Raw genomic sequence first — 144,179 nt, forward strand, 5'->3', positions numbered from 1 at the left:
TGGAAGTGACAGGGTGAGGTTCCTGCAGTGCTGGAGGGGTATTTTGTCCCAGGAGTCACGAATGGCGGCTTCCAGCTTAGGCAGAGAGCTCACGTCCTTCCCTTGGAGATTCTTCTTTCTGAGGCCTTGAGTTTTCAATCAGGTTGAGGTCTGGGCTGTTTCCTGGCCAGTCTTTCATGAATGATACCTCGCAGTCATGAAGCCAATTGGTGACCGATTTGGCCTTATGAGCAGGTGCACCATCCTGCTGATACACTCGTGCACCTGTTAGCTCGAAAGACTCGGGTAAATGATCACACAGAAGCTCCAGATAAACATCCTGATTCACTCTGCAGTTCTTGGGAAGCTTCCCCAAACCTTTACCAAATAACCCCATACCATGAGTGAATCAGGATGTTTAACTGTGCTTTCAACATACCGTGGGTCAAGTGGGTCGCTGCAACTTTGCACCTGCGTGCTCCTCTGTTACAGGTTACACTAAACGTTGCCTCATCAGACCAACACTGACAACCATTGCTCCTCACCCCAGTTAAGGGTTAGCAAAGGCAAAGCCTGCGAAATAAACGGTTTAGAGAGAAGAGGCTTTCTCACAGGCTGGTGACTGTGTAACCAAGTTCATGGACCCTCTAGACACTGTGCGCACAGAAACCTCACCAAACACCTCGGTTGCTCTCCTTTATTTTCCTTGCACTCCTGCGAAGTGTTAGACTCCACTGCACGTTTTAAAACATTAACAGACCTCGGGGAAGTTTTCCTGGGCCTACCAGACCGCAGTTTCTGTGTGGGACGTCACCACTGTTTTCCACTCGAAAACAGGCGCACCACCGACGCACTGTCAATCGAGCCACACCAACCAATTCACTAATTTCCTTCGTTTGGTGGCCTGCCTCCTGTAGAGCAATGATCTGGGATATGATTTCACTTGATAGTTCACAGGTAGGTGCCATAACAAAATGGTGAAAGCCAAAACACTGCGGGACACTCGGTAAAAAATGGCGCAATAAGAGAGGGAGACGTGGCGGAGTTCCTCTCTCTCAGGCAGCCCGTAGGCAACTGAGGCTGGAACCAACCAGCACGTAGTAAGGCCTCAGGCTACCGTGACGTCATGCTAGCACTGCAAACATCTGGCTCAATTTTTAGTACCAAAAACGGGTGATTCTTTTTTGGCCATAAGTATTGCGCTCCCTGCCATAGACGCTCGATACTTCTGACGAGCACTGTATATATATATATATATATATATATATATACATACACACAATATACTGTATACTGTATACTGTATATCTCTTCCCTAGCACATCTTCGTGATTAGCATCATATTCTAGCGTTGATATTTTGACAGCATATTTCTATCTATCTATCTATCTGTCTATTGTCAGACACCATAATCCCATAAGGGGTGGCCATTTGACTTTGAGTTATTGGTTTTACGGAGAGGGGCACTAACTCTCCACCAACCCACTTGTTGACACGTAGGGAGCACTTATGGATTGGTTATATGGTTACCACCCAGCATTGTAAATGGTTTCTTGGCTTACAGGAAACCATTTGGCTTGTCACTTAATGTAAAGCCGCCTGTAAAGGAAAGAAGAGCAATAAGAAGTGACAGGAAAGATGGGAGATATAGGAAGAGAGGAGGGCAGGCACAGAAAAAGAATGATAAAGGTTAAGGAAGAAGTAGGCAGCACTACATCAAGTGAGTGGATGATGGTCGCCACCACCTACCACCAAGCATATTTCATGTGCTGTATAACTCTGTGGCAGACTAAGACAGTACAGTGCTATGGCCCTGCATCCTTGCCACAGCACTTTTTCATGACTAGCACCACATACTAGTGCTAATTTTGTCACAGCTGAGCATTCAAGATAGAGAGATGGCAGTTTTAGGCCATGTTAACTGGTCATAGTATCATGCAGTATAACAGCTGGCATATCACCCAGAAGATAACCATGACATACAAAAATTGTCTCCCTTTTCTGAGTATGTTGTAGCTAGTTGTCAGGCAAACTTTTTAAAAATTGCATTGCATTTTATGGATTAACTCTCAGTCCTTTGATATGCTTGCAACTGATTGAAGTTATCTGGCATTAAATGGAAGAGAGTATTACAGTTGTCATAATCAGGAGAATGTTAATGGTCACTGTAGTAGCACTCTCAGGCATGTGTACCTAATCAGAGCTGAGTAAAATCATCTGCCATTAGTTAATACTAAAGTTGCACCAACCATGAGTGGGTAAATACATATAACTACTCTGTTCACTTTAACTAGGCATAAGATTGCCATCTCATCTAGAATTCTGATCTGTAACAAAAAATTGTACTAGTCAGGAAGTGCTGTGGAAAGGTTGTAGAACTATGGCGGTATCTTATTCTGCCACTGAGGCATGGGAAATCAGCTGCAAAAGGACAAAAATTTCTGCTTTGTTCAAATGAAAGAACTATAAAATGTTTTATACAATAAGGCCTCATGATAAGTCAGCTTTTTAAAAATTTTTTGCTATTACTTACTCTGATCTAGTGATGTATTTTCCTATTTTTACTTGTTGGGCCAGAATAGCTCAGTGGTAGCTCTTGCACTTCGCAGCGGTAGGGTTGGCAGTTCAAACCCTCACCAGAACAGCATATTTTTGGTGAGAGATGTAGCAGTCTGTCCGAGGATTTCTTCTTCTCCTGCAGAGCTATATGGTCCATTGGTCCTAGCTCAGGGGATGCACCCTTTATTTTTACTTGCCATCTTTGGATGATTTTGTCTTGCTCAGGAAGACCAGCTGATATACAAGGTGTTAATGCAGGCTGTATCTTCTCCCTTCAGTTCAAAATGTGTAATCCAGTATGACAAAAACCGTCTGGAGAATAAGCTTGAAATACAGGAAAACCTCACTATAACAGACTAACTGGGGCCCAAACCATCCCGAAAAAAGTGAAATTCCGATAACAACGACATCTGGACTTCCCCCTGCTAATCCGAACTTTTTCCGATATATCAGACATTAGTCTGGATTGCATGAATGTTTTTTAAACTGTTCTGACTACCACTGTGGTATTGTACTGTGTTATAACTTCGCTACATTAATGTATAATAATACTGTACTGTACACTGATAAACATGTCTTTTACTTACTTTATTGTGGTGAACATAGCTGAAGTGGTCAGGCAGTCCGGACTGCTTCTGGCTTTATTGGACTTTTTCTGATATATAGGAATTTAGTCCGGTACGTTTAAGTATTTGGGTAGTGTGATGAGTAAGGATGGAGGTTTGGAGGGTGAAGTGCTTGAAAGGGTACAGCAGGGAAGAAAGGTTGCTGGTTCCTTGAAAGCAGTGATAAGAAACAGGGAAGTGAGCATGGAAGTGAAAAAGTTACTACATGACAGTATTGTGATACCAACTCTAACGTACGGAAGTGAAGCTTGGACATTGTTGGAAGGACACAAGTCGAGATTGAGAGCAGTGGAAATGAGTTATTTAAGAGGAGCCTGTGGAGTCACGTGGAGAGACTGGCTGACGAATGAGGATATAAAGGAGCGTTGTGGTGTGGATGTGGATGTGATAGGAAGCGTTATGAGGAACACACTGAGGTGGTTTGGCCATGTGGAGAGGATGGAGGGTGAAAGACTGACGAAGAGAGTGTATGTGAGTGAGGTGGAGGGGGGAAGAGGGAGGGGGAGGCCGAGGATGAGATGGAGGGATGGGGTGGAGAGGTATATGAGAGAGGGGGGTGTGAGTTGGGAGCAGGGCAGTGAAATGGCGGGGGACAGGGCGACTTGGAGGCAATTTGTTTGTGGCCACCCAAAACGGGATTGAGGCGTCTGGCAATAGATAGATAGATAGATAGCTCCTCGAGTCCAATAAAAGTGAATTCCGGTCTATTGAAGTCCATTATATCGAGGTTTTACTGTATATGCCATTGGAGTGAAGGGTTCAAGTGGCAAGTACATTACAGAATTACTTCTGATTAAAGTTCAGTTGCTACCCATAAAGCTGAATATCTAGTTTCTTCCCAATTCAGTGTGTTGTTTATTTTGCAAAATTTGTGGTTGATAAGTACACCGCTGTTTGCTTCGTACAGTTTCTTCAAGCAATAATGGCAGCATCTAGAATACAAAGTGCATACCTGTGATATAATGCAACAGAACTGTACATGGTACAGTAGTATATAATGTAATAATTGTAACATAGTGCAATAGAACAATACATAATGCTGTGGTGTGTGATATTATTATGGTGTGTAATTGGATGATGAATGAATGATGATGTATAGTATAATCCTTTAGTTGCTGTAATCCTCTAATATTGGACCACATACCTGACATCTATTGAGGGCTGACTGTATAAATGGGAGGAGAGGTTAGGCAGGGCATTGCTATGTGGTAGAAATGGTTGCAGTTATCACACAGGATTGTATGGACTACTTAGGCCATGTGGAATGAATGGAGAGTGAGAGATTGACCTGGGGAATGTGGATGGTAGGTGCAGGGGGAGGGAGAGGGAGACGGGGGATGATACATGAGAGGAAGACCAAGGATGAGATGGTGGGGGAGAGGGAGACCAAGGATGGAATGGAGGGAGAGAGGGGGGAGAAGGAGACCAAGAATGGAGTGAAGGAGGAGAAGGAGACCAAGGATGGAATTGATGGAGGGAGGGGGAGAGGAAGACCAAGGATGGAGTGGAGGGAGAGTGAAACTGAGGATGAGGTGAAGAGAGAGAGAGGGATAGGTAAGTGAATGAGAGTGGTGTGGAATGGAGACAGGGAAAGAGGGAGACTGAGGCTACGGTGGAGGGAAAGAGAAGTTGGGAGAATGTGAATGCTACAAGATGGAGGGAGGGCTGCAAGATGGTGAAGAACAGGGTGACATGGAGGTGATTTTTAGTGGCCACCCTCTCTGGGATTAACTATTTGAATCCTTTGACCATTTTTTAGTATTTTCATGCTACATCCTGATGATTTTATGCAACTTAAAAATTAACTCTCATACGAAAAGAAAAATACGGGGTTGTCCATAAATAGCACTTTACTATAAATGCACCAAATGGAATCTTACTTGTTGTGGAGATGGTTCAGTGTGCTGGTGTGGCCATGGCACTTGGAGTAGATGAGCAAATAATGCAGGGCAGACACTGATAATGCTGAGTCACCCCCCTAACACAAGAGAAATTGCTGAGCAGAGTGGAAAACGATTGTTATATTGTATATGGACCACCCTGTACCATATGTCATTGGACCAAAGGGGTTAAGAACACTTTCCTCTTTTTCCCACAGCTACTCGAGGTTGATGTGTTGACCAGTCTTCACAGTACAGCTCAGTTTTGGTTTTGACTGTGGTTGGTTTTTATGGCCAGATGCCTTTCCGGACACCAACCCTCCTTATTTATGAGGGCTTGGGATTGACACTGAGGGATAGAGTGATGCCTGATATTATATTGTCACCTGTATATTGCAGATGGTGTGAAGAGGAGAGAAAACTGAGATGGCATGACATACACCATTTGGCCCTCTACACCAGCTGACATGAACTGCAGTTAGTGGGATATGTTGCAACCCGTGTATGTCTACAGCTGACCCATGATACAGGAAGTGACTTTGGTATTTGCCAGGGGATTGTTGTTGCTGTTGTGACCCTGGATGCAGATCTGACAGACTGCAGGCTGAAGCTACCCTTTTGTTAGCCCACCATCCATCACTGGGGGACAGGGAGGGAGTTCAGAGACTCTGTAATCAAGCTGCTGGGTTACATCAATGCCACCATGTCAAGTCATCCCTCTCCAGCACCATCCCATCATATTGAGGAGTTAATCAGTCCAGAAGTAAATATTATGTTTGGTTAAATAGGTTTACTGGTAATGTTGTACAGTCAGGCCTCATTTAGGTTCAGGATGTGTACAGGCAATATTCTACCTTAACTGAAACAGGTTAAGTGACACCTACTTTTAGTTTATGACTAAGAGGTTAACAGCAAAAAAAAGCCCTTAATATTGACTGAAGAATATTATAATGAATCACAGGCAATTTTAATTGGAGGAGAATTTTTATTTCATAAGCAGCTTATTTACGAAAACTTTGAACAACTAACTGTATTTCACCTTTTTATATGTTCCTCTATATTCTTAAGTCTACAGAAGATTAATGAAAAATCACCTAATAAAGTCCATATTTATGTTCTGTGCTCTTAAACTTACAGAAGCTTAGCAAAAAATCACCTGTTACAGGCCCCTTGCCGCCCCCAGATCTGATTTGCTATTTCGCCCCAGTATACAGTATCAGGTATAGGAATGCATCCCCGACGTGTAATGAAGGCTGCAGAAAATATTGAGACTATTAATACATACCTTGCACTTAATGAATACTTTGGAAAAGATAAGAATTTTAGAGACACAGTCATATTCTGTAATATTCCTACTGAAACTTGGCCTACTTTTCCATCTCTCTCTCTTGAATGCTGAATTGTGATAGTAGATTAACATCAGAATATGATGCTACTATGAAGAAATTGTCTGGAAAGAATATAGCAGCATGGTATTGTCTTTTTCTGCTACTGAGCTATGTGAAATAACTGCAAAAGGACAAAATTCTGGGCCAAGTTAAGGTGAAAGATCCATAGTAGTAAAGACTGGTAAAAAAAAAATTGTAAGGTATTGGAATGCAAACCTTGCACATGATGACTGCAAGTAAGATAAAGACTTGAACAGAATCACAAACTTCTACCAAACTGTCCTAACCCGAGAAGTGGCCTGTGTTAGAAAGTGTAGGGCCAGAACTTATAACCTGTGTATGGCTTGCTGTCTACCTAAATATGTCATCTAGTTTGTGTATGGTTAACTGTCTTTCTGTCAGTCTGCCTATTAACTCTCTCTCCCACTAATACATAGGGTGCTATAGTCCCAGAAATAGGAAGAGGAAATTATAATGGTTGCAAAATTATCAGAGTGCCCAGTGAAATGGGCCATACGTCCATTCATTTGTCATTCAAGTCTTTTAAATCCTCCTCTCGACCTCATGGACCAAAGTAATTGAAATAAGTGCAAGCCAAGAAAATGGGGAACACTGTACTGTAGTTGCTGTGGCAGTGGATGAAAGCCATCTGATATTCTGTGCACCATTATTTTGAAATTTTGTACATTCAGTTCTCACTGTGTCAGTGATGTGTGCAGGCAAAATGCTACCATACTTAGTTGAAACAGTATTAAGTGGGACGTTCTGTTGATGTCACAATTGGGTAGTTAAAGAATACTCGATCCTTCCTCCAGAACAACTTTATAATGAATCATAACCAGGTATAAATGAAGAAGAGGTGCTACCGGTACTTCATCAGCAACATAGTAATGATAAGGTACTACATTAAGTGAAATGAAGATAGACTGTAACTGTCTGTGCTGTAGCAGTGGAAGAATTGTGATGGATACCCAGCAAGAGGAAGCGTGGAGTGAGAGGGTCAGTAGGGAGGCCAGTTTAGAAAACGAACCTGAGAGAGTGGTGGTTCCTAGGAGTAAGAGAAAGAAGCACAAGTGTGATGTATGTGGCAAGGAAGTGATTGACATGTCACAGCACAGACTGGTGCACAGCAGCCAGAGAGACTACCAGTGTGAGGAGTGTGGCAAAGAATTTAAGTGGAAAAGTAGTCTTGCCAGTCATACTCTTACCCACACTGGTGAAAGGAGACATAAGTGTGAAATGTGTGGCAAGATGTTTACCGTTAAGGGGGACTTAACAAGACATATAAGGATTCATACTGAGGATAGGAGGTATAAATGTGATGAGTGTGGAAAATCATTCACACAGAAGGGCAGTCTCATGAGACATTTGGTGGTTCACACAGGTGTCAGAAACTACCAGTGTCAGGAGTGTGGCAAGACCTTCACTGAGAAAGGCAGCCTTAATGCACACATGCTCATTCACACAGGAGAAAAGAAGTACATGTGTGACCACTGCGGTAAAAGGTTCCCTCTGAAGCGTGGACTCAGACAGCACACTAGGGTTCACACTGGGGAGGTGGTGTGTGGGTGTAGTGTGTGTGGCAAGATGTTTAAGCACACTAGCCATCTTAGAATGCATATGTATACACACACTGGAGAAAAGAACTATAAGTGTAGCCTGTGTCAGAAAGTGTTTGCTCAGAATGGTACACTGAAGCGCCACCTCGTAACTCATGCTAGTGAGAAGAAATGATGAGTGTAAACTGTGGAAGGCAGTTCATTGGTAACCCCTTCAGTTCCATCATCTAATTTTGTTTTTTATCCTTACTATCACCAGACATTTTCATTGGACTTGGGGAAAATGTCTTGTAATGATGGGATTGATTAAGGCAGTGCTGTATCTAATCCCATCATTTTATTTCTTTATTCATTTATTTATAAAGGCTCCAATATGCTTGCCTGCATCAGCCTTGGCCACCTAATGACTGCTTTCCACACTGCTTAGTCTCTAGCAGCCTCGCTATTCAGTCCGTCACCCCTGAAATAACATTCTATAACCTCATCTTTGGTCGTTTTTGGTGTTTCTCACAGCTCTGTCTTCAGTGTTCACATCTTTCACTCCACACCCAGTTGTCATCCTCCATCCTCTCCACTTGCCCAGACTAACTCAATTTGTGTCATCTCATCACAACACAAATACACTCAGGTCCCATCCTTCCTCTCAACTCTTCATTTACAATCTGTGGGAAAGACCTCTTATATTGACAGGATACATCGGGAGAGCACTTAACCCTTCCAGTTTGAAAAGTCTCTCAAGATCAAAGTACAGCTGCCTGGAATGGCAAGAATAAATTGAAAAATATAATACTGGACTGGAGGAGTTACAGATGAACACAGGTGATTCCACAAGAGAGGCGACGTTTACGTGGAGTGCAACTGGCAGAGCAAGAAATATAAGAACAGTTGCTCCCCTGCTTCTGAATTTGTTTCTGAGAGATGGATCATAACATGGAAAGTTTCTAAGTAGAAATTCACTGATTCTCAAACCTAAATGTGCACAAATCATTGATGAATATGTGTAAAAACTAATATACTACAGTTTTACAAATGCCTTCAAGTAAATCTAAGAATTGGTACTAGTGTTATTAGAGCTTAGTAAATACAACATATGTTACTTTTTACATGTCAGTAAGTCAATAAATGCCACGGAAAGAAAGTTGCATCCAGACTTTGTAGCTTGAGTTCATAAGTGGGGAAGCAATTTGTTACAATGTGATCAGAAGGCTTACACTAGTGAAATGAGTGTGTGGAAGTACAGTTTTATTTAAGAAGAGGTACATTGAAACACCTATTAATGTAATGTAATGTTGTATGGTAGTGAGGCATGGGCAGTAAAGGAAGAGGATATTCGCAGGCTCAGACGTACAGAAATGGCAATGATTAGGTGGGTGTGCAGTGTGTCCTTGAGTGCAGGGCCTGGGGGTACTGGGTTTATGATGGAAGAGTTGAGAGGTAGGATGGGACTGGAGTGTATTGGTGTTGTGATGAGGAGGGGTAGATTGAAATGGTTTGGGCATGTGGAGAGGATTGGGGATGATAATTGGGTTCAGAAAATGAGAAGTGTTAATGTTGGGGGTAGGGTACAGAGGTATACTGAAAAAGACCTGAGACGAGGTCATTGAGTGTGACCTAAGGGGAACTAAATAGGGAAGATGCCAGACATTGAGCGCATGGAAAGCCACCATTAGGTGACTAAGGCCGACTCATGCAAGCATGTTGGAGCCTTCAAAAATGAACACGAAACATTGAAACACCTGTTAATGCTATTCATGTTCTCTGATACTCTTTGAGCATACAGTATTTTAGTTTTTACGAACATCCCAGCTAGTTATAATCAGGTGATGGAAAGATCTGGTCTTTTTTAAGGCGATTTTGTTATAATGTTTTTTATTCAATATGTTGCTTTTCATTTAAATTACAGATGCAGAGAGATAGAAGGGGGGAAAGGAGAGGAAGAAGTAAACTCATTCCATTATTCTCTCTCTCTCTCTCTCTCTCAGTATTATGTTTGTTATTATATTCCAGTTACCTCCAGATAATTTTATACTGTATATAACGTAGATTTAGAGAGAGACTTCAAACTGGAGAGATTAGTGAGAGATCTTTTTTAAGCTGTATAAGAACATGTGGTCATCAGTATCATCATCACTGTCATCATCATCAGTCCTTCTTATCATCATCAGTAGTCATCATCATCATCGTCATCATTATCCATACTTTTTTTCTCCACTCCTGGATCAAGTGAGTTAAGGTTCAGAGAGACAATGGAATAAAGAAAAAATGATTGGAGGAAATTAAGAAAAATAAATAAAATCTCATAATCAAGAAGTTGTAAAGGTTCCATTGATACTATAAAACTGATTTGCCGGTTTTTCACAATATACAACACTAATTATTCAGGATAAGAAAGAACAAGTTATGAGATTGTATTCCGAACAACTTATGTAGAACGAGTTATAATATTGTATTCTGAACAAGTATGTTATTTAAAACATGTTATAATATTGTATTCTGAACAAGTACATAGAACATGTTATGATATTGCATTCAGAACAAATTATGATAGAACAAATTTGGACATTTTTTTTTAGGACACATTATGATATTGTACTCTGAACAAGACAATATATTATATTCAAAACAAGTTATCATAATGTATGTGGAACAATTTGTGAATTTTATTAGGAACATAAACTATTTTATTAAGAACATGTTACGATACTGTATTCAGAACAAGTCTGTGTTATTTAGAACAAGTTATGATATTGGATTTAAAACAAGTTTTGATATTGTATTAAGCACAAGTCATGATATTTTAAGAACAAGTTATGATGCTTTATTCAGAACAAATTACAGTATTTTGGAATGCATCCCTGATACATACTGAGAACTGCCTGAAATCCACCAAGGGTTTGGACTTTGCCAGTCAGTGTTGTAGTCTGAATGGCTTCAGACGTTTTGTTATGCACCTTCATTAGCAATTTATTCTGCACCTTACACCTCAGTATCCTCATAGTGTTACTGATGCAAACTATGTCAGCATTAAAATTATACAGATAGTACCAGTATATAAGAGAATGCTAAGGTGCAATAGGCTAAATAAATTGCTAAGGAATAGGCAATACAACACCTCCAGTTAAGGTGTAATTGATGATTTATTCTGCACATTGCATTAAGTATCCTCTTGCATGTTGCTGATACAAACTATGTCAGTATTAAAAGGATACAGATAGCATATGAGAGAATGTTAGGTGTGATGTGCAAAATAAATTGCTAAGGAAGAGGTGGTACGAAGCCTCCCATGCCACTTACAATACAAACCTAGGTCTTCTATGGCAGCTGTAGATCAAGATAATAAATATTGCCGGTAAGACTGGCGTTTTAATCGGTGCTGGAACCATAATGTTGATGTTAACCTCATCAGACCAGTGATGTATTTTTTTGTCTTATTCTTACTGCCACCAGATGACTGCAGATTTTGTACAAACTGTTAGTAGTGAAAGGATTGATGAAGGCTGTATCCAACTCCTCAGATATGCTGCTGTAAGTCTCTTGTAAGCTGAATGAAGTTGCATGGTGGTGGCAATAAAAGAATATAAAATATATCATTCGAGTGACGTAATTGATATTTAACACTACCTACATCTTCCTTCACCTTTATCATTCTATATTCTTTGTCTGCTGTTCTCTGTTCCTACTTCTCCCTTCCTTTCCTGTCACTGTTTGTTTCTCTTTCCACTTGAGGTTGGTCTACACTGTGTGACAAACCTAATGGTTTCCTGTAACTCAGGAAACTATTTACAATGCTGGGTGTTACCATGTAATCAGACTTCAAAAGGGGAAGACAACAGATCAGACAGAAATGTGCCTCCTGGACACAGAAAAGTAGAGGTGAGGTGAGGTGCTAATTTGTTTTGTCTGCATCATCCAATCTCTAGCAGAGAAGCAGCACTCAGGGGATCTGTTAACATCCTATATAGACACAACAATGGCAGTTTTCGTAAGGAAATAAAACTACTGTAAAGTAATTCCCAGGTCTGACTCTGTTTTAAAAGATCATGTCAAATGCACAGAGCAGAGAAAACTGTACAGTGTACTTGGGCAAAGCAACTCAAAATGAATTTATTGCAAGTGTCAACTAGAAAGCACTCAGGGAGTGCATACCACTGCCAATGCCGTTGCCATCAATAAAGATCTGAATCCGGTTCTGTGGAGATGTTGTGTGGAATACACAGGATCCAGATCTGCCCCCAAATTTAATCAATTGTTCCTTGGCCCATAATGCACCCTTCCACAAAATTTTATTGAAATTCATTGAGGACTTTTGGAGATATTGTGCGGGATACATAGGATCCAGATCCACCCCAAAATTTAATAAATTCTTTCTTGGCCTATGGCCAATGCTTCTACAAAATTTCATTGAAATTCATAGAGAACTTTTGGAGATATTGTGCGGTAAGATCTGGAGTTGCCCCCAAATTTAATAAATTTCTCCTTGGCCCATGTTCCATCCTTCCACAAAATTTCATTGAAATTCATTGAGAACCTTTGGAGATATTGTGTTGGATGGACAAACACAGTTGAATACATAACTTCCTCCAACTTCAATGGTGGATGTAATTACTCAGTACTTAATGCAATGGTAGCTAAAATAAAGGCTAAGGATCGTGCAATCATTCTGGACTGCACCTCAGACATCAGCCACCAAGAGCAATTATCTTCTTATGCTATGTGTTCAGAGGCCAACTTCTTGTCCTCTGAACACAAGCGACTGATCTGGGGTTTCCTTTGAGACTGGGTCTAGAGCAGTGGTACTCAACTGGCGAACCGCGGTCCAAATCCGGACCGTGGTGGGCTTTTGTGTGGACCCCAGCACACTAGCTGCTAGTGGAATGGGTAGAATAAATGTACCTTCAATTTTTTTTTTTTTTTTTTTTTCAGAGAAATTATTCCTGTAGTTCATTTTTGTCAACATTTTCAGGCAAAAAATCCATGTAGCTTGAAGGAAATTGTAATGTGTGTTCTTATATGTTTCTTAGTACCACATTTTGAATTAAGACTTTCATCCGGACCCTTGTTACATTGGAAACTCTGTGTCTGGACTTTCACACATAGTACAGTAGTTGAGTATCCCTGGTCTAGAGCATGCAACTAGACGAACAAGGCATAAAAACTTGAGTCAACCAACCTTACACATATATTGGCTTAAAGTCAACACAGTACTTAATACAATCTTAACACACTGTACAGATTAAATACACAATAAGGCAGGAGGACTCTAGTTGGGCTGCTGGGAACTTGGGCTTATCACAGGTGTCATCCAGGTGTGGGTGGGGTCCCGTCAGGTGTGCCTTCCCACAGGAGACACGGGACTATTGCCAGGGGCCAGGTCGTCCGGAGTGGGCTGCTGGGCGGTGTGTAGGGAGGCCCTTCCCTAGTGGGGCCTTGGTGAGAAGGTTGGCCCTCGGGACTGGGGCTGAACAGGGCGAGCAGGTGCGCTTGTGTGGGCCTGCTCCTGGAGGAGGACTGCTTGCTAATGGGGCTGGGGAGGTCACACCCTGGAGTCATGGGGGCATCCCAGGGTGACTGAGGGCTGCGGTCTAGCTCGGGTCGAGCAGTTGTCAGGGGCTGCCTGTGGCGTCCCTTACTTTGGGAGTCCGACAGTAAGGGGCGTCGTAAGGGTGCTGGCTGCAGGGTACAGATCCCCAGACTTACCATGGGGCCTCGCCAGATCTCCAGCTGCAACTCCACCAGGGAACTGCCTCTGTGGGGAGAGAGAGAAGGATGTCCCGCTCGGCCTCTGGATGGGTGAGGCAAGCAAGGGACGTCCTTCGTAAGGGGCGTCACAGGGGTAGCAGACGAGGGACGTATGGTGGCTGATCCCTCCCCGGTGCAGACAGTGGCCATTCCACTACCCCTGGGACAGTAGGTGAAGGGCGTATGGTGGCTGACCCTTCCCCGATGTGGACAGTGGCCGTTGCCGTGGTCCTACTCCCAGTGGAGGTGGCAGACAAAGGACGGACAATGGCCGATCCTTCCCCGGCGTGGATGGTGGCTGTCTCCACAGTTCTGCCCTTCTCTGGGGTTGCAGCCGAGGGACGTATGGTGGCAGATCTCTACCCAGCGCGCACAGAGGCCATCACAGCAGTGCTGCTCCCAGCGGAGGCTGCAGGTGAAGGGCACACGGTGGCCGACCCTTCCCCAGTGTGGACGGTGGCCGTCGCTGCGGTCCTGCAGGGGGTAGTAGCCAAGAAGCATATGATGGCCAACTTTTCCCCAACACGGACAGTGCCCATCATCGCGGTGCTACCTGGGACTGTATGAGTACAAGTCCCGTCCCAATCCTGGCAAGTGCTGGCCCGGCTGGAGAGTAGTTTGCTGGGGCGGTGTTCTTCAGTCTGGCTCCGTTGAGGGGAATAGGGGCGCAAGGTAGTGGGGGACATAGGTTCGTCTGGCCCAGGCCCTTCACGTGCCCTATGCACCTCCCTGTGGTCTCCCTTGGCATGGGTGTTGCGACACCCTGTCCATGGTTCCTCCTTGGGGTTGGTGTTGCACCACCCCATCCGTGGTCTGCAGCTGGAGTGGGTATTTCATCATCGTCATGGAGGAAAGTCACATCCTCGTGGCTGGAGGTGGTAGGTGTCCGAGGTCCAGTGGGTAGGACTGAGGTGGTGAAGGAAGGTGGTCCAGTAGTTGGTGGGCAGGTTTGGTTCCTGGTGCGATGCGTAGGTTATGTGGAGGGTGGAGGTCTGTGGGGTCTTCAGGAAGAGGCAGAGGAGGTAAGGTGTCCCTTGGATACACTGGTGTTTCCCCTGGGCAGCGGTCCAGGTCACTCGGCGTACCTTCACTTCCGGCAGTGGTTCACGGCTGATGTCTCCTGGCTGAATGCTGGAGACGGGTGAGGTGACCTGGGTTTTATGGGGTTGCTGGGGGCAGGTGCAAATCCTCTTCCTGGTGGATTAGGTCACTGGAAATTTCCATTGCACCTGCTGTATCCTTAGTGTTATGGGGGATGTGTTGGGTGTGTAGCGGGTGGATGAGTGGTTTTGGTTAAGTTGGGGGTGTGGGTGAGGGTGTGGCTGCATACTTAGCTGGTGGGTGGGAGAGGCGGCTGGACCTGGTTGTGGTGGTGGTGACAGGTGTGGGTGGTGAGGAGCTGGGGCCACGTGGTGCAGCGGCCAGGGGTGGGTGGGTGGTTGATTGTTTGGGTGGTGGAGTTTGGGTGTTACAGGGTGGAGTCGTGGCGGTGGTGGGGGATGAGCTGGTGTGTGGTCCAGCGTAGGTTGTGGTTGTGGAGAAAGGGGTGTGTGGGGAAGAAAACTGTGTGGGTGTAGGGGTGGCAGCACGTGGCGTGTAGCGTTGGTGACGTGGTGGGGTGGCCGGGGTCTCCTGGTTGGGTGGCAGGTCCTTTGTGGTGGTGGCTTGGTGGCGGGAGGTGGGTCTCCTGGTTGGTGGCAGGTCCTTTGTATCCTGTAGTGGTGGCATGGTGGCGGGAGGTGAGGTGTCAGGTGAGGTCGTCGGGGTTCATCGGGGGCCCGTGGGGACTGTGGAGCAGGTGGAGGGTGGGGTGGGGGACGTGATTGTGGAAAAGGGAGTGGGTGAGGGTGAGGAGGAGGAGGGCGTGATGAAGCAGGCATATGAGTCAGATGTGTGATTGGAGGTGGCGGGTTGTGATGGAGTGGCATGGTGGGTGGGGGAGTGAGTGCGACATGGTTGGGAGGTGTTGGGTGGGGGGCAGAATAGCCACACGTGGTGGTATCGGTAGATGCGCTGTGTGTTATGATACTGGACGATAACTTGGTAGGGTTGAGGACATTGATAATGGTGTAAGGTCCTATAAACCGTGGTGAGATCTTGTTTGGGATCGGTAATTGCGCTACTGCTACCAAGTCTCCAAGCTTGTAGGGGCTGGATGGAGTGATGTCGGGTTGTAGGTCCTGGTGTTTTTGTAAGTGGTGCAGTCGGCTCTTGAGGTGGTGAAGGGGGTCGGACGTGGGAGACATAGGGGGGGAATGGAGGTGGTATCGTAGAGGTAGGAGAAGGGGGGTCTCTCCTAATACCCGTTCGTGGTTAGTGATGCCATCTTCTCAGGGGTAGGTGTTCATCCTCCACTGTGCAGTTTTTACGTGCTCCAGCCAGTCCTCACTTTTTGTTTTATCTATTCTAGCCCGCACCTGGTTGAGAAGGGTGCGGTGACTTCCCTCGCATATTCCGTTCCCTTGGGGCCAGTAGGGAGAGGAGTGGGAGATTTGGTCTCTGAAGATGGTGGCGAGTTCTTTCCATATCTTATTGGTAAATTCTGGGGCATTGTCTGAGTGAAGGGCTTGGGCAATGACAAGGTAAGAGAAGATGTGGCGGACGAATGCATCGGCCACAGCCACGGTGTGGTGTTCTTTGGCTGGGCAGGTGATGAGGAATTTCGAGTAAGTGTCCACAAAGGTAATGATGTACTTGTAGCCGGCTTTAGGTGGCAGGGGGCCGATTACGTCCACGGACAACAGTTGCCATGGTTTGTGGGTGGTGATGTTCCCCGACAGGCCAGGTGTTTAGGTGATGTCCTTACCTAGTGCGCAGGTCCAGCAGACCTGGATAACTTGTTTGGCCAGGTTGGAGGGGGCGGGTGTCCAGTAGATATTGTTAAACACCTGCAGTAGTTTCTTGGTGCCGAGATGAATGCCGTTATCTGAGCTTAGGTCACTGAGCCGAGGGCAGTGTCGGGGTCGAGCACTATGTGTCCGGACTGGGTGAACAGGTGGTCGCTATGCTGGTGGAGCTTAGAGAATACTTGGGGCGGTATCCAGTGGGGGCGATCTTTGTTCTGCCACTGGTGCAGGAGGCTGGAGACAGCATTATGGAGTTGATTGGCAGTCGGGACAAGGCGTCGGCATTGGTGTGTAACTTGCCAGGCTGATAGGAGATCTTGAAGTCGAATTCGGCGAGAGTTTCTCTCCACCTGACCAGCTTGGTGTTGTGAGTGTGGGACTGGCGTAGCCATTGCAGAGACTTGTTGTCGGTGATGATGGTGACGTGTGTGCCGCGAGGTGGGCTTGGAAGTGCTCCAATGCCCATATGATGCCTAGGCATTCTCGTTTGGTGGTTGAGGGTGCGGCTGGCGCAGGCAATTATGTGCTCTTGCCCTTCTTGGACCTGGGCGAGGAAAGTGCCAATCGCCGCTAGGGACACGTCAGTGTATAGGCGAAAGGGCAGGATGTAGTCAGGGAATGCGACGATTGGAGTTGTGACGAGTTTGGTCTTTAGGGTGTGCAATGCTGTGACAAAATCGTCAGTCCAAGTGAAAGGCTCACCCTTTTTTGTCATGTCGTGGAGGGGCTTTGCAATGTTGGCGAACCCTTTTACGAAGCTCTGGTAGTACGACGTGAGCCCGAGACAGGTGCAGACTTCGAGGACATCTCGTGGTAGAGGGAGGCTTGCAATAGCATGCAGTGTAATGCTGTGTTTTTAAGGCGACTTCTCGTCGTAAAAACACGAGCACTGGAACGGGGTCCTTTTACTAGACCGGATGTAATGCACTAACAAAGGAACAGGGCATAAAAAGAGACTGTACACCGAATCACATCTACGAGGTATTGCTTAAATTCTACTCCTTACAGTGTACATACAACAATATTTGACACATAATAGAACAGAGATACAATAATACACTCGTTTACATAACTTGATCCAATATACATTAACACAGGGCACAGGGCAGTCGTGGATATGTGTTACTGTTACTTAGAGGAGATATCACTTCACTGCGGTTGTCAGTTTGGATTAATTATCGTGTCACTGGTGGATAATAATAAACGGGGGAGTCTCGCTTTGGTTCACTGTGATCGGGAGTTTGTGGGGGGGATATTACTATAATAGAGGTAGGGTGCGTATGGCGACATCCGACACTGTCACCTAGTCGCGGGGGGGGGGGCACTTCACTTGCCTTTCGGCTCACTCGCGCACCTACCTCTAGTTCCACAGAAAACTCCCCGCTTCCTTCCTATAGAGGGGGACTGAACTGTTTAACGTTTACGCACGACTTACTATGATACCACTGTTTAATATATCTTTTATTAGGCACTGCCACTGTGCATTGGATCACTGTCACTGTATTCGGGGTCACTGTCACTGCCACTGTTTTACCCTTGTTTCTTGGGTGGTTAAGTCACTGGTACTTACTGTCAGGGAGGCTCCCTTGTTTAGGGCCTCGACCTGAGGGGCGGCTCCTTCCTAGGGCCGCGCTGGTGGGGTGCAGGGAGGCCCTGTGGTCTGGGGGCCTCGACCTGATCGGGGGCCCTCGGGACTAGGACCGAACAGTCGGAGGATTCGGGCCTGCTTCCTCTGCTTCCGGGGCGTGAGGGAGCCTGGGTCTCCGTCGTCGGGGACCACGGTGGAAGGCCTGGGCGTCCGGGGACTGCAGGTGCTCAGGGGAAGAGGCGCCGTCAGGGCTGGTCTGCGGCAGCGTCTCCTGTAGGGCTCCGACAGTGCTAAGGAGCGTCCGGGTGTGGGCGGTAAATCCGCTATCGGGCCTTGCCACCACTCTAACGCCTCCGCTTGGCCAAGAAGCCTGGATGGCGACGAAGGGCTCCCCGAAGGGAAAGAGGCTAGAGGGAGACTCACGCTCTTCGTGGTTCCCTGAGTGTGTTCATAGGGCTGAGTTGGGGCTCTACTTCCCCTAGTGTGGACTTTGGCTGGAGCCGTGAACTTGCCCGGCGTGCGAGGGACACCTATAGGGTGATCGAGGTCGCCCTTTCGCCGAGGCAAGAGGCCGTCAACGTGGTGTTCCTCCCGCAGTAGGAGACAAGCCGGAGTGAGGGGCTCGAGAGCCGCACTCTCTCCAATACGGACAGATCCTACCGTCAGGGAATTCTCCACCCTGGTACGTGCCCCAGCCGTAGCCGAGTGTCTGCCCGTACGGGAAACGACTAACGGAGAAACGGGATCACCCGTCTGCTCCGGCGAGAGGCCAGCCCCGAGTCGCCGCTTCCGTAATTGGGTAGCGCTACACGTACGGTAGCAGGTTCTCTCTACCCTGGACCGTATTCTGGCCGTAGCCAAAGTACAACTGGAGAGGGATGCACACAGGCAACTCTCTCTCCTCAGCGTGTTAAGGCCGGAGCCTGGGGTCACCTTCCCCTTTACACACTGTCAGGCCGTAGCCTGTGTCTATTTCTCTCTTATGGCCGTAGCCTTGGGCCTCTTCCTGCCCTTGGGCCTCTTCCTGCCCTAGAGGGTGTAACAAGACCGTCAAGACGGTGTTACCTGGGACTGACCTCTTTTCAGTCCCACCCCTGGTCTGACGGTCACTACCCCGCCTGCACAGTAGTTCAGTTTGCCTGAACGCCTGTGGTTGGGGCACTTGCGGGGAATAGGGGCTCAGGGCCGGGATGCCCCGATGACCCTCTTGCCTGGGGTCACTAACCTCACCGGTGTGTCCTCCCGGGGTGGTGGTGGGGTGGCGGCTCGGTGGTGGTGTGGGGGGTGGTGAGGTGGGAGGTCCTGCGGCGCGCACGGCGGGCATTTTATGCAGCTTGTCAGGGTCGGGTGCTATGCCTTCCTTAGAGATGATATGTCCCAGGAAGGAGATGGACCATTCAGCCGGGACGCATTTTGTTGGTCTAAACTTAAGTCCTTCTCGAGGCTTGAGGCACTGAAGGTGGTCGACCCATGTCTGGCTGAAAATAATTACGTCGTCCAGGTACACCATGCAGATTTCCCAGGTGAGGCCGCTGAGGACTGTCTTCATTAGCTGGGAAAACGTAGCGGAGGTGTTGCAGAGTCCGAATGGGAGGAAGTTGAATTCGTAGTGGTTTCCATTACTGGTAGAGAAAGATGTTTTTCCTCTGACCTCTTGGTGTGCGTGGACTTGCCAGTATCCTGACTGGAGATCCAAGGTGGAGAACTAGGATGCTCCATACTATCCTGGGTAGGGGGGTGGCGTCCTTGGTGGTCACGTCGTTCAGGCGTCGATAATCCACACAGAAGCGCATGGTGCCGTCTGTCTTTTTAACCAGGACGACTTGTGAGGACCTCAGGCTGGTGGATGGAGATATGATGCCGGCATCAAGGATTTCCTGGACCTGCCGGTCTTCCTCAGCCCGTTGTTTGTTTGTTTTTTCGCCTTGATGGTTAACAAATGGGTGGTCTTGTGGTGTTGATTCCATGCGTCAGGTATGTGGTGCGGCCGATGTCTGCCGGTCCTGATGCAAAGAGGTCTTGGAAGTCCAGGAAGAGGCGTCTGAGGCTGTCAGCCTGGTGTGATGAGAGGTGTTCTGGTAGGGGGGTAGGCTAGCAGGGGAGGAGGGGAGGTGCACAAGGCTCTTTTTCCATTTTCCCGACGATTAATCCTCTGAGGAGGGTAAGGGGGATGGTGGAGATGTTGGCAATACATACCGCCCCGAGGTGAGGAGGAGGAAGGTGGGGGACAGTATGCAGGAGGAGATGGTTCCAGGTGGAAGGATAGGGAAGAACAGGATGGAGGTTCCGGCAGGCCTGTTCAGGTGTAGCCAGGACTCGTGCTGAGGGGGGCTGGTAAGGGTGGAGGCATGGCTGCTGGGAAGGTGGTGTGTGGAGGAGTGGGGGGGATAGGGGAGTAGGGGTCAGGGTGGAGGACATGGCGGGGGGGGGGCAGGACGAGGGAGGAGGTGGGGGTGTGAACGTGCAGAGTGGTTGGGAGGGGGGGGGGCTGGAGGCTTCTAGAAATGGAGACGTCACATATGGCAGTAAATGCTGGTATGTAACTTCTCCAGGAGGTCCAGCCCCAAGTAGCCATCATAGGCATGGCAGTTTGACTCAAAGATGATGAACTTGTGTTGGTCGGATACTTGCTGGTGGGTATCGGCACGCATGGCCCGGGTTTCCCCACGTATTGGCAGGGGGTCTTCCCCGCATCTGCGAGATGAGCTGAGGTGGGGAGAAGAGGGCCGAAAGCTGGGATGTGACGGGAGTAGAAGTGGCCGTAGAGGCAGGATCTGGCTGCTCCTGTGTCGACCAGTAGCCTAGCTTTTACCTCATTCAGTCTCATCTTGTTGTAGACTGGGGGGCAGTATTTTTGTGAGCTGGCCCCTGCCACCGTGGGGAGGTGCTGGGATGGTCCTAAAAATCCAGCTGTTGCGGGGCGTCTTCCTCTTCGGGCTCCACTTCCCCGTGGTCAGTGTAGTCGGTGGGTGAGGTGTCATCCTCGGTGCTCTTGTCATCTAGGGAGGAGACTGCAGCACCCTTGGGTGGTTGTCCTGCGCCTCCCTGTGGTCTCCTCTTTGGGTTGGTGTTGCGACACCCTGTCCATGATTCCTCCTTGATGTGGGTGTTGTGCCACCCCGTCCTTGGTCTCCCGCTGGGGTGGGTATTTCATATCTGTTGGCATACGAACTGTCAACCCGAAGAAAATACGAGATCAAAGAATATTTTCAGAGGTCCTAAATATGCTCTGAATCCACGGAGTTTGCTTTGTTCAATTTTTAAAATAGGTTGGAAAGCTGCACATCCCATTTCAGGACTGTACAGGACAATCCTATGGCAACTGTGCCACTATGAAGGGCAAAAATGAAGGCGTGCAGGCAGGCTACTGGAGAAGAATTCTCATGCGCTGTATGCTCCTTGTGAAATTCACAGTCTGACACTGACAGATTCAGCCAGGGTCAACAGATGCTACTAACTACTTCAGAACTTTGGAGCTGTGCAGCTTTACAACTTACTCTCAGCTGCCTAGAGATGGACTGTCTTTGAGTGACACGTGTACCTCAGTCATAAAGTCACGGAGAGCAGACTGAATGAACAGCATCAAGCTCTTGGGCTACCAAACGAATAAAAGTCAGGGAGGCTTACTAGAGGTCAAGGAAAATGCAAATGATTCTGCTGTAAGAACTGAATCCCACTCTTTGACAGAAGAAACTGGATCCTTTAGATTCCAGATATGACTGTTGTCTGGTAAAACATCCTTTCAATGATCAACACTGTCAGCAAGCTCCTGCAAACGCTCTGTTGGTTATTACACTCAGCCTCATAGACAGTCTTTCTCTCGTAAACTACAAGGCTATTGGCTTTACTGGTGCGTAGTCCACAGCAAAAGAGCTCTGTGAAAATATGAATGTTGAAGTGGTGCCAAAGGAAAAGAGGCTGAAGTACAAAGGGGTACCTTGCATATGAGGCAGATGATGAGCCAGTGGCTGATGCAGTAAAAAAAACGGGAAATAGTCTTCTTCAGTGCTGTGGTGCATTGCTGCAACCAGTCTTCGGAGGACTGATTCAAGTAACTGGGAGAAGTAGAAGACAGGTTTGTTTTTCTGAATTTTTGCCGCCTTGATTGCATCAGGAAACAGGTTTGTTTTTCTGAACTTTTGCCGCCTTGATAATGTCACTCAAGGACCTGTGTATGCCTTTTGGGGACACATTCACCAATGGAGAAGAGACTGACCTTGGCTGCAAAGAAAAAGCCGTGGAGATGCGTAACCTACTAGGCCTTCCCAAAGAAGGCATGAGAGCATGGGAACTATTGACTTCTCTCAGTCAAAATGAGCTGTGTGAGTAGCATCTGTTATGCCATGTGCTCAGAGATCAACTTCTTGCTGAGTACGTGGGTCTGATACTGGGTTCTTTCCAAGACCGGGTCCAGAGCATGCAACAAGAGGAACAGGGCTCAAAAACACAGGCTAACCAGTCTTAACACGTATATTACACATAAAGAGTACAGTTAATTGGCACAATACAATGTGATAGATTACACACACTACGAAGTATGGGAGATACAGGGACTGGAGTCTGAGACTAGGGTTAATAAGATAACTGCAGGTGGCACCCGGGCGTGGGAGGGGTCTCGTCAGGTGTGCACTTTCTCAAGGGGCGCGGGACCACTATCGTACTCTGGATCGTTGGGTGAGGGCTGCTGGGCGGTGTAGAGGGAGGCCTTTTACTGGAGGGGCCTCCGTAGGTGCATTAGCCCTCGGGGCTGTGGCCAAATAGGTCGAGTAGGCATGCTGCCTTGCGCCTGCCCTTGATGGAGGACAATTTGGCGGCTTGTCTGGGGAGGTCTTTGCCAGGAGTCCCGGGGGTGTTCCTCGGTGACTGGTGTCTGCGGTCTTGCCTTCTTTGGAAGTCTGGCAGGGTCTGCCTGCGGTTTTTCCTTCTCCGGGAGTCCGACGGTAACTGGTGACGTAGGGGCACTGGTTGTAGTGAGTGTACCCACAGACTCACTATAGGGCCACTCCAGACCCCTTCCAGCAGCGACTCCTTTAAGGAACCTGCTCTGCCCCCTGTGGTGCGGGGAGAGCAGGAGGGGTGTCCCACTCGGCCTCTGGAGGAGTGAGGCAAGCAAGGGGCATGACTCTAGGTGGGTGCTGAATGGTCAGCAGATGAGGGAAGCAGGGTGCTCATTCCCTCCCCAGCAGTCATGGTAGGCGCTGCTGCAGTTCTGCTAGACCCTGGGACTGCAGGTGAGAGGACCACAGTGGGCGTCCTCTCCCCGGCGAGCACAGTGGGCGTTGCTGCAGTCCTCTTCCTGGCGGGGGCTGAAGGTGAGGGAAGCACGGTAGGCATTCTCTCCCAGACAAGCACGGTGGGCGTCGTCATGGTCATGCTAGTGGCTGTAGGTGAAAGGAGAACGGTGGGCGTCCTTTCGGCGACGAGCACTGTGGGCTCGCGGTCCTACAGGGGGCAGTAGGTGAAAGGAGCACGGTGGGCATCCTTTCCCTGATAAGCACGGTGGGCGTCATCGCGACCCTACTTGGGAAGTCTGTTAGCACACAGATCCTGCCCCGATCTTGGTGAGTGCTGGTCCAGGTAGAGGGTAATGCAGAAGGGTGACATACCTCTCGTGGATTCCTTTGAGAAGAGGGGCACGTGGTGGTTGGGGACTTCTGCCTGTTTTGCTCGTTCTCTTGTCACGCCTCCCTGTGGTCTCCCCTTGGTATATCTCGTATATCAGTATCCAAATCTGTGGATAGCGCTGAAAATCCCCTATACTTTCTGTGTGAGAGTGGGATCTGCAGAGAGAAGCTTTAGAGAGCTCAGACTGATTAAAATGTAGCATGGCTCAAGATTTACATTAATCATCATCAACCACAAGGTTGGTAAACATGTGCTAAGATAAAATTGTAGATGAATTTGCATCCAGGAAGGCAAGAAGGCAGAAGCTCTAACTCTTCTGTGTGTGTGTGTGTGTGTGTGTGTGTGTGTGTGTGTGTGTGTGTGTGTGCAGAAGCTCTAACTCTTCTGTGTGTGTGTGTGTGTGTGTGTGTGTGTGTGTGTGTGTGTGTGTGTGTGCAGAAGCTCTAACTCTTCTGTGTGTGTGTGTGTGTGTGTGTGTGTGTGTGTGTGTGTGTGTGTGTGTGCAGAAGCTCTAACTCTTCTGTGTGTGTGTGTGTGTGTGTGTGTGTGTGTGTGTGTGTGTGTGTGTGTGTGTGTGTGTAATTCACCGGGTCGGTCAGGATCACTTGATGGTCGTGATGGTCAGCTTTTACCCTCCCGGAAGGGAGCTGAGAGCTCATATAGTCCGATCTAAGGGCAAGGCTGTGACCTTCACACACGCACACACCCGTCCCCTTGCTCAAGGGGGACAGTAACCACCCACTTCGTCAGTGAAACTTTTCGCAGCCTGAGCGAGGCGCGAACTCCCGTCCACCAGTTGGCAAGCGGGAACGTTACCACTGCACCAGCGAGCGGTGTGTGTGTGTGTGTGTGTGTGTGTGTGTGTGTGTGTGTGTGTGTGTGTGTGTGTGTGTGTGAAAACAACTCCAAATTACACTGAACATGCATGCCACTAAAATCATTGCATATTAACTGGATTAAATTTTGTGCTTTGCTTAATAATAAATATGTGTTACAATACTGATATTTGTTATTTTAATTCTGCTAAGGCAGCTAAGTGATTTTCATGAAATGGAAATGTGTGCAGAATGAGAGATGTGTGAAATGGAAATGGGCAAATATGTCGGGAGGGTGGGTGTCCCAATCCAAATCCTTTTTCCATCTATCTACCTATTGCCTTAATCTCGTTAGGGTGGCCACAAACAAATCGCCTCCATGTCGCCCTGTCCCCCGCCATTTCACTGCCCTCCCTCGGCTTAACCCCCCCCCCAATATACCATCCCATTCCATCCATCCCTCCATCTCATCCTCGGCCTCCCCTCCTCCACCTCATTCACATACAGTCCTCGTTAGTCTCTCGTTCTCCATCTCCACATGGCCAAACCACCTCAGTGTATTTCTCCTAACGCTTCCTGTCACATCCACACCACAACGCTCCTTCACCTTCTTATTTGTCACTCTATCTCTCCATGTAACCCCCTCATGTTCCTCTCAGCTAATTTCCACCGCCCGCACTCTTGACTTGTGCCCTTCCAACAAGGTCCAAGCTTCACATCCGTACGTTAGAGTTGGTATCACAATATTATCATGCAGAGTTTTTTTTTTTTTTTTTTTTTTTGTACATCCATGCTCACTTCCCTGTTTCTTATCACTACTTTCAAAGAACCAAGAACGTTTCTTCTTTGTAGTACCCTTTCAAGCACTTCATCCTCCAAATTCCCATCTGTATTCATCACAGTACCCATGTTATTTGGACTCACATCTTCCATATCCTTATCATCCAGCCTGAATGTACATTCAGTGACTTCATTCCTCCCGAAGACAGAAACTTTTCCCTACATTCATCTTTAAATTCCGTTTTTACACACCCTCCCAAGCTCATTTACTAAGCGTTGCAGTTCTCCTTCGTCTTCACTTAACAATGCAGTATCATCTGCAAACAACAGTACAGGGAGTTTCCAAACACCGCCCTCTCTCATTAGGCCCGCTTCGACATCCACCGCCCTACCTTGAATCTCTTGTAAACCCAATCCATATACAGACTGAACAATCATGGAGACATGACACATCCCTGTTTCAATCCAACATCCAGATAGAAAAACTCACTCAGATCACTATCCACATGCACTGCAGCCTTTGCACCCTTATACATACTCTTTACGGCATTCAACAACTTGCCATTTACTTCATATATTCTTAATATTTTCCGTGTTCCTTGTCCATCCACTCAGTCATATGCTTTCTCCAAATCCATGAAGGCCGCATGCAACTTCTTTCCCTTCTCTAGAAACTTTTCCACTATAGACCTAAGAATGAATATCTGATTTACACAACCTCTTCTCTTCCTGTTCGTGGCACCCAAAAGTCCAGGGCCGGCCCTGAAAATGAAAGAGTTAATTAACAATATAGTTAACTAACAAGCTGAAATATGAATATATTGTTTGGTGGCAGCAAGAACATGGTTAAAAGACCTTCGGTGATTATACATGCAGATTTTTTAGATATGAATATCTTGTTTGGTGGCAGTAAGAACATGGTTAAAAGACCCTCAGTGATACTACATGCAGATTTATACGCCTTCTTATTAAGGGCTTTTAAGTTCCTTGCTGGTGGAATTGTGTACCTTGTGCGGGTTTGGGGGCTTCAGACTAAAAGCGACCCACTTGGTTAGTGCTTCGGGAAGAGTCGTCCGTGAGACGTGGTTCTGGGTCCCCCTTCAAAAACATTACAGCTAAAGAGGACGTGGCGAAATTTTCCGTATCTGGGTGAGATACGGAAGAATTTGGTCCGTATCTTCGTATAGAAGATTAGTAAATCCAGCCTCAGATTCAGTGAATAAATGGACTCCCAGAGCATATAGATATAAGCGGTCTCATAGTTGTGTGTGACAGGAATGGAAGCAGGGACAGCGTAGTGGGAAGTGTTCTACTATTTCTTCTATTGCCTTGCACCGTGGACAGTATGAGTTTGTTACTCTATGGCGTGGGTGAAGAGAGGAGCCGGGACAGGTATAACTATATTCTCATCCATATTCACGACCAATCCCCCTCCCGTAACTTAGACTTGCTTTCTGGAAAAGGACTAGGCATATGGGAAGATTTTGCACTCTGCTTCCTGTAACTATGTAAGAAAAAAAATGTTCCGATAACTTTCCTCTCGTTGTGATGTTGATGTGGATGAGCGTGAAAGCGTTTAAAGATTAACTCTGAGATGGTTTGACAGTGTGGAGAGGATGGGAAGGACACTAAACCGAAGAGTGAACATGGGTGGGATGGAAAGGGGGAGACTGAGAATGAGATAAAGGAATGGAGTAGAAAGATACATGAGAGAGGGGTGTGTGAGTTGAAAGGAGGGCAGCAAATGGCAGAGGGGAGGGAGACATGGAGGCGATGTATTTGTGGCCACCCCTTATGGGACTGCCACTTCTTTCTATAGATAGACAGGTAGGTAGAAATATAGATAGATGGGCAGACATACAGAGAGGTAAATAGATCCCTATATACTGTATAAAAGAAAATGCTTGTCTGTCTATCTGTCTGTCTGTCCTCACTGGGAATCAAGGCGGGTGAATATAAAACTCTCTAAACAGCCATAACAGGTGTAAGTTTTTACGACGACCTTAAATATGTACGTTACAGTTGTTAAAGTAGCGCCCCTGATGGCCAAGATTAGAACCAAAAGAAATAATCAAGTAAATATGGTGGAAACGCAGTTTTTTCTTTTTCTTTTTTTTTTTTTTTTTTAAGGTGCGTCGACGGAATGGTGGGGTGGGCAAGGCAGGTGGGGAGGATGGGCAAGGTTGGATGGGTAACTGTATGTGCAGGAGCAGGGTGGGTGGAGTGGGTGGGTGGTTGTGGTAGCACGGGGTGGATAGACAGGTTGGGTGGGTGTTGTTGGGTGGATGCGCAGGGTTGGTTAGGTGTGGTGGGACAGCGTGGATGAGTGAGCGGGTGGACAGGGCTAGTGGGTGAGTAGTGAGTAGGTGGGCAGGGTGGGTGAGAACGTGGGTAGGTGGATGTGCAAGGTAGGTGAGTGGGTGGGTGAGCAGGGTGGGTGGGAAATGTTGGTTGGTGAGTGGGTGGGTAGTGGGAAAATAAGTCCATGGGGAATATATACCTGATGGGGAAATGGGCCCAAGGAGGATCATTGGTTCAGTGGGTAAATCGGGAACCAGGGGTGTCGATCATATGGCTTTACCAGGGCATAACTGGGTACCCCTGCTAGTAGACAGATTAGATAGCAAGACAGACAGATATTTAGGTAGAAAAACTGTTCTGCTACGTGAAATAGCAGCCATGGCAACCGAGGGCATCACAACACCCCCAGGAGGCGACAACGGAGGGGTAGGTAGGGCGCGCACGACGTCCGTGCGGTATGGGCACGCGTCCCATATGGTGGCGCGCCCCTATTCCACGGAGTGCACCCGGCGTGAACATGTCAGTCCGGGTGCATTACCTTCCAACCGGGCCAGCCTTCGCCAGGATCAGGGTAAAGTTACCTGTTATGCTAGGTGTTTTTAGGGCGGCTTCCCGTCCTAGCAACACATAAGGTATAACTGGGTTCTCTTTCCAGACCGGAGATAAAACACAGTGTGAGAGGAACAGGGCATAAGTACACGGGGCAACAACCTTACATGTATATTACCAAATTCTTAATACAGGGAAGCTAGACAATCCACAAGACTCTATACAAAGGCAAAGCTTGGACTGGCAGCTATATTACAGGTGTCATGCAGGATACCAGCTGTCTCAAGAATAAGCGGATAGACACTGCACTTAAGCGAAGTTGGGAGTACACTCAGTTCTTGGTCTGCATATACTTTATAATGATCATATACATGTCCCGTATTCACTGAGTGGAGCGGGATGGTAGAACACTGCTAATGTCTTGTCTCACAGGAAGTAGAGCTGAGGTAGTTAAACACTGTCACTGTACTCTGTCACTTTCACTTTAACTCCTCAGGCATGGAAGTCACAGTCACGGTAGGGGTTTGGGGCAAGGGAGCAGCCGTCCAACGGCTCACAGGTGTCATCCCAGTGTCAGCTGAGTCCCCTCAGGTGTCTTCTCATCTAGGGGACATGGGACTATTCGTAGGGTCGTCATCCTCCAGAGTGGGCTACGACCGGGCGTGATCAACGGCCACGAACTGGAGGGGCTACTGTAGGTATAGGGGTTTTGGCCCTCAGGACTGAGGCCAAATATCTTCTGTAGGCGCTCCTGCAGGCGCCCGGTGTGGGAAGGGCGTCGCTCATCGTCAGGACTGGAGAGGTCGCGCCCCAGGGTACTAGGGGCGTTGTTGAGGGCTGGCCTGCTGCGGTCTCCCTCCCGCTGCTTTGCCGTCAGGGTAGGGCTGTGGCGTTGCTGGCGACAGGAGTCCGACAGGTGCTGGTCGCCCTCTGGTGCCGGCTGGTTGGAGTGCAGCCCTGGGGTCTACACTGGTCCTCTCCACCAATCTGCTATTGGGAGGTTCTCCTCTTGGAGTTAGGGGTGTGGCTTGCTCTGCCACCGGTGGGGCAGCTCAAGCAGGGGTCTCTCTCTGGTTGTGGAGTCACAGGGGATGAGGGACTTTTGTGGTGTCCTTCTCTGGTGCAGCTACTGGCTGTCACCGAGGTCCCATGAGCAACAGAAGGAGGGCAGCTACCGGCCATCTCTTTCCCGTCGGTGAGGTAAGCAGCCGTCACCAGGGCCCAACTCCCTGACGGGACTGCAGACAAAATGCAGCTACCAGCCGTCACCTTCCCGTAGGCGTAGCTACCAGCCATCACCAAGGTCTCGTATGAAGGTCAGTGTGTAGGCGAGGGGTTGCTACAGTCCGTCCCCTGTCTACTGGTGTGGCTGCTTGCCATCACCGGTGTCATGCCCTTCGAGGCAACTGCAGGAGAGAGGGTGTGCCTTTCTCTGCCTGCATGTGACAGCAGGCTGTCACAGATTCTGCAGGGGGGGTGGACAGCACTACAAGTGGCTATTGGCCATCTCTTAGATGTGCGGCAACTGGCCGTCACAATTGCATGCCTACAGGCCATTGCTTTATTTGTGCAGCTACTGGCTGTCACTGGGGTGCTGTCTGGAGCTAGTTTATTAGCTCCACCCTAATCCTGATGAGAACTGGATTGGTTAGAGGGTAATGCACCCATACTGAGATGTTTTGCGCTGGGTGCACTCTGTGGAATAGGGGCGCACAGCCATATGGGACGTATGCCCATGTCGCACGGATGTCCCGCGTGCCCTACCTCTCCCTCTGTTGTTGCCTCCTGGGGGTGTTGTGATGCCCTCTGTTGCCACGACTGCTATTTCACTACCAACTTAGCTCCAGGCAGCACCCCAGTGATGGCCAGAGCCACAAAACTAAAGAGATGACCTGTAGCCGCCAGTAAAAGCAACGGCCTGTAGCCATGCACAAGCAACGGCCTGCAGCCATGCAACAGTGACAGCTGGTAGCCGCACATACAAGTGACAGCCAGTAGCCGTGCACATAAAGAGACGACCTGTAGCTGCTCATAGTGCTGCCCACCCACCCCTGCAAAACCAGTGACAGTCGGCAGCCACACGTGGGGAGAGATGGGTATGCCCTCTCTCTTTCTGCAGTTTCCTCAAGGGGCACAACACCGGTGATGGCCGGCAGCCACACCAGTAGACAGGGGACAGCCTGTAGCCACCCCTCGCCTACACATCGCCCCTCATATGGGATTTCGGTGACGTCCAGTAGCTGCACTTTGTCTGTTGGTCCCGTCAGGAAGTTGGGCCCCGGTGATGGCCGGTTGCCGCACCGACAGGAAAGGGATGGCCCGTGGCTGCCCTCCTCCCATTGCCCAAGGAACCTCAGTGATGGCTGGTAGCTGCGCCAGGGAGGGACGCCATAAAAGTCCCTCATCCCCTGTGACTTCACAACCCGAGGGCGTCCCCTACTCAAGCTGCCCCACAGGTGGCAGAGTAGGTCCCACCTACAACTCCCCAGACCGAGACAGCCCTCAGAAGGAGAACCGTCTCATAGAGGACTGGTGGAGAGGACCTGTATTTTCCCTGGGGTTGCTCTCCATCCAGCTGGCACCAGAGGGAGACCAATGCCTGTCGGACTCCTGCCGTAGGCAACGTCGCAGCCCTACTCTGATGGTGAAGTAGACAGACTCTCAACAATGCCCCTAGTACCCTGGGGCATGACCTCTCCAGTCCTGAGGAGGAGTGGCACCCTTCCCGCACCGAGCGCCTACAGGAGCACCTGCAGAGGTTGTTCGGCCTCAGTCCTGAGGGCCAAACGCCTGTGCCCAGCCCCGCCAGTGTGGGGCCTTTCACCACGCCCAACCACAGCCCACAATGGAGGACAACACCCTTACGCATAGTCCCGTGGCCCCTAGACAAGAGGATGCCGAAGGCACTCTACCGACACCGGGCCAACACCCGTGAGTCGCTGGCCCCCTCCCCCAGTTGGCCCGCTCCTTTGCCCCATACACCTACTGTGACTGTGATTCAAGTGCCTGTGCAGTGAAAGTGAGAATTGACAGCCAGTGTTTAGAACGCTAGTGACAGTAACTAACTATCCTAACTCCACTGAGTGTGAAATAGGACACAAATGCTAGTAACAGTGCCTAACCATCATAACTCCACTTAGTGTAACATGAGACTTGAACATAATAACTGTGAAGTATATGCAGCCCGAGAACAAGTGTAATTCCATCTCCACTTAAGTACAGCGTCTGTCTTCCACTCTCAAGACTGCCGGTATCCTGCTTGATACTGCCAGTCCGAGTCTTGACTTCTGTAGTGAGTCCTGTGAGATTGTCAGTCTGTCCTATTTGGTAATATATGTGTAAGGTAGTTGTCCAGAGTTTTATGCCCTGTTCCTTTCACATTGTATCTTAGCTCTGGTCTAGAAAGGGAATCCAGCTAAGCCTTAGGTGTTGGTAGGACGGGAAGCTGATCCAAAAACACCAAGCATAACACTGCATGTTCAAGGGTCCTCTTCTTGTCCTCTGGACACGAGCAACTGAGCTGGGGTTCCCTTTGAGACTGGGCCTAGAGCATGCAACTAGAGGGACATACAGTGGCCGATCCCTCCCCGGCGCAGACGGTGGCTGTTGTCGTGGTTCTACTTGCCCCTGGGACAGCAAGCGAAGGGTGTATGGTGGCCGACTATTCCCCAGTGTGGACAGTGGCCGTCGCTGTGGTCCTGCTCCCTGAGTAGGTGGCAGACAAAGGATGGACAGTGGCCGTCACCGCGGTTCTGCCCTTCTCTGGGGTCACAGCAGAGAGACGTACAGTGGCCAATCTCTCCCCGGTGTGGACAGTGACCATCACTGTGGTGCTGTTCCCAGGAGTGGCTGCAGGTGAAAGGCATATGGTGGCCGTCCCTTCCCCGGTGTGGATGGTGGCCCTCACCGCGGTCCTGCAGGGGGTAGTAACTCAGGAGCATCCGGTGGCCAACTCCTCCCCGACACGAAGGAGCGGGCCAACTGGGGGAGGGGGCCGGTGACTCACGGGTGTTGGCCCGGTGTCGGTAGAGTGCCTTCAGGCTTCCTCTTGTCTAGGGGCTACGGAACTACGTGTAGGGACGTTGTCCTCCGTTGTGGGCTGAGGTTGGGCATGGTGAAAGGCCTCACACTGGCGGGGCTGGGCACAGGCGTTTGGCCCTCAGGACTGAGGCCGAACAACTTCTGCAGGTGCTCCTGTAGGCGCTCGGTGCGGGAAGGGTGCCGCTCCTCCTCAGGACTGGAGAGGTCATGCCCTGGGATACTAGGAGCATTGTTGAGAGCCTGTCTACTTCACCATCAGAGTAGGGCTGCGACGTTGCCTACGGCAGGAGTCCGACAGGCATTGGTCTCCCTCTGGTGCTGGCTGGATGGAGAGCAACCCCAGGGAAAACACAGGTCCTCTCCACCAGTCCTCTATGAGACGGTTCTCCTTCTGAGGGCTGTCTCGGTCTGGGGAGTTGTAGGTGGGACCTACTCTGCCACTGGCGGGCAGCTTGAGGGGTCGCCCTCGGGTCGTGAAGTCACAGGGGACGAGGGACTTTTATGGCGTCCCTCCCTGGCGTGGCTACCAGCCATCACTGAGATTCCTTGGGCAATGGGAGGAGGGCGGCCACAGGCCATCCCTTTCCTGTCGGTGCGGCAACCGGCCATCACCGGGGCCCAACTTCCTGACGGGACCAACAGACAAAGTGCAGCTACTGGACGTCACCGAAATCCCATATGAGGGGCGATGTGTAGGCGAGGGGTGGCTACAGGCTGTCCCCTGTCTACTGGTGTGGCTGCCGGCCATCACCGGTGTTGTGCCCCTTGAGGAAACTGCAGAAGGAGAGAGGGCATACCTTTCTTACCCCACTTGTGGCTGCCGACTGTCACTGGTTTTGCAGGAGGGGTGGGCAGCACTATGAGCAGCTACAGGTCGTCTCTTTCTGTGCATGGCTACTGACTGTCACTTGTATGTGCGGCTACCAGCTGTCACTGTTGCATGGCTGCAGGCCGTTACTTGTGCATGGCTACAGGCCATTGCTTTTACTGAGCGGCTACAGGTCATCTCTTTAGTTTTGTGGCTCTGGCCATCACTGGGGTGCTGCCTGGAGCTAAGTTGGTAGTGAAATAGCAGTCGTGGCAACAGAAGGCATCACAACACCCCCAGGAGGCAACAACAGAGGGAGAGGTAGGGCACGCGGGACATCCGTGCAACATGGGCATACGTCCCATATGGCTGTGTGCCCCTATTCCACAGAGTGCACCCAGAGCAAACATCTCAGTATGGGTGCATTACCCTCCAACCAATCCAGTTCTCACCAGGATTAGGGTGGAGCTAATAAACTAGCTCCAGACAGCACCCCAGTGACAGCCAGTAGCTGCACAAATAAAGCAATGGCCTGTAGGCATGCAATTGTGACGGCCAGTTGCCGCACATCTAAGAGATGGCCAATAGCCACCTGTAGTGCTGTCCACCCCCCCTGCAGAATCTGTGACAGCCTGCTGTCACATGCAGGCAGAGAAAGGCACACCCTCTCTCCTGCAGTTGCCTCGAAGGGCATGACACCAGTGATGGCAAGCAGCCACACCAGTAGACAGGGGACGGACTGTAGCAACCCCTCGCCTACACACTGTCCTTCATACGAGACCTTGGTGATGGCTGGTAGCCACGCCTATGGGAAGGTGACGGCTGGTAGCTGCATTTTGTCTGCAGTCCCGTCAGGGAGTTGGGCCCTGGTGACGGCTGCTTACCACACCGACGGGAAAGAGATGGCCGGTAGCTGCCCTCCTTCTGTTGCTCATGGGACCTCGGCGACAGCCAGTAGCTGTGCCAGAGAAGGACACCACAAAAGTCCCTCGTCTCCTGTGACTCCACAACCAGAGAGAGACCCCTGCTCGAGCTGCCCCACTGGTGGCAGAGCAAGCCACACCCTTAACTCCAAGAGGAGAAACTCCCAATAGCAGATTGGTGGAGAGGACCAGTGTAGACCCCAGGGCTGCACTCCAACCAGCCAGCACCAGAGGGCAACCAGCACCTGTCGGACTCCTGTTGCCAGCAACGCCACAGCCCTACCCTGACGGCAAAGCAGCGGGAGGGAGACCGCAGCAGGCCAGCCCTCAACAACGCCCCTAGTACACTGGGGCGCGACCTCTCTAGTCCTGACGATGAGCGACGCCCTTCCCACACTGGGCTCCTGCAGGAGCGCCTACAGAAGATATTTGGCCTCAGTCCTGAGGGCCAAAACCCCTATACCGAGCCCCTCCAGTTCGTGGCCGATGATCACGCCCGGTCGTAGCCCACTCTGGAGGATGACGACCCTACGAATAGTCCCATGCCCCCTAGACGAGAAGACACCTGAGGGGACTCAGCTGACACTGGGATGACACCTGTGAGCCGTTAGACGGCCGTTCCCTTGCCCCAAACCCCTACCGTGACTGTGACTTCCATGCCTGAGGAGTTAAAGTGAAAGTGACAGAGTACAGTGACAGTGTTTAACTACCTCAGCTCTACTTCCTGTGAGACAAGACATTAGCAGTGTTCTACCATCCCGCTCCACTCAGTGAATACGGGACATGTATATGATCATTATAAAGTATATGCAGACCAAGAACTGAGTGTACTCCCAACTTCATTTAAGTGCAGTGTCTATCTGCTTATTCTTGAGACAGCTGGTATCCTGCAAGACACCTGTAATATAGCTGCCAGTCCAAGCTTTGCCTTTGTATAGAGTCTTGTGGATTGTCTAGCTTCCCTGTATTAAGAATTTGGTAATATACATGTAAGGTTGTTGCCCCGTATACTTATGCCCTGTTCCTCTCACACTGTGTTTTATCTCTGGTCTGGAAAGGGAACCCAGTTATACCTTATGTGTTGCTAGGATGGGAAGCCACCCTAAAAGCACTTAGCATAACAGGTAACTTTACCCCGATCCTGGCGAGGGCTGGCTCGGTTGGAAGGTAATGCACCCGGACTGAGATGTTCATGCCGGGTGCACTCCGTGGAATAGGGGCGCGCCGCTATATGGGACGCGTGCCCATATCGCACGGACGTCATGCGCGCCCTACCTACCCCTCCGTTGTCGCGTCCTGGAGGTGTTGTGATGCCCTCGGTTGCCACGGCTGCTATTTCACGCAGCAGAACAGTTTTTCTACCTAAATATCTATCTGTCTTGCTATCTAATCTGTCTACTAGCAGGGGTACCCAGTTATGCCCTGGTAAAACCATATGATCGACACCCCCGGTTCCCGATTTACCCACTGAACCAATGATCCTCCTTGGGCCCATTTCCCCATCAGGTATATATTCCCCATGGACTTATTTTCCCACTACCCACCCACTCACCAACCAACATTTCCCACCCACCCTGCTCACCCACCCACCCACCCACCTACCTTGCCCATCCACCCATCCACGTTCTCACCCACCCTGCCCACCTACTCACTACTCACCCACTAGCCCTGTCCACCCGCTCACTCATCCACGCTGTCCCACCACACCTAACCAACCCTGCGCATCCACCCCACAACACCCACCCAACCTGTCCATCCACCCCGTGCTACCACAACCACCCACCCACTCCACCCACCTGCTCCTACACATACAGTTACCCATCCAACCTTGCCCATCCTCCCCACCTGCCTTGCCCACCCCACCATTCCGTCGACGTATCTAAAAAAAAAAAAAAATGAAAGAAAAAGAAAAAACTACCGCAATTGGTTACCACGTTTCCACTATGTTTACTTGATTATTTCTTTTGGTTCTAATTTTGGCCATCAGGGGCGCTACTTTAACAACTGTAACGTACATATTTAAAGTCGTCGTAAAAACTTACACCTGTTATGGCTGTTTAGAGAGTTTTATATTCACCCGCCTTGATTCCCAGTGAGGACAGACAGACAGATAGACAGACAAGCATTTTCTTTTATACAGTATATAGGGATCTATTTACCTCTCTGTATGTCTGCCCATCTATCTATATTTCTACCTACCTGTCTATCTATAGAAAGAAGTGGCAGTCCCATAAGGGGTGGCCACAAATACATCGCCTCCATGTCTCCCTCCCCTCTGCCATTTGCTGCCCTCCTTTCAACTCACACACCCCTCTCTCATGTATCTTTCTACTCCATTCCTTCATCTCATTCTCAGTCTCCCCCTTCCCGTCCCCCTTTCCATCCCACCCATGTACACTCTTCGGTTTAGTCTCCTTCCCATCCTCTCCACACTGTCAAACCATCTCAGAGTTAATCTTTAAACGCTTTCACGCTCATCCACATCAACATCACAACGAGAGGAAAGTTATCGGAACATTTTTTTTCTTACATGGTTACAGGAAGAAGAGTGCAAAATCTTCCCATATGCCTAGTCCTTTCCCAGAAAGCAGGTCTAAGTTACGGGAGGGGATTGGTCGTGAATATGGATGAGAATATAGTTATACCTGTCCCGGCTCCTCTCTTCACCCACGCCATAGAGTAACAAACTCATACTGTCCATGGTGCAAGGCAATAGAAGAAATAGTAGAACACTTCCCACTACGCTGTCCCTGCTTCCATTCCTGTCACACACAACTACGAGACCGCCTATATCTATATGCTCTGGGAGTCCATTTATTCACTGAATCTGAGGCTGGATTTACTAATCTTCTATACGAAGTGTTCCCTGACTGTGCTCAGGAGGATCCTCAGCAGGGTATTGAATGTATGTTGGTCCCGAGTGGCTGTGCTGGCTTTGGGATAGGCAGTGGTGACGAGTCGCCGTACCTGGATGAAAGTGTCATCAAGGCTACCGTCGTATGTGAGGGCATCGAGTTGTGAGAGAGCAACAACTCTGCCAAAGGAAGATGTACCTGCCTGTTTTACGATATGTGTGAATTGGTCCCATTTTAGTTCAGGGACGATTTTCGTGGCTATGGTTGCCACAATTTTGCTCAGGTGAGGCAGTGTGACAGCAATTTTCTCCCTGTCGTTTTCAAACCCTATGTCTAATAAGGGTTTTACCATATCCAGGTACACATCAATGTTGTATCGTTCGGCGTTGAACTTTGGCAGTTGAATATGTGGTTTGGCCGCCATTGTGTAAGATTTCCCTATTTGTTCCTCCGTGTTCTAATCGGATCCAGAACCAACGCTTGCCACCAGTGTTATGCTGGATGTTTTTAGACCGACTTCTCGTTCTAAAGACACCAGCGACTGAGCGGGATCCTCTTTCTAGACCGGAAATAGAACACTTACAAAGGAACAGGGCATAAAAACTCGGCAGTATATCTTAACAAATCTATTGTCTCAGTTCAATTCCCTTTCAATATACATACAGGATACACCGAATGTGAATGGGGTTGAGTGACAGGTTACTTAGTGTTAGCATAACATGTCACATGGGCACAGTGTTTACATCTGAGTTAATACATGGGAGAATTTCACACAGCCGTGGTGTTACTGTTCATACACTTGGTGTCTTTGGACTATACATGGCAGGTTGGTCTCTTTGCCACACACTAAGATATTACTGCAGTTCTGCGATGTTCAGACATATGCACAGAACTCTGGATAAATTAGAATAGAGACCTTTATGGGTGGTGTTTCTGTCTCACTGTTTTGTCACTGATAGTCACTTCATCGTAAAGTCTTTAGCACGACACTGGGATCTGGAGGCATCGTCACTGGGCTGCTGAGGCCTGGGCTTAACTGAGGTGGTGCCCAGGAGTGGGAGGGTACCCTTCTGGGGAGCCCTCCTGTAGAAGGCATGGGACAGCTCTCGGAGGTGTCGCGGCCCGGGTGTTTGTCTGATCTGGGGTGCAGGGAGGCCCGTTCCTGCTCCGTCCTCGACCTGGTACGGGGCCCTCGGGACTGGGGCCAAACAACATCAGGAGTCGGGCCTGCCGCTTCTTGCTCCTAGCGGAGGGCTGACGGTGGGTGGGGCCAGAGCGGTCCCCCCCCTGGGGTCCGTGGGCTGGCCCTGGGAAGCCCGGGATTGCAGTCACCTCTAGGTCGGGGCACCATCAGGGGTTGTCTGTGGCACCTCATCCACAGGGCATCCATCATGATCTGGCGTCGTCCATGGGCAGACTGTAGGGCTTGAACCTCCCCTTCAGCAACAGGACATCGCCACCACTCCTGGAACGGCAACACCGCCGGTGGACCACACCTGGAGGGATAAAGAAAAGGGCATCCCACGCAGCTGAGGGGTGGAGAGTGGGCCGCTAAAGGGACCCTCCCCTCTGGGAGAACCTTCGGGACTGTGGACGAAGGGCTTAAGGTGGCCATCCCTTCCCCAACGCATACAGTGGCCATCGTCGTGGTTCCACAGCCCCTTGGGGTAGCAGCAGAAGGATGTACAGTGGCCGTTCCTTCCCCGGTACGTACAGTGGCCATAACCGTGGGGCTGCTCCCGAAGGAGGAAGAGGCAGATGAGGGACGTACAGTGGCTGCTCCCTCCCCGGCACATACAGTAGCCGTCGCCGCAGGTCTGCCTGCCCGACGGGATGTAGCTGAAGGATGTATAGTGGCCGTTCCCTCCCCAGTATGTACAGTGGCCGTTACCGCGGGGCTACTTCCGTAGGAGGAGGAAGTGGATGAGGGACTTATAGTGGCCGGTCCCTCCCCAACGCTTACAGTGGCAGGTGGGACTCAGCCCCCATCAGGAGTCGGGCTGTGAGTTCTCCCGCCTCCCCCTCTCCTAACCACGCCGCCACCCCACCGACAGTGAGTGACAGTGAAAGTGCAGTAACAGTGAAATAGTGACCTGAATATCGGGCAGTGTATTATCCAAGGGAATCTAAGTCCGAGATATTTTAATGTGTCATAGTCACGATTTGGGCAGATAGTGAAATAGTGAAAGAAAGAAGGAAGACTCAACTAGAGTGCAGTGATTTCAGTGAACATTAGACTCGGCCTTCATAGTGTTATTTCTCTGCACTACGAGACCTGTGAATAAGTTGCCCATCCTAAGCACAGTGTATATTCCCTGAAAGTGACCGTGACCTATGCCCCTGCCCAAAAGACCTTAAATATTGTTCGTTGTGCTATTCACCTATTGCCCTGAACTATTGTCCAAATAGTATCCTGCGTGATAATACTGCCCACGATCTTATAACTGCCCAGATTCCTTTGTTGAGATATCTACCTGTTCCACATACAGAATTTGTCAATACACGTGTAAGGTTGTTGCCTTGAGTTTTTGTGACCTCCCTCTCTCTAATTTGTCTAAGCTCCGGTCTAGAAAGAGAACCTGGCTGCACACTAGGCGTTCAAGGGACGGGAAGCCGACCCTAAAACACCTAGTGTTATGATGGATGTTTTTAGGGCGACTTCTCGTCCTAAAGACACCAGCGACTGAGCGGGGTCCTCTTTCTAGACCGGAACTAGAACACTTACAAAGGAACAGGGCATAAAAACTCGGCAGGACATCTTAACACATATATTGCCTTAATTCAATTCCCCTTAAAATATACATACAATGGTATAGAAGATGTGGAACGGGCATAGTGACAGGGTAGTTAACAACAGTACATCACGTCATACATACACTGTGATAACACCCAAGTTATTGTACAGGAGAATAATACAGAGGGATGATGACACAGTTCATACAGTCCTTTCTCCTCCGTCTTTAGATAGCATACTGGCCTGTTGAACTTAGGAATTGCCACAACACTTGTATATAACTCTAGTCCTGGGTACTTAGGCACTGACACAGTACACTGGGTGCGTTAGGTTAGAGACACTTTCACTGGTGATATTCCTGTCTCACTGTCTTTAGAATATACGGGCACTGTCATTTTCAAGTCTTTGGTACGGCACTGAAATCTCACTGTGTCGTCACTGGGCTGCTGATGTCTAGGCTTAGTCAAGGTGGCACCTGGGAGTCGGAGGGAGCCCTACAGGTGAGCTTTCCCACAGTAGGCACGGGACTGCTCCTGGAGGCGTCACAGCCTGGGCGCGTTTCTGGTCCAGGGTGCAGGGAGGCCCTCTCTTGTCAGGGCCTCGACCTGGTGAGGGGCCCTTGGGGCTGAGGCCAAACAGCATCAGGAGCTGGGCCTGCCGCTTCTTACTCCAGGCGGAGGGCTGACAGTGAGTGGGGCCAGGGTGGTCCCACCCTGGGGTCCGAAGGGTGTTCCTGGAAGGCCTAGGACTGTTGTCGCCTCTAGGCTGGGGCACCGTCAGGGGCTGGCTGTGGTACCTCATCCGTGAGGCGTCCATCAGGCAGGCTTGTGTTGAGGGAGGACAGGAAGGGGGGAGGCGATGGTAGTGGCGAAAGTGGTGTGTGAGGTGGGAAGGTTAGGAACAGGGGTAGGAATAGGGGAAGGTAAAACAGAAGAGATAGTGAGAGGAGAGCAAAAGGAAACATGACGTTTCTCCCTGTCGTAGACTGGGGGGGGGGGGAATGTGAGTTGGCCCCCATCATTACGGTGGAATGCGGGAGCGGTGGGGGGCGCCTTCTGTGCCTTCTCCGTAGCATTTTCTTTCCCTGAGGCTCGGGGCAATCGGCGTATGGTGGGGAAGCTTGTAGGCGCCCTTGTGTCGTATTGCTGCGCCGGGCAGCTTTTAGCTGCTCACTGATGTCGTGGATTGGGCATTCGTGGCAGCAAGAAAATTCCCACGGGTTAATAGCGATGATATTCGTGGGGAATTGATTGATTTCGCCGATGTGTTGAGGGATCGAGTGGATGGCTAGAAGGCGCCTCATTAAATTGATATCTTTATCCAGGTCTCTCGTCAGGTCATGTATTGTAAAATGTTCTTTAGTGAAACCAAGGAGGATCCGGTGTATGTTAAATATAAGCTGTTTCCGGTTTTTTGCGTCTGTTCCCGGGTAAGCAGTGGTGACGAGCCACCTAGCCTAGATGAATGTGTCATCGAGGCTTCCGTCGTATGTGAGGGAGTCTAGTTGTGATAAGGCGATAACTTTGCCCAAGGATGGGGTAACTGCCTGTTTCACGATATGTGCGAATTGGTCCCATTTTAATCCCGGGACGATTTTCGTAGCTATGCTTGCTACTGCTTTGCCCAGGTGTGGCAGTGTGACGGCAATTCTCTCCCTGTCATTTTCAAAGCCTATGTCTAATATGGGTTTTACAATAGCCAAGTACACATCGATGTCGTATTGTTCGGGGTTGAATTTTGGCATTTGGATGTGTGGTTTGGCCGCCATTGTGCTAGATTTCCCTGTTTGTTCCTCCGTGCTCTGATCAGATCCAGAACCACTGCTTGCCACCAGTGTTATGCTGGATGTTTTTAGGGCGACTTCTCGTCCTAAAGACACCAGCGACTGAGCGGGGTCCTCTTTCTAGACCGGAACTAGAACACTTACAAAGGAACAGGGCATAAAAACTCGGCAGGACACCTTAACACATATATTACCCTATTCCAATTCCCCTTACAATATACATACAATGGTATACATGATGTGGAACGGGTATAGTGACAGGCTAGTTAACAATAGTACATCATATCACACATACACTGTGATAACACCCAAGTTATTGTACAGGAGAATAATACAGAGGGATGGTGACACAGTTCATACAGTCCTTTGTCCTCCATCTTTATATAGTGTACTGGCCTGTTGAACTTAGAAATTGCCACAACACTTGTATATTACTCTAGGTCCTGGGAACTTAAGCACTGACACAGTATACTGGGTAATATGCGCCCTGCCGCAGCCAGACCCCCCATCCTGCTACGAAGCCGCATCCCCACCCCCATCCCAGGAGGACACCACGGTGGGCCGGATGACAGTTGCCCGGCCCGAGAGTGAAACGGGCCCAGGTACACCCCGGCCATATGTCCCTCTTCTCAACCTGCTCAACTACAACATCGCAGGGAAACAAGACTACTCCCCTGCCAGAGCAGCCCTCGCCAGGATTGGGGTGGGACTGCTCTAGAAACAGTCCCAGGCAGCACCGCAGTAATGGTCACTGTATGTACCGGGGAGGGAACGGCCACTGTACGTCCCTCAGCTGCTTCCCCCTGCAGCCCCGCGACGATGGCCACTGTATGCGTCGGGGAAGGAACAGCCACTGTACGTCCTTCTGCTGCAGCCACATCTGGAGCACGCCTTGGTGTGTTAGCTACTGAGCGCACACCAGTGGGCAAAGGCAGGAGGACTGGAACCGTGACAACGGCCACTGTAAGTGTTGGGGAGGGACCGGCCACTATAAGTCCCTCATCCACTTCCTCCTCCTCCTAAGGGAGTAGCCCCGCGGTAACGGCCACCGTACATACTGGGGAGGGAACGGCCACTATACATCCTTCAGCTACATCCCGTCGGGCAGGCAGACCCACGGCGACGGCTACTGTATGCGCCGGGGAGGGAGCAGCCACTGTACGTCCCTCATCTGCCTCTTCCTCCTTCGGGAGCAGCCCCACGGTTATGGCCACTGTACGTACCGGGGAAGGAACGGCCACTGTACATCCTTCTGCTGCTACCCCAAGGGGCTGTGGAACCGCGACGATGGCCACTGTATGCGTTGGGGAAGGGATGGCCACCTTAAGCCCTTCGTCCACAGTCCCGAGGGTTCTCCCAGAGGGGAAGGTCCCTTTAGCGCCCACTCTCCACCCCTCAGCTGCGTGGGATGCCCTTTTCTTTATCCCTTCAGGTGTGGTCCACCGGCGGTGTTGCCGTTCCAGGAGTGGTGGCGATGTCCTGTTGCTGAAGGGGAGGTTCAAGCCCTACAGTCTGTCCTGGACGACGCCAGATCATGATGGATGCCCCATGGATGAGGTGCCACAGACAACCCCTGATGGTGCCTCGACCTAGAGGTGACTGCAATCCCAGGCTTCCCAGGGCCAGCCCACGGACCCCAGGGGGGGACTGCTCTGGTCCCACCCACCGTCAGCCCTCCGCCAGGAGCAAGAAGCGGCAGGCCCGACTCCTGATGTTGTTTGGCCCCAGTCCCGAGGGCCCCGTACCAGGTCGAGGCCGGAGCAGGAACGGGCCTCCCTGCACCCCAGACCAGACAAACACCCGGGCCGCGACGCCTCCGAGAGCTGTCCCATGCCTTCTACAGGAGGGCTCCCCAGAAGGGTACCCTCCCACTCCTGGGCACCACCTCAGTTAAGCCCAGGCCTTAGCAGCCCAGTGACGATGCCTCCAGATCCCAGTGTCGTGCTAAAGACTTTACGATGAAGTGACTATCAGTGACAAAACAGTGAGACAGAAACACCACCCATAAAGGTCTCTATTCTAATTTATCCAGAGTTCTGTGCATATGTCTGAACATCGCAGAACTGCAGTAATATCTTAGTGTGTGGCAAAGAGACCAACCTGCCATGTATAGTCCAAAGACACCAAGTGTATGAACAGTAACACCACGGCTGTGTGAAATTCTCCCATGTATTAACTCAGATGTAAACACTGTGCCCATGTGACATGTTATGCTAGCACTAAGTAACCTGTCACTCAACCCCATTCACATTCGGTGTATCCTGTATGTATATTGAAAGGGAATTGAACTGAGACAATGGATTTGTTAAGATATACTGCCTAGTTTTTATGCCTTGTTCCTTTGTAAGTGTTCTATTTCCGGTCTAGAAAGAGGATCCCGCTCAGTCGCTGGTGTCTTTAGAACGAGAAGTCGGTCTAAAAACATCCAGCATAACACTGGTGGCAAGCATTGGTTCTGGATCCGATTAGAACACGGAGGAACAAATAGGGAAATCTTACACAATGGCGGCCAAACCACATATTCAACTGCCAAAGTTCAACGCCGAACGATACAACATTGATGTGTACCTGGATATGGTAAAACCCTTATTAGACATAGGGTTTGAAAACGACAGGGAGGAAATTGCTGTCACACTGCCTCACCTGGGCAAAATTGTGGCAACCATAGCCACGAAAATCGTCCCTGAACTAAAATGGGACCAATTCACACATATCGTAAAACAGGCAGGTACACCTTCCTTGGGCAGAGTTGTTGCTCTCTCACAACTCGATGCCCTCACATACGACGGTAGCCTTGATGACACTTTCATCCAGGTACGGCGACTCGTCACCACTGCCTATCCCAAAGCCAGCACAGCCACTCGGGACCAACATACATTCAATACCCTGCTGAGGATCCTCCTGAGCACAGTCAGGGAACACTTCACAATCTATGATCCATCAGGAGACGTGGACCAAGACCTGCAGCTTGTACAACGCCTCCTCGCTGCCCGCCCCACACCTCAACCAATACCTGCAGTCAGTAAGTTTCCCACAAACAAGGCGGCGCCGCATAAGCAACAGACGCCCTCACCACAACTCACTACGGAGCTGTCACCCGCCATACCCAAGGCTCACCCTCCGACGAGACCCTCTCATCCCAAAGAAAACTCCAGTTTGATCTCCATAAACCCGTGGGAATTTGCCGCTTGCAGTCGCAGCTGCCCTCTGCATGATATACGCGAGCAGTTGAAAGCCACACGATGCAGGGCGGCCCCACAAGGGCACCGGAAGGTGTCATCTCTGGACGACGATGCACCAGAAGACGATGCTCCACTCCTCCCTTACACAGATCCAGGGGAAGTAGAACGTGATGAAGAGGGCACCATACAGCAGATGGATTTTGAGGTCCGCCCCCGCACCTCCCCACGGTGGCGGGGGCCACTTCACATAAATACAGATCCCCAGTCTATGACAAAATACAGCTGAATGGGGTCAAGGCAAGACTATTGGCTGACACTGGACCGGCCAGATCCTCCCCCTACTCCCATTTGTACTCCCACCACAGCTCTGCCTTTGGCCCCCTTCTCCCCACCTCAGCCAACCTCGTAGATTCGGGGGACGGCCCCCTGCCTATCCGTGGGGAAACCCGGGACCTGCAGACTGACACCCACCAACAAGCCACTGCAAGACACCCCTTCATCATCTTCGATTCAACCTGCTGTACATACGACGAATACCTGGGGCTGGACCTGCCACAAAAGCTTTACACCAACATCGCCTGCCACAAGCGCCGCCTCCACTTTCATCCAGTCCCCCTCCCTTCACCACCCATGCAGTACGTGCACACCTCCACCCCCCACACACCCCCTTCCTCACCACCCTCAAACACTCTGCACGTGCACTCCCCTCCACCCTCATCCCTCCCGTCACCCACCACTACATCTTCTAACCCCTATTCTTCTCCTTCCTCTCCTACCACTCTCCTTCCAACTTTTTCTGCCACCATTGCTTCTGCCATTACCATTCGCCCCACCATGAGGCTTGGTTACAATTAAACGGACCCAGCAGTACCTCCGTACTATTCTCACCAAACTTACCGTCTGGGCCCCTTTCATCATGTTTATTATCTCCCACATTCCTCCCCCCCCACGTCCAGGCAGTGCGAATCGCCAATCTCACCGCCACACCATTCACCCTCCCTCGAGGGATAATACTAGGTGACATGGAAGAAGCCCAGCCTTGTGAAACACCCTCCCCCTCTCCCAGCACTATACCTACTCTACCTGACCACCTCTCCACCCACCAAGCAAACAGCCTCCGACAACTCCTCCTGGACTTCCAAGTCCTTTTTTCATCTGGCCCAGCAGACATCGGGCACACCACCTACCTGAACCACGAAATCCACACCACGGGACCACCCATCCACCAACCTGCACGACACAAGAACCCTAAGCAATGGGCAGAGGAAGACTAGCAGGTCCAGGACATGCTTGATGCCGGCATTATTTCCCACTCCACCAGTCCCTGGTCCTCCCCCCTCATGCTCGTTAGAAAAAAAGGATGGCACCATGCGGTTCTGTGTTGACTACCGTAAACTCAATGATGTCACCACCAAGGACGCCACTCCCCTACCCAGAATAGACGATTCCCTCAACTCACTGCAAGGCTCTTCATGGTTTTCCACCCTCAACCTGCAGTCGGGGTACTGGCAAGTCCCCGTCCACCCAAAGGACAAACAAAAAACGGCCTTCTTCACCAGCAACGGCAAACATTATGAATTTAACGTCCTCCCTTTCGGACTTTGCAACGCCCCAGCCACGTTCTCCTGCCTAATGGTGTCAGTCCTGAGTGGCCTGACCTGGGAGATCTGCCTGGCATATCTAGATGATGTCATCGTATTCAGCCAAACTTGGGCCAACCAACTTTGCCACCTCAGACAGGTATTTACAAGAATACGCCAGACCGGACTTAAACTCAAACCTCCAAAGTACGTCCTAGCCGAGAGATCCGTCTCCTTCCTGTGACACGTGATCAGAGCCGAGGGCATCTCTCCCGATCCCAACAAATTGCACGCCATCGCTGACCTCCCTTTACCTAAGGACGTCCACGAAACGTGCACCTTCCTCGGACTTATCTTTTACTACAGGCGTTTTGTCAAAGGCTTTACCGACATTGCCAAACCCTTGCACGATCTCACAAGGAAAGGCGAGCCTTTCGTCTGGACAGATGACCGAATTGCAGCCTTTAACACCCTAAAAAACAAACTAGCCTCAGCCCCAATTGTCGCTTTCCCCGACTACAACCTACCCTTCCGTCTCTATACTGATGTTTCCCTGATTGCCATCGGCGCAGTACTCACCCAGGTGCAGGACAGACGGGAACACATCATCGCCTGTGCCAGCTGCACCCTCAACCAGGCAGAGAGAAATTATGCTGCTACTAAACGTGAGTGCCGAGGCATTATTTGGACCTTAGATTACTTCCGATCCTATATTTCAGGCACCCATGTAGTCATCATTGCTGACCATCAATCCCTCCAGTGGCTGCAACAATCCAACACCACCAGTGCCCAACTTATTCGATGGAGTGAAACATTCAAAGAGTTTGATTTTGAAATGTCATACCGACCCAGGAAGCTGTACACAAATGCCGACGCCCTCTCCCGCCTACCCATCAATTCAATCCGCACCAACACAGATCTTATCCAAATGTGGCAGGCCAAACAACGCCTCCCTTGGATACCACTGCACACCTTCGCCAAATTATACCAACATGGCGAACACCTGTTTAAAAGATGGCCACATCATACTAGACCCTACCGCTGCTCACGATGCCATGCTTTACCTCCACGCAGACAACGGCATCCACCTCGGCATGAAAAAATTACTACGAGTTTTCAACAACATATACTGGACGCCCAACCCTTTCACCATTGCCAAAAACATCATCCAAACATGCCGAGCCTGCTCCTCGGGTAAAGATACCACACGCACAGCTGGACCGGCGGGAAAAATCACCGCCCACAAGCCATGGCAATTACTGTCAGTTGACATAGTCGGGCCTCTAACACCCAAAGCAGGCTGCAAATACATCATTACTTTCGTTGATACATATTCCAAATTCCTCATCACCTGCCCCACAAAAGAATATAATGCAGTGACAGTAGCTGATGCATTGGTCCGCCATGTCTTCCCTTATTTTGGGATCCCTCAGGCCCTACATTCTGATAATGGCCAGAATTCACTGGCAAAGTCTGGGAGGAGTTAGCCAGTCTATTGAGCTATCAGATAACACACTCCTCCCCATACTGGCCCCAAGGAAATAGTGTCTGCGAGAGAAGTCATCGTTCTCTCCTTAACCAGGTATGGGCCAGGATGATACAAACAGGCAATGACGACTGGCCAGCTCATGTGAAAATTGTTCAATGCGGCCTGAACACATGACCTAGGGATGATGGAATCACCCCCCACGAGCGAGTCTTCGGCGAAGCCCCGCTCCTGCTGCCTCTCCGCCAACACCTTCAACCCCCTCCCCCGCCCACTACCACTGACCCCCTGCATCACCTCAAGAGGTGCCTCCACCACCTCCAACAACAACAGGATTTACAGCCAGACACAATCACCTCCAAACCCTACAAACCGGAAGACTCTGTCGTCATGGCACGTTTACCTACCCCTGACAAAATATCCCCCCGATTCAAAGGCCCCTACACCATCATCAAGGTACCCAACCCCTACCAAGTTATCATCCAACAGCATATGCATACACGCATGTACAGTAACCACCACGTGTGCCCCTTCCAACCCACTGACAATAACATCCCACCATCCCGCGCACCACACACCTCCCGCTGCACAGCGCTACCCTCCCCTCCTTCCAAGAATCAACCCACTGATTCATACTCCTACTCCTTCTCCCCCTCCCCCTCCACCTCATCTGCCACAACCTCCTCTCCCACCACACCCTTACATGCCCCACCACTGACATCCTCTGATTTCGGATCATCTCCAACCTCCCCCCCTACCACACCCTATATGGACGCCCAGCCATCACCTCCTCCAACCAATAACTTCCAATCTCCGACCCATACCCCTAACAACGCAGCAACAACACATCACTCCATGACAAATCCCGCCATGACCACCACGGAATCTACCACCTGCACCTTACTGCCATGACGCTCGCCCCCATCCACCCTCACTCCCCCCGTCACCACCCCCCAGCACCACCTCACCCACAAACTCCCCACATGCATCAACACCACCCACCACCCACACTGCCCAAACATCCACGCCTCTCCACCCTTTACCCACCGATTACGCCCACTACACACACCACTCCTCACCACCACCCGCACCCACCCACGCCCAAAACAGGACACCCACACCACCACGTGCCCTGACAGTGTCACCTCCCACGCCTGTCCTCACTACCACCACCACCAGATCCGGATGCCTCTCACGCCCACCAACCAGATACACCCTTATGCCCACTGCTACCTCACCAACATCACCACACTCACCACCACACGTGACACACACACCCAGTACTAGCCCCATCACACTCAGCCTGCATCAGGCAAGCTGGAAATTTCCACCGATCCAATTCCTCAGGGGGAGCCACCACTCCTACCCTAACCTCCCCCATAAAAGGCCGAGGACCTCACCCCTAGCCAGTATACAGCCACCAACCCTGCACCAAGCACCACCAGCAGAGATGTGTATCCACAGAATTGTCTGACATCCCCCACATGGACTGGGACAAAGAGTACAGGGGACACACCAGCTCCTCCACAGCCTCCGCCACACTCCACACACTTCCACACTCCATATCACATTCAACCCTCACCAGGAACCAAACCACATAACCCAACACTGGACCACCCTCCTCCAACACATCACACCTGCACACCAGACCTCCACTACAAGTACATACCACCTCCAATCACGGGGCCGTGACATCTTTACCACATACGGTGGTAATATGCGTGCTCCCATGGCCAGACCCCCCACCCCGCTACAGAGCTGCATCCCCATCCCCACCCCAGGAGGACACCACGGCGGGCCAGCTTACAGTTGCCCAGCCCAAGAGCGAAATGGGCCCAGGTTCACCCCGGCCATATGTCCCTCTTCCCCTCAACTTGCTCAGCTACAACATTGCAGGGAAACAAGACTATTCCCATGCCGGAGCAGCCCTCACCAGGATTGGGGTGGGACTGCTCCAGGTACAGTCCCAGGCAGCACCACGGTAACGGCCACTGTATGTACCGGGGAGGGAACGGCCACTGTACATCCCTCAGCTGCTTCCCCCTGCAGCCCCGCGACGACGGCCACTGTATGCGTCGGGGAAGGAATGGCCACTGTTCGTCCCTCATCTGCCTCTTCCTTCTTCGGGAGCAGCACCTCGGTAACGGCCGCTGTACGTACCGGGGAAGGAATGGCCACTGTAAGTCCTTCTGCTGCTACCCCAAGGGGCTGTGGAACCGCGATGACGGCCACTGTACGCATCGGGGAAGGGATGCCCACCTTACGCCCTTCGTCCACAGTCCAGAGGGTTCTCCCAGAGGGGAAGGTCCCTTGCACAGCCCACCCTCCACCCCTCGGCTGCATGGGACGCCCTATTCTCTCTCCATCCAGGTGTGGTTCCCCAGAGGTGCTGCCGTTCCAGGAGTGGTGGGGAGGTCCTGTTGCCGAAGGTGAGGTTCAAACGCTACAGTCTGCCCCTGAATGACGCCGGATCCTGACAGACGCCCCATGGACGATGTGCCACAGGCAACCCCTGATGGTGCCCCGACCTAGTGGCGACCGTAGTCCCAGGCCTCCCAGGGCAATCCCACGGACCCCAGGGTGGGACCGCTCTGGCCCCACTCACCGTCAGCCATCCTCCAGAAGCAAGAAGCGGCAGGCCCGACTCCTGATGTTGGTCAGCCCCAGTTCCGAGGACCCCTTACCAGGTCGAGGCCGGAGCAGGAACAGGCCTCCCTGCACCCCAGACCAGACATGCGCCTGGGCCACGACGCCCCTGAGAGCTGTCCCATGCCTTCTGCAGGAGGGCTTCCCAGAAGGGCTCCCTCCCACTCCCGGGCGCCACCTCAGTTAAGCCCAGGCCTCAGCAGCCCAGTGATGAAGCCTCCAGATCCCAGTGTCGTGCTAAAGACTTTACGGTGAAGTGACTATCAGTGACATAAAACAGTGAGACAGAAACACCACCCATAAAGGTCTCTATTCTAATTTATCCAGAGTATTGTGCATATGTCTGAACATCCCAGAACCGGTGTAATATCTTAGTGTGTGGCAAAGAGACCAACCTGCCATGTATAGTCCAAAGAGACCGAGTGTATGAACAGTAACACCACGGGTGTGTGATATTCTCCCGTGCATTAACTCAGACGTAAACACCGTGCCCATGTGATATATTATATTAGTACTAAATAACCTGTCACTCCATCCCATTCACATTTGGTGTATCCTGTATGTATATTGAAAATAAATTGAACTGAGACAATAGATGTGTTAAGGTATACTGCCGAGTTTTTATGCCCTGTTCCATTGTAAGTGTTCTATTTCCGGTCTAGAAAGACGACCCCGCTCAGTCGCTGGTGTCTTTAGAACGAGAAGTCGGTCTAAAAACATCCAGCATAACACTGAGTACGTTAGGTTAGAGACACTTTCACTGGTGATATTCCTGTCTCACTGTCTTTAGAATATACGGACACTGTCACTTTCAAGTCTTTGGTACGACACTGAGCTCTCACTGTGTCGTCACTGGGCTGCTGATGTCTAGGCTTAGTCAAGGTGGTACCTGGGAGTTGGAGGGAGCCCTACAGGTGGGTTCTTCCGCAGTAGGCACAGGATTGCTACTGGGGGCGTCACAGCCCAGGCGCATTTCTGGTCTGGGGTGCAGGGACGCCCTCTCTTGTCAGGGCCTCGACCTGGTGAGGGGCCCTCGAGGCTGGGGCCAAACAGCATCAGGAGCTGGGCGTGCCGCTTCTTACTCTGGGCGGAGGGCCGACGGTGAGTGGGGCCAGGGCAGTCCCGCCCTGGGGTCCGAGGGGTGTCCCTGGGAGGCCTGGGACTGCGGTTGCCTCTAGGCTGGGATGCCATCAGGGGCTGGCTGCGGCACCTCGTCCGTGGGGCATCTGTCAGGACCGGGCATCGTCCGGGGGCAGGCTGGAGAGTGTGGATCCTGCCTTCAGCTATCGGGCCTCGCCACCACTCCTGGAACAGCAGCACCTCCGGGGAACCACACCTGGAGGGAGATAGAAGGGAGTTCCAAGCATTGGCCGGGTGGAGAGTGTGCTGCACAAGGGACCTTCTCCTCCAGAAGAACCCTCGAGACTGTGGACAAAGGGCATACAGTGGCCGTCCCTTCCCCGACACATAGTGGCCATTGCTGCAGTTCAACAGGTCCTTGGGATAGCAGCAGATGGACGTACAGTGGCCGTTCCTTCCCCGCTACGTACAGTGCCTGTTACCGCGGTGCTGCTCCCGAAGGAGGAAGAGGTAGATGAGGGACGTACAGTGGCCGTTCCCTCCCTGGAACGTACAGTGGCCGTTCCCTCCCTGGAACGTACGGTGGCCATTCCCTCCCTGGAACGTACAGTGGCCGTTCCCTCCCTGGAACGTACAGTGGCCGTCACTGCGGGTCTGCCTGCCTGACGGGAAGTAGATGAGGGATGTACGGTGGCCATTCCCTCCACGGTACGTACAGTGGCCAATACCGGGGTGCTACTCCCGTAAGAGGAGGAGGAGATGGATGAGGGACGTACAGTGGCCGTTCCCTCCCCGACGCTACAGAGGCCGTTGTCGCGGTTCCACCTCTCCTGCCTTTGCCTGTCAGTGTCTGTACAGTGGCCGTCAAACCGAGGCAGGTTCCAGATGTGGCTGCAGCAAATGGGTGCACAGTGGCCGTCCCTTCCCCGGTACGTACAGTGGTCGTCGTCACGGTGCTGCAGTGGGAAACAGCTGAGGGACGTACAGTGGCCGTTCCCTCCTCAGTACGTACAGTGGCCGTTACCGTAGTGCTGCCTGGGACTGTATCTGGAGCAGTCCCATCCCGATCCTGGCGAAGGCTGGTCCGGCCGAGACGTAGCCTCCCATCACTGCGACGTCGTGGTTGGGCGAGTTGAGGGGAAGAGGGACACAAGGTCGGGGCGCACCTGAGCCCGTCTCGCTCTGGGCCGGCACTGTGTCCACCTGGCCCACTGTGGTGTCTTCCTGGGGTGGGGGTGGGGCTGCGGCTCCGTAGTGGGGTGGGGGCTTGGCGGCGGGAGCGCGCATTTCACCTAGTATAAAAGTGTTCTACTTCCGGTCTCGAAAGAGGACCTCGCTCAATAGCTAGTGTCTTTAGGGCGAGAAGTCGACCTAAAAACACTTAGCATAACAGTAATATACGTGTAAGGTTGGTCGACCCGAGTTTTTATGCCCTGTTCCTCTTGTGTTTTCTAAATCCAGTCTCGAAAGAGAACTCCAGCTCAGTAGCTCGTGTTCTGAGGACGAGAAGTCGACCCTAGAACACGTAGCATAAGTGTTAGGATATAGCAATTGAGATTAAAAAAAAAAAAAAAGTGGGTGAAGAGGAATTAAATGTCTACATCTGCCTCAGCCTCTCCCCGTAACCAGTTTGAAAAGTCTGTCCTAATCTGAATAAAAATCTCCAGGAAATAAAAAGAATAGAATAAAAACAACGGACCCGGGTCTGAATAGGTTACCTTGTTAGAAATGAAAAAATAGGCCTAAAATAGAAATATCCCCGGGCTGTAGGGATTATGTCGGCACTTCTCACTTCACCCAACCCCTTCACTTCAAAATCATATCCTTAAAGTAACAAAATCGTTTGGAAATAGCAAGAATAAAATATAAATAACGGCATTGGTCTAAATATTTTGTTGGAAAATAGCAAGAACATTAAAAATGGCGTCCCGGCGCGAAGGGATTATTAGTGGTTCCAGGTATTCTCTGTATTCATTATTTTGTATTAGCTGTTCACTGTTGTTAGGTCCCAGTCTGAAGCTGTTAATGCAGTCTATAGGCCCATCTAACCCCCCATAGTTCGAAAAGTTCATTCTAAGCTTAACAGGATCGTCGGGAGATAGCCAGAATAAAATAAAACTGACATCCTCCACCTCCCCAGGCCCGGCCTCTTCCAGTTAGCCTCGGGGCGGGGTCCCTAGTGCCTGATCTTTTTATAGGGGCATATCACTTAAAATATTATTATTATTATTAGCAAATATACCCGATAAAATATAATTATTATCAGGCCCAATTTTCATCTATGGGAGGTATCTTGATGTGTTGCGATAAGGAGGGATGGGAGGAACGGAGATTTATTAATTCGCCATGGAAAAGTTTTTAACCCTTGCTGGCTCACGCGTGCGCCTCTTTTGACCACAGCGCCTTCGACCGTGGCGTTCACCGGCTGCTATTGACCGGGACGGCGTGTGATTTTATATGAATTGCGGCGCCCACCACTTCCATTTAAACCGCCTACCTCTTCATTTTCCCCCGCTGCATCTGTGTAGGTAAAATACCATCGGTTTTGGTCATTTGTAAAGCATCCAGCGTGGTAATAAACAGCTCATTATAACTGACAATCCTCCAAATTTCTGTTAGGATGTCAGCTTCCACACAGGTGCCAGATTACTGGGCGCCTTAGGCAATATGAAGGTGGGCTTTAATTACAGGTGGTTGAAAAGTGTGACACCGGATGGCTCTAGTATGACCGGAGGAGAGGTTAATTATAGGGAAAAAGACGATAAATTAGGGTATGTTAAAGCTGAAATAGTGGATATATGAGGTTGGAAGGAGAGTTGGCAACAGTGGAGGAGTGTTATTGTTTGGCAATCAGCTGACGGGTGACGGGGAGAAGCTTGCATTAAAATAACACTCAGCACCACCAGGCTGTCCAGGCGAGGCGTCCACTGCCATCAGCGGCAAGATTATACTCTCTGGTAAGTCACAAAGCATATTAGATGTCCTACATAATTTATCTAGAGCTTGAAGAGTCGTGCCAGTAGTTACGGCGAGTCGAGAACATTTCAACTCCCCCCCCCTCCCTTATTTTTTTTAATTGCGGTCAATATTGGATATTATTTTTTTTGTTAAGTAAAGAATGGAGACGTGCATTATTTTTACATACCGAATAAATAGTTTTAGTTTAAATCAGTAAGGCTTGATGAATATTAATAATGAGTTTTCAATATTTTTTACACAATGGAAATCAGTCCACCAAAATGGCTGTTTCTTGTTAGTGATCAATATGAATTAGAAAATAAGTAAAGGTAGGTTGTATGATAGAACACCAGTACCACATCTGATTATATTTTATTCAGGAAGATCATGCAAGTTTAGTAAAATATTAGGTAAGAAGGGTAAATAACTTATAACCACTTGATAGGCCTACACACTTTTAAAACTGATGTCTTGTATATATGATAATTGTGTTCATGTGTGTGTGCGGTTTTCTTGTTTGTATATATTTGCCCTTGCATGTATTTTCTTGTGTATTTTAATGAGTACAAACAAGAAAAAAATTGGTTACCAATAATTAGACCTGTTCTGTACAACCATTTTTTTTTTTTTTTTTTTTTAGCACTTTTTACAAAGTGGAAGTGGAGAGATAGTATGGGGCACAAGGCTTGAATAAATGCAGATGAAACAAAGATGATGGTATCCAGGGCTAGTGGCAGTACTGTCAAAGAAGAGGGAGAGTGGCCATGTGCGATCTGTCACAAGGGCGTGGGAAGTACCGTACAGTAATTGCATCTTGTGCAGTGTTTGTGATAAGTGGGTGCGTAAGAGATGTAGCGGTATTAGAGGTAGACTGCAAGATAATGCATATTTCATGTATGTGGTGTGTTGAGTAGAGCATGTGGATATTGCCAGGTGTGAAAGGATTGAACTTGCTGGTGAGAATCTTAAGTGTGTGGAAGAGTTTTCTTATTTGGGAGACATATTATGTGCTGGAGGTGGGACTGGATCTAGCTCTGTGGTTAGAGCGAGGAATGGTTGGAAGAATTTCAGGGGTATGATAATTGGGTGCAGAAAGTGAGAAGTGATAATGTTGTGAGTAGGGTGGAAAGGGGTAGACCGAATTTGACCTGGGACGAGGTCATTGTGGGTGACCTCATGGTTAAGGGGTGAAATAGGGAAGCTGCCAGAGATTGAGCAGCATGGAGAGCCACATTAGGTGACCAAGGCCAAAGCATTCTAGCATGTTGGAGCCTTCAGAAATGAAAACTTTTTGTGGTAATTTTGGTATGGTTTATTGATACTGACCCTCATTTCTGTGCCCAGGTTCCAAGTTACTAGTCATATTACCTACTCAAATCAAACCAATCCAAGCCTAACCTGATTGTAACCTGCCCTAACCCAGCCAAGACAAATGTAGACTTGACCTAATGCTGTTGGTAAGTTTTTGTTACCTTTACACCAAACTCCTTGAAAAAATTATTACTGGGTATTATTATTTATTTTTGTTACTAATATTGTTATTATTTACTCTGATGCATACAGTTCTAAAATCCATTTCTGCCAAAATACAGTATGGTAAACTAATCTAATCAAGGGTATTTTCAGAGGGGTAGTATTGTGACCTGTGTGAGATGCAGTCTCCTGCATGAACACACAAATATTCTAAATGAATTAGTTTATTTCCAATGGACATTTATAGAACAGTTGCTGACAATAATAGGTGCTGTGTTGTAAGTCTGTTGGTTGTTCATGGCATGAGTTTGTTGTAAAGGTAGAAAAAGCAAAAATATATCCTCTCCATTGCCATCTTCCTTTGCCATCCCTCAGGTTATATAATTGAAAAATTTACTACATCCGTTTTCGTTTTTGAAGGCTCTGACATACTTGCATGCGTTGGCTTTGGTTACCCAGTGGCGGCTCTCCATGCTGCTCGATCTCTGGCAGCTTCACAGTTTAGTCTTTTAACCCTGAGGTCACGCTCAATGACCTCATCCCAGGTCTTTTTCAGTCTACCTCTCACTACCCTACTCCCAGCATTAACACTTATCATTTTGTGCACTCAATTATCATCCCCCATCCTCTCCACATGCCCAAACCATCTCTATCTACCTTCCTTATCACAACACCAATACACTCCAGTCCCATCCTACCTCTCAACTCTTCCATCGTAAACCTAGTACCCCCAGGCCTTACCCTCAAGGATGCACTGCTTATCCACCTAATCATTGCCATTTCTATATGTTTCAACCTGCGAATATCCTCTTCCTTTACAACCCGGGTCTCGCTGCCATACAGCATTACACTCCTAACACATGCTGCATACAAGGATCCCTTAGCATGGAGAGAGAGCCCTCTCAATGTCAAGAGAGGCAACAGCACCCTGAACTTCTTCCAATCACTCCTCACTCTAGCCACAGAGCTAGCTCCAGCCCCACCTCCAGCACATAATATGTCTCCCAAATTAGAAAACTCTTCCACACACTCCAGACTCTCACCGGCAAGTTCAATTCTTTCACGCCTGGCAATATCCGCATGCTCTCCCCAACACACCACATACATAAAATATGTATTATCTCACAGTCTACCTCTAGTACCGCTACATCTCTTACGCACCCACTTATCACAAACACTGCACAAGATGCAATTACTTCCCATGCCCTTGTTACAAATCGAACATAGCCACTCTCCCTAATTATATTCTTTATTTCACAGAGAATACATAATTAGTATATTGTGAGAGATTTACTGACAGAAGGAACTAACCTGATACCTTGGTTGTACAGTCATAAGAAAAACTATCATTACCCCCAGGAATGTTTGATGCGAAACGAACGTTAGCTGGGCTATGTGGGCGGGTTCTTGCTGTTGGCCCTTCCCCTATCTGGTTTTGCCATATCACAATCCCATTACAAGAGTTGGAATAATGAGCAAGAATGAGCCATATGGCGGGGAAATATACAGTACAGGACGTGTTTGCGTTACCCTGAGTGCCCCGCCAGGGATTGATAATGAAACTCGGCATGTTTATTATTTTCCTACTACTCAACACTTATTATTTGTAGAATACAACAAATAAATTATTTTGAAGGGTATTAAATCAATGGGCATCTACTGTTTCTTTTTTTTATGATACTCTAGCAGGGGTGCATGAGATCATTTGTTTGCTTTAGATGGGTGGTTAAATGCTTCAGATAGATGCTTCAGACGTCTAGAGGCTGTCTTGGAAGCAGGGGGTGGGTATACAAAACATTAAAACAATGAGACTGAACATGTACAGTAATCCCTCCTCTATCCGATGTAATAGAGCCAAAGGCACTTCCGGAAAGTGGTCCCGTCTGGAAAGTGGGCCCCTGGCTCCTGGACTGGTACTTAAGGACCCTAACCTAGCCTAACTTTGAAAGCCATCTAAATAACCCCCTACCAGACATACATAGCACCTATTTCAACCTATTTAAGACCCTATTCACACCAATAATGGACATAAAATGTGAAATAATGAAAAAGAACCAAAGAATGAGGAATTAGAAGTGACTGTACCTCAGCCAGGGTATTTACAGCACATTTGTGGCCGGCTTTTCTAAGGCTTTGGCAGTGGTGAAAATGCTCTTGAAGCACATACAGTAATCCAGTGTTGTGCTGGACTTACAGCAATTCTTTGCACTGTATTATGGTGCTAAGGCTCAGTGCGTTTGGATGGTGAACTGAGTGAATTTTTCTCTTTGAAGGTTAGGTTGAAATAGGAATGTGTCATGTCTCCATGGTTGTTCAATCTGTACATGGATGGGGTAATAAAAGAGGTACAAGGTAGGGTAGTGGATGTTGGAGTGGCCCTGGTGAGAGAGGTTAGTGTTTGGAAACTCACTGTACTGTTGTTTGCAGATGATACTGTGTTGTTGAGTGAAGACGAAGGGGAGCTGCAAGGCTTGGTGGATGAGCTTGAGAGAGTGTGTAAGAAACGGAATCTAAAGGTGAATGTAGGGAAGAGTAAAGTGATGGTCTCTGAGAGAGGTGAAGTCAGTGAATATACAGCGAGGTTGGATGGTGAGGAATTGGAAAATGTGAGTACGTTTAAGTACTTGGGTAGTGTGATGAGTAAGGATGGAGGTTTGGAGGGTGAAGTGCTTGAAAGGGTACAGCAGGGAAGAAAGGTTGCTGGTTCCTTGAAAGCAGTGATAAGAAACAGGGAAGTGAGCATGGAAGTGAAAAAGTTACTACATGACAGTATTGTGATACCAACTCTAACGTATGGAAGTGAAGCTTGGACGTTGTTGGAAGGACACAAGTCAAGAGTGAGAGCAGTGGAAATGAGTTATTTAAGAGGAGCCTGTGGAGTCACATGGAGAGACAGGCTGACAAATGAGGATATAAAGGAGCGTTGTGGTGTGGATGTGGATGTGATAGGAAGCGTTAAGAGTAATACATCGAGGTGGTTTGGCTATGTGGAGAGGATGGAGGGTGAAAGACTGACGAAGAGAGTGTATGTGAGTGAGGTGGAGGGGGGAAGAGCGAGGGGGAGGCCGAGGATGAGATGGAGGTATGGGGTGGAGAGGTATTTGAGAGAGGGGGTTGTGAGTTGGGAGCAGGGCAGTGAAATGGCGGGGGACAGGGCGACGTGGAGGCGATTTGTTTGTGACGACCCCGAATGGGATTGAGGCGTCTGGCAATAGATAGATAGATAATGGGAGGCATTGTACTTCGCCTTAGCTCAGAGATAGATGCTTCATCACTAACCTGTTAATAGCAGTTCTACGAAGAAACCTATAAACCAGTCACAGTACTCAAAGAATCTTTAATGTTTCATTACTTAACACAGTGAATTTGGTGAAGTTTAACCTCCTCATAAGAGAGAAAAAAGTCCACAGTTGGAGCCCTTGTAGTATGGAGCTGAGGTGGTCGCCATCTTCTTTGTTTACAAACGGGAGCGCGCCATGAGGGGAATTTGCCTTCACATTTCAGACCTTGCCGTGCACGCACCATAGGTAGTTTATGCGCGTGGTTCGTTTTGGGGGGGTCTGGCACCTTGCCATGTCATAGAAAACCGTGCCATAGAAGGCTGTGCCATAGGCGACTTGACTGTACTTTTGAGCCTTTATTTCTGAAGTGATTATTGAAACTAAATCTACATGTACCATAAGAATTAGCCTAATCACCATGGATGGATGGACTACTTTTTTTTTTCCCCAAACAAAATGTGTCATAGCTTTGGAGACCTATCCAGCACGTGTTAGAATATAGCTTTTATTATAGTCTCTCTCCTAAGCAGAAAGTAGTTAGAAATGTAAAATAAAGTGTCACAAGAATGAAGGGGTTAATCTTGTAGGCCTGGCAAGAATAATACCGTACTGTATATCAGCATAGTTGACATACTACTGAACTGAGGCAGGAATTTTTTACAACTCGAGCCCCATTTCATGTAGGTGGTGTACTATTGCTAAATGTAATGGCTTTTTTTTTTTTTTTTTTTTTTTTTTTTTTTTTAAATCAAGGAGTTATGTTGCCTTTAATTTTTTAACAAGTTTTTTTGTAGCTAGATAGTCCTTTATTCCTTTTAGATGTCTGTCTATCTATCTATTGCCAGATGCCTTAATCCCTTATATGGGGTGGCCACAAACAAATTGCCTCCACATCACCCTGTCCCCCACCATTGCACTGCCCTGCTCCCACTTTACACCCACCATTCTTATATACCTCTCCACTCCATCCCTCCATCTCACCCTTGGCCTTCCCCTCCCTCTCTCCCCCTCCACCTCACTCACATACACTCTCCTCATCAGTCTCTCACTCTCCATCCTCTCCACATGGCCAAACTACCTCAGTGTGTTTTTCCAAACGGTTTCCTATCACATCCACATCCACACTAAACGCTCCTTCACATCCTCATTTGTCAGTCTGTCTTTCCATGTGACTCCACGGGCTCCTCTCATATAACTCATTTCCACTGCTCTTACTCTTGTGTCCCTAAAAAAACGTCCAAGCTTCACTTCCATAAGTTAGAGTTGGAATCACAATACTGTTATGTAATAACTTTTTCACTTCCATGTTCACTTCTCTGTTTATTATCACTGCCTTCAAGGAACCAACAACCTTTCTTCCTTGTATCCTTTCAAGCACTTTACCCTCCAAACTTCCATTCTTACTCATCACACTACCCAAGTACGTAAACGTACTCACATTTTCCCTTTCCTCCTCATCCAACCTCATTGTACATTCACTGACTTCACCTTTCTTGAAGACCATAACTCTACTCTTCCCCACATTCATATTCAGGTTCCGTTTCTTACACACACTCCCAAACTCAGCCACCAAGCCTTGCAGCTCCCCTTTGTCTTCACTTAACAACACAGTATCATCTGCAAACAACAGTACAGTAAAGGGAGTTTCCAAACACTACCCTCACTCACCAGGGCCAGTCTAACATCCACTCCCCTACCTTGTATCTCTTTTATAACCCCATCCATATACAGATTGAACAACCATGGAGACATGACACATTCCTGTTTCAACCCAACCTTCAAATAGAAAAACTCACTCACTAACCACATGCACTTCAGCCTTATCACCCTCATACTTACTCTTCACAGCATTCAACAACTTCCCATCTACTCCATATATTCTTAATACTTTCCACAATCCTTGTCAATCCACCCTGTCATGTGCTTTCTCCAAATCCGTGAAGGCTGCATACAATTTTTTTCCCTTCTCTAAACACTTTTCCACTAAAGATCTAAGAATGAATATCTGATCTACACAACCACTTCCCTTCCTAAAGCCTCCCTGTTCTTCTCCAACTAATTCCTCTGTTATTTCCCTAACTCTGTCAATAAATATCTCACTGTATACTCTTCCTAAAAAGTGGTAGGTGGGGGCACTCACCATCCACTCACTCGATGTAGTGCTGCCCTCGGGTGTCTGCCCTTTCCTCTCCATCCTTCTTTCCTTCCATTCTCTTCTGTCTTTCCTTCATTCTTTCCTTGTCCTTCTGCCTATGGGTGACTTTACACTCCCTCTTCCGTCTTTCTTTCCTTCATTCTTTCCTCTTCCTTCAGCCTGTGGGTGACTCTACACTGAGTGACAAGCCAAATGGTTTCCTGTACACCAGGAAACCATTTACTATGCTGGGTGGTAACCATATAACCAAATTTTGGTGCCTGGTGGTTTAGTGGGTAATTATTGTGCTCCAATCTGATTGACCCGGTGAAGGTTTATATCCAAGGGGTGGTTGGGGTTGATTGCTCACGTAATACCACTCAGGGATGAGTGAGACTGGTCACTCTCATCTTAAATGTCGGGACCAACTGCCTAGCCCCGGGCTCCTACGCTCCTCGTGGGGCGATGTAGGATTGGATGATGGATGGATTGATGGATTACACTAAGAAGACAAATGCCCGTATGATTATCACACACTTCTTTTTCCCCATTCCCTTTGTCTGTCTATCTATCTATCTATTGCCAGATGCCTCGATCCCGTTTGGGGTGGCCACAAACAAATTGCCTCCAAGTCGCCCTGTCCCCTGCCATCTCACTGCCCTGCTCCCAACTCACACCCCCCTCTCTCATATACCTCTCCACCCCATCCCTCCATCTCATCCTCGGCCTCCCCCTCGCTCTTCCCCCCTCCACCTCACTCACATACACTCTCTTCGTCAGTCTTTCACCCTCCATCCTCTCCACATGGCCAGACCACCTCAGTGTGTTCCTCATAACGCTTCCTATCACATCCACGCCACAACGCTCCTTTATATCCTCATTCGTCAGCCTGTCTCTCCATGTGACTCCACAGGCTCCTCTTAAATAACTCATTTCCACTGCTCTCACTCTTGACTTGTGTCCTTCCAACAACGTCCAAGCTTCACTTCCGTACGTTAGAGTTGGTATCACAATACTGTCATGTAGTAACTTTTTCACTTCCATGCTCACTTCCCTGTTTCTTATCACTGCTTTTAAAGAACCAGCAACCTTTCTTCCCTGCTGTACCCTTTCACGCATTTCACCCTCCAAACCTCCATCCTTACTCATCACACTGTCTAAGTACTTAAATGTACTCACATTTTCCAATTCCTCACCATCCAACCTTGCTGTACATTCACTGACTTCACCTCTCTCAAAGACCATCACTTTACTCTTCCCTACATTCACCTTTAGATTCCGTTTCTTATACACTCTCTCAAACTCATCCACCAAGCCTTGCAGCTCCCCTTCGTCTTCACTCAACAACACAGTATCATCTGCAAACAACAGTACAGGGAGTTTCCAAACACTATCCTCTCTCACCAGGGCCACTCCAACATCCACTACCCTACCTTGTACCTCTTTTATTACCCCATCCATGTACAGATTGAACAACCATGGAGACATGACACATCCCTGTTTCAACCCAACTTTCAAAGAGAAAAATTCACTTAGTTTACCATCCACACGCACTGCAGCTTTCGCACCATCGTACATACTCTTCACAGCATTCAACAACTTCCCATCTACTCCATATATTCTTAACACTTTCCACAATCCTTTTCTATCCACCCTGTCATATGCTTTCTCCAAATCCATGAAAGCCGCATACAACTTCTTTCCCTTCTCTAGAAACGTTTCCACTAAAGATCTAAGAATGAATATTTGATCTACACAACCTCTTCCCTTCCTAAAGCCTCCCTGTTCTTCTCCAACTAATTTCTCTGTTCTTTCTCTCTGTCAATAAGTATCCTACCATACACTTTTCCTCTTATACTAAGAAGACAAATGCCCCTAAGATTACCACACACTTCTTTTTCCCCTTTTCCTTTGTACAAGGGAATAATTATACCTGACTTCCAATCCTCCGGGACTCTACCTTCCTCCCAGGCCAATCTGCACATCTTCCACATCCATTCTACTACTATCTCTCCCCCGTGCTTCAGCATTTCACCACACACTCCATCAATTCCTGGGGCTTTCCCCGATTTAACTTTCTTCATTGCTTCCACAATTTCTGTCCTACTGATTTCTTCCTGTCTTCTCACCTCCCTCCTTCTCCCAGCCATTCCCCAGCCACTTATACTCGCATTACTTCCATCCTGTATGTTCAACAATTCCTTAAAGTGTTCTCTCCATCTGCTCACTTTTTCTCCCTTCTCCACTAGTAATCTACCATTTTTATCTTTCACTCCCCTGCTAACTTCACTTCCACCCTGTCTTACTCTTTTCACCTCTTTCCAGAACATTTTCTTACAGTCCCTCCACTTTACACTCAAATTCCTTCCAAATTCCTCATCCACTCTCTTCTTACTCTGTCTTACTAATCTTTTCACCTCTCTCTTTCTTTCTACATATAACTCTCTCTTCCGCCTCTCAACTTCTTCCATGCCCCTATTTCTCATCCATTCATTGTATGCTTTCTTCTTTTGTGCCACAGCCTGTCTCACCTCTTCAGTCCACCACACTGTTCCTTGCACCCCGCTCCATCTTCTCTTCCTTCCACACACCACATCACATGCTGCACATAATTATTTCTTCTGTAAATATCCTACACACACCTTCCACGTCTCCCATCTGCTCCAATTCATATTTGCCCAATCGTTCCTCCACTTCTGTCTTATACTCTGCCTTTTTCTCATCCTCTTGTAACCTTTCCACTCTCCTTGCAACTACTCCTTCCTCTCGTCTTTCCCTTCTTCTATTCCTCCATCTTACTTGAATTCTAATTCTGGCCACCACCAAGTAGTGGTCAGAAAGTCCACTCCCCCAACCTCTATAAGCTCGTGCATCCATTACACATCTTCGCATCCTTTCATCCACACACACATAATCAATCATTGGCTTCCTTTCATTCAGTTCACCACCCACCCTTCTCATCACTCGCCATGTATACCTGTGGATCATTTTATGCCTGAAGAGGGTATTGGCTATCACCAACCCCCTCCCAGCACAAATGTCCACTAATGCACTCCCATTCTCATCTATCTCAGCAGGCACACCCCACTCACCAACTATTCCATCCACCTTCACATTCCCAACTTTACCATTCACATCACCAGTCAAAAACACTCTCTCATTCCTTCCAGACTTTTCCATGCACACTTCTACATTTGTCCAGAACTCTTCTATCAATCTTCTAGCACGATCTTGCATTGGCGCATACAGACACACAATCGCCCACATTTGTATTCTAACTTTCAGCTTTACCCTCACAATCCTTGACCCAACTGATCCATACTGTCTTATGCTCTTCTTCCGTCTTTTACTCACAACTATACATACTCCTTCCTTTGCCCTCTCATTCTCATCTACTCCTGCACATATACCCCATCCATACTCCCATTCTCTCACACTTTCTCCTCTCCATTTTGTTTTAGTTATTCCACATACATTCACTTTCGCACCCTCAAGCACCTGGACAATCTCTCTCTCTTTCACCTCATCATTCGCTCCCCTTACATTCCATGTTCCTTTGTCCAGTCCTTGGTCGTCATCGTTTGGTCAGTCCTTGTCCGAGGCTTATTGTTTGTTTTTTTAGTTAGTTGTTTTCCCAGGGAGGGGCACTAACCTTCCGCCAACCCTTTTAGTCGCCTTTTACGACAAGCAGGGATACTGGGGGAGTATTCTTGAAAAACCCCCCTACCCCCAGGGGGGAGTCATGAATGTAATGAAGGTAAATGAAAAGTTTATAGCAGTGAAAATTTTGTTTGACAGGCTCAAGTTTTCATTTGTATCAGCTCCACAGGCTGGCAAGGATGATGATGGAAAAGATATATTCTGGGATGACTTGACATGTATAGTAAGTGTTATGGGGGATGATGAGATTGTAGTTTTGGGAGGGGACTTAAATGGTCATGTGGGTGAAGCAGCTCAAGGATATGAAGGGGTACATAGGGAATGCATATGTGGTATGTCAAATATGGAAGGGGAAGGGTACTCTTATTTGGGGAGGCAGTGAACATGATTGTGTGCAACACATACTTCAGGAAGAGACAGTAGATTGATTACGTAAGTCATTTTTCATTCATCATCATCATCATCTGGACCTCCTTTCCCACCCTATGGCAGGGTGAGGAATAGCAGCGTCTAGACAGCCCAAATTTGCCCAGTCCAGTGGGCCACACTTCCATTCACTCATCATTCAAGCCCCCAGAATCCTGGCATTATCGAATACACCAAAAACATTCACCACGTTCTGTAGTTTCATATAAACATATCCGATAGAGTTGATCCAGACGCTGCCACAGTAAAAGGGGATGCCAAATCCCTGATCAAGCACTTCTTCTCACAACATTCATCCAGCTAGCTCGATCTCTTGTCAGTTCCCTAGCTTCACTGACTTCCAAACCTCTCTCCCTCACACACTTATTTACCATCTCTCTCCACCTTCTCCTTGGCCTACCTCGTCTCCTCCCTCCTTCAAATTCGCTCAGATATACCTTGTTCACCACTCAGTCATTATCCATTTTCTCCATATGGCCATACCATCTTGGTACACTCTCTTCGATTCTGGTGTCCATGGATTTCCTCGCTCCACATTTTTCATGAATCACATTATTCCGTATCCTGTCCACTCTTTGTACTCCACATACATTCCTCAACAGTCCCATCTCCACTGCTCTTACTCTGGACTTTTATGCCACACCATAGTCTCACATCTATATGTTAAAGTTGGCACTAACACTCCTACATGTAAGTCTCATGCAGCTGCAACACTCTAGCCTCTGTGTCATGTCAAGGCCTTTATTGCACCAGCTACTTTTCTTCCTTGTGTCACTCTACTTTCCACTTCATTTGCACATTTTCCTCTCTTTTCTATCACTGTACCTAGGTATTTGAACTCTTCTCACCAGTTCCAGTCTCTCTCCATTCACTGTAACATCACACTGGGAGTCACCTTCTCTCCCAATAACCATCACTTTACTATTTTCTGCATTTACTCTCAGGGCACGACACTCAAAGACATCAGCAAAACTCTGCACTAGCCTACGAAGTTCTTGTCTGGTATTTGCAAGTACTGTAGTACTGCATCATCACCATACAACAAATTTGAGAAATTCCATTCATTACCAACGCCATCCCCCTCTCCATTACTCATGTTTTTACTTCTCTCATCACCCCATCCATATATATATTGAACAACCATGGGGACATCACACAACCTCGTCACATGCCCGCACCAATCATGAACCATTCACTTACTTCACTACCATCATAAAAACTCTTGACGGCACCTAGCAGCTTACCATCTACACTGTACATATGCAAAATTTTCCGATATCCTTCTCTGTCCACTTTGTTGTATGCTTTTTCTAGATTCATGAGTGCCATAAACTCCTTATGGTCCTTCTAACAAGCCTTCTCTGCTATTCCTCTCACTGCAAATATTTGATCCACACATCCTCTGCCACTACTAAAGCCACCCTGTTCATCACTCACTGGGACTTCTGATATCTCTCTTACTTTTTAATAATAAGAGTCTGGGGAAAATAATAGCTGGATTAGCTATCTTCTGGTCAGGAGGGATGATAGGTTGGTGAGGGATGTTAAAGTTATAGGGAGCAAAGAGTGTGTGTAGCAACAAAGATTGCTGATATGTGACATGGTACCTAAGGAACAGATAGTTTAGAAGAGGACCTGTACGCCTAGAAGGAAAATATGGAAGTTGAAAAACTAAGCTGTAAGGGATGCTTCTCTAGCGAGATGAGTAGAGTGGTGGCTGAACAGGGAGCCGTTGACAGAAGTGTAAATGAACAGTACAGAGCTCTCAAGAACAGTCTTCTGAGAGTTACTAATTTACTGTGTGGATGGACAAGGGCTCCCCTAAGACATAAGGTAACATGGTGGTGGGATGAGGGTATAGAAGCAGCAGTTAAGGAGAAAAGAAACGTTTTCTGGGAATGGAAAAATTATAATAACAAAGAGGAATACTTGGCTGCCAAGCATAAGGCCAGACAAGAGGTATATTGGGCAAAATTTGTCTCAGATACATTTACTGGATAACCGAAATAGCATTGAAAAAAAAGAATATAGTATTAAATGTGGTAAATCAGATGAAGAGGAAAAACAGAGATATCAGATATGAGCATTGTGTGAAGAATGATGAAAGAAAGGTAGCAGTGAACAGTGAAGATATTAAAGACACCTTGAGAGAGCATTAAAACTGGTCGCTGAATAAGGAGTTTGACTGGAACATAGAAGGTTTGGAGTCAGCGGATCCAATATTTGGCCCATGGCCTTTTATTGATACTGGTACTGTGAGCAGGGCAATAGGCAGGATGCAGTTGGGAAGGCAGCAGATGCCTGAGTTGGCTGCAGAAATGGTGAAGGCCTCATGAGATATTGGAGTGGGGTTAGTTACTGATTTGATAAATACAATTATATATGCAAATGTTGTCTCAGATAGCTTGCTGAAGAGTGTAATTGCAAATGTATACAAGGGGAAGAGGAAATAACAGAGGCATAAAACTTTCGGACCAGATGATGAAGGTAATGGGGAGAGTTCTAGAAGGTATGATTAAAGAAAAAGTGAATATAGATGAGATGTAGTTTGGGTTTATGATAGGCAAAGGGACCACTGATGCTATATTCATTGTTTGACAGCTTTAGGAAAAATGGAAAGAAAAGGGATATAATTTGTTTTTTCTGATATGGAGAAGGCCTTTGACAAGGTCCCAAGGGTGGTGATGAAGTGGACACTGAGAAAGCTTGGGCTCGGGGAGTGGCTGGATAGAGTGGTTATGGTTATGTATGTGTTTGCATCCAGGTGAGAGTGAATGGAGATTCGTGTGATGAGTTTTCGATGAGTGTTGGTGTGCATCAAGGGTCAGTTGTGAGCCCCTTGATGTTTATCATGGTGCTTGAAGCCCTTGCATGTGACTTCAGAAATGGACTCCCATGGGAGATGTTGTATGCTGATGCTTTGGTATTGATTGCAGAGAATGAAAGGAGAGGCAGAGGAAAGACTTGGTAGTGGAGATACAGTATGGGGCACAAGGGCTTAAGAGTAATTACATATAAGTGATGGTATCTAGGTCTGGTGGTGATACTGGCAGAGAAGTGGGAGAGTGACCATGTGCCACATGGGCATGGGAAGAAATTCCATATTGTACAGTGTTTGTGATGAGTGCAAAAGAGATGTAGTGGTATTAAAAGTAGACTGAGAGATAATGCTGATTTCATGTGTGTGGTGTGTCGGGGAGAGCATGTGGAGATTGTCAGGTGTGAAAGAATTGAAAATTCTGGTGAGTCTCTTGAGTGTGTGAAGGAGTTTTGCTGCTTGGGAAACATATCATGAACTGAAGGTGGGGCTTGAGCTAGCTCTGTGGCTAGTGTGAGGAGTGATTGGAAGAAGTTCAGGGAGCTGCTACCTTTCCAGACATTAACCTGTGGATGGTGAGCCACAACTTAGGCTGGGTAATGTTGCATTGCGGGCCTCAGCTCAGGCTGTGCTGGCCGTGCATCGCTGTAAACAACTCGACCCCCACGCAAACTTATGCATGGCGGTACTGAAAGACGGAGAGAGAGAGAGAAAGAGATGTTTTTCTTTTCACCGGGTGATGCCCTGGATGTTTATCTTCAAGTTTATAATAAACAAAAACTTTTTTTTTTTTTTTTTTTTTTTCACTACTCCCCTACGTAAATGTACGCAAGGCCCTATGCAAAGACAGAGAGAGAGAGAGTTTTTTTTTCACCAAATGATGCCCAGGAGGTTTATCTTCAAGTTTATAATAAACAAAAACTATAAAAAAAAAAAAAACTTCATTTTTTCGTATACCATGGGGTGGGATAAAAAAAAGGTAATTGTGCAGTCCATGGGTTAAAAGAGCTTTTCCTCCATGCTAAGGGATATTTGTATGTAGCATGTGTTAGGAGTGTAATGCTTTATAGTTGCAAGACCTGGACAGTAAAGGAAGGGGATGTTCATAGGCTCAAACATTCAGAAATGGCAATGATTATGTGGATGTGCCATGCATCCTTGAATGCGAGCCCTGTGGTGGGCTAGGCTTACAATAGAAGAGTTGAGAGAATGGATGGGACTGGATTGTACTGGTGTTGTGATGAGGAGTAGATTGAGATGGTTTGGGCATGTAGTGAGGATGGGGAATGACAATTGGGTGGAGAAAGTGAGAAGTTTGAATGTTGGGGATAGAGTTGCAAGAGGCAGACTGCAAAGGCCTGGGATGAGGTTATAGAGTGTGACCTCAAGGATAATGGACTGAATAGGATGGCTGCCAGAGATCAAGCAGCATGGAGAACTGCCATTAGGTGACCAAGGACAACACATGCAAGCAAGTTGGAACTGTTATAAACAAAATCAATAAAATGAAACTATTGCCTGTCAGTTTCACTGTTACTTCTAAAGCTGGTTTGCTTATGTTCCTTAATTTCCAGTACTTGTAGTGTAGAAAAGTTGTATTATTTTGGAACACATCTAACTTATGATTTGCACACTTTACAGTGCCATGTGCAGATGACATCATCATAACAACCACACACCACATTGCAGACACTGCCTGCACATTGCAACAAGACTACCTCAGTACACATCAAGCATGGGTTGAAGACAACACGATGATGATTGCTGCAGCCAAATCCACCACCACACTCATCACCAGCAGCAGTCATGAGCACAGGTACTCCCTCAACATCACATTAACATTGTTCGTGTGCCACACACATCCGTCTCTTAACCCTTTAACCGCGGGTATTGTTTTGGTCTGACTGTCCTCTCCCGCGGGGGTTTCAGCCAAATGTAAACAAACCTTTAAACCTTAATAACTCTGCACAGAATAAAGCTAGAGAAAAAAATAAGGTACCATTAGAAAGTACTAACCTTCAGCTTTCTATTGATGTAGGTTTCATGACTTTGTTGACTTTCACAGGACGGGGAGAGCCGTTAGAAGTGAGGGGTGTGAAATAACTATTTTACGCCCCACACATCAGTACCAAATGCCAACCACTCTCTCATAATAGTAATATAAACATATATGAACACTGTACATACGATAAACACCCACTCTGTGTTCACTGAGGTAGGTAAAAGGCACTTCCCTGCGGCTGCGCCCGCTCTTCACTGCGGCTGCGCCTCACTGCACTGCGGCGGCACCCGCTCACTGACGTTTCATGCAATCTTTTCATTCTTTCTAACTTCTAATATTATTTTACATATGATATGGGCAATATACATTATATTTACAATGCACTTATTACTATATTGCGTCACTGGCGCATCACAGAATTACATAAGTGCCGCAGAATTCCACAAGTGCCGCAGATTCTCTTATTACAATATCACTTATTATACTGGCCAATATTTCCTTTTTTTTCTAGTCAAAATATCCCTTATTACTACATTATCCATTATACAATTATTGGCAAAGCACGTCACTGTCGCATCACTATATATCACTGTCACTTTCAGTATTTACTCAGAGAGTGGTACTCGGCAAAGCACGGAGTTACACATAGAGCGACTTGGCATTCAAGGCACTGGTGTGTGCTCATTTTTCTCGTCCTAGGCCTCCGTGTGGTGTTAGAACATACTCTGCAGCGGCCCTGTGACAACCTGCCGCCTGCTGTAGGAGGCAATTTCACAAGCTGGTGCCGGCTCATGTAATTGCGGCACTCAAGACGGTCAGGTTGTGTGTCAGAGTGTCGCCTCGGGATCAATGCCGTCACCTGACCAAGTCGTGCAAGTAGCTGCTGCACGACAGTCTTGGAAAACTGTCTCAGTGATGGTTGCCTTATGCCCCCGACTTGTGTCTTGTAGAGAATGAAGGCGTTGAGCATGCACATATCGAGCATGTGCAGGCAAGCCTTCCTGTACCATCGGGTGTTTCTCCTGAGACAGTCGATTTCGCCAATCATCATATCAGACTTATCAACAAGTCTCATATTAACATTATAATCAATGACGGCATCAGGCTTCATGATTGGCTCTCCCGTCCTGTAGCTGACCTTCCCAGTTCTCTTCAATTCCCCCTTGTGGATGGTGCTGATCATATTCACGACCTTCTTGTCATGCCACCTGATCGCAAGAAGCTTGTCTGACTTCTTCAGGTGAACATCTCCCCTGGATGATGATGATGCTTTGGGGAAACTAGGCCACTCTTTCCTATAGCTCCGTACAGTACCAACAGTGCCAATGCCGTGTTCAGCAAGGTATTTGGAGAGTTTCGGTGCTGTGTAATAATTGTCTGTGTACAGCACATGATTACCACCAAAATACCTCTCCATCAGCACTTTTACAACGGAGCCAGAGAAGCCAAGGGGGTCTTTCCTGTTCACATCCATTGTGCTAGCTGAGTAAATGACAAAATCCAGGATATACCCCGTCTCACAGTCACACAGCACAAAGAACTTTATCCCAAAGCGGTGGCGTTTGCTGGGGATGTACTGCATGAATTTGAGACATCCTCTGAACAATACCAGGGATTCGTCTATGACGACTTTCTGCATAGGCCTGAAAAATCGCATAAATCGATCCCTAATCCTGTTGAGAAAATCCCTCACTTTCCACAAAGGGTCATTTTGGGACGGGTTGTCATTGTCAGCGAAGTGCAGGTATCCAAGCAGCTGTCGGAACCGATCCCGTGACATATACTTCCCGAATATTGGGATAGTAGTTATGTCATCCACGAGCCAGTACTCCTCCAACTCATGTCTCTTTATATGGGGCATCAGAAACATTAGTGCAAAAAACACATACAGCTCTCTGATCCCGACAGGCAACCACGACACTTGCTTTGGTGAGCCAATAGGTCCCAGCCCTTCTGCTGCGCACTGAGCTGCATACCTATGGGTCTCATCGCTGACATGCTGCACAATTTCATCATCAAGGAAGGCCAGGAAGTAATCAACAAACTCATCACCTGCGTTGCATGGGAAGGCAGGCTGTATTCCAGCATTTGTCATATCAAACAGTGGATTGTGTGGCTGGAAATCTCCACCGTCAGACCAAACAAATGCAACCACTTGCCCTGTGCGTGGTTCAGTGGCAGGGGCAGGTTGCATTCCACTCGTTTCCCCGTGAGAAGGAGCTGATGTGGAGGCAATGGGTGAGGCAGGAGGCAAGCGGGAGGTGGGTGAGGCAGGAGGCAACGGGGAGGGGGGTGAGTGCGGGAGCGGTGAGTGGGGGGGTGGCGCGGGTGAGGGAACTGAGCGGGGGGCAGGCGGGGGGGTTTCTGACCTGGTGCGTGGTGAAACTTGACCCTTTCTATCCCGCTTATCACCTCGCTTTTCGCCTCGCTTATCGCCCAGCTTTGCCCTCCAACTGCCACGCATCCCCTGTGTTCTAGGCCTGCCTGCACGGCCTGCCTTCCCTCGCTTTGCAGGCTTTGGTAATTCGTACTCCTCAGATGATGTAGACTGAGGAGAGGGCACGACAGATGATGATGATGATGATGATGTGAGGGCAATAGGGCTAGGGGAACGGGAAATTTATGGGAAATGCATACTAGGGCCTGGTGTGGGAGACGTGAGCCTGCGCTTCACTCCCTTCCCACGTGCAATACCAGATTTGCCCATAGGAGCCTTTCCTTTCCCAGAGTAAGTTGGGGGTAGTGGGGGGGAATCAACACGATCACTTTCATCACTGTCACTATCAATGGAAAATGGTTCACCACCAATCATTGCCAAATCATCACTGCTTGCTGTGAGTATGTCACTTTCACTGCCACAATCAAGAGTAGTACTTACAGTTTTGTCCAGCTCAGTTCTAATTTCAAGAGTGCTCAACCCCTTCTGCCTCGCCGTTGGCAGTTCCTTTACTGGTGTAGAGGTAGAGGGAACACTAGCACTAATCATTGTAGAGGAGGAAGCGAGCGACGATGAGTCGGGACGGAGCGCCATTATCACGCACAGAGCTGGACAGATACTGACTGACGCGGGTCAGGGCAGGGGTGGGGGGGGCCCCCTCGGGGTTGGAGGAGGGAGGTGTGAGATGGCTGGCGTGAAAGAACTCGACAGCTACTCTTGCGTGAGACACTTTGCGTGCCGGGAAAACGCGCGGTGTTCAAAATATTCACGATCATTCCAGAATGACACCCGCGGTTTGGTCCAGTTTTGTCACTGTCATTCTGGAATGACACCCGCGGTTAAAGGGTTAAGATGCTTGGAGTGAAATATGACACTGAACTCAACTTAAACGATCACTTGGCAAAACATAGAGAGACACTGCACCCCCACCCTGAACGCTTTGCAGGCACTTAGAGACAGATTTTTGAAGAGAAACATTAACCCTACTCTGCGAACACTATATGTGCCTCCCAGCATGGGTTCTCATCCTATCACACACCCACTACAACTCCTTGCAAACCATACACAACAGTGCTTGATGCATCATCACTGGTTGGACCAGTACCACTCCTGCAGCTCACTTATGCTTTGAAATCAGTCATCTCTCTCAGAGAATACTTTAACATGAGAGGCACATAGTTCTGTATGGCATCCAGTGTCACACACACTGCCTGTAAGAGTCACAGCACAGCTAGACATAGAAAACAGTCACCACACAAACATTACTACACCCTTATCAACATCAACTCAACTGTGGACATTCCAACACTAGCAGTGAAGAAGCATCTTCACACATAGGGCTTTACAGCACCCAGATCAGAACACTGCAACAAACCACCTCTTCCTGACACCCACTCATCTCAGGTATCCATAAATAGAGTTGATTAAGTTTACCCTGGCCAAGCTTAGATAAGGACATTACCCAACCCTCCTCAGTTACCAGCTTAGACATGGATTGGTGGAATCAAAGATGCCATGTGACCCTCTTGTAGAGTATGCTTATACAGCATAACAGATATAATGGAGCACTGCACAACACATGCCACATTAAGATGCACACACAACGTCAAAGCAGTAAGGAACCTATGGAATGACACTGTAGGGACATTTGCTTACTTGTGGCCAGTGGGTCATCTGGGCCAGGCAGAGTGGTTGAGCAACAATAACAACAGTATTAGTTATGTAGAAGTTATATATTGGAACACATCCTGAGAGAGGTGAAGTCAGTGAATGTACAGCGAGGTTGGATGGTGAGGAATTGGAAAATGTGAGTATGTTTAAGTACTTGGGTAGTGTGATGAGTAAGGATGGAGGTTTGGAGGGTGAAGTGCATGAAAGGGTACAGCAGGGAAGAAAGTTGCTGGTTCTTTGAAAGCAGTGATAAGAAACAGGGAAGTGAGCATGGAAGTGAAAAAGTTACTACATGACAGTATTGTGATACCAACTCTAACGTATGGAAGTGAAGCTTGGACGTTGTTGGAAGGACACAAGTCAAGAGTGAGAGCAATGGAAATGAGTTATTTAAGAGGAGCCTGTGGAGTCACATGGAGAGACAGGCTGACGAATGAGGATATAAAGGAGCGTTGTGGTGTGGATGTGGATGTGATAGGAAGCGTTATGAGGAACACACTGAGGTGGTTTGGCCATGTGGAGAGGATGGAAGGTGAAAGACTGACGAAGAGAGTGTATGTGAGTGAGGTGGAGGGGGGAAGAGGGAGAGGGAGGCCGAGGATGAGATGGAGGGATGGGGTGGAGAGGTATATGAGAGAGGGGGGTGTGAGTTGGGAGCAGGACAGTGAAATGGCGGGAGACAGGGCGACTTGGAGGTGATTTATTTGTGGCCACCCCAAACGGGATTGAGGCGTCTGGCAATAGATAGATAGATAGATCCTTCACTTATCATGAGGATTGCCTGGACTGTACATGGCTTGATTGCTCTGTGAATGAATATCTGGCACAACTCACAGGGCATATTTTTGTCTTCCTTATTCTTGCTTTATCCTAGATTCCTGGATTCTACTTCACCTTATTTATGAGTGGGAAAAAATGATTATGATGATGATATTTGTCACTTATTTGTGCTTTGTCCTACTTGCTTATCCTATGTCACCCCATCCTGAGGTTGGAAAGAAGATTTATGATGATGATGATCATCATCTAAACAATAATTGTTAATGATGATGATTACAGTATGTCTTTCAGATTGACAGTGAAACATCAGGTACCCTGAATCAAGGGACCCAGAAGCCATTGGACAAGTGGATCTGATGTAGACTGCTGACCCAATCTTTCCGGTAAGGTGCTTGGCTGTTCTTGCTTTCGGGGTCATATTTTTATTGGCATAGGCAGTTCCCTGGCTCCTCTTCCATACCCATTTATTTCTTGGTAGTTTGTGAATATTCTTTTGTTATTTTTTGTAAACTTTTTGCATATTGAAAGAAAGAAATTGCCTGTAGTTGAGGTATAGTATGCATAGTACACTATTAAGGAAAGTGTGGTAAAATGCCTTATAAATTGATGAGAATACAGGCCTTCTTTTAGTTCTTGGGTACTTTTAACTGTCTGTGGTGAGTTTGTTTGAGCTGAATGAAACTGTGTGTTGTAAACTGGTATATATTGTGAAATTCTTTATTCCTGATGCCTGATTCCAGGTGGTCTCATGGGTTAAGGTGTTCCAACTGGATGGAACTCAAGAAGGTTTACATCAGAGGGATGGTTGAGGTTTATTGTTGTCATAATGCCACTCAGGGGCAAGAAAGGCATGTCATCATTGGTATAAATATCAGGACTGAGTAGCCTGGCCTTACTGGCCCCTTTGTTTATGATGAGTAAAAATGGATGGATGACTTTTTCCTCAGCCAGTTATAGTGTTCTTAGCATACGAAGATGGATACAGAGAGTAATTAATATCAGAACTTTGTTACGAAAGCTGTAGCTTGACTGAAGGTTTGGGATGGTTGTGATTACTGTAATGTACTACCATGTGTTTGAGTCCAGTTGTTTTGACCCTGGCTCATCTTGATATGAGTCTGGTGGATTCCAGGAAGCCAGCTTATTAAGTTGAGGACTCCTAAAGATCTTTTGGTGATATTATGTTAAATTATATTGTTGTGTGAGATGAATGAGGTAATTGATTGCAGTGTGAAAGGCTGGACTGTATTATGGTGAGGGGACAGTGAGCCGGTTAAGTTGTACAGTAAATACTTATGTGTCACCTTTGTATGTTTTTGGTTAAATCCACTGTAGGTTACAGAAAAATCACCTGTTAAAGTTCCATTGGTACTTGAAGCTGCTTGTCAGTATCACCTGTATGGAGAAAATTTTTACTTTGGAACATCCGTGACATATAACATGAACTTACAATATTTGGAGGATGGCAGCTCCTTTGGTTCAGTGTCAGATTTTCTTATTTTACTCTTTGTAACACCACTTGACTTCATTCATCACAGGAGAGTTTTATCTAACTTGGAGACATTTGATGCAGACTCCATGTACCCCTTCACAACAAAAGGGATCCCCACATTATAAAATTATCAGGTTCCTGCCTAGTTAAGTTGAAAAAATGTCATCAGATGGAAGGGGTCAGGATGGATGCAATTTACTGGATGGTTTTTATTGGTGCTGATAACCGTTTTGTTTGTATTCAGGAAATCTCAATATGCTACCACCATTCAGCTCAATGTAATCTTTCCTTCAGGTAAATCAACACTCAGTGACAAACCAAATAGTTTACGGTACTGTAACCCTGGAAATAGTTTACTGTGCTGAGTGGTAGCCATGTCTGGTGAGTAGGGAGCTTGCCAAACCTGCTGGATGTTGTGTTCCACCAAAAATTCCTGATCAGCTGTGAAGAATGGGCTGGGGCATTGTCATGGTGCAGCTTCCAACCTGACACTTTCCAAAGGTCAGGTCTCTCCTGCCAAACTACGTCATGAAGATGACAGATACTGTCGAGGTAGTAATGTTTGTCGACAGTCTGACTTTCTGGTGCGTATTCGTGATGTACAACACCACAAGAGTCGAAAAGAAACTTTCAACATGCATTTCACCTTGTCGTGGACCTGTCATGCCTTTTTTTGCTGAGACGACACTGCATGCTTCCACAGGGACAACTGTGCTTTGGTTTCTGGGCCATACCCATACACCAAGGTGTCATCTCCAGCGATAACAGTCTTCAGAAAGTCAGGATCATGATTTGCATACCCCAACATGTCTTGAGGAACGTTCATCCGCAGAGCTGCTTGTTCAAGTGAAAGGAGCTTTGGAATGAACTTGGTGGCAGCTCCTAGCATGCCCAAATCATCCGTTAAAATTTTGTGTGCTGATCTATCACTGATTTTAGTTTCATTAGTAGTTTCTCTGACAGTCAGCTGATGATTTCCCATGACTAAATTGCAGACTGTCTTCACATTTGGAGCACTCCTGCTTGTTGATGATCTCCCATGACGTGGATCACTCTTGACTGACATTTGGCCATTTTTGAAGCAGTTGTACCACTCCTTTATTTGTGTTACCCTCATTACTTCATTTCCAAGAACTTTCTGGATCTTTCTGATTGTTTCAATTTGGGTATCACCTAGTTTTTTGGCAAAATTTGGTGCAGTAACATTGTTTGACTTTTATTATCGTTACGAGCTTGGGAATACAATGAGCATAAGGTACACGACCATGATTACAGGCTGACTGACAGCCAGTGAGTCACTTGTGGTGGCTGGCATTAATCATGCATGCGCACGAAGGTCCTGCTTTGCATCACACAAAACCCCATCCATGTCTTCCATCTAGTTGGTGAGAAAAATATTGAGGTCAGATACTCATGTGTGTACAGTATATGTACAGTTGCTGCCAGGTTTTCCTTCCCACCCTGGTATCTCTAACCTGTAACTAAGGCACCGTCACACACAATCTCGGAACAAAATGCCGCCATGATATGACTGCACAGCATCTGCTAGCAGCCAGTACTGCATACATTTATGATATGTGTACGACAGTGTCATACCCACAGGCTTGATATAGCAGGGTGGGAAGGAATACTTGGCCGCAACTGTACATACTGTATATATATCTATATATATATATATATATATATATATATGTGTGTGTGTGTGTGTGTGTGTACAGTCTTTATGTACCAAGTCCACTGCTGAACAAAGGCCTCCCTCCAACCTTTTCCATAAATTTCTTGACTGAACCAATATCTGCCACATTTTGCCTGCAAACTTCTCTCTCATCTCTCCACCTCCTGTCTGGCCTTTTTCTGCTCTGCTTTCAGTCTCTTGGAGTTCAGTCAGTTAGTCTTTTGTACCATCAGTTATCCCTTGCTACATGACCTGCCCACCTTCATTTCTGTCCTTTTATAACTAATATAATGTATTTGACTTCAGTTTGCACTCTCACCCAAGTTGATCTTTTCCTGTGTGTTAAAGATATTCCCAACAGTGACCATTCCATTGCCCTTTGAGAATGGATTAGTTGATTTTCCGTTGATTTTGTCAGTTCCCCGGTCTCACAACCATATGTCATAGTTGGGAGTATTCATTTCTCATATACTTTTCGTTTCATGCATATTGTCAAGCCACTTTCTAAAATGTCTCTTATGTTTACTGAAAGTTTTCCATCCAATTTTAATGAATCTTTTTATTTTGCTGTCTTGATCTTTCATTAGTTTTAGTATTTGCCCCAAGTAATTGTACTGCTTGGTTCCTTCAAGAATTTTTTCACTTATTCTAATGACGCTATTTTTGTATTTGGATTAAATATTAGTTTTATTCCAGTTCCTCTTAGCCCTACTTTGAGTCATTCTCTTTTTAGGCCATTTAACATGTTTTGCAATGTTCTCTGCTGTTTTGGAGGTTAGAAAAAGGTCATCTGCATATCCTAATGGTTTAGGTTTTCTCCATCTATGTTTACTCCTTTGTTCTCCCAGTCTAGCTTTCTGAAAATACTTTCTAGGCATGTTGTAAATGATGTGGTGAATTATATCTCCCTGGTGCATGCCTTTCTCAGTCGTAATTTCTTCTGAGTCTTTACGTAATTTAACTGTAACAGTGCCCTCTTTATATATGTTTTTGAGAAGTTTAACAATGTTCTCATTTACTCCTTGTTCCTGCAGTGAGTATATAAATGCTATGTGCTCCACTAAGTTGAAAGCCTTTTCATTATCAGCAAAACCTAAGTGCAGTGGTTTACTAAATTCTGTAGTTGTCTCAGTTAGCTGATGCATTGTGTGTAGATGATCAGTAGTCGAATACCTGCTTTGGGGTCCTGCCTGTTCACAAGGTTGGATTTCTTCCAAATTTGTTGTTACAGTATCCTTGTTGCAAGGACTTCAGTGAAGAGTTTGTAAATAACAGGAATAAGCTAATGGGTGGATAGTTACTAAGATCTTCTGAGTCACCTTTTCTGTAAATCATAATAACCATTGCATTGCACCATGTTTTAGGAATTTTTGTCTGTATAGCTGCACTGAGTAAATAAGTAGGCAAGCCCATTTTGTATTTCTGCTCATGCCATTGACAGTAAATCTGCTACTATTCCATCTACTCATGGGGCCTTCCCTCTTTTCACACTTTTAAGAGAAATGTTTACTTCATCAGGTGTTACCTCAGGTATTTCAGTTGTCAGCTGTATCTATCTATCAATCTATCTATATCTGTCTATATATATGTATATATATATATATATATATATATATATATATATATATATATATATATATACTGTATATATAATGCAGTAATTCCTATACTCTCCGGATGCCCACTTTCCGGACACCCCATTTACCGGACATTTTGGTCCAGGGACCTATATTCCCAAAATTGCCCAGAAATCGCAAATTAGGGGGGGGAATCCCCCCCCCGGTAATTTGAAATTGCCGCGCAGCGCCGAGAAGCTGTTACACCCTGGCCCCTTCACCCCGTCCGTACTCCCCCCACCCCCACCCCTGTCAGGGTTGCCATTTGGTATTTTTCATTACCAAATGTGGGCCAATTTGGTAATGAAAAATTCGTTTGGTAATGAATCAGAATAATGCATTACCAAATGGATTTCTCACACATATGAGGATACACAGGATGAAGATGGTGGATTGCTTGCTCTCTCTGATTAATCTGCAAGCCTACGTAGCATGAAAATAATCAACATGCTGTTAATTATAAGGAGATTGAATACATGTATTTCCACTTATATATAATTAGTGAAGAATAAATGCTAGCTTTACAAATTTGGTAATGAAAATGGAGGGGTTTGGTAATGTGGCTGTTGCGATCTGGCAACTGTGTTTCCCCATCAACAACAGTGACTGTTTAACTTCGATAGTGAGTGGATGTTTATCGTAGTGGATGCCAAACGTACTCGTTTTTTTTTTTTTTTTTTTTTTTTTTTTTTTTTTTTATAAATAAACTGCAATACCTCACCACTAGAACGCATGGGAATTTACAGTGTTGTGCAGTGTTAAGAAATTAGAATTTAGAGTGCAAAGGATTAACTGTGGAGTGCAAACCTGGCCGTTGAAATTGGCGGTTAAAACTGGCATGGTGCAATCAACAATGTGCAGTGTTAAACAATTATAACTCACAGTGCAAAGAATTACTGTAAGTGCACCACAACACTGGATTACTGTATGTGCTTCAAGAGCATTTTCACCACTGCCAAAGCCTTAAGAAGGTGACCATAGACGTGTAAGTACCCGGGCTGTGGTACAGTCACTTCTAATTCCTCATTCTTGGGTTCCTTTTCATTTATTTCATGCTTTATGTCCATTATTGGTGTGAATAGGGTCTTAAATAGGTGCTATGCATGTCCGGTAGGGAGTTATTTAGGTGGCTTTCAAAGTTAGGCTGGATTAGGGGCCCTGAAGTACCAGTCCAGTAGGCAGGTGACCACTATCCAGACGGGACCACTTTCCAGACATGCCTTTGGCTCTATTATGTCGAATAGTGGAGAGATCACTGTATATATATATATATATATATATATATATATATATATATATATACAGTGCTCGTCAGAAATATCGAGCGCCCATGGCTGGGCGCGCAATACTTATGGCCAAAAAAGAATCACCCATTTTTGGTAGTAAAAATTGAGCCAGAAGTTTGCGGCGCTAGCACGACGTCACGCTAGCCTGAGGCCTTCCAATGCGCTGGTTGGTTCCCGCCTCAGTTGCTCATGGGCTGCCTGAGAGAGAGGAACTCCGCCGCGTCTCCCTCTTTTTTTGCGCCCTTTTTTACCGAGTGTCCTGCAGTGTTTTGGCTTTCACCACTTTGTTATGGCACCTACCCATGAACTATCGAGTGAAATCATATCCCAGATCATTGCTCTAAAGGAGGCAGGCCACCAGACAAAGGAAATCAGTGAATTGGTTGGTGTGGCTCGATCGACAGTGCGTAGTTGGTGCGCCCAGTTTCGAGTGGAAAACAGTGGTGATGTTCCCACAAAGAAACCGCGGTCTGGTAGGCCTAAGAAAACTTCCCCAAGGTCTGTTAATGTTTTAAAACGTGCAGTGGAGTCTAATCCTCGTGTGAGTGCAAGGAAAATAAAGGAGAGCAACCCGGAAGTGTTTGGTGAGTTGTCTGTGTGCACAGTGTCTAGAAGGGTCCATGAACTTTGTTACACAAGTCACAGGCCTGTGAGAAAGCCTCTTCTCACCAAGAACCAGCGACTTCGTAGGCTTGCCTTTGTTAACAAATATCTTAACTGGGGTGAGGAGCAATGGTTGTCAGTGTTGTGGTCTGATGAGGCAACGTTTAGTGTCACCTGTAACAGAGGAGCACGTGTGTACCGGCGCAAAGGTAGTGACCCACTTGACCCACGATATGTTGAAAGCACAGTTAAACATCCTGATTCACTCATGGTATGGGGTTGTTTTTCTGGTCAGGGTTTGGGGAAGCTTGTTGTGCTTCCCAAGAACCGCAGAGTGAATCAGGATGTTTACCTGGAGCTTCTGTGTGATGATTTACCAGACTCCTTCGAGCTAACAGGTGCACGAGTGTTTCAGGAGGACGAAGGCCCTGCTCACAAGGCCAAATCGGTCACCAATTGGCTTCGTGACTGCGAGGTATCATTCATGAAAGACTGGCCAGGAAATAGCCCAGACCTCAACCCGATTGAAAACCTCTGGTACCTCGTAAAGAAGAATCTCCAAGGGAAGGACGTGAGCTCTCTGCCTAAGCTGGAAGCCGCCATTCGTGACTCCTGGGACAAAATACCCCTCCAGCACCTCAGGAGCCTCGCCCTTTCACTTCCAAGACATCTCAGGTCCGTGAAGAAGCGTAAAGGATACCATACGAAGCACTAAAGGTAAATAAAATTTCTATGTTTTTTTCAATGCTGAAAGATTTGTTTCGTAGGAGGGACGCAGGGTGCTCGAAACTTCTGACGAGCACTGCATATATATATATATATATATATATATATATATATATATTTATAATGTATATATATATATATATATATATATATATATATATATATGTATATATACTGTATATATATATATATATATATATATATATATATATATATATATATATGTATTTACAGTATATGTATATATATATATATATATATATATATATATATATATATATATATATATGTGTATATATATGTATATATATATTTGTATGTATATATCTATATATATATATCTGTATATATATATGTATGTATATATATATATATATATATATGTATGTATATATATATATATATATATATGTATGTATATATGTATATATATATATATATATATATATATATATACAGTATATGTGTTTATATATATATATATATATATATATATATATATCTATATATAAGTAGAACCTCTCTCTCGTTCGGACTGTATGGGGGGAAAGGTTGTCCGAATTAGCAGATTGTCCGGACCACCAGGGTAATCTCCAGTTCATACCAAAAACTATCTACATATGGTATGTTTGTTAATTATTAACATGTGGCATATGTCAACCATACGTAACTGCAAAAGATGAAAGGATACTAAAATAACCAAACTAATCATGTACGATAGTTTTGTATTGCATAATTTACAGGTAAGGCCATGACAAGAAACTAGCCTACATTTTAAATTTTATTAAGTGACTAAGGCCCACGTTCAGTACACCGCTTCCCGTTCGATCAGCGAAGTTAAGCAACGTTGGGTCTGGTTAGTACAGTAATCCCTCTAATATCCGAACGCCCAATATCCGAACATCCCCACTAACCGGACATCCTCCTGGGATCCAATATTCCCAAAATGGGCCAAAAACCGCAAAAAATTCGAAAAAAATCTGACTTTTTTTCCCTCCCATAATTTGAAATTCCCGCCTGGCGCCGAACAGCTGTTACACCATGGTCCCTTCACCCCTTCCTTCCTCCCCCTCCCCCCTCCCCTGCCAGGTTGCCATTTGGTATTTTTCATTACCAAGTGTGGGCCAATTTGGTAATGAAAAATTCGTTTGGTAATGCATTAGAATAATGCATTACCAAATGGATTTTTCACATGTATGAGGATACACAGGATGGAGATGGTGGATTGTTTGCTCTCTCTGATTAATCTGCCACCCTACATAGTGTGAAAATAATCAACATGGTGTTAGTTATAAGGAGAGTGATTACATGTATTTCCACTTGTATATATATAATTAGTGAAGAATATATGCTAGCTTTACGAATTTGGTAATGAAAAGTTATATTTGACAATGAAAGTTGAGGAGATTGGTAATGTGGCTGTTGCGATCTGGCAACTCTGTTACCCCACCAACATCAACAGTCACAGCTTAACTCCGATGGAGAGCAGATACTCATAACAGTGCAAGCCACAGGTGCTTGTTTTTTGTGAAGAAACAGTGAATAAACTGCAATACCTTGCCACTAGAACACACAGGAATTTACAGTGTTGTGCAGTGTTAAGAAATTAGAGTTTAGAGTGCAGAGGATTAACTGTGGACTGCAAACTGGCGGTTCAAACCAGTCCAGGAGCCAGGGACTTGTAAGTACCCAGAATGTTTAATATTGTATAAACTCACCTCTAAAACCTCATTTTATGGTTCTTTTGCATTTATTTCAGTCTTTTATGTCCCTTATTGGTGTGATTTGGGTCTTAAATAGGTGCAATGCATGTCCAGAGGGAGTTGTATAGGTGTTTTTCAGAGTTAGGGTCCATAAGTACAAGTCCATAAACTGGGGCCCAATATCCGGACAGGACCACTATCCGGACCTGCCTATGGCTCTATTATGTCGGATATTGGAGGGATTACTGTACTTGGATGGGTGACCGCCTGGGAACACCAGATGCTGTTGGCATCCCTACGTCAAGTGGGGTTGGTGGAGGATTAGTGCCCCTCCCTGTAAAACAATTAACTCTAAGCCATTGGCCACCCCGTCTGGGATACATGGCGTCTGGCAATGAATGAATGAATGAATGACTAAGGCCCGTGTAGGCAAAAAAATAAATTAATTAATTAACTGTAATATTTGGAATAAAAATAAAACTTATGTAGGCAAAAAATACATTGTCATCTTTGGCATATTGTTAATGCCCATATGGGCAAGAAGCTAATGTTTGATGTACAAGTACAGCACATTTAAGTACAAAAAATAACCTACAGTAATCATTAAACACTGCAGAATATTCTGACCCATTTTTGTGTAAGCAAACTCCTCCTTTTAACACCTTTATTCATTGCAGAAGCTACACTTGCATTAAGGGGCATGGTAAGGAGGATTAACTTTTGAAATACAGCGTAAAAATATAAATGGTTGGTGAACTAGTTGATGGAACGAATGCTAGCATGTGTTTAAACAGGCGCCCATGTTGCGACCTGGTGTGATCCGAGACTAAACGAATGATGATCGCTTTCCGCGCCGATACCGAAAATTACTTTAGAATTACTTTCAACATATTTTTGGAGCTTATTATTTTTAAATTTTGTCCTGATTAACAGAAATCCGGATCAAAGGGGTCCGGACCAAAGAGGTTCTACTGTGTATATATATATATATATATATACAGTAGACATTCAATCCTCGTAACTCGCAGCAATTTGGGTCTGGACCACTGCCGTGATCTACGAATTCCGTGATTTACGAATAATAACTCTTTATGTGAAAAATCAATTTGGGTCTGGACTTTGGCCAACCCACCCCCACAGCATCCTGCCCACACCCATCTAGGCACCATGAAACACAAACATATAAATTTAGGAATATTCAGTGCATGTATTAAATAGAAATAAGCAATGTTAAGGAATCTCACCTTAATCCTATGACGAAATTGCTGAAGTGAATGAAGTGGGGTGGTGTTGGGGAGAATTTAGAACCTCTCAGCACTCGTTCTTCCCAAACTCTTTCGCCAGCTTTGAAAACTTCTCTCCCTTCTCAACACAATGAATGAGCTCCAAACGTTGACTGTACGACAACAGCGGCAGCTTCCTGACGCCATAAAGCTTAGAGCGTTTCATCGGGGGGTCGGGAGGGGCTGTAGCAGGTAGGAGGCGGGGGGAAGTTGCACAAAAAAGGCAGGTAGCTCTTGTACTCCACATCGACGGTCTGTAGTGTGCGGACTGGCAGGACAAGAACAACAACATGGCGGCATTAGTTTACACACTTGGCACCAAGGACATGCAGTGATTGGTCGTTGGGTCGCGATTTTCAGTTTGAATGCCGCGGTTTACGATTCTCCTCGGAAAAGGCCCACTTGGGTGCCTTGGTCCGTGATTTTCATGACTTAACAGTGATTTAAGGTTACCGGCAGTCTGACGGCCACTTAGCTTTGATTTATGAATCCGTGCTTTATGAACATGTGATTTACGAGGTTTGAGTGTGTATATATATATATATATATATATATATATACACACATGTATATGTATATATATATACATATATATGTAAATATATATATATATATATATATATATATATATATATATATATATATATACAGTGAGTCCTCGAAATACGAAAACCCGAAGTTTGAATTTTCAATGGTACGAAATCGATTAATGTAGGACAATTTCCACAGTACGAAAATATGTTTCGATTATACAAAAATTGATACTCGGTACGAAAGGAAATGCAGAGATAGCCTGATCATCCAGACTACATGATGTGAAGAAGGGCCTGAATAGTCTGAAATCACAATTAATCTGGCAGACACAAAACACAAATACTGTTAGATTGATTTATTTACCAGTAAATGTACAATGAAAGACACAACTATCTTCCCAGTTCAGTCTGAAGAAAATTTACACCAGGCAAAATACAATGAAAACCCTGTTTCTACTAGTGCGTGTTTCAAATGGTTCAATTTTTCCACGCTGTTTTCGTCAGACTTTGGGAAGATACTTGTGTCTTTCATTGTACACTTAAAGCAGCAGAAAGACCTTACCAATCCAATTCATAATCCTCCAGCTTGGTTCTGTAATTTTCTGACAACTTTCAGTTTGGCAAATTACTTTTCTTGCTGAAAAATTTCGTCCCCGTTAGTATGGTCATTTTCTCCTACAATCGTTTCCAGCGCAGTGGAAGAATCTCAGTGTGCTCAAAGGTGGATATCGTTTCCCAATTTCCCAACTGGAGGTTAGGTTAGATTAAAATTATTAGGTACAGAAAAGCTCGGTTAGGCCAGGTTTAGTTAAACACTTAGGGAAGAACAGTCCTTTCCACCATTATGACAACGAAATGAACAAGAGTTGTCACACCAGAACAGCTAAAAATGATGGGGAAATAGATTTAATAAGAAACGTTTACTGTATTTACCAACCCAGAAATCTGTTCTATCTATCTGTTGCCAGACGCCATAATACCATAATGGGTGGCCATTTGACTCTGAGTTATTTGTTTTACGGGAGGGGTCACTAACCCTCCACCAACCCACTTGTTGACATGTAGGGAGCATGTATGGTCTGGTTATATGGTTACCATCCAGCGTTGTAAATGGTTTCTTGGCTTACAGGAAACCATTTGGCTTGTCTCTCAGTATCAAGCCACCTGTAAAGGAAAGAAAGGCAATAACAAGTGACAGGAAAGATGGGTGAAATAGGAAGACAGGAGGGCAGGCACAGAAAAAGAATGATAGAGGCTAAGAAAGAAGTAAGCACTACATCCAGTGAGTGGATGATGGTCGCCATCACCTGCCACAATTTTTGTGTGTGTGTATGGGTGTGTGTATGTGCGCATGTTAAATGATTACTGCTTGGAAATTAATATTTGGTATTTTTCAATAAACCACTAACTTTGTATGTCTTGGCTGTCATCTCTCAATGTCAGGAGAGGCAACAGCTCCCTGAACTTCATCCAACCACTTCTCACCCTAGCCACAGAGCTAGCTCCATCCCCACCTCCAGCACATAACATGTCTCCCAAATAACAAACTCTTCCACACATTCGAGAGACTCACCAGCAAGTTCAATCCTTTCATGCCTGACAATCTCCACCTGCTTTCCCCAACACACCGCACACATAAAATCAGCATTATCTCGCAGTCTACCTCTAATACCACTATATCTCTTATGCAGCCATTTATCACAAACACTGCACAAGATGGAATTACTTCCCATACCCTTGTGGCAAACTGCACATGGCCGCTCTACCTAGAAATAATCTGAAAAATATAACAGACTATCAGGAAGAACTGATTTGGTACAGTGCTTTTACTGCTTAAAGTAAAACATATGTTTAGCCCCCTCAATGGCTGTGGGTTCAGATATTTGCATGCTCCCATGGTTGGCCTTGGGACCATTTTTTAAAGTTCTAAAATCAATTTCTTTATCTTACATATGTAAAAAGACTCATCTGTCACACCTGGCTTTCCCCCCCCCCCCCAACCCATCCTGTGATTTGCTATGATTCGTGTAAGAATTAATAAAATTATGAGGAGATGCAAGGGAGTGCAAGGGACAGCATGGTGGAATGATGAGGTGAAACGAGCTGTGGAACAAAAGAAGAAGGCATATAGTGAATGGTTAGCGAGTAGAGGTAGGGGAGAAGATGAGAGAGAGAAGAGAGAGGTATATGTGAGCAGGAGAAGGGAGGCTAAGAGACTGGTGAAGGAGAGTAAAAAGAAAGTGGATGAAGAGTTTGGGAGGAATCTGAGTGTGAAATGGAGGGAGAGTAAGAAATTGTTTTGGAAGGAGGTAAAGAAAGTAAGGCAGTGTGAAAGGGGAAATAGTAGGGGAGTGAAAGATAGGAATAATAGATTGTTGGTGGAGAAGAGAGAGAAACTGAGGAGATGGAAGGAGCACTTTGAGGATTTGTTGAATGTGGAGAGTGAGAGCAGTGCGAGTATAAGTGGTTGGGGAATGGCTGGGAGAAGAAGAGATGAGAGGAGGGAGGAAGAGATCAATAGGGTGGAAGTAGTGGAAGCGATGAAGAAGATTAAGTTGGGAAAGGCCCCAGGAATTTATGGAGTGTGTGGTGAAATGCTTAGGTATGGGGGTGAGATTGTTGTGGAGTGGATATGGAAGTTGTGTATATTGGCTTGGGAAGAGGGAAGGGTTCCAGAGGACTGGAAATCAGGTATAATTGTTCCTCTGTACAAAGGAAAAGGGGAGAGAGAAGTATGTGGTAACCGTAGGGGTATTTGCCTACTTAGTGTGACTGGTAAAATATATGGTAGATTACTCATTGATAGGGTTGGGCATATGACAGAGGAGCTAGTTGGAGAAGAACAAGGGGTATTTAGTAAAGGAAAAGGGTGTGTAGCTCAGATATTTGTTCTAAGATGTTTAGTGGAGAAGTATCTAGAGAAGGGAAGGAAAGTGTATGCTGCCTTCATGGACGTGGAGAAAGCTTATGACAGAATAGATAGGCAAGGTATGTGGAAGGTATTAAGAATATATGGAGTGGAGGGGAAATTGTTGAGTGCTGTGAAGAGTATGTACGAGGGAGCTAGGGCTACGGTGCGAGTGGATGGTGAGCTGAGTGAGTTCTTTGATCTCAGTGTGGGACTGAAACAGGGTTGTGTGATGTCTCCATGGCTGTTTAATATATACATGGATGGGGTTGTAAAGGAGGTGCAGGGTAGGGCAGTGGATGTGGGGGTGGCTCTAATGAATGAGGGTGAGATTTGGAAGCTTCCGGTGTTGCTGTTTGCTGATGATACAGTACTGTTGAGTGAAGATGAATGGGAGTTGCAAGGTTTGGTGAATGAATTTGGGACAGTGTGTAGGAGGAGGAATCTGAAAGTTAATGTAAACAAAAGTAAAGTTATGGTATTTGAGAGGAATGAAGTCACAGAGTGTGCAGTGAGGTTGTTGGATGGTGAGGATATGGAGAATGTGAGTGCATTCAAGTACTTGGGTAGTGTGATGAGTAAGGATGGAACTTTGGGGGATGAAGTGCGTGAAAGGGTACAGCAGGGAAGGAAGGTTGTTGGTACACTGAAAGCAGTGATGAGAAATAGGGAGGTGAGAAATAGGGAGGTGAGACTGAGGATGAGATGGAGGGATGGGGTGGAGAGGTATATGAGAGAGGGGGGTGTGAGTTGGGAGCAGGGTAGTGAAATGGCGGGGGACAGGGCGACTTGGAGGCGATTTGTTTGTGGCCACCCCAAACGGGATTGAGGCGTCTGGCAATAGATAGATAGATAGATAGAGTATGGAAGTTAAGAAGTCACTGCATGATAGTACTGTATTGTGATCCCTACCCTGACGTATGGGAGCGAGGCATGGACCTTGCAAGAGGGGAACAAGTCAAGAGTGAGAGCAGTGGAAATGAGTTACTTGAAAGGAGCATGTGGAGTGACGTGGAGGGACAGGTTGACGAATGAAGAAGTGAAGGAACGTTGTGGGGTGGATGTGGATGTGGTTGAGAAGATTAGGAGAAATACACTGAGGCGGTTTGGACATGTGAGGAGAATGGAGAATGAAAGACTGACTAAGAGGGTGTATGTAGGTGAGGTGGAGCGAGGGAGAGGGAGGGGTAGACCGAGGATGAGGTGGAGGGATGGAGTTGAGAGGTATATGAGGGCGGGGGGGGTGAGTTGGGGGGAGGGTAGTCAAATGGTGGGTGACAGAGCGGCTTGGAGGCGTTTTGTCTGCAGCCACCCTTTGCGGGATTAGGGCGTCGGGCTATAGATAGATAGATAGATAGGTTACGTATGATATGGTGCTTAAAGAACAAGTCATGAAAAAGAGGACTTATGTACCTAGGAGGAAAACATGGAGGCTGAAAAACCAAGTACAGTAGAAGTCCGATTTTTCGGCATCTATGGGACCAGGCAAGTGCCGAAATATCAAAATTGCCGAATTATCGAAAACCCTACCCACTCAGTACCTTATATGTTTCGGTGAACACTATCATCATTACTCATATCATTACAAATGTGTTTGGAGAGAGTACTGTATACTGTTTGATACTGTACAATACTGTAATGAATACAGTACTATACATGAATATGAAAAATAAAGAAATTAGTGAACATACTGTATATAAATGTAATGGTACAGTAGGCCTACAAGTTCACATGCACTTACCTAAACTTATAGTAGGTTCCTTATTTACATATGTACAATAGAAGGGGTTGATTGGAGTCTGCTACTGCTGGAAGAAGTCCCCAGCAGTAGAGGGTCCTGCAACAGGCTCTAAGGACTCTTCTCCCTGTTGCTGCGACAGTAGAGCTTGAGGTTCAGAGACTGCTGTTGGTGATGGAGAGGAGGGAGCAGAGGAGCTTACGTTAAACTCATCCATAATCTGTTTCCTACTCATGCCAGCCTCTAATTTTTTCAACAGCTCGATTTTCCGAGCAATAGTCAACATCTTATGTGTACGCTTCTTGCTAACACCAGTTAACTTTCCACACGTGGAGGCCATTTTCAAAGCACGCAGAAGATGTTTATACTGTTCACAACACACGGCTGGTCCACTCAGGTGTTACAAAGCTCCTGTCTGATGTTACGGTGCTTACAGCACACTCGAATAGTAATTTCAGAGGTATTTCGGTACGAAGTTCACAAAGCACACAGAAGAATCAAGAGAAGTCGGCAGCAGCACGGCAACAACTCGGAAGAATGGCAAAACAGATTCTCTTTCCCATGCTAGACTCACTACATGTTTGTCCTCTCTTTATGCTGTAGGAGAAAGAGCTAGCCTCTGAGCTTCATGGCAGTGGTAGACTCGTTCCATCACTTTCACTATCTCACTCACTAAGGCGGGTAAAGGTGGGTAGCTAGCTGGCGAGCCTCATGGAGAATTTCAAGACTGACGAAAAAAATCGGAGAATCTGCCGAACGATCGGAGATTTTCGTAAATGGGACTATTTCTCAAAACTGCCGAAATGTCAGATTTGCCGGGGAATTGGATGCCGAAATATTGGACTTTTACTGTAGTAAGGCATGCCTTCTATAGCGAGTTGAGGAGAGTGGTGGCTGAACAGGGAGCTGTAGACAGAGGCGTTAATGAACAGAACAGAGCCCTCAAGAACAATTTCTTGAGAGTTACTGATGTAACATGCAGTTGGACAAGAGGACCACCAAGACATAAAGACCTTGGTGGTGGGATGAGGGTGTAGAAGCTGCAGTTAAGGAAAAACGAAGGCTTTTCCGGGAATGGAAGGGTGGTAGCTAAGAGGAATATTTGGCTGCCAAGCGGAGGGCTAGAAGAGAGGTATACAAGGCAAAGTCCGAGTCACAGAGACTTTTACTTGATAACCTAAATCATGGGGAAAGGAAAAATATGATATTTAGGGTGGCAGGTCAGGTGAAGATGGATAATCGGGATATTATAGGTGAGCAGTGTATGAAGAATGATGAAGTAAGGGTAGTGGTGAACAGTGAGGATATTAAAGATGCATGGAGAGAGCATTATAACCAGTTGTTGAATGAGGAGTTTGACTGGGACAGGGAAGGTTTGGAGCCAGCAGATTCAGTGTCTGGCCCTTGGCCTTTGATTGATGCTGCTACTGTGAGTGAGGCAATAGACAGGATGAAGGTGGGGAAGGCAGCATGTATGTCTGGGTTGACTGCCGAAATGTTGAAGGCCTCAGGCGATATATGGGTGAGGTTAGTCACTGACCTGATAAATAGGATTATTTATGAGTGTGTTGTCCCAGATAATTGGCTGAAGAGTGTAATTGTAAATGTGTATAAAGGGAAGGGTGATGCCCTGGAAAGAGAAAATTATAGAGGTATAAAGCTTTTAGATCAGATAATGAAGGTAATGGAGAGAGTTTTAGAAGGTATGATTAGAGAAAGAGTGAATATTGATGAGATGCAGTTTGGGCTTATACCAGGTAGGGGGACCACTGATGCTAAATTGTTCGACAGCTTCAGGAAAAATATATTGGTAGGAGAAGGGATCTTTATTTTGTTTTTGTTGATTTGGAAAAGGCCTTTGACAGAGTCCCTAGAGAGGTGGTGAAGTGGGCAATGAGAAAGCTTGGCTTGGAAGAGTGGCTGGTTGGGGTGGTTACGGCTATGTATGTGGGTGCTCACACCCAGGTAAGAGTGAATGGAGATTTGAGTGATGAGTTTTCCGTGAATGTTGGTGTGCATCAGGGGTCAGTCTTGAGTCCCATGTTGTTTATCATGGTACTTGAAGCCCTTTTACGTGACTTTAGAAACAGACTTCCGTGGGAGTTGTTGTATGCTGATGATTTGGTGTTGATTGCAGAGAACGAAAGGGAGGCGGAGGAAAGGTTTAGGAAGTGGAGAGATGGTATGGGGCACAAGGGTTTAAGGGTAAATGCAGATAAAACAAAAGTGATGGTATGTAGGGTTGGTGGTGGTACTGTCAAAGACGATGGAGAGGGGCCATGTGCAGTTTGCCACAAGGGCGTGGGAAGTAATTCCATCTTGTGCGGTGTGTGTGATAAATGGGTGCATAAGAGATGTAGTGGTATCAGAGGAAGACTGCGAGATAATGCTGATTTTATGTGTACGGCGTGTCGGGGTGAGCAGGTGGAGATTGTCAGACGTGAAAGGATTGAACTTGCTGGTGAATCTCTTGAATGTGTGGAAGAGTTTTGTTATTTGGAAGACATGTTGTGTGCTGGAGGTGGGGCTGGAACTAGCTCTGTGGCTAGGGTGAGAAGTGGTTGGAAGAAGTTCAGGGAGCTCTTGCCTTTCCTGACATTGAGAGGACTCTCCCTACGTGCTAAGGGGTCTTTGTATGCAGCACGTGTAATCCTGTATGGTAGTGAGACCTTGGCAGTGAAGGAGGAAGATATTCGCCAGCTCATACGTACAGAAATGACAATGATTAGGTGGATGTGCAGTGCGTCCCTGCGCCCAAGTCCTGGAGGGGCAGGGTTAACGATGGAAGAGTTGAGAGGTAGGATGGGACTGGAATGTATTGGTGTTGTGATGAGGAGAGGTAGATTGAGATGGTTTGGACATGTGGAGAGGATGGAGGATGATAATTGGGTGAGGGAGGTGAGAAGTGTTAATATTGGGGGTGGGGTTATGAGGGATAGACGGAGAAAGACGGAACGAGGTCATTAAGTGTGACCTCAGGGTTAAGGGACTGAACAGGGAGGCTGCAATGGATCGTGCAGCATGGAGAGCAGCCATTAGGTGACCAAGGCCGACACATGCAAGCATGTTGGAGCCTTTAAAAACGAAAACAAAAACGTGTTACATCAGCATGAAAACATTGGCGAAAACATATGGGACGAAATGAACTGTGAATGCCAGACTGCTTGAGGTGGTAGAGTCGTGTAAACACACCAGTGACCCTCGTTCCCTTCCCATAATTGCTCGTAGTGTTTTATAGCTCACCCTAACTCAACGTCACTTACACCAGTTCAGTAACGAGTTGTTCAGGGCCAGTAGCAATGAAAGCGATAATGGAATACATTATTGTTTGTATCAGTCCTCTCTCTTTCACACATACACATAAGAACAAACAAAAGAATGAGCTGTAAATGTACACCAAGGAGCAGAAATGACTGTGCTCAGTCGGTCCGACTGATACAGAACGAAGAATGTGGAACTGAATGCTAACCTACGACATCATGTGGGACGAAAGAGTAATTTTTTTCTGATTAGCAAACATTTTTGTTCCATATCGTCTCTTAAAATTGTAAAACCCATAATCTTTCAAGTAAGCATACAGCCTAAAGACCTTACAAATTCAGATCATATTCCTCTAGTTTGTCTGAGTATTTTTCTGACTATTTTTTGGGTGGTAAATTATGTTCTGTTGCAGAAAGAAACTTACCCCAAATTAGGGCGCATGTAACATAAGCATGTAAACATCGGCGACTACATCTGGAGTGAAGAGAACGCCTGACTGATGGGATGGTAGAGTAGGGTAATGTACACACACCAGTGACCTTCGTTCCCTTCTTGTAATTGTTCGCAATTTTTTTATAATGCCATACCTCAATGTCATTGACAGCGAAACAGTGAAGTGTTGTCCAAGGCCGGCAGCTATGAAGGGGTTAATGGAATACTGTATGAAAAGTTCAAAATGGGCGCGGCGCATAGTGCTGCACTAGCTTGCCAAGAGAAAATTAACTAACCCCTCTCTGGTAAACAAATTTTTGTGCGCTTCTCAGTTGAGTCCATGTCCCTCCTCTCCTCACAGCCTCACTGTACGTGAAGATATTTTCGCAGCCCATCACCTTTTCGTATTGTTTCGCCATGCCTCCCAAGCACCCTGCATCATCTCCAGCATGGGGGGAGCCCGCTGCAAAGAAGCAGCAGCACAGTACTTTAATTCTGGAAAGGAAATTGGAAATTATAAGACCCGATGAGGAGAGGCAGGGAGTCTCGAAGATTGGGTGTGCTTTAGGCCTTGCTGCTTCCACCATTGGGACTGTGACAAAGAAAAAGGAGATGTACAAGAATATGGCAACCTCAATCTCTACAATTGTATACAGGTATTGCTTACTTCTCAATGGGGGGGGTAAAGTTTAGGTGGGGGTCTGAGGGGGTCCTGGGATGCGTCCCCCCATTTATATGTATATTTCAATGGGAAAAATCGTTCTGATAAACAAAACTTCGAATTACGAAAGTTTTTTTTGGTCTCTATCCCTTTCGTATGTCGAGGACTAACTGTATATATATTTATATATGTATATATATTTTATGCAAGAAAGAAGGAACCAAAGGCCAGTGGCCTGCAAACCATCCCTTCCAAGAAAAAACAAAAACAATGCAAAAGAGAGCCAAATTCGAGATATGTTCATTTCGAGATGCCTGGACACACTGTGTTTGAAAGACTGGAGATCATAGGAAGTAGGAGAAACAGACAGAGGGAGACAGCTCCAGAGTTGATCTGTTGCATAAATGAAGGACTGGAAGTAAAAGTTAACTCTTGCAATAGAGAATTGGACAGAGAAGGGATGAGAGTTTGTTGCTAAACGGGTGCTACGCACCCAACATAGAGGTGGAGGGATGGAAGCAGACAGTTCAGAGGAGCAGCAACCATTGAAGTAACAGTAGAAAAGAGATAAAGATGCAACAGTGCGGCAAAGAGACAGAAGTTGAAGGAAGCCAGTAAGAGAAGGAGAGTTGGGACAAAAAGCCTTTGATTCCACCCTGTTGAGAAGAGCTGTATGTGGGGAGCCTCCCCAAACATGAGAGTTGTACTCTACACAGGGGCGAATAAAACCCGTGAGTAAAGTCAACAACTGTGCAGGGGTAAAGAAGGTACGGAGTCAGCTTAGCACATCTGATCTCTTGGAAGCAGATTTTACAAGAGATGCAACATGCCTGCTCACAGACACGGCCGGGGCCACACTGACGCACAAGGGGTGCTGCTGACTGCAAAACTGCAAACTGTTGGCTCCCTCTGTTCAAATTACTGGAACTTTTGGGTATCACCTCGTACTTACTGTACCCTTCACTCTCAACCGTCGCACTTGGCCATCACCTGAGCTGGAATGGGATGAGAGATTTTCATCAGGTTAGAGGAAATGCATTGTAACAAACTTAACAGTTGTCTCATGTATATCTGATTTCCCCCCCCCCCCTCTAGGGAGGAGAGTAGAATTTTCCTGTTACAATGCTCTTTGTGCAAGAACAAATTTTAATTACGAGTTAATGGTTATCATGAGCTATGTTTTGCTTTTGTAGGAAGGACAAGGAAGGAGAGTGCAGAAACTCCCTCACCATGTGTCTTGTTCTTCCAGCATATTAGAATCTGAGTAACAAGAGGGAGGTGAAACACTCTGAGCCAAATTCTTGGTGGCATAGGATACTTCATACCAACTCATTCATAGTGATTTATTTATTTCACATAAGCATTTTCTTCTTTTGCCATTTAGTATTAATATCATAATTTGCAGCAGTAACTTACGGTAAACTCGAGTTTCATGTATGTTTGCTTTACATTTTTAAAAAATAATATAAGGTCATAAAAGGGGTAAATTCACTTAAATTTTGTGCGATTTATTCAAAATAACGCATTACGTGAATTTGAAGTCCTCGCCACTCGGTGCCTGCTCTGCAAGCTGCCACAAGGTGGCATGCACAGCAGTCTATCCCAGTCCCACCAGTTGTTTGTTTTGGTACACAATTTTGCCAGACTGTTATCATGACCGGTAAGCATCCACCTAATGAAAGTAATGTTCATGTTCCACTCGGAAAATCCCAGGACCCTGAAGGTAAGATTGCCCTTTAAATTCATATCCTTAGTCTTGGTAAAAGTTTGAATTTAATTTGCTTTCATTATGGCTCATTCCGACTTGTTTTCTCTCATCACGGGGTTCACTTCCTTCCCTCACCCTGTCCCCCCATCGTGCAGCCACATGGGACACAACTGCGTGGCTGTAAAGAGCGTGTTACCTTTCCCTCCTGAGAAGATTAGTCAGTGACTCGTGTTTGCATGCATGTTTATGTGTGTATTTGTGTGCGTGGATGTATATTCTTTCATACATTTGTTTGGAGTAACCTATAAGCATAGTGTATAGGTAAAAATATGCAAGCCAAATATACATACATACTTGCAGCAGTTGAAGAATGTATCCCTTTCATTTTTCTTTATTTCTCATGAGATGATTACTGTATATGTAAATTATGCATAAATTTCTTTATGCGACCTCTTCAGGAATGCATCTTTCGTGTAAATAATTATTGAGGTGTATTGTTCATAATAGCTTTTTGAGAAGGAATTAGTACAAGATCTCCCAAACCATTCAAAATATGACTATAGAAGCATACCCCGATATCCGGCGCACCAATAATGGAACACATATTACACCGAGCAGGAGAAATTGGGGAACATTGCCACAATCCAAATGGCCATTGATTCACTAGTCCAAACACTCTTCTGCTCCTTAGGTTTGATATGAGTGTTTCTGAATGCGAATGTGGTGGTGCTTGCAGCTCTCCTGGTCCTCCCTCCATCCCCTCGTTTCTCCCCTCATCCCCGATCCCCTCCAACCTTCACAAACCCCCATCTTCCCAAACCTCCCACCTTCCAAAACCCCCACCTTCCAAAACCCCCACCTTCCAAAACCCCCACCTTCCAAAAACCCCGCCTTCCAAAACACCTGCCTTCCCAAACCACCAGCCTTCCCAAACCCCCACCTTCCCAATACCCCAGCTTCCCAAACCATCTACCTTTCCTTTGTCCTTCCTCAATCCCCCACCACACTCAGCACTGCCAGGCATGTCTCCCTCCCTGTCCCCCCACCCTCACCCACCCCTGCTTGTCATCCTCCCCCTCCCCCTGCCTTCCCCAAACCCCACATAGTGCACTGACTGCCTGGCCCGCTTGTCCACTCTCCACTTCTGCTATCTGAAGGCCTGAATGTATCTCAACACTGTACCTCCTACTACCTGACCTTCCTGCATGTGATATTTAATGTCTCATTTTTAAGCAATAATATTGTTTATGAGGAATATAACATTACCTATGGTGTTTCTTTGTCAGTCTCTGTTGATTAAGATACTGTATATGAAAGATTGGGTTTGGGCCTGGAATGCATCTCTGGCTTCTTTCAGTATCTTATGGGGAAAATTGCTTTGATATCCGGCAATTCACGGTTCGAACACTTCCACTGGTACACAACACTGCCGGGAATTGGGGTAGGCCTGTACAATATTACATTTACTGAGACTGAGATTGTGGTACAGTGGATGGATAGTCTTGCAACATGTGATCAACAGGATGTAGAATCTAGGGTTGGTGTTGCTGTGGAGACTCTGGACTTTGAACGTTGCATGTAACCCTGTCCCTCATTTCCTCTTGTCATTCGTGAACGGTATTTCGGGTGTGTCTATGCCGTAGTGCTTGTTGCCGGTATTATGACATTTTTGGTTGTAATCCAGGTGGTTGTCAAGACTTTGTAACACATCTTACATGGCAGTTGTGGACCTGATACCAGCATCCACTTATATGTTATTGATGCAAAACTGTCAGAATTAAGACAGGTGAATGGTAAGGGGTGTAATATGCTAAATATCATGTAGGAAGCTGTGCAGTGCAGCATCCTGAGCCATCTAGATTTTGTAACACCTCTTTAGTGATTTATTTTGCACATTGTACCTCCCTCCTGCATGTTTTTGATGCAGATTTTGTTGATATTAATATGATATAGATAACATGTGCTATAATAGAATGTTGAGATGTAATGCACTAAATAAATCACGAAGGAAGATGTACTTTAAAGCTTTGTATACCACACAGAATACACCTTTATTTTAATATATAAACACCATACAGGAGAACTATAATGTGGTACATAATTTTCTAATTTTAACATAATAATTCTTACAGAAGAATGTGAAGGTTTAGTGAATAAATTAAAATTAGCAAGAGGTGCCTCAGAGCTTCTTATGCAAGCATGAATGCAAAATACTGCTAAGGTGTAACATGATAATTAAACTGCTTAGAACGAGCTATTACAAAGCATCCTGTGCTGTATAGAAAACAGGGAAATGTTTTTGTTTTTGTTGTTGACTAACCCTGGTCTGTCTGACTGAGCAGACCCATCAGCCATTGGCAAACAATCACCCCTGCAGGGCTGCCTCATGCAGTGAATTGACTTTCCCTTGAGGCAGACATTGCCTTGCCACAATGAGGCATTTCGAGGAGTTTGGAGGTTTGATTCCTGGATGGATACCATATTTGCATCTCTCTACCCAGTCAAGATGGACAACACAGTATGCTTCACATCATTGTCCTATTTGGTTATATGGTTACCACCCAGTGTTGTAAATGGCATCTTGGGTTACTGAAAACTATTTGTAATATGCTAAATGAATCACTAAGGAAGAAGTGCAATGAAGCCTGCTGTACCACATATAATATGGCACATACAGAAATGCTAGTCTAATGGCAGCTTTTGTTCCAGGTCCACATGTGAAGTCTCACAGCATGAGGATCAAGAGTGAGGCAAGAACATTTTATCAAGATATCAACACCATGTTCTTCAGCTTACTGGAAGAGGGACTTTGAAGGTGGATGGAGAAAAGATAATTCAGTCTCGTGTTGTCTCTTCTTAGCAGAGTATATGATAAAGTACAAGAAATAGCCACAGACTTGTGTGTCATAAAGCAAATACATTTTATGAATAATGGTATACTGTGTAATAAGTGTTACAATGTGAGTAATTTTGTAGGCCTCCGTTCCAACTGTTTTATTGTTAAAGTAAATTACATTGCAGTAGAACTGGAATCTTATTTTAGAATAATTAAAGTATTTTCACAGTGAAGTTTAATCTATTATCACTTTTTTTATATATAAAGCCATAGACTGCTGTTTAAATGATTATGCATGTTTACAAACAATGTGTGGAGATTTTTGGTAAAGCAAAGAACCCTTATAATTTCATTTTTTTCATGAGTGATACTTGACTGATTATTAACTACAGTAGCTTCAAGTTGTAGCACAAGAAGAAGTAGACTTAAGTTAAACCCACTTTATAGACACAGTAATGCCAGGGAAGCTGTAGCATGTCTGTAATGTGCTGAAACAATAAGTGAAAATACTTAATACAATGGAGGGTGTACCGGAAGAGCCACCAATGATGAACTGGTCAGAGAGCAGAGAAGAGGATTTTGACAGAAACATGGCTATTCCACACATGGAAACACCAAAAGAAGAAGATCTGGATGAAGTCAAGGAAGGCCCAGTTGATATGTTGAACTGGTCAGAGAATAGACAGGATACCAGTGATGGGAGTGTTGATTCTTCAAACACTGAATTCCAAAGAGATAAACTAATGGAAGCATTGGAGGGAGGATCAGTTGATATGATGAGTTGGATGGAGAGTGGAGAAGAAAATCTTGGCAGGAGTGCCAATAAGACAAACACAGGTATGTCAAAAGAAAAACTTAAGAGATATGAATGCCCAGAGTGTCATAAGTGGTTCGATTATAAGAGTATTCTCACCCAGCACTTGCTAATTCATTCTGAAGTTAAAAATTTCAAGTGTGATGTATGTGGTAAGGAATTTGCACAGAACTGCAATCTTACCAGGCACTTATTAACCCACACAGGAGAAAAGAATTTCAGATGTGATGAATGTGGCAAAATGTTTGCTCAGAAAAGTACTCTCAACCAGCACTTGGAAATTCATGCTGGCATTAAGAACTTCCAGTGTGATGAATGTGGCAAAGAGTTTTTTAGGAAAAACAACCTCCACCAACATAAACTACGCCATTCTGGTGAGAAGAACTTCAAGTGTGCTGAATGTGGGAAAATGTTTGCTAGGAAAGGCAACCTTAATGAACATTTCTTGATTATGCATTCAGGTATAAAGAACTTCAAGTGTGAGGTGTGTGGTAAACGGTATGCTATGAAGCATGATCTCAAGCAACATTTACTGGTTCATGCAGATATTAAGAATTTCAAATGTGAAGAGTGCGGTAAACGCTTTACACATCAATATATTCTCAATGAACATTCATTGATTCATTCAGGAGTAAAGAATTTTAAGTGTAATGAATGTGGTAAAGCATTTGCCCAGAAAAAAAGCCTTGCTTCACACATTTTAGTTCACTTAGGAGTGAAAAAGTTCAAATGTGAAGAGTGTGGTAAATCATTTCTTACCAGCAGCAACTTAAATACACATTTACTTATTCATTCAGGGGTGAAAAGGCACAAATGTGAGGAATGTGGGAAAGCATTCACACAGAAGTGTGCTCTGATCACACATTTGTGGAAAATTCACAAGATTCATAAGACGGCCAAGGAATTGAGGGTAAAACGGTCCCCAAGTCCGCGTCCGCTTATAAACCGGTCTCCCAGTCCACCCCCTTCAAAGGTGCCAGTGTTAAAAGAAAAAGAGGATTGGAGCAGGCTTGGCTCTGTGGGAGAGGAAGGAGCAACCACCAGTGAAGAGGGGTCATCTTCAGCAGCTGATCCAGCACCAGCTCAAACAGGATGGGCATATGGTCTGCCCTGGTGGAGTCTGTGGGCAATTGCCATGTCACAAGTCTGCTCGCTCAAAGCAGATAATGAGTCTTCGCAGCAACAGCAGCTTAACAACAACAAGGTTTCAGTTGATGAAAATTAGGCATGTGTTTCACTCTTTAGTAAAATTTCTTTCAGTAGCCATTTGCATTGATATCTTTTGTGTTTAAGATATCATCATCATCATAATCATCACACTAACCCCGGTCTCCTCAGATAAATGGGTTGGTTAGCATGCCAAAAATAAACAAGAAACCAGTTTTACTGGTAGAAAGCCTGTGTGATCCACAAAAGGTGAGAAATGCATTTGATAAAATTTGTATAATATTTAAAAAATTAATATGTACCATATATCAGTGTCAGTGCAGAGTAAGGTTATATAATGTTTGAGAGGTCATTGAGGTTTGGCATTAAGTATATGGTAAACGAGACAAGATGAGCTGCAGAGAACAAATGGGAAATAATGTGCTTGGGGAGGTTGATAATTTTAATTTGTGGAATGTGAGTGCAGTGTTTAAATATGGCAAAGTAGCATTAGGTTAACCCCTCCTTGGCCGTGCCTCCGGAAATTGGCAGGCCCCCCTGGCTGGTGCCAGAACCATTTTTTCATATTTCGAAAATTGATTTTTTTTTTTCTTTACCAAATTGAAGAGAAATGTCTGGCACACCTGGCAATGCAATTTTTGTTTTTGTAAACCCATCCTGTGCTGTGCAGTGGAGCGTGGAAAAATTCACCAAATGATCATGTACGTGCCAGCAAAAACTAAGCAGAGGAGCGACAAAACATCGCTCTAAGAAATATGCATATGCTCACCCCAAAAAAATTTCATTGTCATTGAAATGTTTTGAAATTACTAGATATGTGTATGATGAGCAATATCAGTACATAATGTGGGAGGTTCTATAAAAAGAAAAAAAAATCTTATATGTTTATTGTGTTTATGCAAGTCTCGAGTTATTTTTGTAGTCTGGGTGGTAGTGTGTGTGTGAAAAGAAAGGTGAGAGATGGTATTTTTAGGCTGTAACCAGATAAGGGTACTCATTTGTGTGTATGGGCTGAACTGCAGCTACTAAAATTCATTAAGCCCTGCGATTAGCACCTCACAGGAGGGGATTAGAGTGAAGGAAAGGGAAGGTTTTCCACCCATCTATTCAACACATGAACACCTCAGGTGTTGCTGAAATGCATGTGCAAAACAAGAAATATGTAAAATGATCAAAATCAGTATAAAATATGTGAACTTCTATTGGCACCTGGTGTTTTTTGGTGCCTGGTGGTTTAGTGGGTAATTAAGGCTCTCCAGTCAGATTGAGCCAGTGCAGGTTTATATTCAAGGGGTAGTTGGGGTTTATTGTTCATGTAATGTCACCTAGGGATGAGTGAGGCTGGTCACTCTCATCTTAAATGTCAGAACCAACTTGCCTAGCACCAGGCTTCTACGTTGCTAGTGAGGCATCAAGATTAGATGATGAATGAATGAACTAAGTATTAATATCTATCTATCTATCTATTGCCAGACGCCTCAATCCCGTTTGGGGTGGCCACAAACAAATCGCCTCCAAGTCGCCCTGTCCCCCCCCATTTCACTGCCCTGCTCCCAACTCGCACCCCCCTCTCTCATATACCTCTCCACCCCATCCCTCCATCTCATCCTCAGCCTCCCCCTCCCTCTTCCCCCCTCCACCTCACTCACATACACTCTCTTTGTCAGTCTTTCACCCTCCATCCTCTCCACATGGCCAAACCACCTCAGTGTGTTCCTCATAACGCTTCCTATCACATCCACATCCACACCACAATGCTCCTTTATATCCTCATTCATCAGCCTCTCTCTCCATGTGACTCCACAGGCTCCTCTTAAATAACTCATTTCCACTGCTCTCACTCTTGACTTGTGTCCTTCCAACAACGTCCAAGCTTCACTTCCGTACATTAGAGTTGGTATCACAATACTGTCATGTAGTAACTTTTTCACTTCCATGCTCACTTCCCTGTTTCTTATCACTGCTTTCAAAGAATCAGCAACCTTTCTTCCCTGCTGTACCCTTTCAAGCACTTCACCCTCCAAACCTCCATCCTTACTCATCACACTACCCAAGTACTTAAACGTACTCACATTTTCCAATTCCTCACCATCCAACCTTGCTGTACATTCAGTGACTTCACCTATCTCAAAGACCATCACTTTACTCTTCCCTACATTCACCTTTAGATTCCGTTTCTTACACACACTCTCAAACTCATCCACCAAGCCTTGCAGCTCCCCTTCGTCTTCACTCAACAACACAGTATCATCTGCAAACAACATGATTATGATTTTTCTCGATTCGGTGGGTGGTGGTGCATGGCCATTTTTAGTTGGTGGAGTGATTTGTCTGGTTAATTCCGAACGAGACTCTGGTCTATTAACTAGTCGACAGATCTCCATTAATTGGTGTCCAGTTCGCAACTTCATAGAGGGATAAGTGGTAATTCATGCTCAACCGCCAGTGACAACAGGCTTCGCCATGCAAGTCCTTCCTGTAAGCCAAGAAACCATGTACAACACTGGGTGATATCCATATTTCCAAACCATACGTGCTCCCTACATGTCAAGTGGGTTGGTGGAGGATTAGTGCCCCTCCCTGTAAAACAAATAACTCAGAGTCATTGGCCATCCCATGCGGGATTATGGTGTCTGGCAATAGATAGATAGATTTTTGTTTTTTTCCATTCATTGATGTTTATCGTGTTTATGCCTTTATTGATTTCTGTTCATATTCTGGGTGGTATAGTGCATGTCAAAAGAGAGAAGAATTATAGTTTTAGTTTGTATCGAGGTAATGGGTGCAGTTTAAGGACATCCTCGCGGTCAGAAATTGATAAGGCCAGAGATTAGCACGGTTGGCTAGTGAAGTTGACAGTGGGAATGGTGAGGCTGTTAAGTTACAGTTGTTTTTACAATACACAAAGGTTGTGACAATTTCTCTTGTACATATTGTACAAGAAAATATGAGGAAAACAGTACAAGATAAGAAAGAATGGGAAAAAGAAAATGACTGAAAGTTTTTAAAAAAAGTTACTTTTTTCACATGTAGGGTTATAGTTTGTGGCGAGTGAGAGGGATGTTCATCTCTCTACCCTCCCATCCCAAGTCAAAAGTAAACTTTGATAAGTAGTCAGTGTCTGGGAAGCACACCTTCTCTTTTTTCGTGGCTTACTTTCTTATTCTTAGTTACACGGACACTTGTTTCCTTAGTAAGTCTTACATTATTGCACTTCCTTTGTTATACCTACATCATCGCAAACACAACCTTAGTTCTATAAATAGTTCCTTACGCATTATTTTGTAGCCATTTACAAGCTGCTCTTTTCATACTTGGCATTTCACAGTGGAATGGTGCTTGGGGAAGCAGCGAGAACAGAGAGCCACCTGGCATCCTTGACACTGCCAGGTGGTGAATTTTCTCTATCTCGGCTGCCTCTTGGAAGTTGCACATGCGTGGCAACATACAGTACCTGAGCACTCCTGCCTACTCTTGTAGGTCCTTGGCTTTCAGCAACTTTTCAAGATAATGCACAGCAGCCCAATCCCTTGCACAAGTTGGTCCATTTGGTCACATAATGCACTGTACACCCCTGTGGCACTGACGACTGTGGACTGTATTCCTGTAAGATTTTGAACACAATCATGAATGAACATCCTCTTGGAGATTGTCTGTCCAGTTTTCTGACAGTAATGGTGATGTGCAGAATGACTAATGCACTCCACACTACCAATCTGCATATCATTGTTATCAGTGAAGCACATGTTATGATTTTGGTTTGTGACTGCGCCTGGTTTTCAAAGTCATTCACCTGTTGCACAATCTATTTTCATTTTGTCAATGAGAGCTCTTGTGTGCACAGTTGATAGCATTTGCACATTACATTTGTCTCCCCATCACAGTGCAAGAAGATCCATGCTTTGTTGCAGTTCCACAATGCCTCTCTCTTGCTTAATACTGAACATTGGCATGCTGTGGCGGTTAAACCGCACAGTGCCACAGCACCCAATGTTCCTGGTGAGCAGTTGCGATGCCAGTCCTGGAGAGGTGTACCATTATCTATGTAGAGTATGTGACCTTTATGTACATAATCTTCCCTCATTTTTTTTCACTACTGCACCAGAACTCCCAAGATGATCATTATGAAGTACTTGCGTCATTGCCTCTGTGTATATAATCCTATCCAGGACAACACCTGTCTCACAGTTACATAGTACAAATATCTTCATGCCAAAGCGATGATGTTTCGATGGGATGTACTGTCTGAAAGAAATAGAGCCACGGAACAACATGAGCAACAATGATCACAACCTTTTGAAAAGCCCCAAAGTGGCCTTTGAGATTCTCAAGATGGACCTGCTCTTGCGCAAACTCTGTAGGGTCCGTGGTAATGTTATCAGAGAAATGGAAGAACTGTAGGATGTACTGGTACATGTTCCGAGACGTGACTGCTGAATATGTCGAGACGTGGAAGAACATCAATTGCCCAGTATTTGACAATCGCATTTTTCTTCCCCAAGGGCATTAACATCGTCTGCACCAAGAACACCTACAAGAAGGCATTGCCACGTCAGTCCAGAATCATGTCCTGTAGAACTCATGTTGTCTGTCATCAGTAGTATATTAGAAAAACCTGTTGGTCTCCATTGCAATCAGTGTCATCAGGTAGTACTCACAAAAAACAACAGAAACCGAGCATTGAACTGTTTGCTGTCAATCCTGTTGTGTCACATACACCAGAGTCACTGTTGTCAAACATATAGGTCCTCAGTGCAAAGGCAGTTGTCGATGTCCATGAGTATGATGCATGGGAAGGGTATGCCTGTACATGGGACTGCTGCCTGGAATGCCTCTTGATCTTTCACAGGCTGTCATGTTTCATGACAGATTTAATAGTCTGCCTTGAAGGTAGAGGGGCAGACAAGGTTTCCAGTGCTGTGGAGGATGTCCATGGTACTGGCTCAGGTGGTGCACGTGCGCAGGATGGTGAGAGGCTGCATGAGGTGGAGGGAAGTGATGGTGACAGTTGAGCGTAGGTGGAGGAACTTATGCCATGCTCCTACCACAGACGCCTCTGCAACGTGCTCACCTGCTCCTTAGCCTCTTCTCCAGCAAGTAATTGCTTTGTTACCTTCTTAGCCAGTGGTGCAGCAGTCTTGTGGTGAGAAGGACGTGGAGAATTGTCAGTGTTGTCAGAGCCTTTTTCATCATCGTCTTCCTCAGTTGGCGTTATGTACCACTCGTCACTATCATCATCTGAGGGGTCATCTGTGCTGCTCCCATGCTCATCCTAAGACCCAATATGGTCATCATCACTCTCCCCATCCTTGGGGAAGAGGTCAGCCCATATTTCAGGGGTTGTAAGGCCCTGGCACAAGCACAAAGGGCAGCAGTAGGAGGGGGTTCTGGCCTTCAGTGGAGTGAAAATCGGACGTCCACTCATGGCTGTACTGTATTACGCTCTGTACTGATAGCCTGAGTGATATGGAGGGTAGAGTAGGCCAGTGTTAACATCGCCCAGACCTTCATTTGCATCCCCAAATTGTTTACATTTTTTTTCAAATTGTGCTGGGTCAACGCCACCGGCCATACTACAGTAAAGCATCGTTTGATGCAGGCAGCCACAGAAGGGTTAGAGAGGGATGACAAGGAAGAAGAGAAATATGAGAATTTGGGCAGTATTTTTATGACTGGATAGTTTAGAGGCAAAAATAACCGTGCCTGAAACTTTGTTACTGCTAACATTTTCATATGCACGATAAGCTTTAGTAGTGAGTAAGGAGTCTGAGTCTCTCTCTCTCTCTCTCTCTCTCTCTCTCTCTCTCTCTCTCTCTCTCTCTCTCTCTCTCTCTCTCTCTCTCTCTCTCTCTCTCTCTCTCTCTCTCCAAAATTACTTCTTTTTTTTTTTTAAAGCAGTTGACATATGACAGATAAATTATGTAAGTAATAGACAAAGTTTTCAGTGAATGAGAAGGTTTGAGCACCCAGAAATGGACCTAAAAAGACTTGAGGTGAAATCAAACAAAATTACATTAAGGTTAGCTAATTGAACAGGGATTCTGCTGGAGATCATGCAGCGTGGATAGCTATGTGTATGTACAGTAATCCCTCAATTATTAGACATGATAGAGCCAAAAGCATGTCTGGATAGTGGATCCATCAAGATAATGGACTTCTTTCTTGGCCCCCTTTTGTCATACCCCAACTGTGAAAGCCATTGTTAAAGGCCGCTATAGTACATCGTACGAACACTTATTCCTGGTGTTTTATGCTGCTCTGTCCGGTTAAGCAGACCTGTAAGCCATAGCCAAGCAGTTAACCATGGTCAAGCAGACCCATCAACCACAGACAGTCACCACTGCTGGGGCACACCCTGCAGCGACATGAAAAAAAGGCCTTGCCGGGCAAAACTGTTTGCTCAGCTATAATTTCCACCCACACGCAGGCATATCTTCCTGTTAAAAGATTTACGAATAATGGTTTCAAACAGCCAGATCATAGCGTCTGAATAATGAATTGTTTGAATAATTGGTGTCCTGATAATAAAGGGATTACTGTGTATATATACAATGGTATAATATATATATATATATATATATATATATATATATATATATATATATTCATTCATTCATCATTCAGTTCTCCGTTGCCCATGAGGAGCGTGGGAGCCCAGGGCTAGGTAAGTTGGTCCTAACATTTAAGATGAGAGTGACCAGCCTCACTCATCTCTGAGTGGCATTACATGAGCAATAAACCCCAACCACCCCTTGGATATAAAGCTTCACTGGCTCGATCTAACTAGAGTGCCACAATTACCCACTAAACCACCAGGTGCCAAAATTTGGTTATATGGTTACCACCCAGCATAGTAAATGATTTCCTGGTGTACAGGAAACCATTTGGCTTGTCACTCAGTGTATAGTCACCCACAGGCAGAAGGATGAGGAAAAAATGAAGGATAGAAAGACAGAAGAGCATGGAAAGAAAGAAGGATGGAGGAGAGGATAGGGCATACACCCGAGAGCAGCAGTACATCGAGTGACTGGATGGTGAGCGCCCCCACCATACCATAATATATATATATTTTTCAAGACTCCAACATGCTTGCATGTATCGACCTTGGTCACCTAATGGCGGCTCTCCATGTTGCTTGATCTCTGGCATCCTCCCTTTTCAGTCCATTAACCCTGAGGTTAATGCTGATTTCATGTGTGCAGTGTGTTGGGAGAGCATGTGGAGACTGCCAGGTGAGAAAGGATTGAACTTGCCGGTGAGTTTCTTGAGTGAGTATAAGAGTTTTGTTATTTGGGAAACATGTTATGTGCTGGAGGTTGCTAGAGTGAGAAGTGGTTGGAAGAAGGTCAAGGAGCTGTTGCCTTTCCTGACATTGAGAGGGCTCTCCCTCCATGTTAAGGGATCTTTGTATGTGGCATGTGTTAGGAGTGTAATGCAGTATGGTAGTTAGACCTGGGCAGTAAAGGAAGAGGATATTTGCAGGCTCAGACATACAGAAATGGCAGTGATTAGGTGGATGTGCAGTGCATCCTTGAGGCCTGAGGGAGGGCACGGTTTACGATGGAAGAGTTGAGAGGTAAGATGGGACTGGATTGTATTAGTGTTGTGATAAGGAGAGGTTGGTTGAGATTGTTTGGGCATGTGGAGAGGATGAGGGATTTTAATTGGGTGCAGAAAATGAGAAGTGTTAATGTTGGGGGTAGAGTAGTAAGATGTAGACCGAAAAAGACCTCAGACCTGGTCATTGAGTGTGAGCTCATGGATAAGGTACTAAATAGGAAAGCTGCCAAAGATCAAACAGCATGGCAAGCTGCCATCAGCTGACCAAAGCTGACGCATGCAAGCATGTTGGAGCCTTAAAAAAATGAGCGAACATAGAAGTAAAATTGTTTTCAGTATGGAAGAAAGCACTCAGACTGAGACAGTATGGACTTTTAAAGAAACACATAGTGTGCCAAAGAACACCTTTGAGAGAGAATCTGAGGGTATTGTTAGGAAAGGAAAGTCATAATTGTTTTATAAGAAGAGATTGGAGCTGTCAGTGCTGAGAGAAGGAAAATGAAGAATTCTGCTAAGTGAATATTCAAGTATATGAGTACTGTACTCTTTTACCTGTACTGTAGCATACGCATTTACAGGCTTAACATTGGCGAGTGGCTTTGCTTTACATGTTGAAAGCTTGTTTTATGGGTCTTGAAGGGAAACTAATCTCTTGGGTTGAAGAACATCATTTTTTTCAGTGAATTGACCTGTCCCCATGCAATACTTCATGCTCAGGTCCAGGTGTGAAAGTTTTTTAAGAGGGGCAGTGGAGAAATTGTGTTGGAGTGGTTGTACTTTCAGGCAAGAGTTTTTGCCCTGAAAGAAAATTGCCTGGAATAGGTTCTGTCATGGTCTTACCCAGTCATGGGGTTCCCAGGAGGGAGCAAGGCATTGGAGAGGATTATGATGATGATGATGAATACAGAATCAGGAGGACTATTAACTGGGTGCCCAGTGATGAGAGCAAAGATTCAGTCTCAGTCATTCAAGCATTTCAAGTTCTTGGCTGCACCTCTCAGGCAAAGCATAAACATTAACTTGTTCCATAACACCTGTGGAATATAAACCATTCCATCAGCTGCCAAAGGAAAATAAGGGTGCAGCCATTAACATGTGCATGTATATGAATAGTATTATATTGGCTTTCTAGACTTTAGAAACTGTTGTTACGTGCAGGTATATTAGCCTCTTTGTATTTGTGTTAGTCAGTCTTCCTCAATTGTGAACATGTATTGTTGAATAATTTCATTGCAAATATTTGTCAGTGGATTGTGGCAAAGTTACTGCTAACAGCATTTGTAAAATCAAAATAACAAAATATATGGGTGGGATGGTGAATTGAACGGTGTCCACACTGAAATTAATACTGTAACTAATAATAACATTTAGCAAAGCTAATGCTGTAATTGCATCAAAAGGTTAATAAATAAGAGTGGCCATGTTGGGTTGTGTAGTCATGAGTAATTAGGCTGCATCCTTACATGAAGTCACTTGGTACCCATCCTCATATCTACATGACAAATGTAATGTAAAGTATAAGGAACATCTTGTCCTGCGTAATAGATACTTAAGTGACTGGTTTTACCTTTATGTTTGCTTCACTTTAACTAGTGAAGATCATCTGGAGTCCATTTGCAATCTAATGGACAGTGGTAGTATTCACTATGTAACTCATAATGATACTCTTCTACAAACACTGTGTTATTGTCTTTATTTTATTATTATTATTATTATTCTGGCAACCATCAGGTGATTTATTAAGCTTAGTAGCATTAACTCTTAGCAAAGGAGTTAGGTACACTTGAGCATAATGACATTTTATTTATATTCTGGTCAGTGCCAGATCATAGTATTCTGCTTATGAATGACCTAGTAGGATTAATGTGGGTCACATTACCCATTCAGTTTGTAATGAGATACAGAGAGGTGAGGGGACACTTCACATGGCTAATTGATAAAAGTGAGAGAAGAGAGGCGTAGCATCACCTGTGGCATAAATAGCCTTTTGTTCTTGTTTGAGGTGTGCCAGGTGAAGTGGATAGAACACCAAAATCACAGTGATGGTGTTGCATATATTTGATCTTCTGGCAGCGACTGGTATTTTGATAATGTAATGCCACCAAGGGGAGTGGGCAGATCAACTATCCTGAACTGTACTGGACTGTGGTAGCCCAGCCTTAACTGTTGCACCTGAAGGGGATAAAACCTGATTAGGTGTTATTTACTTTTCTCATTCATACATAATTTCAGGCATAAAAATTCTATGTTTCCTTGTAATGAATCCCTGTATTGAGGTTGGCCATGGTACAGATTATGTTTTCCATGGAGTGAAGGCTAAACCAAGTGCCATACTTACTGGCAGTTACTGGATGCTGTTTGGGGGAAAAAAAAAATGCAGTGTGTAAAGAAGATCTGCAACAATGTGGGAGTCTCAGCTTGGACGTTAACTCCATGTACCGTCAGTCAGAAGAAAGATCATTAAATGATTGTACTTATCATTGTTTGGCTAGTTTCCAAGCTTGTATCTATTTTTACTCTCATGGTAGTACATCTGCTAGGGTTAGTGGTATCCATCTACTACCTTCTCTGCTCTCCCTTATTATCTAGATATCCATGTACACCATGCTCTCACCTCTTTGTGTGTGGTTAGACCTACACAACTAATAGACACATGGCAAATCAGGAGACCCATTACAGTGACTAGCATCTCAGCACTGAAGAGAATATAGCAATGGTTATGACAAGTAACAAATAACACACCCAGAACTTCACCTACCATGATTTTTTTTCTTTTTTCCACTTGTTCATGGGTCATTCTCTCTCTCTCTCTCTCTCTCTCTCTCTCTCTCTCTCTCCATCATACCTCATCATTGGGAAAGTTTTTGTTACTTATTTTTTAGCAACTGATTTTTTTCCTTGGTTTTTGTTAGCACCTGTCCATTGGCTTTAGTATAGTAACCTTAAGTTGTAGACATCATACCTCAGCAGTGGGATTTTTTTTTTTTTTTTTTTTTTTTTTTTTTTTTCCCCCAATATCCAAGGCTTTGTGAGAGAGCATTTGTTCAATGAAATATTTACTCCTTTGAATCCAGTGATGTATTCATAATTCTATTCTTGCTAACTTAGGGAAATCGAAGTAAATGAAGATTTTTAACCTTATCACCACAAGTGGCTTTTGTCATGTACTCACTCAGTGTAGTTCTGCCTTCAGGTGACTCTGTATGGAGTAACAAGCCAAATTTTTTCTTGTAACCCAGGAAACTATTCTTATTATGCTGGATGGTAACCATGTAACCAAATGACAGTTTGGTGGTCTAGTGGATAAGGCACTCCAACCAGCTGGTGTCTGTAACAGTTTCCATTTGGGGGATGGCTCAGGTATTGCTCACATAATGCCACTCAGGGACAAGTGAGGCTGGTCACCCTTGCCATTAATGTCAGGATTGAGTAGCTTAGCCCCAGGCCTCCAGACACCTGACGGGGAAGGATTGGATGATGGAACAAAACTGCCTGGTGGTTGCAAAAGTATCATCATCCAGTCTTTTTTATTGCCCCATCATGGCCATTCAGTCCTGGGGCCAGGCCTCTTGATTCAGACATCATGTGAGCAATGAACCTCAGTCATTCTTTAGACGTAAACACATGTGGGCCACATCCAGGGAGAATCTTGACCCACTGGACCACCAGGTGTCTGTTATCTATTTGATTGCATCCCAGTGTAGCAAATTTTGCTTTTCACTCATTGTAGTCACCTGAATATAGCACTACATAAAATAATTAGTAGATGGTGGAAATATAGTAAAACATCATTGGATTGAAGGGTTTAATGAGGTTTCCTCAGGTCTCTTGCTGTAGCAATGTATCTAGTGGAATTTGTGCAGTCTGTGAAACACAGTTAATTTGGCCATAGTCCACATGGCTTAGGAGGCTCTCTAACACTTGTACTTTAACTTATTTTGCCTGTCACACCTTATGTTTTTAATGTTATTTAAATATATTTCATATGGTCATGGTGCTGGAAAGGGATGCTTTCATGTGGTGACACTGATGTATCTGGGTGGCTACACTATGTGGTTATACAAACATCCCTCAGTTCCCTTCAGGTGACTGTATGGAGTAACAAAAGAAGGATGATGGACTGCAGGAAGACAAGTTCAGCCTGTAATCCACAGAGATTTCATTTAGATGAGCCAGGGAGGTATAACTATTACTAATTCTACTCATATTGTCATACATTGCATAAATAATGTACAAGAATACACTCAATGATGCAGAAATAACCTGGTAAGGAGGAGGCACTGGGGAGCCTCCTTAACAATCCAAGAATGTGAGCCTTTCCATAAATGGATGCAAGACTCACCAGACAGAATATAGGTAATTTCATTATGAACGTTTGCTTTCATGTAAGTCAACAGCAGTTATCTTAAATTTGTCATTACAGTGACTAAGAAATACTGTAGAAGTAAATTGCTGTTTGAATTTATAACCACTGCCTCTCTGGTTCCCACCTTCACCAGTGCTCCTACTTTATTGATCATTGTCCTGGGCCATTAAGTGATTTTGTAAACCTGTGTTGTATTTCCTGTCAGTAAAAATGGTGTACAGTAAACCCTCGATATACAGTGCCTTTTTTAACGAATTTCAGTTTTAATGACCACCTTGAGGTGGACGAAAGTTGTGTTCATTTTACAAATTTTTGTTCAGTAAAAGAATGGATGCACAGGAAACATGTACACCAGCATGGCATCCCTACACACACACACACACGCACTTCTCTGCATCCTGCAGAACGCCACATCAGTCTCTGGGTGACCAGCATCATAAGTAGAGCCACAAATACAACATTTATTGAGAATAAGAGCCATTTAGACCTAGCTGTATGTTATTGTGTATGACTGCAGCCAAACAATGCTCTGTATTTAACGGTCTAATGATCTTTGTCGGGTAAAAACCACGATGCCGGGGAAATTACCGAACAGCATGGTGTTCGGCTTTAACGAACTATCTGCCTTAACGTAAAGGGTCTGGTACCAGTTAGTTCATTATATCAAGGGTGTACTGTACTTGTTTACTCAGAATATTTATGAATCAAAATTTACACCATTGTGGTAATTGTACACTTGTCAGTACAGTAGTTTCTGTGTGGCCTCTAATTCTACCACAGCTGAAGGGAGTTGTAGCCAGGATGATACCATGAATAGAGACATGTTCATTAAACCTTTAAATCCGGATGACATTTTGTTCAGTTTATTGCTGCTGCCAGATTAAGCATTTAAATCCAGATAGTTTATTGCTGCTGCCAAATTAAGCCTTTAAATCCAGAAAGTCTATTGCTGCTGCCAGATGAAGCCTTTAAATCTAGACAGTTTATTGCTGCTGCCATATTAAGCCTTTAAATCCAGACAGTTTATTGCTGCTGCCAGATTTAGTCTTTAAATCCAGGTGATGTTCTGTTCAGGTTTTTGCTGCAGCCAGACAATTATTTTGAAACTTAGGAAAGCTCTCATATTGAAAGGGCTTATTAAAGGAAGGGGGAAATCCCTGTCTCATGAGAAAGTTTGCATTAAAAAAAAAAAAAAAAAAAAAATCAAGTTGTATGTCTTCATTCACAGTGAAACCCTGACTATGACTTCAGCAACTAGGGTAAGGGGTAGATGAGGTGCATAAACCTTGGATGATTACTGTACATGACAAAGACCAAAATATATGTGGTATGAAGGGAGGAGGCATGATGGTGATGGTGGGGCTTTGGTTAGCTAGTATTACTGTACTGTATTTGGATATTGTCCCAGTAGATAAACTATTAATTATATAGTGTCCTTGAACATTAATAATAATAATAACAATGGTATTTTGTAGTTTCATTTCAGATTACTTATTGCAAGGAAAAGTGTAAGTACAATACTGTAGTTGTAAGTACAATAGTTAAACTGTGGTAGGTGGGAGCACTCATCATATACTCAATCGATTTACTGCTGCTCTCAGGTATCTGTCCTTTCCTCTCCTCCATTCTTCTTTCCTTCCATCCTCTTCTGTCTTTCTTTCCTTCATTTTTTTCCTCATCCTTCTGCCTACGGGTGACTTTATACTCCCTCTTCTGTCTCTTTCCGTCATTCTTTCCTCCTTCATCTGCTTGTGGGTGACTCTACACTAAGTGAAAAGCCAAATGGTTTCCTGTACACTAGGAAACCATTTACTACACTGGGTGGTAACGATATAACCAAATTTTGGTGCCTGGTGGTTTAGTGGGTAATTATGTCATTCCAATCAGATTGAGCCAGTGAAGGTTTATATCCAAGGGATGGTTGGGGTTTATTGCCCATGTAATGCCACTCAGGGATGAGTGAGGCTGGTCACGCATCTTAAATGTCAGGACCAACTTGCCTAGCCCCAGGCTCCTATGCTCCTCATGGTGTAGCGTAGGATTGGATGATGAATGAACATTAAAGTGCCTCGCTTGGAATGATGGCCTTGTGTAGGTTTGATCCCAAGCAGGCTCACTGCAGACAAGCATCTGCCTGAGCAAGACTGTCCAGCGCAGTGAACTGATCTAACATTATGACAGACGGCACCTCACCAAAGTGAGATGCAGGGGAAAATGTGCTGGTTTGGTCCATGGACAGATGCCACAGTTGTTTCTCTCCATTAGGTTAATGTGCACCATAGCTTCACATCACTCTGTTATTTGGTTATATGGTTGCCACCCAGCATTGTAAGTGGGTTCTACGCTTAAATGTTTTGGACTACATAGCCTACCCTAGCCTCAGGCCTCTACACTTCAAAGGGGGTAATATGAGAATGGCATACTTTCTTCCTTCACTTTAACTCACTGACTGCAGTGATTGAACTTTGGCATTTTAATAAGACAAAAACAATTTTATTTAGCTAAGGGAAATTTTGAGTTTGAAGCTTGTAAACTATCTTGTCCCATTCAATTGTGTAGATTCATACCATAGATCATCCAGTCTAATACCAAAATATTTTATTAGCTGATGGGGTATGCCACAGCCAACAGATTATACTCTAATGTACAGGCTGTCTCATGAAATGTGTGCAAACTTCAGGAGGTTATTCGTGAGTTATTTTTAAGTTTAAAAGTTAAATAATCAAGGATCCCATTATCAGCTGTTATGGAGCTAATGATTACATAAGATCTTATGGGTAAATTACGAGGGACACCATTTTTACCCAGAATGGCTTCTGTACCTTAATTACAGTTAAGAATTTGATCCACGATTTGGCATTTACCACTTAGAATTAGCCCAAGAATAAAGTGCCGAACTTTGCCACACATTTCACAGGACGCCCTGTTACCCTGTACATGAGCGGGCAAAAAGCTGATTTAAGTAAACCAGCTTAATGCAAGATATTTGTTTGGTTTATGACTGAGTACAATAGTTCAAACTGCACACACACACACACACACACACACACACTTAGATGGGACTATGTGAGCTCTCAACTCCCATCTGGGAGGGTAAAAGCTGACGATCGCGACCATCAAGTGACACTGACCAACACACACACACACACACACACACACACACACACACACACACACACACACACACACACACACACACACACACACACACACACACACACACACACACACACACACACACACACACACACACACACACACACACACACACACACACACACACACACACACACACACACACACACACACACACACACACACACACACACACACACACACACACACACACACACACACACACACACACACACACACACACACACACACACACACACACACACACACACACACACACACACACACACACACACACACACACACACACACACACACACACACACACACACACACACACACACACACACACACACACACACACACACACATTTCAAAAGAACTTTATAATGAAGAAGCAATTTCTAGTGAAGGAAAGTGTAATGCTAGGTGTTTGAGGGTCGACCCCCCGTCCCTAGAGCACCTAGTGAATAGCTGGGTTCTTTTTCTAGACCGGAGCTTAGACAAATAAGAGAGGCAGGACACAAAAACTCAAGGCAACGCCTTACATGTGTATTACTAAATCTTACACAGGAACGAGCAAATGTCACAAATACAAATGAACTGGACAATTATAATTCTTGGGCTGCAGATATGGAATAATAGTATCACACAGGATACTGTACAGGACCAGATTGGTTAGGGGGAATGACACTTATGTTGGTGGGGGAGTTTAGGTTTCCTAGGCCGGTGGTGGTGGTTGTCTGATATCCCTGGGTAGCGTTAATATTTTACACTGGGGCTGAGCGTGGTCTTACCGAGATGTGCCGTCACTGTTGGATAGAGTGTTCACTGTACCTCTGCCCGCAGATCACTATTACACTACTTCACTATGTACCCGGGTGGAGCTGGCAGTACTGGAATTTCAACACGGGCCTAAGTATGATCTTTACGTGATACGGCGACACTGTTCGCTATGGTAGACCCGTCCTAACTGTCTCACTATTGCACCATCTTTTTCCACCACTTTCTTTTACGTTCTTTGCGTTTGTTCACTTTCACTCACTGTCAGGTCAGATGTGTCACAGTCAGGCGCAGGGGCGGCGGCGGAGTCTCAGCCTCCCTACTGACAGGGCTGGGATCCACCAGGGGCTGCCAGGTCCCGGGGGCAGGGGACAGCGCACTGGGGCGTTCTCTCTTGTCCGCGGCTGCTGGGGGCATAGGGGCCCGAGGCTTCTGGGCTCGGGGTGGGAGTCTGGCCCTCTGGGCTGGGGCCGAACAGTCGCCTGAACTTTTGAGTCAGGTGCCTGATGGAGGATGAGGATCTCCGGCGTCTGGGTGCAGGGAGGTTCCGCCTGGGAGTCTGAGGGGTGGTCGGGACGTAGCCGGAGCTGCAGTCCCCGAAGGTCGGGGACGCCGTCAGGAGTGAGCTGCGGCGTCGGGGTCTGTCAGGGGTCTCCACCAGCTGTAGGGAGAAGAGCCCGGTGGTGGTCACAGGGCCTCTCCAATACTCCTCCAGGCTGGGGGCTCCCGCCAAGTCGTGGGTGGGTGGATTGGGCTTAGCACCTAACGAAGGAGCGGCTTCAAGCCGTCTCTGGCTGTAGGGCCCGGCTACTGGCTATGACTGTCTCGGGGCACCTTTGGAGCAGCTACCGGCCATCTCCTGCAGGAGGGTAGAGCGGCTACAGGCTGACTCTCCAGGGACACCTTCAGAGTGGTTGCCAGCCGTCTCTTCACGAAGGCAGGAGCGGCTACCGGCCGTCTCCTGATTAGCCTCTGGAGCGGCTTCAGGCCATCTCCTGTAGGAGGGCGAATGGCTACAGGCCGTCTCTCCAAGGGGCACCTTCCGAGCAGCTGCAGGCCATCTCCTGGCGAAGGCGGGAGTGGCTCCAGGCAGTCTCCTGTAGGAGGGTGAGCAGCTACCAGCCATCTCAACAACGCCCATCTCAACAGTTAATTCAACAAACAAGAGATGAGGCAATGGCACACCTAATGTCTGACTTGGCTCGTATCTCTGACTGGGGTAAAAATAATATGGTTGTTTTTAATGCATCTAAGACTCAGTTCTTACACCTATCAACCCGACAAAATCTTCCACAGGTATACCCACTAATGTTTAATAATATTCAGCTTAATCCTGCATTATCCTTGAACATGCTTGGGGTTTCATTTACTCGGGACTTATCTTGGAAAGATCATATTACATCTCTTGTAAAATCTGCTTCCAAGAGATTGGGTGTGCTAAGCCGACTCCGCTCTTTCTTTACCCCTGCGCAATTGTTGACTCTATACAGGGGTTTTATCCGCCCCTGTGTGGAGTACAACTCTCATGTGTGGGGTGGCTCCCCACATACAGCTCTTCTCAATAGGGTGGAGTCAAAGGCTTTTCGTCTCATTAACTCTCCTCCTCTTACTAACTCCCTTCAACCTCTGTCTCTTCGCCGCACTGTTGCATCTTTATCTCTTTTCTATCGCTACTTTAATGGTCACTGCTCCTCTGAACTGTCTGCTTGCATTCCTCCACCTCTACGACGGGCGCGTAGCACCCGTCTGGCAGCAAACTCTCATCCTTTTTCTGTCCAACTCTCTAATGCAAGAGTTAACCGTTACTCCCAGTCTTTCATTTATGCAACAGGTCAGCTCTGGAACTGTCTCCCTCTGTCTGTATTTCCTGCTGCCTATGATCTCCAGTCTTTCAAACGCAGTGTGTCCAGGCATCTCAAAATGATCGGATCTTGAATTTGGCTCTATATTGTATTTTGTTTTTCTCTTGGAGGGAACTGTTACTGCGGGCTCATGGCCTTTGGTTCCTTCTTCCTCGCATAAAAAAAAAAAAAAAAAAAAAATCTCAGGGGTGCTGTTTGGAACTGGAGAAACAGTTCCACCCCGGTCTGATTGATGGGCAGCTTGCCCGACAGGTCGTCTTGTATTCCTGCTATGGGGTGGTGGCAGGCAAGTTCCGTGTCATAGGGGCGTGCGGCCCAGGTGGACTTCGGCCGTTTCCACCAGGAGCTCATTCGCGCCATGTACACGCCTCCGTGGGCTCCTTCTGGTGGATTGTTGCTGTCTGCTTCAATGTCCTGCTGCATTTTACCACCGTTGGCTGGGAAAAAGTCAGGGCCTCGTGACTGGAGGTGATAAACTCTTGTATCGTTGGTTGGGAAAAAGTCAGGGCCTCGTGACTGGAGGTGATAAACTCTTGTATCGTTGGTTGGGAAAAAGTCAGGGCCTCGTGACTGGAGGTGATAAACTCTTGTATCGTTGGTGGCATAGACTGGCTGGAGGTGTTGGAGGAGGGTGTGCCAGGCTGTAGCAGCAGGATTTTCTTCGTGCTGTTTGTCACAAGTGATGAACAGGGTGGATTGGTTGGTGGAGGAGCAGAGGAGACTTAGGAGGTGGCAAGGTCCTCGGACACGCCGTTTGTGCCCGAAGGGCGGTGCCCATACAGCTCGGCGGATCTTCATGGTTGGTGTCATCCCGGGTGTTGGGCTGTGCTGAATGCTGGAAATGGAGGGCAAGTGTGGAGTGTTATGCCGGAGTAATGCGGTGTGGAGTCTCTGGGGAGTATAGGTAGTCGTGAACTGAACTTCATGTATCATGTATGTGAGAGGGCTTAAGGTAGGGGTCGGCGTGTGAATTTGCGGTGAGGCGGATGGGGTGGGAGAGTGGGCATATCGTGCAGGTGGGCAGGAGAAGTGGCCGAAACAGGTGGTGGTGGTTCTGAGGGTGGATGTGGGCGGCGATGGGGGTGTGCAGCTTGTGATGGGCGTGGGGCACAGGCAGTTGGTTTGGGGGCGGTCAGTGGGTGAATAGCGCAAGGCGGGGGGTGGGTGTAGGGGTTGGTGGTGGGGCAGGCATGTGGGCAGCTCTGGCAGAAGCGGGTGGGTGAGACCGATGGGGTGTGGGCGGGCGGCAGTTGGTGGGTTTGGTTGTTGGAGGGGGGCAGAGGTTGAGGCAGGGATGTGGTGGGCAGCGAGGGTGCAGGGGCATGGGTGGGACACTTAGTGTCAGGCGTGGGGGTCTGGGTACTGGGCAGTGAGGGGATGGAGGAGGTGCAGGGACTCGGTGGTGTTGGTGAGTTGTCATGTGAGGTGCTGGACGTGGCGGGGGGTGAGGTGGGGGCGGTGGGGGAGGGAGAGAGAGAAGGGGAGGGGGAGATATAGAAGTCGTAGGAGATAGAGGAAAGTGGCACAGGGGTGGGGGATGGGGTGGGGCGCAGGGCCGGAGTCTGGGAGGTCGGGGCATGGAAGGGGCTGACATGCCTGTTTCTGAGGGTGCAGGGGGTGCCGTGGTACCCTACAGTCACCTCGTAGGGGTTAGGGACGTAAGTGATGGTGTGTGGCCCCGTAAAGTGCGGGACAAGCTAGTGGGGGTGAGAAATGTGCGATCACCACGGTATCACCTGGCTTGTAGGGGTAGGAGGCAGTGTCTGGGCGGAGGTCGTCCAGGTTGTTTTGGAGGTCTGTCAGCCATCGTTTGAGGTGGTGTAAGGGGTCGGAGGTGGGGGTGGAAGCGGTGCTGCCGAAGGGGCAGGAGGAGGGGTGTTTCTCCAAACACTTGCTCGTGGGGGCGAGATGCCGTCCTCTCGGGGGCAGGAATTAATGCTCCATTGCACAGTTTTTACGTGGGTAGGCGAGTCATCGTTTTTGGTGGCTTCTATCTGGGTACGGAGTTGATTCATTAGTGTATGATGGCTGCGTTCGCACACGGCATTTCCTAGGGGCCAGTAAGGGGATGAGTGGAGGATGCTATAGCCAAAAAGATGGGCAAGTTCCTCCCAGATGTTGCTGGTGAATTCTAGCGCATTGTCTGAATGGATGGCTTGCGGGACACCAAAGTAAGGAAAAACATGTCGGACCAGGGCATCAGCCACTGCGACAGCGTGGTGTTCTTTTGCTGGGCAAGCTACGATGAACTTAGAGTACCTGTCGATGAGTGTAATCACGTACCTATAGCTGAGTTTCGGGAGCAAAGGTCCCCCTACATCGAGTGCCAATAGTTGCCAAAGGTTTGTGGGCGATGATATGTAAAATGCCCGCCGTGCCCGCCGCAGGACCTCCCACCTCACCACCCCCCACACCACCACAGAGCCGCCACCCCATCACCACCCCAGGAGGACACATTGGTGAGGTTAGTGATCCCGGGCAAGAGGGTCATCAGGGCATCACGGCCCTGAGCCCCTATTCCCCGCAAGTGCCCCAACCCCAGGTGATCAGGGGAACCGAACTACTGTGCGGGCGGAGTAGTGATTGTCAGACCAGGGGTGGGACTGAAAAGAATTCAGTCCCAGGTAACACCGTATTGACGGTCTTGTTACACCCTCTAGGGCAGGAGGCCCAAGGCTACGGCCTAAAGAAAGAGAAAGTGACAGACATAGGCTACGGCCTAACAGAGTGTGCAAAGGGGAAGGTGACCCCAGGCTCCGGCCTTAACACGCTGAGGAGAGAGAGTTGCCTGTGTGCATCCCTCTAGTCTCCAGTTGCTCTTTGGCTACGGCCAGAATACGGTCCAGGGTAGAGAGACCCTGCTACCGTACGTGTAGCGCTACCCAATTACGGAAGCGGCGTCCCGGGGTCAGTACCTTACCGCAACGGACGGGCGAACCAGTTCACCCGTTAGTCGTCTTCCTTACGGGCAGACACTCGGCTCCGGCCGGGGCACGTACCAGGGTAGAGAATTCCCTGCAGGTAGGATCTGTCCGTATTGGAGAGAGTGTGGCCTCTGAGCCCCTCACTCCGGCTTGTCCCCTACTGCGGGAGGAACACCACGCCGGCTGTACCTTGCCACAGCGAAAGGGCGACCTCGATCACCCTACAGGTGTCCCCCGTACGCCGGGCAAGTTCACGGCTACAGCCAAGGTCCACAATAGGGGAAGGAGAGCCCCAGCTCAAGCCTATAGACACACTCAAGGGACCACCAAGAGCGTGAGTCTCCCTTTAGCCTCTTTCCCTTCGGGGAGACCTTTGTCGCCATCCGGGCTTATAGGCCCGGAGGAGGCACTAGAGTGGTGGCAAGGCCAGATATCGGACCTATCGCTTACACCCGGGAGTTCTTTGACCCTGCCGGAGCCCTGCAGGAGACACTGCCGCAGTCCAGCCCTGACGGCGCCTCTCCCCCTGAGCACCCGCAGTCCCAGGACGCCCAGGCCCGCCGCTGCAGTCTACAACGAAGGCGATCCAGGCTCCCTCACTCCCCGGAGGCAGAGGAAGCAGGCCCGACTGCTCCGGCTGTTCGGCCCTAGTCCCGAGGGCCACAGATCAGGTCGAGGCCCCCAGACCACAGGGCCTCCCTGCACCCCACCGGCGCGGCCCTAGTATAGGAGCCGCCCCTCAGGTCGAGGCCCCAGACAGGTAAGCCTCCCTGACAGTAAGTGAAACAGTGATCTAACAAACCCAGGAAACAAGGGAAAGATGGTGACAGTGACAGTGATCCAGAGTACAGTGACAGTGCTTACGCGGAAGATATATTAAACAGTGGCCCAACAGAAACTCGTGCCAGCAGGGTAAGAAGTGTATATTAATAAATAATTCAGTCCCTTCCCGCATCAAGGAACCAGGGAGTTTTCTGAGAGTCTAGAGGTAGGTGCGCGGGCGAGTCGAAAGATAAGTGTACGTGTCCCCGTGACCAGGTGACAGTGTCGAGTGTCGCTATCCGCAGCCTGCCTCTATTTTGGTAATATCCCCGAAACAGACTCCCAATCTCAGTAATCGTAAAGTGGACAGCCCCAGTGTATTATTGTCTTGAAGTGACATAATAATTCCATACGATTAATTCAAGTGAACAACCCCAGTTGCATAATTACCCTCCAAGTGACATTAAAGGATACCCTCGATCTCCCTGTGCCATAGTGATAACATATATGATCATTCTGTGAAGCCGAGTGTAATCCTGTATCTCTGTTCCTCTATATGCTAAATATCATTGTATGTACACTGTTATGAGTAGGACCTAAGTAATAGATGTGATACGGTATACTGCCTATTTTTATGTCCTGTTCCTTTGTTAGTGCATTACATCCGGTCTAGCAAAAGGACCCCGTTCCAGTAGCTCATGTTTTTACGACGAGAAGTCGCCTTAAAAACACAGCATTACAATATGCCCAGCTGGGCCAGCGGTATGGGTGATGTCTTTACCAAGAGCACATGCTCGGCAGGATTGGATAATCTTCTTGGTGAGGGTGGAGGGATTTGGCGTCCAATAGGCGTCATTGAAAACCTGTAGGAGTTTCTTCGTGCCCAGGTGAATGTCATAGTCGGTGTGCAGGTGTTAAAAGGCATCTAGGGTGGCGGCGGGGGCCAGGATGATATGTCCATATGATGTTAGCAGATAGTCACCTTTGTAGTAAAATTTTTTGAAGAGGGGCTGAGGAATCCAGGGTGGCCTTTCCTTCCGATGCCATTGTTGGAGGAGGTCGGCCCCTGGATGGGCAGCGTTGATAGGGAGTTGGGAAAGAGCGTCCGCTTTGGTATGGGAGTTTGCCGGGGCGGTACAAGATTTCATAGTTAATCTCCTCCAGAGTTTTGTGCCACCTGATGAGCTGTGCATTGTGGGTGTCGGACTGTCGCAACCTCTGGAGGGGCTGGTGATCAGTGATGATGGTAACCGGGGTCCCTGATAGGTATACCCGGAAGTGCTGAGTGCCCAGACAATACTTGATTTAAGGTACAACTGGCGCAGGCGATGATGTGTTTGTGGCCCTCTTAGACTTGCACCAGCACGGCTCCAATTGCAATGAGGGAGACGTCTGTGTAGAGCCGAAATGGAAGGGTGTAGTCGGGGAAAGCAACGACAGGGGCAGATACGAGCTTATCATTAAGTTGTTGGAAGGCGGCTCGTCTCTTGTCTGTCCAGATGAACGGCTCTCCCTTTCTGGTCAGGTCGTGGAGGGGCTTGGCGATGTGCATGAATCCCTTTACGACATGGCGGTAGTAGGAAGTCAGGATGAGGAATGCTCGGATTCCATGGACATTGATGGGTGGGGGAATGTCCGTGATGGCGCAGAGTTTGTCGGGGTCAGGAGATATGTCAGCCTGGGAGATGACATGCCCCAGGAATGAGATGGTTCTGGCGGCCAGAACGCACTTGGAGAGCCAGAGTTTGAGTCCTGCCTGTTGGATTAGGGAAAAACCCAGCGGAGGCGCTGCAGGTGGTCGGCCCAGGTCTGGCTGAACATGATAACGTCATCCAAGTACGCCAGACAGATCTCCCACGTAAGGCCGCTGAGAACGGATTCCATGAGTCTTGAAAAGGTAGCAGGGGCACTACAGAGGCCAAAAGGTAAAACATTAAATTCATAATGTTTCCCGTTGCTGCTGGAAAATGCAGTTTTGCCTCTGTCCTCTGGTCGCACCAGGACCTGCCAGTACCCCAGCTGGAGATCGAGGGTGGAGAACCATGAGGCGCCATATAGGGAGTCTAGGGAATCGTCTATTCACGGGAGTGGAGTGGCGTCCTTGTTAGTGATGTCGTTGAGCTGGTGGTAATTGACGCAGAACCTCATCGTGCCATCCTTTTTCTTCACAAGGACGATGGGAGAGGACCAAGGGCTGGTAGAGGGGGAGATGACTCCAGCTTCAATCATCTGCACCTGGCGGTCTTCCTCTTCCCGTTGCTTAGGGTTTTTCCACTGGGATGGCTGTTGGATTGGTGGGCCCGTCGTATGGATCTCGTGAGCTAGGTAGGTGGTATGTACAATGTCGGCAGGTCCTGCTGCAAATAGGTCCTGGAAGTCCAGGAGAAGGCGGCAGAGGGTGTCAGATTGGTGGGCGGAGAGATGGTAGGGGATAGGGGGCAGAGGGGGGGGAGTGGGATGGGGAAGGAGCACAGGGCTCGGCTTCTTCCTTTCTCCAATTACGAGCCTTTTCGGGAGGGTGAGGGGCGAGGGAGCAAGATTTGCAATCTGGACTGCCGAGTGATGAGGGGGAAGGAAGGTTGGGGGCAGGAGGCAGGCCGAGAGGGTTCCAGACGGAAGGAGGGGGGAGAATAGAACAGAAATACCTGAGGGCCATTTAAGGGGCACCCAAGCCTCATGATGAGGGAGGATAGTGACATCTGAGGAGGTGGCGGCAGGGAAGAAGGGGAGGGGGGAGGGGGGTAGAGAGAGGGGGGAAGGGGGGCAAGAGAGGGGGGAGGGGGAACAGAGAGTCATCCTGTCGGGGCCAGGGCATGCGAGTGCAGACGGCCCTTGTGGGAGGGGGGGGGGTCCGGAAGGATTCCGGAATTGGAGCTGTCTATTCTGGCAGTCGATGGTGGCACCCAGCTTCTGCAGCAGGTCCAGCCCCAGATAGCCATTGTAGTTTCAGCAGGAAGAGTCGAACACAATAAATTTGTGCATCGCCGATGCCGGCTGATGGGTGTCGATGAGCAGGGCTCGTGTTTCCCCACAGATCAGCAGGGGGCCATCCCCTGTGTCCTCCAGGTGGTTAGCCATCGGGAGTAGCGGGCCTAAGATCGACTTGTAGTGGCTATATACGTAAGATCTGGCCACTCCCGTGTCTACCAGTGTAATGCTAGGTGTTTTAGGGGCCAGTTTTTTAGGGGGGCGCGGTAGCACAGTGGTAGCGCGCCAGACTCGTAATCGGGGGATTGCGAGTTCGAGCCTCGCCCGGGCTGCCGGGCTGGGAGTGGTAGCTCGCTCCTGTACACTTGTAGTGGCTATATACGTAAGATCTGGCCGCTCCCGTGTCTACCAGTGTAATGCTAGGTGTTTTAGGGGCCGGTTTCCCGTCCTGGAAACGCCTAGTGTGTAACAGGGCTCTCTTTCCAGACTGGAGCTTAGACAAATAGGAGAGAAGTAGGACACAAAAACTCAAGGCAACAACCTTACACGTGTATTACAAAGTTGGACAGTGGAATGGGTAGATGTCACTGATACAGATACACTTGACAATTATAACTCTTACGTCTAGATATGGGTTATCAGTATCGCGCAGGATACTGCTCGGATCAAAATGAATAGCACTTGGGGCAGAGGTTTACATATTATTAGTTGTAGGAAGTCTGGGGTTTTATATATTCTTGGAGTCGCTGATATTGTTTCCTGTTGGTAAGTGTTTCTTTGGCACTGGGGTCTGGATACGGTTTCAGTATAAGGAGGTGTTATCTGGTGGTAGCATATTCACTATAACAGACCCGTCTCACACTGGGTGGCCGTGATCGTGGTTGCACTGTCACTGTTATTCACTCCACTACTTTGGTATTATCACTGACTTCCGTTAGGTAATTAGTTCGCTGCTCTGCCTCTACATCACTGGGTCACAGACACTGTACTATCACTGTCACTCCTTTCTGATCAGGGCATTGTGGCAGTCAGGTAAAAGGACAGCGGAGGTGTCACTGCCTTACTACTGACAGAGCTGGGTTCTGCCGGGGGCCTCTACATTCAGAGGCCACGGGATCATGCTCAGGGGCGTCCTCTCTCATCCGGGGCTACAGGTGGCAAAGGGCCCTGCACACTCGGGGCTGGGGGCAGGAGTACGGCCCTCAGGGCTGGGGCCGAATAACTGCCTGAACTTCTCACTCAGGTGCCTGATGGACAACAAAGATCTCTGGCATTGGGGTGCAGGGAGTTCCCACCCGGGAGTCCTGGGGGCAGTCTGGGGTTCCCGAGGGCTGCGTTCCCCAGTGCTTGGTGGCACCGTCAGGAAGGGGCTGTGGCATCAGCCTGCATCGGCGTCCATCAGTGGGTCTTCTCCAGATCTGATTGCAGGGAGCACAGGGCGGGGGAAATAACGGGGCCTCTCCAGTACTCATCTAGGCTCGGGACTACCTCTGTGTTGTGGATTGGAGATCAAGCGTCACCTCCTGATGGAGGAGCGGCTACAGGCTGTCTCCTGCCGTAGGGCCCGGCTACTGGCCGTTTCCTTCTAGGGGCCCGGCTACTGGCCGTGGCCTTCTAGGGGTCCGGCTACTGGCCGTTTCCTTCTAGGGGCCCGGCTACTGGCCGTGGCCTTCTAGGGGCCCGGCTACCGGCCATTGCCAAGGCTCGGCTACTGGCCGTGGCCTTCTAGGGGCACGGCTACCGGCCGTCGCCAAGGCCCGGCTACTGGCCGTGGCCTGGGGGAGGGAGCAGCTAGCAGCAGACCCAAGGGCACCTTCGGAGTGACTACAGGCCGTCTCCTGATTTCCCTCAGAGCGGCTACAGGCCGTCTCCTTCAGGAGGGTTGAATGGCTACAGGCTGTCTCGAGAAGGGCACCTTCAGAGCAGCTACAGGCCGTCTCCTGACAAAGGCGGGAGTGGCTACAGGCCATCTCCTTGAGGAGGGTTGAGTGGCTACAGGCTGTCTCGAGAAGGGCATCTTCAGAGTGGCTACAGGCTGTCTCCTGATTTCCCTCAGAGCGGCTACAGGCCGTCTCCTGATTTCCCTCAGAGCAGCTATAGGCCGTCTCGAGAAGGGCACCTTCAGAGCGGCTACAGGCCGCCTCCTGATGAAGGCGGGACTGGCTACAGGCCGTCTCCTTATTCCCCTCAGAGCGGCTGCAGGCCGTCTCCTTATTCCCCTCTGAGCGGCTGCAGGCCGTCTCCTTCAGGAGGGTTGAGTGTCTACAGACCGTCTTGAGAAAGGCACCTTCAGAACAGCTACAGGCAATCTCCTGACAAAGGCAGGAGCAGCTACAGGCCGTCTCCTTATTTCCCTCAGGGAGGCTACAGGCTGTCTCCTTCAGGAGGGTTGAGCGGCTACAGGCCGTCTCAAGAAGGGCACCTTCAGAGCAGCTACAGGCCATCTCCTGGTGAAGGCGGGAGCGGCTACAGGCCGTCTCCTGGCGAAGGTGGGAGTGGCTACAGGCCGTCTCCTTATTTCCCTCAGAGCAGCTAAAGGCTGTCTCCTTGAGGAAGGTTTAGCGGCTACTGGCCGTCTCAGGGGTGCTGGCAGGAACTGGAGGAACAGCTGGACCCCAAAGCTGGTTTGGGAAGGCTCGCCCAGATGGTAGTCTGGTATTCCTGCTATGGTGGTGGCAGGTGAGCTCCGGGTCATAGGGGCGCGCGGCCAGGGTGGACTTATGCCGTTGTCACCCCAAGTCCTGGCGTGCTGTTGTTGCTCCTCTATGGGCTCCTTGTGGGAGTGTTGGGTCGCCCCCTGTGGCACTATACTGCATTTTACCACCGTCTGCTGGGAAAAAGTCATGTCCCCTGTGACTGGAGGCGGTAAACTTTGGTGTCGTAGGTGTTGTAGATTGGTTGTAGGTGTTGAAGGAGGGCCTGCCAGGCTGCAGTGGCAGAGTTCTCGTCTTGTTGTTCGTTGCAGGTGAGAAAGAGGGTGGATGAGTCGGTGGAGGAGCGGAGGAGTCGTAGGAGGTGGTGAGGTTCTGGGACTCGTTGTTTCTATCCAAAGGGCTGCGCCCATACGGCTCGCCAAATCTTCATGGCACTGGTTGTTGTCCTCGGTGCAGGGATGTGTCGAATGCTGGTGATGGATGGTAAGTATGGGGTTTTATGCCGGGGTAATGCGGCGTGGTGTCTCTGGGGAATGTAGGTTGCCGGGATATGTGACTGGTGTAGCATGAGTGTGAGATGATTTGGGACAGGGGTAGGGGTGTGATTTTGCAGCGAGGTGGGTGGGATGGGAGAGTGGGTGTATCAGGCAGGTGGGCGGGAGAGGCGACCAAAGCGTGTAATGGTTGTTTTGAGGATGGATATGGGTGGTGATGAGGATGTGCAGTGTTGGCGTGTGTGTGTGTGTGGTGCGCAGGGCATGCGAGGGCGGCTGTGAGGTGGTAGGGGTGTGGGTTGCAGGGAGCAGGGTGTAGGGTGAGTGGGTGGTGGCATCGTGAGGGCGTGGGCGGCGCAGGTGGAGTTGGGGGCATGTGTTATGAGTCCATATTATAATTACAAATCATAATAGATAGATAGATAAATAGATGGATGGACGGAGCTCCAGGCAAGCCTGGGAAAGGGAAATGATCTTGCAAGTTAACTGAGGAAATGTTGACAATACACAGGAAGTAGCAAGTCAGGGGATGATATAGGTAGTGTGTCAGCGAGATAGCATACGAACAAATCCTAGTGACCATACACACACATACACACATACTTACACACAGGTTTCTAGAACTTTCCAACCACAGTGTAACACACGTGACACGACCCCTGCTACACCAGAATTTAGGAAGCAGAGCTCAGAAGGAGACAGGCCATAGAACCGGCAGGTAGTAGGGAGAACGAGCCTAGCAACATGGGCGAGAGAGAGAGAGAGAGAGAGAGAGAGACAGGGACAGGGAGGTAGCTCGCGGGTCTCTACTTATACTTCATTCGTGTGTGAGAGATTTTGTTAATATTTCCAAGACAAATAAAAATAGTCCCATACTATTCTTTACCTCTCCTGTCATTGCATGACAAATGGGATCGAAGATTTTCTACTTACAAAGCTACTCACATATAACAACCGCTCGTCCACAAGTCTTAATATATATATATATAACTGATCTACAAAACTCCACTACAAGTTTCTACAAAGTCTTTTCTGACATTTGGTGGCATAATTGTTACATAATTGTATTGTAATTGTTACATTGTAGTAACACTGTAGTAATACATAATTGTAACACATGTGCATGTGGTGGGCTGGGAGATGCGGTGGTGGTGGTGGGCGATGGCTGAGGCGAGGGTGTGGTGGGCGGAGGGGGTGTGGGGGTGTGGGCAGGACACGCGGCTCTACGCGTGGGAGAGGAGGCGGCGGATGGTGAGGAGGTGGGGGAGCAGCGTGGAGTTGGTGGCGTCGGTGAGTTGTCAGGTGAGGTGTAGGGCGGCATGACGGGAGGTGAGGTGGAGGCGGCTGGGGAGGGGGAGGGAAAGAGGTGGCAGGGGGGAGATGTAGCGATCATAGGAGTCAAGGGGAGGGTTGGCGGCGGTGGGGAAGGTGGAGTTGGGATTGGGAAGGGGGTGGTGTATCTTGCAGACGGGGGTGGAAGGGGACCAGAGCGGGTGAGGGCAGGTTTTAGGGTGGGAGTGAGTGGTGAGGTGAGTGCACAGCCCTTTGGTGCTGTGGCTGCGTGTGGCATGGCGGTGGAAGTGGCGCGCCAGGGTGGGGTACTATCGGGAGGCGCTCCGATGGTGGGCATGGACAAGGCGGTGGGGCTTGAGGTGGGTGGTGTGTGAGGGTGCTCTGGCACCGAAGGTCGGTAGTGGTGGTGAGGTGGCAGGTGAGGTGGCTTGAGGTGTGGCTGGTGAGGAGGAATGCAGTCTTGTGGCGCCATCCTGGTGTTTGGTGGTGAGGTGGTTTGGGCGGTAGCAGGGTTCTGTGCTCATGGTGTGGGGTGGATGGTGGGTGCGAAGTCAGAGGATGGTGCGGGTGTGGGGGTGGTGGTGGGCAATGTGCGGTGCTGGAACCGTGGTGGCTTGGTTGGAATCAGTTGTAGTGGCAGCGGTGGTGGGGGGTGGCAGGGGCTGAGGTGTGGGGTGTGGCAGGTGGTGTGTATCGTCGGAGGTGAGGAAAGGTGGGATGAGGTGTGGGAGGTGAAGGAGCCGGTGGTGGGGGGAGGTGCGGCCTTGCGGTGTTGTCTGGATATTCGGTGATGGGGCGGTGTAGGTGGTAGCAGGGGGCTGAGCTCGTGATGGAGTGGTGGGTGGTGAGCCGGGGTGTGGTGGGTGGTGAGGCAACTGGTGAGGTTATTGGGGATGAGCTGGGGGTCCGTGGGGATGGTGAGGTTGAGGGTGGGGTAAGGGAGGTGAATGAAAAAGAGGAGGTGGGTGAGGGTGGATCAGAGAAAGAGGAGGGTAAAAGAGAAGAGATAGAGGTAGGAAAGTGAAAGGAAACGTGCCGTTTCCGATTCCCGGAAAGAAAGTATCAGGAAAAAAAGTAACAGTAAAAAACGTAAGGGAAAGCTAATCTAACCTAACCTAACCTAATCTAACCTAACCTAACCTGACCTAATCTAACCTAACCTAACCTAACCTGACCTAATATAACCTGACCTAACCTAGGAAAAGTTGTTACTTTTTGACTGTTACTTTTTTTCCTGATACTTTCTTTTCGATTCCCGCCGTTTCCCCCTGTCGTAGACTAGGGGAGGATGTGAGGTGGCCTCCGCTAGGATAGGGGGGTGCGGGGGTAGTGATGGGTGCCTTCTGTGCTGTCTCTTCCTGTTTCTGTTTCCCCTAAGCTCGGGGCAATCGGCGTGTGGTGGGGTGGCTTGTAGGCGCCCTCGGGTTGTTCTGCTGTGACAGGCAGCTTTGAGCTGCTTGCGGATGTCGTGAATGGAGCATCCGTGGCTGCAAGCAGAAAATTCCCTAGAGTTAATCGCGATGATGCCCGTGGGAAGCTGATCGACTGCACCGATGTGTTGAGGGGTGGAGTGGATGGCTAGAAGGCGTCCTGTTACTTGGGTAAACTCCAGGTCTCCTGTAGGGTCGTGTATGATAAAATGTTCTTTAATGAAACAGGGGAGGATCTTGATAAGTGTGTGAAACATGAGTTGTTCCTGGGTTTCATCATCTGCCTCCGGGTAGGCAGTGGTGACCAGGCGCCTGGCCTGGTTTAAAGTATCGTCCAAGTTGCCATTGAAAGATAAACTATCCAGTTGGTATAACACCACCACTTTACCTAGTGACGGGGTGATGGCTTGGATCACGAGTTTCATGAAATTCTGCCAGGTGAGCCCCGGGACGATCTTGGGTGCTTTATTAACTGCCGCTTTGCCCACTAGTGGGAGTGTGACTGCAATTTTCTGCTTGTCATCCTCAAAACCGATATCTAGCAAAGGTTTAATAATTGCCAGGTATGTGTGAACATCATACTGTTTGGGGTCGAACTTAGGTAATTGCACATGCGGTTTGATTGCCATTTTTCAGTATTTCCTGATTACCTTTCTAGTATGCCCGGGTCAAGAACCACCGCTGTCCACCAGTGAAATGCTAGGTGTTTTAGGGGCCGGCTTCCCGTCCCGTAAACGCCTAGCATGTAGCGGGGCTCTCTTTCCAGACTGGAGCTTAGACAAATAGGAGAGAGGTAGGACACAAAAACTCAAGGCACCAACCTTACACGTGTATTACTAAGTTGGACAGTGGAATGGGTAGATGTCACTGATACAGATACACTTGACAATTATAGCTCTTACGTCTAGATATGGGTTATCAGTATCGCGCAAGATACTGCTCGGATCAAAATGAATAGCACTTGGGGCAGAGGTTTACATATTATTAGTTCTAGGGAGTCTGGGGTTTTATATATTCTTGGAGTCGCTGATATTGTTTCCTGTTGGTAAGTGCTTCTTTGGCACTGGGGTCTGGATACAGTTTTAGTATTAGGAGGTATTATCTAGTGGTAGCGTATTCACTATAATACACCCGTCTCTCACTGGGTGGCCATGTTCGTGGTTGCACTGTCACTGTCACAGGGATGACCTGGCAGCTCCCGTGTCCACCAGTAGTCTAGCCTTGAGCCCATTCAGACGAATTTGGTCGTAGACTGGGGGTCTGTACTGATGTGAGGTGGCCCCCACCACCGTGGGGAGGTGCGGGGGCGGGCCTAAAAATCCATCTGTTGAGTGGTGATGTGGTCGTCGTGCTCCTTGTCGTCTGGTCCTGGGTAGACTAGGGGCGGGGCGTCGTCTTCCTGGACATCGTCCTCCAGGGGGGATACCTTCCTGCGTCCCTGAGTGAGGGCTCTGCGTCTGCTTGCTTTGAGTTGTTCCCTAATGTCGTGCAGGGAGTAGGTGCGACTGCAGGCCGTGAATTCCCAGGGATTAATAGAGATGAGGTTGCCCTGGTCCCTGGGGTTGGGGCGTTTTCTCTGTGGGTGGGCCCTGGGAATCGCAGAAGACGGCTCCATGGTGGGTGGGTGGGGCAGTGGTTTGATTTTTGGTGGTGGAGTTTTGGTTGTAGGAATTTGCTCACCGCGTGAATAGGTTGTGGTGCTGGACGGGTGGCGAGGAGGTGTCGGACGAGTTGTAGGTCTTGATCCATGTTCCCCGAGAGGTCATAGATGGTAAAGTGCTCCCTGACTGTGCTAAGGAGAATTCTCAGTAGGGTGTTGAAGGTGTGCAAATCCCGAGTGTTTGTGGTTGCGTCGGGATAAGCAGCGCTGACGAGGCGCCGTGCCTAGACAAAAGTGTTGTCCAAGTTACTATCGCAGGCGAGAGCGTCGAGCTGAGAGAGAGCGACAACTCTGCCCATGGAAGGCATAACAGCCTGCTTCACAATGTGAGCGAATTGATCCCATGTTAATTCTGGGACGACTTTTGTTGTGACAGTGGCGATTATTTTGCGCAGGTTGGGTAGAGTGACGGCTATCTTTTCTCTGTCAGAGTCAAACCCGATGTCTACGAGGGGTTTGACCATATCCAAATATACATCAATGTCATATTGCTCCGGGTTGAATTTTGGCAATTGGATGTGAGGTTTGGCTGCCATTGTGCAAGTTTCCTTTTATCGTTCCTCCGTGCTTTATTCGGATCCAGAACCACCGCTGGCCACCAGTGTTATGCTGGGTGTTTTTAGTCCGACCTCTCGTCCTAAAAACACCAGCGACTGAGCGGGGTCCTCTTTCCGGACTGGAAGTAAAGCATCCATAAAGGAACAGGACATAAAAACCAGGCAGTACACCTTAACACATCTATTGTCTTAATTCTTACACCGTTACAATATACACAGAGAGATATTGGATATGTTTGGAGACAGGAAACACAGAGTTAGCCTTTATTACAAATGATTATAGTTACACTCACAATATGTCACTCTTCACTTATACATGAATATTGGGTTTTAATATTACAATACCCGTATACTGTTTCTAGGCAGAGATGGCGTTTTATATATTAAGTTCGATACACTAGGAGAGGACGTGACCAAGAGTTGGGGGAATGAATATTACCATAAGTGGGTAGGGTGCGGGTCGTGACACTCGTGGAAGTCACTTAGTCCAATAGCACTACTTCACAGGTTTCTGATGATTCCCGCACACCACTGATCTTAACCCACGATTTCTATAAGTTCTCCCATATATAGTTATTGGTCTTTTCTACTCTGCCAAGTATCGGGTCTCCATACACTATGGGTAACTTTAGCCACTTATATATTACTTGGGCCTTCACTCTATCACTTATCGCCGTGCACTTCTATCTTGACTGTTCATGGCACTAGCGTTATTAGGGTCATTGTATACCCATATTTTCCTGGGTATCACCTGCTGCGTGCCCGGGGCGTGAGAGAGGGGCCCTATGGGGATCCCTCCTACAGGGGGCAATGCACTGCCCGCAGGGGCGTCACTGCCCGGGTCGTAGTCATCGTTGGGGTGCAAGGAGGCCCTCCCGTCTGGGGGCCCCGACCTGAGAGGAGGCCCTCGCACTGGAGCCTCGTCGGTGGGGTGCAGGGAGGCCCTCCGGTCTGGGGGCCTCGACCTGAGAGGTGGCCCTCGGGACTAGGGCCAAACAGCTGCAGGAGGTGGACCTGGCGCCTCTGGCTCCGAGGAGAGGGAGAGCCCAGGTTGTCTGGGCCTGGGGGCTGCTGGCCAGGCCTGGGAGTCCTGGGGCTGAGGCCACCTACAGGAGAGAGCGCTATCAGGGGTGAACTGCAGCGCTGCCTCTGTCAGGTGTCCATCAGGGACAGGGACCTCCCAGGGGTAAGTGGTAGGGCTTGGACTGGGCCACACAACCACTCTGACAGCACCTCTGGGGAACCACTCTTGTAGGGAGACAAAGGGCGTCCCACGCAGCTGAGAGGAGAGGGGTCGGCCGCGTAAGGGACCTCCTGCTTCGGGAGGGCCTTCGGAATCACGAATGAGGGGCGTACGATGGCCACTCCCTCCCTGTCACGTACGGTGGCCGTGAATGTGGTTTTGTGACTCCTAAGGCTTGCAGCTGAAGTGCGCACGGTGGCCGCTCCTTCCCCTGCATGTACCGAGACAGTGTTGGCGGTGCTGCTCCCGAAGGAGGAAAAGGCAGGAGAGGGGTGCACGGGGGCAGCGCCCTCTCCGGTGCGTGCTGAGGCCGTAGCCGAGGGTCTACTTACCCTTGCATGCACAGTGGCCTTAGCCATGGGCCTGCCTACCTGCTGGGAAGTAACTGAAGGGCGTATGGTGGCCGCTCCTTCCCCGTCATGTACGATGGCTGTGAATGCGGTGTTACTCCCATAGGAGGAAAAGGCAGGAGAGGGGTGCACAGGGGCAGCGCCCTCTCTGGTACGTACAGAGGCCATAGCTGAGGGTCTACTTAACCTGGTACGTACAGTGGCTGTAGCCGTGGGGCTGCCTGCCCTTCGGGAAGTAACTGAAGGGCATAGGTGGCCACTCCTTCCCCGTCACATACGGTGGCCGTGAATGTGGTGTTACTCCCGTAGTAGGAGGAAATAGTGGATGAGGGGCATACGGTGGCCACTCCCTCCCCATCACATATGGTGGCCGTGATCGTGGTTCCACTACAGCTCTCTCGGCCAGTTGCGGCACGTTCAATAACTAACGCCCTGAGGCCGTCTAAAGAGGTGGCTGTGACTGAGGGACATACTGTGGCCACTTCCTCCCCCTCACGTACGGTGGCCGTGATGGCGGTGTCACAGGGGGAAAACAACTGAAGGGCGAACAGTGACCACTCCTTTCCCAGTACGTACGGTGGCCGTACCGTTGTGTTGCCTGGGACTGACTCTGGATCAGTCCCACCCCGAACCTGGTGAAGGCTGCCCCGCCTGCAGGGTCGTTGCCTCTTTCCGCTCACCTGGTGTTGTGACAGTTGCGGAGAAGAGGGACTAGGGACAGGGGTGTCCTGGTGACCCTCTTGTCCTGGGTCACTAACCCTGCCGTGGTGTCCTCCTGGGGTGGTGCTGTGGTGGTGGCTTGGTGGTGGGGTGGGGGGTGGCGGGGTGAGTGGTCTGGCTGCAGCGGGTATTTTACTTACAAATATATACAATGGACTTACACAATACTGTACATAAGACAACACTACAGTATATATATGGGACACAAGTATAGTTTATATCACAACACTATGTATGGGGGACAAGTATTACACAGAGTTTATGACACAACAGATGGGGCACAAGTATTACACAGAGTTTATAAAACTATAGGTGGGTTACAAGTATCACACGTAAGAGTTTATAACACTATGAACGGGGCACAAGTATTGCCCAGAGTCTATAACACTATGGACGGGGCACAAGTGTTGCACAGAGTCAATAACACTATATGAGTGGGGCACTGGGGCACACAAAGGCTAGATCGCAGGTAAGTGCAGGTGACGGCCAGGTGTGGGAGGAGGGCCATCAGGGGTGTGCTCGCGGTAGAGGTGCTGGTCTCAGGCTGCACACTCTGGGGTCTGGTGTAGGCTGGAGGGCGGCGTGGTGGGTGGCCCCTTCCTGGCAGGGGCCTTAGGAGTGTGGTGGCCCTTGGGACTGGGGCCAAAAAGGGCTAAGAGGCGCACTGCACGGCACCTGCCCTTGGCTGTGGTGGGAGTCCTGGAGGAGGATCCGGGCCCAGGGTCGGCTGTGGGGCACCCCTCGAGGATGTTACTGTGCTGCTGCTCCCCTTGGGGTGTGTAGGTATAGGAAGACCAGTGGTCATTCCTCCTCTAGTGGCAAGTCCGATGGACGTTACCGAGGGCCTACTTGGGACTGTGTTGTAACAAATCCCACCCCGAGTCTGGTGTGTGCTGTCTTGGTTGGAGGGTAATGCAGCGGGGCGATGAACTCCTCGCTGGTCCTGCTGGGTGGAAGTGGGACATATGGCAGCGGGGGACGTGGGCCTGTGTGGCTCGGGGCCCTTGTGCGCCTCCCCGTGGCCTCCTCCTGGGGTGGATGTCTCGCCCTCCCCGGGGTCTCCTCCTGGGGTGGGTATTTCACTTAGTTTCCTGTAAACCAGAGAACCATTTACTGCTTTGGGTGGCAACCAAATGACCTGGTGGTTTAACTAGTGGAAATTGCTCCAACTGGACTGAGTCTATAAGGGTTTCCAAGTGCATGATCGCCCTCGACGTGAAGTAGCCCGGGCTCTTATGCTTGTGGTGGACCAAAAAAGGACTGGATGATGAATAGATGAAGAGGGGATGAAAAATAGTTTAGGAATTTTGAGAATCAGTTATTGAGAACTCGGACTAGGGTGATTTGGGTTGCGATATTTTCCACTGAGTTTTATAGGGCACAGTGGGTGTTTTGGCAACACTGGCCACCAAGTTAGCGCTTTTCGCTAGATCTAAATATATTCGTTCCATTTATATAGCATTATTTACGTCTAGCGATAATCTATATTATACATTTTTATCTGTAATCTAGAGATTTTAGTAGTTTTTATTGATCTTATGAAAAGTTTTATTTTTAGCGATTCTAGTTGTTTTCGAGCGAGTTTAGCTTTTTCGTGAATTTGGATTTGGCAACGTACTCAATGACACTGAGGAGTGCACGTTGTGTTGCAGCATGACATAACCATATCAGGGATTGTACCGAGGACCGTATCGGCTGATTATTCCATCTGGTATGTGTGAACCATCATACACGTCGCGTTTGTTAAAATTATCGATGTCATTTTTTGTAGCTGAAATAGGATGAGCCCAACTTTAATTCCGGATGGGATTTTGAGAGCTGTGGCATCCCCTATTTCATGGTTATTATTATTATTATTTTTTTTTTTGGGGGGGGCCACTTTTATACTTTCTTAAATGCATTGAGCTCATAAGTTTGATAAATGGCTCTGTTTATATGCCGATGGTTATCCTTGCAAAAGGCGACCTTTTTTGAGTGTGGGAAGTGATGGACCTTTGGCACTTTATCTTGTCTGATTTGTTAGTATTTTGTCTTATTCCCGCCAGATACCCAACAAAATTGATATTCTTATGGTTATGCTTCGTGGTTAAATCAGTTAGGTTAGAGAGTAAATATGTTCGACGGTTATTCTACCAGTTTTCTTAAAACCAACGTTCTTAACCAAAGTAATTTTAGCACTACGGTAGGTACATTGCAGGTATTCAGCATTTCATATTTGACAGAAGAAATAAAACAATCAAAATATACCTACATTGTGATATTAAGTAAAGCCACCTGAACAACAACAGCAATGGTGTGTTTACTATCAACTGAACCCACTTAGTGAATGTGTCAGTGCTCCACACACACACACATGTACGCAATTACCATACACGTCCACGGATACCTGTCTAGGAAGGCTTGTCACCAAACTGAGGGGGTGAAGCCTCTCCAGACTCCTCCCCCAGTTAGGCTAATAGTGGATGCCCAACCAGGGGCTTTATCCATCAGATCCCCCAGTGAACCTAACCTACGTAACAGCATGCAAACTAAAATATGCATTGCATGACACTTGTGCCAAAACAGCATCATGCATTAAGAGCATTGATTAATCCCAGTGCAGTCTCACAGCCATTCGATGGTGAAAGTAGGTGTGAGTCTGAAGCAAGTCTTGACATACAGTACATCACACAGGAGACATCCATTAAAATACAATGAGATGGAGAGATGGAATGGAAAGGTATATGAGAGAGGGGTGTGAGCTGGGAATAGGGCAGTGAAATGACGGGGGACAGGGCAACATGGAGGCCGTTTGTTTGTGGCCACCCCTTATGGGATTAAGGCATCTGGCAATAGATGGATAGATAGATAGCAAAACTGCTTGGTGATTAAACTAAATAACTTGATATTCCATAAAATATAAGATCTGTCTATCTATAGGCAGATGCCATAATTCTATAAGGGGTGACCATTTGTCTTTGAGTTACATCATTTTAAAGGGAGCAGCACTAGCCCTCTGTCAGCCCACTTGTTGACATATAGGTAACGTGTGGGTTGGTTATATGGTTACCACCCAGTGTTATAAATGGTTTTATGGCTTACAGGAAACCATCTGCTTGTAACTCAGTGTCAAGCCACCCGAGAATGAAAGGAGGGTAATAAAAAGTGACAGGAAAGATGTGAGAAATGGGAAGAGAGGGCAGAAATAGAAAAAGAATGAAAAAAGTGAAGGAAGAAGTAGGCAGTATTACATCAAGTGAGTGAATGATGGTCGCCACCACCTACCACAAAAATATGAGATAAGCGCAGCATTATGTACAATAATCAATCTATTTATTGCCATATGCTTTAATCGTTCAAGGGGTGGCCACAAACAAATCACCTCCCTGTCACCCTCTCCTTTGCCATTTCACTGTCCTCCCGCTCAGCTCACCCCCCCCTCTCTTTTATACCTCTACTTTCTGTCCCTCCACCTCATCCTCAGCCTCCCTCTCCCTGTCCCCCCCTCCACCTCTCCATTCCACCATTCCATCTCATCCTCAGCCTTCCCCTTCCTCTCCCCTTCTCCACCTCACTCACATACACTTTCCTCGTTAGTCTCTTGCTCTCCATCCTCCCCACATGGCCAAACCACCTCAGTGTATTTCTCCTGACGCTTTCTATCACATCCACACCACAAATTTCCTCATTTGTCAGTCTGTCTTTCCATGTGACTCCACATGCTCTTCTCAAATAACTCATTTCCACTGCTCTCACTCTTGACTTGTGTCCTTCCAACAAGATCCAAGCTTCACTTCTGTAAGGTACATTAAGCGTTTGCATCACAATACCAGTGCTATTATGTAGCAACCTTTTTACTTCCATGCTCAATTCCCAATTTCTTACCACTGCTTTCAAAGAACCAGCGACCATTCTTCCTTGTTGTACCCTTTCAAGTACTTCATCCTCCAAACTTCCATCCTAACTCATGACACTACCCAAGTACCATTACTTAAATGCACTCACATTTTCCATTTCCTCATCATCCAAACTTACTGTACATTCAGTGACTTCATTTCTCTCCAAGACCATAACTTTACTCTTCCCTACATTTACCTTTGAATTCTGTTTCTTACACATTCTCCCAAACTTATTCATCAACCCTTGCTGTTTCCCTTTATACTTAACAGTACAATATCATTTACCAACAACAGTACAGGAAGTTTCCAGATGCTGCCTTCTCTCATTAGGGCTGCTACAGCATCCACTGCCCTACCTTGTATCTCCGTTATATCCCCATCCATATACAGAACGAACAATAATGGAACCTCTTACTTATGAACATTTTTTTAAAACCTACTACGTATGCTAATCATTTTCATTTTCGTTTTTTAAAGTCTCCAATATGTTTGCATGTGTCAGCCTTAGTCATGTAATAGCGGCTTTCCATACTGCTTAAGCCCTAGCAGCCACCCTATTCAGTCCCTTATCCATGAGGTCATGCTCAGTGACCTCATCCCAGGTCTTTTTCGGTCTACCTCTTGCAGCCCTACCCCTAATGTTAACACTTCTCACTTTCCTCACCCAATTGTCATCCCCCATCCTCTCCACATGCCCAGACCACTTCAATCTGCCCCTCCTCATCACAACACCAGTACACTCCAGTCCCATCCTATCTCTTAACTCTTCCATCATAAACCTATCCATCCCCAGGCCTCGCACTTAAGGACGCATTGCACATCCACCTAATCATTGTCATTTCTGTTTGTTTGAGCCCGCGAATATCCTTTTCCTTTACTGCCTAGGTCACACTACCATACAGCATTACACTCCTAACACATGCGCATACAAAGATCCTTTAACGTGGAGGGAGAGCCCTCAGTGTCAGATACAACAGCTCCCTGAACTTTTTCCAGCCACTCCTCACTGTAGCCAGAGAGCTAGCTCCAGCTTCACCTCCAGCACGTAACATGTTTCCCTGATAACAAAACTCTTCCACATACCCAAGAGACTCGCTAGCAAGATCAGCCCTCTTACATCCGACAATCTCCACATGCTTTCCCCAACACACTGCACACATGAAATCAGCATTATCTGGCGGTGTACCGCTAATACCACTACGTCTGTTGTGCTTCCACTTATCACAAACAATGAACAAGATGGAATTATTTCCCATGCCTTTGTGGCAGATCGCACATGGCCACTCTCCCTCCTGTTTGACAGTACTGCCACCAGCCCTAGGTACCATCACCTTTGTTTTTTCTGCATTTACTCTCAAGCCCTTGTGTCCCATACCATCTCTCTGCTTCCTAAATCTTTCCTTCGCCTCCCTTTCATTCTCTGCAATCAACACCAAATCATCGGCATACAACGTCTCCCACGGGAGTCCATTTCTGAAGTCACATGAGAGGGCTTCAAGTACCATGATAAACAACAAGGGCCTCAGAACTGACCCCCTAATGCAGACCAACATTCACAGAAAACTCATCACTCAAATCTCCATTCACTCTTACCTGGATGCAAGCACATACGTACGTAGCCACACCCACCTTGGCCAGCCACTCCTCGATCCCAAACTTTCTCATTGCCCACATTACCACCTCAAGGGACTGTCAAAGGCCTTCTTCAAGTCAACAAAAACAAAGTAATCCATAAAAAATAACAAAAGATCCTGGACACACTTCATTCCAAGTGGAAATTTGGAAATATTGCATCACTGTGGTACATATTATTGATTGTACATTAGTTAGGTTTTGTTTTGTATGGTAACTGTACTTTAGGTAGAATATTGCAGCATTTTGTTCGGTTTTTCTTGGGTAAATAATTTCATACACATTCATACAAAGTTTCAAGTTCAGGAAAACAGTCTCATTTGTGTAGCCAGGTGTGTAGCATTGGGACAACTTAAGTACTGTCACACCGTCAAGATGGCTTCCACAGAGGTGTAAGTTGCCCTGCCAGTCATGAACTATCTGTCATTAGTTCCAGAGAATTATTTCATGAGTATTACTGCTGAAATTTAAAACCTACATTGAGCTATTGCACACCATATTACTTCCGTTATTTGCAGATTTCTCAGGCAAAACTTGTCCCTTCTCTGCAGGACAATCAGTCTGTTACTGTTCACAGTAATGGCCAATCAAGCTGTACCAGGTTCTATAGATTGTTATTTTCCAGTGCTATTAGCTAGTAATAGTGTCCCAAAGCATTAAGGTACCGGTAAATTTACAAATCTCAACAGTGTGACTGTTCATTCCACATTCTTATCTGTTCAGGACGCTTCATAGTACCTTTTCTTTAGTGATTTATTTACCATACTACACATTAATATTCTTCTATTTGTTTTTCCCATATTATGCATTAATTTTCTCTTATATGTTTCATCACACTACACATTACATTTCTCTGCTATGTTTTGTCATATCTACTACACATTACTTTTCCCTGCTATGTTTTGTCTTACTACACATTACTTTTCCCAGATATGTTTTGTCATACTACACATTACTTTTCCCAGATATGTTTTGTCATACTACACATTACTTTTCCCAGATATGTTTTGTCATACTACACATTACTTTTCCCTGCTATGTTTTGTCATACTACACATTACTTTTCCCTGCTATGTTTTGTCATACTACACATTACTTTTCCCTGATATGTTTTGTGATACTACACATTACTTTTCCCTGCTATGTTTTGTCATACTACACATTACTTTTCCCTGCTATGTTTTGTCATACTACGCATTACTTTTCCCTGCTATGTTTTGTCATGCTACACATTACTTTTCCCTGCTATGTTTTGTCATACTACACATTACTTTTCCTTGCTATGTTTTGTCATAATGCATACTAATTTTCTGTATGTACTGTCATTACAGTAGCTACACAATAATTTTCCCTGATAAGTTTTGTCATACTACAGATTAATTTTCCCAGATAAGTGGTCTGTTCTGAAAGTATCCAACCTTAGGCTCTAAAAAAATAAAGAGCTACCTGTACCAGGTAACATGTTGAGCTTACACACCAATCCTGCTTAAAATAGGTCCCTTCTGACGACACACACAGCCCAGCACTCTTTGCACTGCTTGAAACATTTTTCAGAGTTGGTTTTCGATACCTCCTGTAGGTGCTTCGTCGCATTTGTCACGATCTCTTCTCTCTCAAACTGGGACCCCTTCATTGGAGTTTTGAGCTTTGGGAATAACCAAAAGTCACATGGAGCCTTGTCTGGTGAGTAGGGAGCCTGCCGAACCTGCGGGATGTTGTGTTTGGCCAAAAATTCCTGAATCAGTTGAGAAGAATAGGCAGGGGTGTTGTCATGGTGCAGATTCTAACTTGCTGCTTTTCAAAGGTCTGGTCTGTTCCGCCAAACTGCGTCATGAAGGTGACGGATAATGTCAAGGTAGTAATGTTTGTTGACAGTCTGGCCTTCTGGTGTGTATTTGTGAGGCACAACACCACGATAGGGAAAAAAAAAAAAATGTCAACATGCGAGTGCATTTCACCTTGCTGCGGACCTATCTTGCTTTTTTTGGCCGAGGCGACCCTGCATGCTTCCACTTGGACAACTGTGCTGCGGTTTCTGGGTCATACCAGTACACCCAAGTCTGATCACCAGTGATAACAGTCATCAGAAAGTGTGTATTGCAATTTGCACACTCCAACATGTCTTGAGCAATGTTCACCCAAGAGAAGAGATCAAGACAAATGTGACAAAGCACCTGCTGGAGATACTGAAAACCAACTGTGGAAAGAGTGCTGGACTACATGTGTCAAGTCTGAAGGAGCCAACTTTGAAGGGGATTAGTATCCTTGCCCAACAGGTTAGTTATTTACTTTTTTAGAGCCTAAGATCGGAGACTTTCTGAACGGACCTCGTATGTTTTGCCATACTAAACATTAATGTTCTGTGGTACAGTATGTTGTGCCATACTACATACTAATTTTCTAATGTGTGTTTTACCATACTGCACATTAATTTTGCCCTCTTGCATTATTTATTTCATTCAGACATTATATAATTTGCATATAGAACTTGAACGAATACTAATATGCCATGCC

At 47.1% G+C, this 144,179-nt stretch overlaps 1 protein-coding gene and 1 long non-coding RNA gene across 2 annotated transcripts in view; both read left to right on the top strand.

Annotated features, from left to right (window-relative positions):
- Positions 1-7,395: 7,395 nt before the first annotated feature.
- Positions 7,396-101,492, top strand: LOC145390724 (uncharacterized). Its single transcript, XM_080265518.1, has 3 exons — positions 7,396-7,951; positions 62,011-62,023; positions 100,454-101,492. The coding sequence occupies exons 1-3, from the start codon at positions 7,396-7,398 to the stop codon at positions 101,490-101,492; spliced, it is 1,608 nt and encodes a 535-aa protein (XP_080121644.1).
- Positions 101,493-137,813: 36,321 nt separating this feature from the next.
- LOC145390621 (uncharacterized) overlaps positions 137,814-144,179 on the top strand; it is a 26,916-nt gene continuing 20,550 nt past the window's right edge. Inside the window, exon 1 of the long non-coding RNA XR_013895699.1 lies at positions 137,814-137,866. This is a non-coding gene — a long non-coding RNA (uncharacterized LOC145390621). The remainder of the gene's footprint in view (positions 137,867-144,179) is intronic.

The sequence above is a fragment of the Coenobita brevimanus genome, chromosome 15, assembly GCF_032717465.1.
Source record: "Coenobita brevimanus isolate Jiangsu-jjx chromosome 15, ASM3271746v2, whole genome shotgun sequence".
Taxonomy (NCBI): Eukaryota; Metazoa; Arthropoda; class Malacostraca; order Decapoda; family Coenobitidae; genus Coenobita; species Coenobita brevimanus.

Excerpts from the sequence above, each read along its gene's own strand:
- LOC145390724 (XM_080265518.1), top strand. The coding sequence starts at position 7,396 with ATGGATACCCAGCAAGAGGAAGCGTGGAGTGAGAGGGTCAGTAGGGAG.